The 129,847-nt window shown below is 42.0% G+C and overlaps 1 protein-coding gene across 6 annotated transcripts; it reads left to right on the top strand.

Annotated features, from left to right (window-relative positions):
• Positions 1-71,173: 71,173 nt before the first annotated feature.
• Positions 71,174-124,651, top strand: NUDT4 (nudix hydrolase 4). Of its 6 annotated transcripts, none has more exons than XM_073327555.2 (5): positions 71,174-71,640; positions 92,487-92,597; positions 111,025-111,069; positions 117,343-117,431; positions 120,766-124,651. In XM_073327555.2, the coding sequence occupies exons 1-5, from the start codon at positions 71,542-71,544 to the stop codon at positions 120,962-120,964; spliced, it is 543 nt and encodes a 180-aa protein (XP_073183656.1). In that variant the 5' UTR covers positions 71,174-71,541; the 3' UTR covers positions 120,965-124,651. The 6 variants fall into 6 exon arrangements, with proteins under 6 accessions (XP_073183656.1, XP_073183654.1, XP_073183653.1 ...); XM_073327553.2 differs by having other exon boundaries at positions 117,340-117,431; XM_073327552.2 differs by having other exon boundaries at positions 71,175-71,640; positions 117,340-117,427; positions 120,762-124,651.
• Positions 124,652-129,847: the final 5,196 nt, after the last annotated feature.

Here is a 129,847-nt window from a genome sequence, read left to right as displayed (position 1 = left end):
TAATAGGAAGTTTGCAGCATATAATATTTTGATTTAATAGTGGTTTTGCTGTTTTTAGCACACACACAAATCTGAATTTTCCTACGTTTGGAAAAAGAAACAGTTACACCCCTTCCCCAGACCTGACCTCTCCTTTAGATATCCACTTGATTTATTTCTCTGATTCTCTTTTTAGAGGATTGACAGATGTTTTTATGCATATATTTTAATGCTTCTATGCTTAGCCATTCTGTTGCTACAGACATTCTGTTGCTACAGAAATCCAGAGAGATAACAGGAGCAAGCAAAGATATATCAGATTTGTCTTCTATCCGATAAAAAAGTGGGAGTTTAAACAAATATATTGCTATCCCAACACTCCAAGTACTAGGGAGGCTTTGGTCTGCTTATATTAGTTCTGAAGAGTAAAATAAACACTGGAATGAGTCTGAAAACACCATATTTAATACCTAAACATACAGTTTTAATGCTTGTGTCTAGAGGCCAAATGTAAATCTCCCATGCAAGGGAGTTTACATTTAGGAGCTCAGACTGTGTGCTAAGCCCACATGACAAAGTCCTTGAAAACCTGTTAGGCAATCTGTTTGTGGAGATTTTCCTGAATTACCACAGTAAATGTATAGGGTATTGGGAAAATAGCCACATTTGGACATGAAGGTTCCAAACCTGCTCCTATGGAAATCCAAGGCCAAACTCTCATAGACTTCAACTGGGAGCAGGCCCAGGCCCAAATCCCATAAAATAAAATGCAGTCAGACTGAGCTATGGATGTGGTTGATATTTCCAGTCCCTTCACTGAAGTTATCTGAGTCACTCTGTACCGAGTGACCAAATACCACAAGTTCACAATATGTATTGTATACTTTTAAACTTACTTTTACATTTAAAGTCCCCAAATGACCTTCATAAATGAGATACAGTGTGAAAGGATGAGTGATCCCGCAGTAATCAGTATTGCCAGACCTAAGCATTCAGAAGTCATGAGCTTGCCACTGCCCTGAAAATCCTGAGATTGGTTGAAGAGCCATGAGATTTTTAAAATAGAGTCAGGGTTCTGCTGCCTTCTGATTCTTTAGAGTTCACATTTTTAAGCTTCTCTCTGCAACCATAAGTGGCTAGACACTTTCCATTTACATTTTAAAAAAAATATTTTTAAAAATTAAGTTAATCGTTTCACGTAATTCCAGGAGCTGGGGCTTTAAGGAACACTAAGTATGTGAGAACTGTGATATTGTATTTACAGCTGGGAACATGGAGTCATCGTCCCGAAGATACCTATGAGGGTCTATAAGAAAGTAAGAAAGGACCTGATTTGCATTACAGTAGGGCCTATAGCTCCCACCTGAGATTGAGCCCCATTGTTTAGACACTGTACATGCCCTTAGGCCTTGTCCTCACTGCTCATAAGTGTGTTTTTACCTCAGTATTAGCTATCCTACTGTAAAAACAGTAAAGACAAGGCACTTTAGTTTTATTGTGAGGTAAACTAAGCGAGGACAATCATGGGCAGGGGTTTAGTGTTGACCTTGCAGTCAAACCAAAGTGCCTCCTGGTAGCTATGTGTTACACTGAGGTAAGACAGTGAAGACAAGGCTTTAGTAAGGGATAGTCCCTGGCCCCAAAATCGTACAGTCTAAATAGATAAGACAAAGAGCAGAACTAGAGACAGACTTGTCCACAGTCACAGTGCAGGCTAGTAGCAGAGCCAGGACTACACAGCGGGTTGCCTTGTAAAATGCTCTATCCACTAGGCCCCACTGCCTTTGTTACTAACTCAGAGCTTTAAAAATAAAGAGGATGAGGGGGTAGTGATCATTAGTAAACAAAAAATTAATTATCTGTAATAGTAAATTATACCCTGTAAATCAGTTACTGGATTGGGACACAGAAGAGCTTGCTCCTATTCCCAGCTCTCCCGCTGACCAGCAGTGTGAAACTGGACAAGGCACGTCACCTCTGTGCCTCAATTTCCCCATCTGTAAAATGGGATTCATGAGACTCATTTCCTTTGTAAAATGCCAAGATCTGTGGCGGAAGAGTGCTATGTATGCTATTATCAATGGACAAACAGAGCTGACTTGCAATTAGCGTCCCCACTGGGTAAGAATACAGATGACATGTTCTCCACACACACCCCATCACAACATTATGCTGTCCTGCAGATCTCCACCTCAGTGAGGTTGCCTGACCTTTTACATCTTCACTCCCTCATCTTTATTTATGTAACTGCATCGTAACCGCAAGCTACACAATAAATCTGTGGGAGGAATAGAAGTAGAACCAGGAGTCTGACTCCCAGATGCCTGCTTTGACCCAAGTAGCTTGTTAAAAAAACATATAATTCTAACTCCAAGAATCTTGAGGTGAAATGCTAAAAACAAATTATCAGAATCTCTCTTAAAAAAACCATACTCCCTCAGGAAGAGAAATCCAGTGCTACAGAAAATAACTGGGGCAAAGGGTTCAAGTCTCAGGAACAGACAGACAACCAAGTAAGGTTTTTTCCAAAAAAATCCACAAAGAATTGTACTTGACAATGTTAGGTCTACTGCACTAACGAGCATTCTAAATTTTCAAACCAGGAACAAGTTTAGAAGTGGGATGAATTTTACACTTCATTCTAAACCGTTCTGAAGCAGTAGTTTGGCCTGGTCTACACTGCAAACTCTAACTGCTGGCACAGCCTTTCACGAATCTACACTCAATTTTGTACCCTGCTGACAAAACCCTCAGCTTTTGCCAGGGAAGTTAAACCAGTTCCCCAAACAACGTTAAGACTCCTACTGGTATATTTCCACCAGCAACATACCACTGTGGATTACAGAAGTACCTGTACTAGTGTCCTCCAGCAACAAGCCTCCAAAACAACTGTCCCTGCAGCAGTGACCACTCTAGTCAAATTTCTGAGCTCCACTGTCCAGAGGGTCACAGTGACCGGAAGGCCGTCCCCCATTTGAAATCCACAGTATGTTTTTGAAATGCCTCTTTGCCGTCTGTCCCACCTTTGAAAGCACATCTGTACAGGCATGTCTCCACCTCACTCTGGTGCTGCTGCATGGTCTAGAGAAGATGTCCTAGACTTTCTCAACCTGTAAGAGAGGAATATGTGAATACATAACTGGAATTCCCACAGGAATAAAGATATATACTAGGAAATTGCAAAGGCTATGAAGGCCCGGGGCAGAGCAGGTGTGAGGGCCAGTACCAAGCAAAAGGGAAAGAGCTGCATCAGGCTCACCAGAAGACAAAGGAGCACAACCTCCAGGCTGGTGTTGCCTCCCAAAACACACCCTATTATGAACAGCTTGATGCCATGCTGAGCTGGTACCCCACCACCTGCCCATCAATGACAGTGGATACCCCTTAAATGGCAACTGAGGAAGAGGTCACTGAGGATGGAGACATGGATGGTGCAGGAAGCAAGAGCCAAGTGCTCTTTGAGACCCATCTGGACTCACAGGATATAGACTCGGGTTTCAGAGAAGGCCATTCGTCTTAGGTCAGAGTCTTGCAATCTGCTGGCCCCATTTCACATAAGTTTTCCGGCAAGTAGTATTTAATCTTTGCCTGGACATCTCAAAGTAGAGCTGCCTTGTTTCTCCTGCCACTGTAGGACACCTTCCCAAGCCACTCTAATAAGCTCTTGGAGAAGGAGGGAAGATCAGCTTTCAAGAGCCTGGCAGCGTGTGGCCCCAGCTGACAGCCAGCCCTCTCAAGCATGTCTTTTCCCTGGCCCTCTGAGATCCTCATTGATCTATCCTCAAGGACCACAACTACCTATAATAAGTTTAGCAGTCTTTACTACACTATCCAGAAGTTACCTATCCTCCCCCCTACGCCTGACCTCTCACAGCTACAGGGGTTAGAAAGCAGCCCCAATATATGCACCAGGCCGTATGCTGCTAACAGCTCCTGGAGCAATGGTGATTGTGAGACTTATTATTTTCATACACCTTTGCCTGCTATAATTCCTTACATTTTCCCAGCTATCTGGTATCTCCTCTACAACTAGCAAGGGCTCTGTCTATCAGAGACTTTGCTGGGGTATCCTTGAGTATCCCTTCTACACCTGTTGAGTGATTTTGCATAATGAGGACAAAGAAGATGGGGAGACATGTTTTCCAGACTGATCCAGGCAGCCTAGGCCAGGGTCCATGAGACTCTGGCGTAGCAGGAGTGCATGCTCAAGGAGATACGGAAAGAAAATAAGAGGTGCACAAAGACTTTAAATCCTACTGAGATGCTGGAGCACGTTATTGATCAGCAACTCAGCCACCACGACACAATGTGGAGAACAAATCCTCTGGCTAGGACCATATGCCCTGACCCCTTCAAGCAGCAGCATTCCTGGCATTCAACCCCAGTGAATAACAAGGAGAACTGCTATGAATATGCCTAGTGCATACTGTGATGCAGCTGCATGAGACCAGCACCTTGCACTTTAAACATCAGTGACAACAAATACAAGTTCTGAGTTTTCACAAAATAGATTCTCTGTCTTACAACAGACATGAAAGTCCTCTAAAACAATAGCCCCTATTTCCCCACCCCAAACAATTGATAAACCAATTAGTGAACATGCACTAACACAAAGTAAAGCACTGCTTAAAGACTACTGCCTTCTGGCTTAAAGCTTCCCTCAACAGCACAGCACCGCTAGTGGCAATCGTAACTGGCCGTGCCTCAGGCTGCTCAAAATCAGCAGACAGTCTGGCCACATCATCCTTCCACCCTGCCGGTAATGTTTCCCCCTTGGCCTCACAGATGTTATGCAATAAACAACATGCAAAAAACATCAGGACTATTTTCCCCACTGAGATCCAGCCTTGTCATGAGACATTTTCTACCGGCTCTTTGATCCTCCAAAGGCACACTCTGCAGTGGCTCAGGAGATAGTTAACTCTGTCCTTGCTTCTGTCCAGGTGCCTGGTCTACAGCTTCATGAGCCAGGGAAGCAAAGGGTAGGATAAGTCCCCAAGAATCACAGCTGGTATTGCAAGCCCATTAATGTCAATAAGACTGTGTGGGGAAAATCTCCCTGCTTGCAGCTTTTCAATAAGTCCTGTATTCCTAAAGATAGGTTTCAGAGTAACAGCCGTGTTAGTCTGTATTCGCAAAAAGAAAAGGAGTACTTGTGGCACCTTAGAGACTAACCAATTTATTTGAGCATGAGCTTTCGTGAGCTACAGCTCACTTCATCATGGAGCAGGTCCTCAAAGAATCAATTCTGAAGCACTTGCATGAGAGGAAACTGATCAGGAACAGCCAGCATGGATTCACCAAGGGAAGGTCATGCCTGACTAATCTAATCACCTTCTATGATGAGATTACTGGTTCTGTGGATGAAGGGAAAGCAGTGGATGTATTGTTTCTTGACTTTAGCAAAGCTTTTGACACAGTCTCCCACAGTATTCTTGTCAGCAAGTTAAGGAAGTATGGGCTGGATGAATGCACTATAAGGTGGGTAGAAAGCTGGCTAGATTGTCGGGCTCAACGGGTAGTGATCAATGGCTCCATGTCTAGTTGGCAGACGGTATCAAGTGGAGTGCCCCAAGGGTCGGTCCTGGGGCCGGTTTTGTTCAATATCTTCATAAATGATCTGGAGGATGGTGTGGATTGCACTCTCAGCAAATTTGCGGATGATACTAAACTGGGAGGAGTGGTAGATACGCTGGAGGGGAGGGATAGGATACAGAAGGACCTAGACAAATTGGAGGATTGGGCCAAAAGAAATCTGATGAGGTTCAATAAGGATAAGTGCAGGGTCCTGCACTTAGGACGGAAGAACCCAATGCACAGCTACAGACTAGGGACCGAATGGCTAGGCAGCAGTTCTGCGGAAAAGGACCTAGGGGTGACAGTGGACGAGAAGCTGGATATGAGTCAGCAGTGTGCCCTTGTTGCCAAGAAGGCCAATGGCATTTTGGGATGTATAAGTAGGGGCATAGCCAGCAGATCGAGGGACGTGATCGTTCCCCTCTATTCGACATTGGTGAGGCCTCATCTGGAGTACTGTGTCCAGTTTTGGGCCCCACACTACAAGAAGGATGTGGATAAATTGGAGAGAGTCCAGCGAAGGGCAACAAAAATGATTAGGGGTCTGGAACACATGACTTATGAGGAGAGGCTGAGGGAGCTGGGATTGTTTAGCCTGCAGAAGAGAAGAATGAGGGGGGATTTGATAGCTGCTTTCAACTACCTGAAAGGGGGTTCCAAAGAGGATGGCTCTAGACTGTTCTCAATGGTAGCAGATGACAGAACGAGGAGTAATGGTCTCAAGTTGCAGTGGGGGAGGTTTAGATTGGATATTAGGAAAAACTTTTTCACTAAGAGGGTGGTGAAACACTGGAATGCGTTACCTAGGGAGGTGGTAGAATCTCCTTCCTTAGAGGTTTTTAAGATCAGGCTTGACAAAGCCCTGGCTGGGATGATTTAACTGGGAATTGGTCCTGCTTCGAGCAGGGGGTTGGACTAGATGACCTTCTGGGGTCCCTTCCAACCCTGATACTCTATGATTCTATGATCATCAAGGGCTTCTCCTGATCAGTCAGCATTAGCATTGCTAAATCATCCATGATGACCCACCAATGGCTCTCATCTGAGTGTTTCTCCACTGAAGGGCTGGGTGAGTTTGGCGCACAACTCCAGGAACACAACCCTCTGCATGTGAAAGTTCTGAAGCCACTGTTGATTGTCCCAGGTTTGCACCATGAGCTGGCCCCACCACTCCGGACTCAAAATGGCCACTCTACTCTGTGCAGTTGGTCAGTGAATACCTGCAGGTACTACAGCTGGTCACTTCTCTCTCTTGCACGTATCCTCTGTGTTCCTGCTATGATTCTGAAAATACAAAAGAATCCCTTTCCCTTGTCCTTAAAATGGACAAGGCAGCTCCACTGATTGGTACAAAAAGCCATGTTTCTGATAGTAAGAAGGAAAAAGGTGTAAAAAAGAGTAGACTGTGGGATGGGCCAGAGGGATATGAGAATTTGATCCAAACTCCCATAATTCCCAACCAGTAATTGTGACAGTACCACAAAGCCCTGCAGAAGTTTTTCATAAGGTAATGCACCAGGTGATGACATGGGTGACACTGGGATGCCTATCCACAGTGCCAATAAAACCTGATACTGTGAGGATATACTGTCTCAGCAAAGGCAACCAAATGTGAACATTCTCTGCCAAAAGAGCCGTGTTGGTTGCAGGACGCAGCAGAACTTATGCTGATAAAACTTTCTAGTTTGGACAAGGCCTTAGACAGAGCAGCGGAAAGAGGCTGGAAGTCAAACCAAGATTTTTGTTAATTGATGCATTAACATTTTAGCCAATAAGGTGACATTGATTTCCTACATATGTGTTGCTAGAGAGCAGAACCAGCCAGCCTGTCAATTAGTTTATACAGCCATTCACATTCAATTGCTTAACACAAAGGCTGTAAATATCTATGAGTCACTGTTAAAATCCATGAATGCTTTGTGGACTTAACTGTGGAATTTGAGAGAAGACCTTGTTGGGATTATTTTTGCTGATGCATCCACTATGGGCTCACTGCAACCGCACAAACAAACATCCAGCATAGACCAGACTCACATGGCTTTATTGGTATTCAACAGTGCAAGTCACTAATGTAGATGTGTTGCATTGGGACAAAAAGTGACTTCACCAGCACAAATCACTCTTTATGCTAGTGCAGTGCAAATGCAGTAGGGATTTGCACTGGTGCAGCTGCCAAAATATCTACATCAGTGCTGAAACCTAGTGTAGATAAGTCCTATAGGTTGTAATTGTAGTGTTGCCTCAATCATACAAACACATGGCTACTTCTAAAATGTTATCTGGCATTCTTTTTTCATCACTTAGGAGTGGATTTAAATCATGTGTTGCCCTGTACAGTTCTGTTACCAGTATTCAAGAAAGATTAATTCAAACGGGAATAGATGCAGAGGAGGGCTACTAGGTTGATCAGGGGGATGGAAAGCCTATCTTACAATAGGAGACGAAAAACTTTGCTTGTTTATCCTCGCAAAATTAAGGCTGAGAGGGTATATGATTACTCTCTATCAATACGGAGTAGACACCAGGGAGGTAGAATAGTTAATTAAGCTAAAGGAAAATGTTGGCACAAGAAGAAATGGGTATAATTGGCCATGAATAAAATTAGGCTGGAAATTAGAAGGTTTCTAACCATCAGCAGAGTGAGGTTAAACAAGGTGCATAAAGCATGAAGTGCCCGAGAGTTAGCGGCATCAATGTTCAGTAAATGCCCCATGCCACACTCTAGAATTTATCTACACTAGATAAATTAGTGCACATATTACAGAAACTACTATCAAGGCCTGGTATGCACTCAAAGATTTAATATGTTTAATTCACAGGCTGTGACTGTTGCTTATTCCACTAATCATAACTGTCTCATTGTTACTCTATGCTCTTATCGTCTGTTGTATCTATTTGTTGTCTTTTGTCTTATAGACTGTAAGCTTTTAAGGGCAGGAACATTTTGGTTATATTTCTGTAATGTACCTAGCGCAACGAGGCTCCAATTCTTGATTAGTGCCTTGAGGTACCACCATAATACAAATAGAACAGAGAGAAAATTCCCTAAAATCCTGTGTTGACATGGCCCAAAAATACATCAGTGGTAAATGTAGACAGAGTTCAGGTCTTTGTAACACATCCTTAGTTGGTCATTATTTAAGCAAAACTCTGATCAATTACACTGGGATCAATGTAACAAGATAGTGTCATCTGAGTCAACTCTTAGAGCAGGGGTGGGCAAACTACAGCCCGGGAGCCACATCTGACCCTCCAGATGTTTTAATCCGGCCCTCGAGCTCCCTCCGGGGAACGGGGTTCCAGGGTTTGCCCTGCTCCAGCCAGGGAGCAGGGTTGGGGGCTTGCCTTGCTCCGTGCGGCTCCCAGAAGCAGCAACATGTCCCCCTTCTGGCTCCTATGCATAGGGGCAGCCAGGGGGCGCTGCACGCTGCCCCCGCCCCAAGTGCCGCCCGCAGCTCCCATTGGCCAGGAACCACAGCCAATGGGAGCTGCCAGGGTGGTGCCTGCGGATGGGGCAGCACACAGAGGCACCTGGCTGTGCCTCCGTGTAGGAGCCGGAGAGGGGACATGCCGCAGCTTCTGGGAGCTGCTTGAGGTAAGTGCACCTCAGAGCCTGCACCTCTGACCCCCTCCTGTGCCCCACGCGCCTGCCCCACCCCTGATGCCCCTTCCGTCTGCCAAATCCCTCAGTCCCAGCCTGGAGCACCCTCCTGCACCCCCAACCCCTCATCCTCAGCCCCACCCCAGAGCCCTCACACACACCCCGCACCGCAACCCCAGCCTGGAGCCCACTTCTGCACCCTGAACTCCTCATTTCTGGCCGCACCCCAGAGCCCTCACCCCCCAGCCAGAGCCCTCACCATCTCCCGCACCCCAACCTCCATTTTCATGAGCATTCATGGCCCGCCATACAATTTTCATACCCAGATGTGGCCCTCGGGCCAAAAAGTTCACCCACCCCTGTCCTAGAGAATACAGGACATTAGTGGGTCAGTAACTACCATTAAAGGAACATTATTCTGTTGAGTTTTATACCTTTATCACTTACATATGCTTTTCTGGAGTGTCAAAGATTGGGTATCTTGGCCGTAATTTTAAGAAGAAATATTTCTGGAGCAAGAATAAGTGTCTGAAGTTTTGGAAGATTCGGGTGTATTTTGTCATTTTGATTAAAAATTTCATACTTGTGTCATCATCAAGCAGCTCTTTAGAGGTCTAGCCAACAGTCTTTGGAAAAGTTTGCTTGTTGCCTAGAGCTCATACCAGAGTGTTTGTAAACTGAAAAGCTCAGCAGTATAAGAAACAGATACTGAAACTGGACTGTTTTCTGTATCCCCCCTGCCATCTAGCCTGAGCAATTTTCTGACAGTTATGAGGGTGACCAAAGAGGAAATCTTTGCAAATAGTTTTGGTTTCCACCTCATGAATTTGAGAACCTGCTGAATGTTGATTATTTAAATGTTAAATATTGGTTGTTAGATCCTCAGTGGGTATAAATTGGCTTAGCTGCACTGAATGAAATGGAGCTATGATAATTTATACCAGCTGATGATCTTGCCCAGGTTTTTTTAAATTACAAATAAATCTATTGGAAAGAAAGTCCCAGTCAGGTTCACAGACCCTAAAGGTTTATGGCTTTCCAAAGCCAATCAGAGCCCAATATTCCTTAGGTAGTAGATTTCTGAATGAATGTTAATATAATTTGTGTCTAATTGGTCAAACACTTTGCACACAAACAAGTAGCACATCAATAGTTCATGAAAATTTTGAGAGTATTTGAGCTTTCATTAAATATCATTGATTACACTTTGCTTTATTATTTTGAACACTTATGCTCTCCATCTTATGGGAAGCTTTGTGAAAAAGACCAGCTCCTATTACACCTGGGTCTGCTAAGTGAAGAAACCTGTTTTTGTTTGGAATCTCATAATCTGGGAGAGGCCTCCCATTTCTAACACAACACAGAAAAAGATGTGCAATAACCTTTCTGGCTGTAAGGGGAAAGGTGTGTGTTCCCTCCTTCCCCTTTGGCTAGGCATTACAGTCACCTACTTCTTCTCTTTCCTGGCATCCATAACGGAGAGTTCTTCAGAATCACTGGGAAAAAATCAGATGTGTTCCATTTAATAGATAAACAGTTTACATGCTCTACAGTACTGGCTATTACTATAACAAGGCACAAAAAAAACAGCTTAAAGCTAACTCACTCTGTTGTTCCTGCTCCCTGAAAATGGCACAATGCCTAATTTCCAGAGGCACCAAATGCCTTCAGTTCCATTGACTTCACATGGGGTTGTCAGAGCTCAGGGGGAATTGAATAAAGTGCTGCTATTTCTATCTTACTAAAAGAGACTAGTAAGGGAGAGGAGAGGAAGCTGTAATGTTACTGATTCTACAAGTTGGCCTGAAGAACCTGATTCTGCCACAGAATCTAGCCTAAGTAAATGATGATACAAGTGATATATAAAAATAACTCAGCAAGGACATGGAGACTCTGTTGTTGCTCAGACCCTAGTCCTGTTTAAGGTCAGGTGTACATGACAAGTGTATAACTATGTCAGTCAAAACCCCCAGTGTTGATGGAATTATGCTGACAGAAGAAAGCTTCTGTTGGCATAGCTAATGTCGACTGGAGGAGGTGTTACTTACAGACAGAAAAACTCCATCAACATCAGTTGAATCAGTTCTAGAGGGCTCTTTGATCAGCCTCAATCAGCCTTGTGATCACCCTCCCCCTGTGTGATTAACGAGGGGGTGGGGCTGACTAGGAGAGAAGGCCTTCAAAGCCAGAGGCTAAGCGACCAAGGGGAGCTAGTGAACGGGAGTTTGAGGGAAGGAGACATAATGTAATCACTATGGTTAGGAAGGCCCACATCACCAGTGCCAACCCTGCTCCTGTCTCCTCCACCCGCACCTATATCCAGACAGACAACCTAACCATGGATGCCTCTACCCAGATCTTGGTGTGGATTTGCAGACACTGTGGCCTGCATTTCCCACTCACAGAAAGCCAAGCTGTTGGGATCATCCAGTGTGAAATGTGCCTGCTGGTGGAATCTCTCAGGAGCAGGAGGGAGAGCTACAGGAGAAGGTGGCTAGGCTGAGGAGCATCCATGCAAATGGGGGATTCTTCTAGAGTATTCACATGGAGACATCTAAGGCTGAGGAAGCTATCCAGCTACAGAAGACTGCTGTCACACCACCGGGGGAGGAGGCCATGACTCTGTCTCAGGGAGGACACTGGCAGCTGGTTACTTCTGGCAGCAGGCAGTGCTCTACCTCTACTCCCAACCCACCCACTATGGTGATGGAAAACCGATATGCTGCCCTGGCAACGAGTGATGAGGAATCACCCCCAGAGGAGGAGAAGAAGCCATGCACCCCCAAGGCTGGGAGGATCACAGCCACCATTCCCAGGAGGAAATGTAGGGTAATGGATGGTGACTCTCTTCTGAGAGGGATGGAGGCACCCATCTGTCACCCTGACATGGCATCCCAGGAGGTACGCTGCCTGCCAGGGGCCTGTATCCGAGATGTTGTGGAGGGATTGTTGAGGATCATCTGGCCCTCTGACTACTACCCTAGGCTACTCATCCATGTGGGCACTAATGATACTGTGAGGTATGACCCTTAGCAGATCAGAAGTGACTACAGGGCTCTGGGAGTAAGTGTGAAGAAGTTGGGAGTGCAGGCAGTGTTCTCTTTGATCCTCCCGGTCAAGGGTAGGGGCCCAGGCAGAGACAGATACATCCTGAAGGTGAATGCCTGGCTACGAAGATGGTGTCGCCAGGAGGGCTTCAGCTTCCTTGATCATGGGATAGTGTTCCAGGAAGAAGGACTGCTAAGCGGAGGGGGGTCCATCTATCGAGGAAGAGCATGTTTGGATACAGACTCGCTAGTCTAGTGAGGAGGGCTTTAAACTAAGTTCAAAGGGGTCAGGTGACCAATGCCAACAAGTAAGTCAAGAACATGGAGACTTGGGCAAAGGTTTGAAATTTGGGGGGAGCATGGGCTGTTATAGCAGGGATAAAGGAGAGACAAGACAGAACTGGGGGGGGGAATCCAATCAGTATCTTAGATATCTGTATACTAAATGCAAGAAGTATGGGAAATAAGCAGAAAGAACTCAAAATGCTAGTAAATAAACACAACTATGACATAGTTGGCATCACAGAGACCTGGTGGGATAATACGCATGACTGGAATACTGGTATAGAAGGGTACAGATTGCTCAGGAAGGACCGGCAGGAAAAAAAGGGAGGAGCTGTTGCCTTATATATTAAAAATGTATACACTTGGACTGAGATTGAGATGGAGATAAGAGACAGACTTGTTGAAAGTCTCTGGGTAAGGATAAAAGGGGTAAAAAACAAGGGTGATGTCATGGTAGGGGTCTACTACAGACCACCTAACCAGGAAGAAGAGGTGGATGAGGCTTTTTTAAAAAGAAGAGGTGGATGAGGTGGATAACAAAATCATCCAAAGCACAAGACTTCAGCTACCCAGACATCTGTTGGGAAAATAACACAGCAGGGCACAGATTATGCAATAAATTCTTGGAATGTATTGGAGACCATTTTTTATTTCAGAAGGTGGAGACAGCTACTAGGGGAGAGGCTATTCTAGATGTGATTTTGACAATAGGGAGGAACTGGTTGAGAATTTGAAAGTGGAAGGCAGCTTGGGAGAAAGTGATCATGAAATGATAGAGTTCATGATTCTAAGGAATGGCAGGAAGGAGAACAGTGAAATAAAGACAATGGATTTCAAGAAGGCAGACTTTAGCAAACTCAGGGAGTTGGCAGGTAAGATCCCATGGAAGCAAGTCTAAGGGGAAAAACAATAGAAGACAGTTAGCAGTTTTTCAAAGAGACATTATTAAGGGCACAAGAGCAAACTATCCCACTGCGTAGGAAAGATAAGAAGTATGGCAAGAGACCACTCTGGCTTAACCAGAACATCTTCAATGATCTAAAAATCAAAAGAGAGTCCTACACAAAGTGGAAACTAGGTCAAATTACAAAGGGTGAATATAAACAAGTAACACAAGTATGTAGGGACAAAATTAGAAAGGCCAAGGCAAAAAAAAAAAGATCAAACTCGACAGAGACATAAAGGGTAACAAGAAAACATTCTACAGATACATTAGAAGCAAGAGGAAGACCCAGAAGAGGGTAGGCTCGTTACTCAGTGGGGATGGGTGGGGAGAATAATAACAGAAAATGTGGAAATGGCAGAGGTGCTTAATGACTTCTTTGTTTCGGTTTTCACCAAGAAGGTTGGTGGTGATTGGACATCTAACGTAGTGAATGCCAGTGAAAATGAGGTAGGATCAGAAGAAGCTAAAATAGGGAAAGAAAAAGTTAAAAATTATTTGGACAAATTAGATGTCTTCAGTTCACTAGGACCTGTTGAAATGTATCCTAGAATACTCAAGGAGCTGACTGAGCAGATATCTAAGCCATTAGCAATTATCTTTGAGAAATTGTGGAAGATGGAAGAGATTCCAGAAGACTTGAAAAGGGCAAATATAGTGCCCATGTACAAAAAGGGAAATAAGGACAACCCAGGGAATTACAGATGAGTCATCTTAACTTCTCTACCTGGAAAGATAATGGACCAAATAATTAAGCAATTGCTTTGCAAACATCTAGAAGATAATGAGGTGATAAATAACAGAATAGGACCCTGGACTTCAGGAAAGCAGACTTCAACTCCCTCAGGGAACTGATGGGTAGGATCCACTGGGGGAATAACATGAGGGGGAAAGAAGTCCAGGAGAGCTGGCTGTATTTCAAAGAATCCCTATTGAGGTTACAGGGACAAACCATCCCAAAGTGTCGAAAGAATAGTAAATATGGCAGGCGACCAGCTTGGCTTAACCGTGAAATCCTTGCGGATCTTAAACATAAAAAAGAAGCTTAAAAGAAGTGGAAGATTGGACAAATGACCAGGGAAGAGTATAAAAATATTGCTCGGGCATGTAGGAATGAAATCAGGAGGGCCAAATCGCACCAGGAGCTGCAGCTAGCAAGAGATGTTAAGAGTAACAAGAATGGTTTCTTCAGGTATGTTGGCAACAAGAAGAAAGCCAAGGAAAGTGTGGGCCCCTTACTGAATGGGGGAGGCAACCTAGTGACAGAGGATGTGGAAAAAGCTAATGTACTCAATGCTTTTTTTGCCTCTGTCTTCACGAACAAGGTCAGCTCCCAGACTGCTGCGCTGGGCAACACAGCATGGGGAGTAGGTGGCCAGCCCTCTGTGGAGAAAGAAGTGGTCAGGGACTATTTAGAAAAGCTGGATGTGCACAAGTCCATGGGGCTGGATTCGTTGCATCCGAGAGTGCTAAAGGAGTTGGCGGCTGTGATTGCAGAGCGATCGGGGGAAGTCCCGGACGACTGGAAAAAGGCTAATGTAGTGCCCATCTTTAAAAAAGGGAAGAAGGAGGATCCTGGGAACTACAGGCCAGTCAGCCTCACCTCAGTCCCTGGAAAAATCATGGAGCAGGTCCTCAAGGAATCAATCCTGAAGCACTTACACAAGAGGAAAGTGATCAGGAACAGTCAGCATGGATTCACCAAGGGAACGTCATGCCTGACTAATCTAATCACCTTCTATGATGAGATTACTGGTTCTGTGGATGAAGGGAAAGCAGTGGATGTATTGTTTCTTGACTTTAGCAAAGCTTTTGACACGGTCTCCCACAGTATTCTTGTCAGCAAGTTAAAGAAGTATGGGCTGGATGAATGCACTATAAGGTGGGTAGAAAGTTGGTTAGATTGTCGGGCTCAACGGGTAGTGATCAATAGCTCCATGTCTAGTTGGCAGACGGTATCAAGTGGAGTGCCCCAAGGGTTGGTCCTGGGGCTCTGGGGCCGGTTTTGTTCAAGATCTTCATAAATGATCTGGAGGATGGTGTGGATTGCACTCTCAGCAAATTTGCGGATGATACTAAACTAGGAGGAGTGGTAGATATGGTGGCAGGTAGTGATAGGATACAGAGGGACCTAGACAAATTGGAGGATTGGGCCAAAAGAAATCTGATGAGGTTCAACAAGGATAAGTGCAGGGTCCTGCACTTAGGACGGAAGAATCCAATGCACCGCTACAGACTAGGGACCGAATGGCTAGGCAGCAGTTCTGTGGAAAAGGACCTAGGGGTGACAGTGGACGAGAAGCTGGATATGAGTCAACAGTGTGCCCTTGTTGCCAAGAAGGCCAATGGCATTTTGGGATGTATAAGTAGGGGCATAGCCAGCAGATCGAGGGACGTGATCGTTCCCCTCTATTCGACATTGGTGAGGCCTCATCTGGAGTACTGTGTCCAGTTTTGGGCCCCACACTACAAGAAGGATGTGGAAAAATTGGAGAGAGTCCAGCGAAGGGCAACAAAAATGATTAGGGGTCTGGAACACATGACTTCTGAGGAGATGCTGAGGGAACTGGGATTGTTTAGTCTGCAGAAGAGAAGAATGAGGGGGGATTTGATAGCTGCTTTCAACTACCTGAAAGGGGGTTCCAAAGAGGATGGCTCTAGACTGTTCTCAGTGGTAGCAGATGACAGAACAAGGAGTAATGGTCTCAAGTTGCAGTGGGGGAGGTTTAGGTTGGATATTAGGAAAAACTTTTTCACTAAGAGGGTGGTGAAACACTGGAATGCGTTACCTAGGGAGGTGGTAGAATCTCCTTCCTTAGAAGTTTTTAAGGTCAGGCTTGACAAAGCCCTGACTGGGATGATTTAGTTGGGGATTGGTCCTGCTTTGAGCAGGGGGTTGGACTAGATGACCTCCTGAGGTCCCTTCCAACCCTAATATGCTATGATTCTATGAGTCAGCATGGATTTGTCAAAAACAAATCTTGCCAATCCAACCTGATAGCTTTCTTTGACAGGGTAACAAGCCTTGTGGATAGGGGGGAAGCAGTAGACATGGTATATCTTGACTTTAGTAAAGCTTTTGATACTGTCTCTCATGACCTTCTCATAAACAAACTAGGGAAATGCAACCTAGATGGAGCTACTATAATGTGGGTGCAAAACTGGTTAGAAAACAATTCCCATAGAGTAATTATCAGTGGTTCACAGTCATGCTGGAAGGGCATAACACATGGGGTCCCGCAGGGATCAATTCTGGGTCCGGTTCTGTTCAATGTCTTCATCAATGAGTTAGATAATGGCATAGAGAGTACACTTATAAAATTTGAGGACGATACCAAGCTGGGAGGGGTTGCAAGTGCTTTGGAGGACAGGATTAAAATTCAAAATGATCTGGACAAACTGGAGAAATGGTCTGAAGTAATTTGGATGAAATTCAGTAAGGACAAATTCAAAGTTCTTCATTTGGGAAGGAACAATCAGTTGCACACATACAAAATGGGAAAGGACTGCTTAGGAAGGAGTACTGCGGAAAGCGATCATAGTGGACCACAAGCTAAATATCAGTCAACAGTGTAACACTGTTGCAAAAAAAGCAAACATCCTTCTGGGATGTATTAGCAGGAGTGTTTTAAGCAAGAGACGAGAAGTAATTCTTCCGCTCTACTCCGCTCTGATTAGGCCTCAACTAGAGTATTGTATCCAGTATTGCGCCACATTTCAGGAAGGATGTGGACAAATTGAAGAGAGTCCAGAGAAGAGTGACAAATGATTAAAGGTCTAAAAAACATGACCTATGAGGGAAGATTGAAAAAATTGTGTTTGTTTAGTCTGGAGAAGAGAAGACTGAGAGGGGACATAATAACAGTTTTCAAGTATGTAAAAGGTTGTTACAAGCAGGAGGAAGAAAAATTGTTTTTCTTAACCTCTGAGGAAAGGACAAGAAGCAATGGCCTTAAATTGCAGCAAGGGAGGTTTAGGTTGGACATTAGGAAAAACTTCCTAACTGTCAGGGTGGTTAAGCACTTGAATAAATTGCCTAGGGAGGTTGTGGAATCTCCATCATTGGAGATTTTTAAGAGCAGGTTATACAAACACCTGTCAGGAATGGTCTAGATAATTAGTCCTGCCATGGGTGCAGGGGACTTGCCTAGATGACCTCTCCAGGTCCCTTCCAGTTCTATGATTCTATGCCTAGGGGCCCCAGCCAATTGGGGGGGGCTGAAAAATGGGTGCCCCCCATGTCCTGACCCACTCAGCCCACCCAGTTCTCCTGCCGGGAAGTGGGGTCGGGGCATGGAGGCTTGTCCTGCTCCACCTGCCCACTTGCTCTGGCCCAGGTCCCTACAAACTCCTAATCTGCCTCTGGCATTGCCAGTACAGGTATACCAAAGTAGCTGTACTTGCAAAGTATTTGTAGTAAAGACAAGGCTTAATGCTTTTCTAATACATAGGGCCTGATACTCTTCTCATTTATACCAGATCTATTAAAATCCATGGAAGAACTTCTGATTCACATTAATATATGAGAGAAAATAATCGGGCCTGTGGGTTTTTTAACTCAGTCTGTAGTGTATTTTCAAGGAATTGTGAAAGTGTTATAACACTCTGGAATATTTACTTCTTAGTCATGCATTTATTTATAATAGCCCCATCGTTCAGTATTTCAAAATGCTGCTCTAATCAATTTTTGAACATCTTTTCAGGTTTCTGGATAGGGGATAGCTAATCTTGACAGGGCTGTGTCCTTGGCAGATTTCCTATTTGCTGATCTGGGTCACGCATGGAGTTTCCTTTCAAATGGTTTGAATGGTGAATTCAGATATTTGTGCTTCTCTATCCTCAGCTATGGTGCGCTGTCCACATTAGAGTTAATAGAAGAAATCATTAAAGAGGAATTAAGTTAAACCTGAAAAATTGAATCTTCCATTGGTGCATGTCATAAGTAAGGGGAAAAAAAAGTCAAATTTTCTGTGACTTCAATATTATTGATAGCAATGGATAGTACCCCAGAATGGAGCAAATCCATAGCTGTGTTTTTCACAAAAGGAAGTAGTTTCCGCATGCCACCTTGTTAATCTTTAACTTGATAGGAAGTGCGAGGGGGTAGGATAATAATATTTCTGGAGGCTCATTTGTGGCTACTGTGCCTTTAAGGGCCTGCCTCCTTAAGTGGGAATACTATTTAGAACCCCCTTTTCTGCCTGTGCCGGCTGAGATGGAATTGACAGGACTGCCTACAGTTTGTGGGATGGTTCTTCAACAGGTCACTTGCCTGGGACTGGGACTGTAATAGTTGGTATAGCAAACTTCTGTAGATGTTTCCTTGATGAGTAGTACCTTCATGAACGGTTAAGTTTTACTAGCATTTATGCCTTAGGTAGACAGCCTACATTGTGTGAGCCGTGGCAATAGAAGTCAAGCTTATGTTTTATATAACTGCTTCATGAGACATATTGAGGACCAATTCATGACTAATGCAAATTTCAGATGCAGTACTATGAGAGCAGAATTTAAGCCTCTGCAGGATCTTCAGGTTTCCTTTCCTGTTTTAACCTCTTCAGAAATATGCCTGTCAATAGATTTTGCAGTACTGTCTCCCAAAAGTCTGCTAGCCTGCTTGGGCCTTACATAAGAATGGCCATACTGGGTCAGACCAATGCTCCATCTAGCCCAGTATCCTGTCTTCTGACACAGGCCGGTGCCAGATGCTTCAGGGGGAATGAACACAACAGGGAAATTTTCTAGTGATCCATCCCCTGTCATCCAATGCCAGCTTCTGGCAGTCAGAGATTTAGGGGTACCCAGAGCATAGGGTTCCATCCCTGACCATCTTGGCTAATAGCCATTGATGGACCTATCCTCCAGGTACTTAAAATTGAGACACTAAGGTTTTCTTATTATCCATGGTTGTACTTAACATATTTGACACAGTCCAAATGTTTGAACAGTTTGAGTTGGATTTGTAAATGTATTCTTTCCTCTAATTAATAGGAATTTTAGATCGGATTCCCTTGCAACACTGAGTGCTCCAGCTGCAGGGTCTGACTAGTATTGCAGGGGATTTAGCATGTCTGATAATTAGCATATTTGTTTTCTAGTTTTCAGAGTAGATCTGTCTCCAACTTTAGTAGGTACATGACAGTGCATTTAAAAAAGCTCAAATCAAGTGTCAATTAAAAAAAAACACTTTTTTAATATTTAAGGGTTGATGTTCTGAAGCCTTGCCCAGGCAACATACAGGCTGCCCTTTTTCAAAAGGGCATACAGCTGTGCTTCTTTCATTGGCTTTAGGAAGAAGGGCAGAGTTCTCACCTTGCAGCATGGCATTTGAAACCGGCTGCACTGTGTTAAATTTAAGTATGACTGACAAAACTATCCAGCATAATTTTACTTGCTAAACAACACTTTCTGAATCCAACAATGAATCCTTCTCACAACTGATTACATGCAGAGCTGAAACTTTTACTCTGTAAATTACATAGGATTATAAATAGGGTGACCAGACAGCAAGTGTAAAAAATCAGGACGGGGGTGGGGGTAATAGGTGCCTGTATAAGAAAAAAACAAACCAAAATTGGTATTGTCCCTATAAAATCGGGACATCTGGTCACCCTAATTATAAATATTTGTATTTGTTAGAGATCTTAGAAAAAGAGGCACATGCTAATTGCTTGACTGAAGGTATTTATCCAATAGGGGTTTTTTTTTGGGGTGGGGGTTTTGTTTTGTTTTGTTTTTTTTAATGATGTACAACCATTTGTTGGAATTCCTGGAGAAGGATGCTTATTCAGACATTTATCTTCTGTAGAGGAAGTACATTTTCAAAGCAGGTTTCAGAGTAACAGCCGTGTTAGTCTGTATTCGCAAAAAGAAAAGGAGGACTTGTGGCACCTTAGAGACTAACCAATTTATTAGAGCATAAGCTTTCGTGAGCTACAGCTCACTTCCTCAGATGCATATCGTGGAAAGTGCAGCAGGCTTTATATATACACAGAGAATATGAAACAATACCTATTCCCACCCCACTGTCCTGCTGGTAATAGCTTATCTAAAGTGATTTCCAGCACAAAACCTGGATTTGTGCTGGAAATCACTTTAGATAAGCTATTACCAGCAGGACAGTGGGGTGGGAATAGGTATTGTTTCATATTCTCTGTGTATATATAAAGCCTGCTGCACTTTCCACGATATGCATCTGAGAAAGTGAGCTGTAGCTCACGAAAGCTTATGCTCTAATAAATTGGTTAGTCTCTAAGGTGCCACAAGTCCTCCTTTTCTATTTTCAAAGCAGTAGGACAATCAAAGCCATATATATTTCTAGCATTTGTCACCTACAACATTTATACCATGCTCATCACTATGGTATGCAAGAGGTTTATGTATTTGCTCTGTGTTTCCATGTATTTTCCCAGTCAAACAAGATCTCTTATGTTACTTTTAAGCTGGTATTATAACTTGAAACTAATCAGTTGCACACCCTTGCCCTTGCAGGTCAAATTACATTATGATTCTTTAGCCAAGTCTGCCAAATTAGGGCCATATGCTACTTTTGATACATAAAGCTTTTCACAACATATGGTGGATTATGACTCTTATACATAATGCTTAAAATGGTCTGAAAGAGGGGGGGGCAGGGTCTATCATTTTCTACAGAAATGAAAGCAACAGCAATTCTGCCCTCCCAACCTCAGCTCTGCTTCTCCTGCGGTTTTTTGAGTTCTTTACTCCCCTGTCCTCCTCCCCCGACCAGGTGCTGCAGAAATTAAAGCTGTTTCAGGTTGTCTGCAAAGTCAGAGATTAGTTCATTCATTAGTTACACTTCTCTCTCCCACTCTTTTTGACCTCAAGACCACCATAATCAGTCTCTGATATGAAGTATGTTATGTTTTTTCTTCAGATAAGTTGAAGATTCAGTAGTGTCCTTTCCAAAAGTTAGCCTTTTATTCACAAGCCAGATCTAGCCCTTTAGTACAGTGTGAAGGGCAGCACTGCTAGCAAACGAAAGATAGTTGGGGAAAGGGTGTTGATCTTTTCTTTTTCATCACACATTCAAATGCTTGGTGCAACCCAATATCAGGGACTGGGTCCAAATTTCACTATGTGCTGGAAGTCACCATGTTATAACTTTACTAAGCAATTCTATAACTGGATTCTACTGTGTAATTTTCATCACCAGACTCTTTTGAGGTAATAAATGCGGATATGACAGATACTATGTACAATAAAGTAGATTGTTTTGATAACTTTTTCCTGGTGGCAGAGTGAGTGTATGACTCAGTCCTTGCTCGACCAATATAAGGAGCCCTATTTTCACCTTCAGCTCATTTCAGAACCAGGGGAGTAGTCAGGAATACACCCCACTTACAGGCCTGGTGGCTGCCTTCACCGTAGGAGAATTTTAGCAATGTAACCAATATTATGCGCACCCCGGTGTATGTGTGTAGGGATTAGTCTTTCCATTCTTATTGCAAAAGGGAGACAACATGCCAGGGTAAAACAGTGATTAGACAAGACAGAAAAGGACTGAACATGAATGGACACAATGCAAGTACAGAAACCCCTCCCACATCCCCTCGCCTTTCACTCTTTCTGCTTCCTTTTCCTCCCCCCGTGCTATATGGCTAAATGTTAGGAACAATGATTTATTGAAAGCAAATAGCTAGATAGCTTATTCAAACAAATCAGTAACAAAGACTACTGCACAGATTAGCAATAGCCAGGGTTCTCTGTCTTGATATATATTTATCTCTTACCTCCACGCTAATTCTGATGCCATATTCCGCTATGATTATATATTCCTGCCTCCCAGTTAAGGCATACACCGGCAGGGTGTTTAACCTTAGTCCAATTCACTTACCCCTCTCCCTTATTACAAAATCAAATTCAAACTTATGCTTTACACAGCTCTCCATTACTTCACATTCATGTCACTAAAATGTCAATGGACAAATAGCTTTTTCAATAATGATTTGTACTGTAATAGTTTAGGATATCACTGACATGTGTGCCAAACTGGTATTTATCAGTTAAAGGGCAGGAGGAAACATCGCTAGCCAAGTCTCATTTGGAAGTGTAGTTGTGGTCAGGGCCCCAAAATATTTGGAATCACTTATGCAACTTGATAGCACACAGGTTTCAGAGTAACAGCCGTGTTAGTCTGTATTCGCAAAAAGAAAAGGAGTACTTGTGGCACCTTAGAGACTAACCAATTTATTTGAGCATAAGCTTTCGTGAGCTACAGCTCACTTCATCGGATGTATCCGATGAAGTGAGCTGTATCTGATGAAGTGAGCTGTAGCTCACAAAAGCTTATGCTCAAATAAATTGGTTAGTCTCTAAGGTGCCACAAGTACTCCTTTTCTTTTTGATAGCACACAGTAACTCCAAACACCAGCTGAGCTGACCTTTGTTGTACCATGCAGAAAAATCTGCTGAGACAAAAACTTAAAAAATACTCACCTGCTAATAGTTGGAATCCGCTACCCACTGCATTAAGAGGAATATACTAGATACTCTTTCACTGAATTAGGTTATACACACACCTCTGATTTTAGAAAATCATGCATTTCCTGGGCACTGGATTATTTAGCACTACTGAAGCAGGTATTGAAAGATTAATATAGGATTAGTGGGGAAAGCCAGTGATCAGAGTGGAGCTGACTTCCACTTTAGGGTAGCTTGCATTGCCAGACAAGTGTAAAGTGGCCCTAGTGTAAATGAGAATCAAGTCCAATAACTTCATCACTGACTTCATCCACTTTAATTCTAGTAGTAGTCAATGACCAAATTAGTCTGTCCATGTGTTCTATTATTAAATCAAAGAGGAGGGTAAAGGGGGCAGCCTTGCCTCATATTAGATGATAACAAGAAAAGCAAAGTGACCTTTCCAGTAACTAGAGAGGATGTTATGAGACCATTCGGTGTTTTTATCCACTTCCCAAAATCTTGGCACTATCACTTGTGTGCACAATAATTGAATGTACACTTACAACATTCATGAACATGCAAATGTTTGTGCACACAAATACAGCCCTATGTTAAAAATGGGACCTCCTCTGTTTAACTGTTTCATTATAAAAGCTACGTAGATGGAAGATCAGTTGGTTTTGGCATCAGGTTTACTCCTACCAAGTTAAATTATGGAAACTAAGAGAACAAGGAGACAGATCCTCAACTGTGCTGTGCTGACATTTAGCACAATTGGAGACTTGGGATGGAAGGTGGCTCTAAGCCAACTTTCCTAATCCTGAGGGAAGAAGAGTCCCTAGTGCAAACTAACAACTGATTTGAGGCATGCCAGCTGCAGCCAGCTCATAGCAACCAATCTCAGCCAAAAATCAGCCAGACCACTACATTCTGGCCCAGCACCCTTGCACACTTGGCACCTTGCTACATGCTCCTGACGCTAGAGATGTCCAGCGCTAGGGAATCCTCAGCAGCCCTATAAAGCTGTTCTGAGCAGTGCAAAGGGACCTTAGCAGGGCTGAGGCTTTGGCCCAAGGTGGACAGAATTCCAGATTAGGTGTTTGTTTTTTAAATGGATAGTAAATCTGTATTTTCAGATATTGAGATCTGAGTTTCTTCAAACCTGCTCCTTGTCAACCTGTAGTTTTATATACACAGGAACATATAACATTAGGGTGAAATTTTCAAAAAGCACCCAAATGACTTAGGAGCTTAAGTCTCTGAAAGTCAGTAGGACTTAGGTGCCTAAGTCATTTTTGAAAATGGGACTTAGGTGCTTTGAAAGTTTTACTCTATGTCTCTAAATTAGGGAGAAAACTAAAATAAAAACCTCAAAAGTACAACAGAGGGCCATGTGATTAGATAGAAATGTCCCTGAGCAAAATTAGTGTAACTTTTAAAACAGGTTATAATCAGTTTGGAAAAATGGTGAAAGGCAGAAGACCAAAGGAGGGGGAAGTTAATGCAGGAATTACTTATAAATTATGATGTAAATTAAATACCATCCCCTGGCATCTTGAGGCTTGGGATATGTTTTCTTCATGAGACACAAGTTAGCCATCCCCAGCACAGACTTGGTACAGCCATGTCACAAGAACATGTTTCTCTCCCTCTTCTCAGAGATTCTGAAGGAAAGTCAGGCAAGAGAGAGGTGTTGTAAAGACTAAGAGGTTGTCTATATGATGATTTAGTGCACAGCAAGCTGCAGTGTGAATCTATGGCGCTCTGAGCCTGTCACACACTAAGGCCTTCTCTACGCTGGGAAGTTTGTGCACGGTAAAGCAGCTTTCTGCGCTGTAACTCCCGAGGTGTACCCACTCCTGAGCCGCTTAGTGTGCAGTAACTGCACAGCTGTAGCACTGTAAAAAAAACACCCCAATGAGAGGCGTACAGCTTTCTGCACCGGGGCTACAGCACCACGGTGTCAGTGTAGACACCCTGGTCAATTACAGCGCTACGATTGGCCTCCGTAGATGTCCCACAACGCCTGTTCTCGCCTCTCTGGTCATCGGTTTGAACTCTATTGCCCTGACCTCAGGTGACCAACCATCATCTTCCCCCCGGCCGTTAAATTCCTTGGGAATTTTGAAAGTTCCCTTCCTGTTTGCTCAGTGATGCATGCAATGATCTCAGCGCATCTTTCCAGGTGACCAGGCCTGTTCCATGTACCAGATGATTCCCCACTTGAAGCAACGCCAAGCTGCTGGACCTCATTAGCATTTGGGGAGAGGATGCTGTCCAGTCCCAGCTGTACTCCAGCCATAGGAATTATGGTACCTATGGACAGATTTCACGATGCATGACAGAAAGGGGCCATGACGGGGACACACTGCAGTGCAGGGTCAATGTGAAGCAGCTGCGGAACGCCTACCACAAGGCGTGGGAGGCAAACTGCCTCTCCAGTGCTATGCCCTCGAGCTGCTGGTTCTACAAAGAGCTGCCATGGAGAAACTGGGCAATCTACTGTCGCAGGTTCTTTGGCAGAACTACTTTGTTTCTTGCCCCATTAAGGATAACTTTCCTGCACCACTCTGCCATCACTTGGGGGGACTGGGCGGGGGACCATTGCTGGACACAGGTTTGGAGAAGACCCTCCCTTGATTCCCTGCTCACCTTCAGCAATGAGATATCTTCCAGCCTGTGGAAAATGTGGGGACAGGAATGATTATAAGCCCCGCCCCCCAGTGCTTTCTCTCCCCAAGAGCCACATGCCCAGTGTACAGTACAATCCAGTAACACTGATTTCCCTTGCCCCTGCAATTACTCACCATTCTGGGGGTCTTGGGGCTCATGTGTGCTTGCATGGGGTCAGCCAGTTAGTGACAGGTATGTGAATAGCGGTTATGTTTTAAATCATTGAATCACGGGTCTGTGTGTTGCAAACAATACTGTGTCTGTAAAATGTTGCATTTTGGCTTCACAGATATGATCTGCAGAGCCCTGTCTCCCTCTTTGTTATCACCAGCTGAATGGCTGCACAGAATTAGAAAGCGGCCATGAAGAATTAAAGAAGATTTTCTACGTGATGTCATGATGCACTCCATGGCCCAAAACCAAGAACTGAAGGAGTGGCGGGACAGCGAGAAGAGGGGCCGAAAGGAGAACGCGGCGCGCCAGAATGAAGCCATGGAGCGGCTCTTAAACGTTACGGAGCGCCAAGCGGACACGCTCCAGACACTACTAGCACTGCAAACCGAGCAGCTCCGTGCCCGCCCTCCCCTGCAGCCGCTGTCACAAAACTCTTTCCCATGCACCCCCCAGACACCAACAACACACTGTCAACCTCCTGGCTCCAGTCTGTACCCATGCCATTCCATTCCTCCCCCGTCACAATCCAGCACTGTGGACTCCCAATAATCACTGCACTCAACACCCATCCCTCTGCAGTTTAGCCCTGCTGAAGTACAGTACTGTATTCCGAAGGAGAAGGTTGGATATGATACCTGGACATACACAAACCTTTAACCGTCCCGGGACCCCACCTCCTCCTGGAACCCTCCCTTCCCCCATCCCCCTCAGTGCTGATGTGTTTTTTTATTTGTCTCTCTCCTCCGGTTGTTGTTTTTTAATAAAAGAATTGTTTTGGCTTGAAAGCAATCTTTATTCCATTAATTGAAAGCAAACAGAGCTCTGCAAAGCAACAGGCAATTTTCTTACACCTTCATAGTGCATCGTCTGCACCAATCACAATCACCTGCTAGCATTATAAGCACTGCACTCCTGAGCATAGCAGCAAATATTAGTGGCTTTCAGCTTCAAATTGCTGCCTCAAAGCATCCCTGACCCTTATGGCCCCATGCTGCACACCTCTAATAGCCCTGGTCTCTGGATGTTCAAATTCAGCCTCCAGGCGCTGAGCCTCAGCAGTCCAGCCCTGAGTGAAGCTTTCACTGTTCCCTTCACAAATATTATGGAGCATACAGCATGCAGCAAAAAGCATGGGAATATTGTTATCGGCCAGGTCCAGCCTCCCATACAGGCAGCATCAGCGGGCCTTTAAATGGCCAAAAGCACACTCAACAGTCATTCGGCACTTGCTCAGCCTGTTGTTGAACCACTCCTTGCTGCTGTCAAGGTGTCCCGTGGATGGCTTCATAAGCCACAGCATTAAGGGGTAGGCAGGGTCTCCCAGGATCACAATGGGCATTTTGACTTCCTCCAAGGTGATCTTCTGGTCCAGGAAGAAAGTTTCCTAAACAAGCCAGCGTTTCAAAAGATGCATGCGTCGTGCACCTTTCTGGACCAGCCTGTGTTAATGTCTGTGAAATGCCCACGGTGATCCACAAGTGCCTGGAGAACCATTGAGAAATACCACTTCCGATTAATGTACTCGGCTAGGTGGTCTGGTGCCAGAATTGGGATATGCGTGCCATCTATCACCCCTCCGCAGTGAGGGAAGCCCATTTGTACAAAGCCATCCACAATGTCACGCATGTTGCCCAGAGTCACGGTCTTTCCGAGCAGGATGTGATTAATGGCCCTGCACACTTTTGTCAACACGAGTCCAACTGTCAACTTTCACACTCTGAACTGGTTAGCAACCAATCAGTAGCAGTCTGGAGTAGCCAGCTTTCACAGTGCAATCGCCATGTGCTTCTCGAATGGCAGGGCAGCTCTCATTCTCATGTCCTTGTGTAGCAGGGCTGAGGCGAGCTCATCACCCAGTCCCATGGATGTGGCTTTCCTCATCCGAAAGTTCTCCAGACACTGCTCATCATCCCAGATGTGCACCATGATGTGATCCCACAATTCAGTGCTTGTTTCCTGAGCCCAAAAGCAGCGTTTCACTGTGGTCAGCACCTCCTTGAATGCCACAAGCAATCTCGTGTCGTAGCTACTACGTGTGGCAAGATCAATGCTAAACTGCTCTTGCCTTTGTAGTTTAAGGAACAACTCCACTGCCACTCGTGACGTTTTAGTGAGAGCAAGCAGCATACTGGTCAACAATACGGGACCCATTCCTGCAGACCAAAGAGGGAGAGCAGAGCGTGCAGCACACAAACGATTGAAAGAAGGCGCCGAATGCGGGTGGTAGCACAGGGATTGCTGGGATGCGAAGTAATGCATCATGGGACATTGGAACAGGACCCAGAATGCCCCGCGACCCCGCCTTCCCACAGCTCTTAGCGGCAGAAGAGGAAGAGATGCTCTGTGGGATAGCTGCCCAGAGTGCACCGCTCTGAATACCGCTGCAAGTGCCACAAGTGCGAACCCGCTACTGCGCAGGCCGCTTTGTAACTGACGGCACTAGAACCCAGCCAGTGTAGACATACCCTAACTAGCTGTGTGGACCCTGCTGGTGTGCATGAAAAGTCTGCTAGTGTATTTTGATCGAATGCTCTTTAAACAGTAAGTCAAAGCACACTTTTAGTGCACAGTAGCAGGGTCCACATGGCCTCTTAGCATGCGACACACTAAAGTGTTGTAGATTTACACCCCAGCTTGATTACCATATAGACATGCCTTAAGTGAGAGATCTCACCCTCATATTAAATGATTAGAGATCTACTTGATGGCAAATCTCTGCTCTTTACTTCTATTTATAGCTACAGTGTGTTTTTCCAATAATAACTTGTTTCTTTCTGAATATCTGCGATGAACGGTATTGCATATAACTCATTTATGAATAAGGGCCTGAATTTCAGAGGTGCTGAGCACCTGCAGCTCACATTTCCTTCAATTCACTTTGCAGGGAAGGGATCAAGCTCTGAGTTTCTAGATAATTACAATTAATTATTTTATTTTGCAGAATTAGTGAAAAAGTCTAAAATGTAAATAAGCTGGAAAAAACCCTATTTGTCTCTCATAGGTAGGATCTCCATATACACTACTTATGTATTTTGTTACTAAAGTAATTTTAGAGGTTAATAGTTTGGAAGAAAAAGAATCTCACCCCAGTGCATGTTAGTATGTAGATGTACTGTAGCTAGAATTATAGGGTAAACATCAGTGCACTAAGACCTCCTCTCCTGATCTTTTGCATTATGCATATCTAAACCTGAGTATTTGGGTAGATATATTGCTAAGCCTTCTGCTGTTTTCTTTAGCAGAATGCATTTGCTTCTACCCATTTATATTTAGTTATTGACTTTCAGATTTTTAAAGTCATTCCATAGAAAGGAATGTCTATCCTTTGCTTTAGGCACTCTCACACATTTTAAAAATAGATCAGGCCCGTAACTTCTCCCTTTGCCCAACATAATAACCTAGCAGCTGGAGATATCTTTACAATCTCTTACCAGAATCCTCCCAACCCCTTACTGCTAGGGAAAACAAGTGGGCCTTTGCAGTATGCCCTGAGGGTTAATAAACTAGGGCTATTTTGGAGACTCAGAGGTGTGAGCTCCAAAGCAGAGAAGAATGCCCTGCCAACTGACCCGTCTCACAGAAGTGGGACTCCAGCTTAAGCACCCCCAACGATCAACTATTGCAGGATAGCAGAGAGAGATGTTTTTTCAGAAAAGTAGGTCCAAAGTCATTTAAAGCTTTACAGGTCAGACACCAACACCTTACGTTACACTCAGTACTTAAGTAGCCAGTGCAGCTCCAAACACATTAGTGTTGTGTGTTCCTGGAAAGATCCATGGCAGTGTCGCCAACTATTTTTATTCATGTCATAATATTTGTTATTTTTTAGAGCCTCAATTCCCTGGAGTCACATGATTATATGAGAATTTCAACTTTCCTTTAAAAAAATATTCTAGCCTTCACGGTTGTGGAGGAAAGATTGAAAACATAACCTCTAATGGCTCACGTGGCAGGAAGCAAATGAAAAGCCCAACTTTTTTCAAAATCTCATGATTTTCTGGGGCCTGGCTCATGATGTTTGAAAGCATGCAGCTGGCAATCATGCCACTAACAAACAAGCTGCTGTATTCTACACCACCTTCAATTTCTGCATTGAGTGCAGACGTAGCCCAAGTAGTGTGCTGCTGTACTTCAGTCTCGAGGTGACTAAGGCGAGGATGACAGTTCCAAGGTCTGCAACCAGAAGAAACAAATAGCCTTCGAAAAAACTGGATCTGGCTGGAACTGCTATCTGCTCTAACAGCAGCTAGGGGTTGAGCCAGATTCCTGGCTGGAAAGGGTAACGTCCCTCAGCCCGCGCCGCTTCCCGCAGTCCCCATTGGCCTGGAGCAGCGAACCGCGGCCCCTGGGAGCCGCGATTGGCCGAATCTCCGGATGCAGCAGGTAAACAAACAGGCCTGGCTCACCAGAGGCTTTCCCTGCACAAGAAGCAGAACAAGTTTGGGAACCACTGATGTAGTGGATATAAATGTTGCTTGCACATATTTTAAGCTTTAATTTCAGAAGATGTGAAATCTATATGCCCCAGGGGAAGGGCACAGACATATTAGAGGAGAAATTTCAAAAGAGTGCTAGGAATTGTCCTGTTCTTGCATTATCTTATAGGAATATTGGACCGTCAACTGAAGTATTGTTCTCACTGAATTTGGTCCTTCTCCCAGTTACACTGTTACAATGGAATTACATCAGTTTAATGGATCCCAATTTGGCCAACCTCTTTTTTGTCTGTAACTTACTGTTGAGCCACTCAGTGCTCTATTCCTCTTAAAATTCCCACTGAAGTAACCAGAAGCTTTGCCTGGTTGGAGAGTATGGCATGAAGAGTCTGATACCCCTTCCATCCACCCCATCACTACAACCCAAAAACTGCTGGCCAAAAAAAAAACAAGTGTGAAGAAAACGTTGGCAAAGGTTTCAAACAAGATCTGCAGAATTCTACAGCTTCAAGAGGTAAATTGCCCTCTCTGCTTCACCAGTTCAACCACACTGAGGTCAATGAGGTTGGCCAGTGCAACTGAGAAGGGAATTTGGACCAACTAATCTTCATTCTAACCATCACAAGTTTTAACATACTAGGCATTGCAACAGTATGTACTCAAAGGGTAGAGTGCATCGAGTTCAAGGGTTGTCCCTGCCAGATACAGAGCAGTTAAACAAAGCTGTTTACTTCCTCTACATCCTCTACATTTGCTACAGAAGAGGCAAGATTCGAGACAGATGTTGCCCACAGTATGGTTTGCACTATAGCCCTCCCACTGTGCTAATCCAACTTTAGCTGCACTGAAAGTCCTAGTAGGTGTTTTTCTGGCACCAGCACCAGTTTTTGACATGTCAGTGAAGTCGCCACAGAAATGACTCAGCCGCAGCGTTCCAGTGTCAGCAGTCCATCTATGCTGGGGTTCCAATGTTGAAACACTGGGTGCAGCTGAAAAGGCATTAGCAATGGTGGGCTTTTCACACACACACAACTTCTAGTGTTGAAAAGGTTTACAGCTAGATAGCTTCAACAGTTGTTGCTCAAAAGTGGCTATTTTCAGAAAAATGGCAAGCATTTTTTCCTGTTTGTAAAAGGGGTCTGTCCAATGGGAATTGGAATTTTGTTTTAGCACACATGCTAAATGAAACTAGTTAACCCATACACAATAGCAGATTTAAAGGTAGCCATCCTGCAGCAAAAAAACTTCAGGACCAGACTTCAAAGAGAAACTGCTGAGCTTCAGGTTTCAGAGTAACAGCCGTGTTAGTCTGTATTCGCAAAAAGAAAAGGAGTACTTGTGGCACCTTAGAGACTAACCAATTTATTTGAGCATGAGCTTTCGTGAGCTACAGCTTCAGTTCATTTGCAAATTTGACACCATCAGCTCAGGATAAAACAAAGACTGTGAATGGCTAGCCAGCTACAAAAGCAGTTTCTCCTCCCTTGGTGTTCACACCTCAACTGCTAGAAGAGGGCCTCATCCTCCCTGATTGAACTAACCTCGTTATCCCTACCCTGAGTCTTGCTTGCATATTTATACCTGCCTCTGGAAATTTCCACTACATGCATCCGACAAAGAGGGTATTCACCCATGAAAGCTTATGCTCCAATACGTCTGTTAGTCTATAAGGTGCCACAGGACTCTTTACCGCTAGTTAAGCTATAGCACAGTTTGGGACACAAGCTATTATAACCCATACTGTTATAACCCATTCTGACAGGGCCCATACATAATGCAAAAACCTAGCAGGGACACAACTATATGGTTACTTGTCTGTCCCACAATATGATTCTTCTGTGGTTTGCCTGGAGAAAATTTTCTGCAGAGCTTTCATATCAGAATTTCCAAGCACTTTACCAACAATCAAGTGAGTGCCATAGTGTCACTGCGGTAGGCAGGTATTACTCTCCCATTTTACAAACGGGGAAGCCAAAAGCAGGGTCCTGTATGGTCTAGCTATGGAGCCTGGCCAGAACTTAAAACCACTTCCTATAGCCAGTGGACAAAGGAGATATTGACACCATCCTAGTAAAAATACTAATGTAAGATGAGATTTAAACTTAGTATAAACACAGTTCTAGCTTGGTCGATTTCTTATGATTTGACTAACCAATATGGGCTGGATCAAGCCACATTAGAATTATGTTTAGTTAAGCTAGATCCTGGGACGCGGGGGGAGGAGGGGTGGTTATTTTTAAAAATCATTCTTCAGTTCAGTCCACACTTGCAAGGTATAACAAACAAGAAATGAATTCCACAGGTTCAGCAAGTTTAGTGTAAATGAAGCTGAGTTGATTTGCCCAAGGTCACACTGGGCCCCATCTACACTATATGATTCATGACATTGTTATGACACAGTTTGGTCCCAAGACGACTGTGCTATCATGTGGTTGGAGGAATGTGATAAAATGCCTTGGAGCCAGCCTCTGGTGAGTTAGGCCTGGTCTACACTACCAAGTTAGGTCGATGCAAGGCAGCTTATGTCGACTTAGTCGTGCACGTGTCTACACTTAAATGTGTCTCCCACTGTTGCAAGTGTCCTGTTACGCTGACATAGTAGCACCACCTCCCCGAGCAGTGTAGCGTCATTGTTGAGTGCACCCGTCCGGCTGACCATGCCGGCTACACGCTGCAGACACGCTCCTGCCTGGAGCACACAGGAGGTGGACCTCCTGGGCCTGTGGGGAGAAGAGGATGTGCAGGCACAGCTACACACCAGCTGCAGAAAGGTCACTATCTATGAGCGGCTTGCTCAGAGAGTGCAGGAGAAGGGGTACGACAGGGACCAGCAGCAGTGCCGTGTGAAATCTAAGGAGCTGCAGCAGGCATATCTGAAGGCCAGGGAGGACAAAAATGGACCCAGTGCCAAGACGCAGACCTGCTGCTTTTATAAAGAGCTGCACGCCATCCTCGGCGGAGACCCCATCACCATCCCGCATACCACCATGAACACCAAGGCGCCTGAGTTATAGGTCCCTGCTGTGACCAGACAGCAGGAGTATGGGAGACAGGAAACTGGGTGATCCAGCTGTGCAGTGAGCCAGGCCTGGTTTTTCACTCTACCACAGTCCAGCCAGCCCTGCCAGTCGGGCACTGGTGAGCCTGATGCAAGGGAAGGAACCTGAGATAAGTGTGTAGATAAATTTTCAATTACAGGGATGGCACCCACAAAGTAGCCCGACACAGCTTTTGACTTTTCATTAATTTACCCGTGCTAGAAGAGATAGTGGTATAACCAAGAGAGGTAGAATTGCTATCTGCTTTTCATTCCCCTCTAGAACTGGGGGTTGGGGTGTACGTGAAGTTGATGTACAGGGATATCCCTTGAATCCTGCTGAGAGATCTCAAAGAAACGTTCATGGAGAGACTCTGCAATTTTCTGCCAAAGTTTCTAGGGAGGGCTGCTTTATTTCTTTCCCACGCCACTCAGCGATTACTTCAGCAGGCACCATTGCAGCACACAGGCTAGCAGCATATGGGTCCAGGTGGCATCAGAATGCCAGCAGCAGCTGTGCTGTCTCTGCATCTGTTAACCCTGAAGAGTGAGATACCAGGTAAAATCACCCCGCCTGTGGAAAACGGTGCCAGTATTCAGTGCCATTGCTCTGCACAACTAGAATCATACAACCAAGCAATTCCCTCCTTATTTCCCCAACTCCCGGAGGGCCACACTCACCATGGTTGGTGCTGTGACTGGTGCTGTGCAAAAGCAAACCCAAACAGAAGTGAGAATGTATTGCTTACAACTTTAGGGGAGCAAGAGAAATGAGTTCATCATCTTAAGTTTTGCTTTCTGACAAATGGTACCTCTGACAATGATACCTGTGACAATGACAAACACACCTCTGTGTGTTTAATCTTCAGCTGCTACCATTGCAGCCTTCAGGGTGTCTCCTCCACACCCACGAAATGCCTGAGCCAGATAAGGAGGATAAAGGAATAGGATTCGGAGTGATATGTTCAGTGAGATCCTGCAAACCAGTGCTGCATCAAGTCGTGAGCACAGGGCCTGGAGGTTGAACATTGTGGACAGCCTGGAGAAGAAAAGAGTGGAGAGGAGAAAGGCCCAGGAGTCGCAGCAGGAAAAGGAGAGGGAGATGCACCAGGACATAATCGGGCTTCTCAGGCAGCAAACACAGATGCTCCAGACTCTGATGGTCCTGCAGATTCAACAACCCAGGGCTCACCTCTCTCTGCAGTCCACTGAGAACTCAATACTGGGACCTTCCTATACCTCCTCTTCTCATTCTACACAGTGTCACTGGTCGCTGCACGACCACTATCACCAGGGCTAGCGTTAGACTCACTGGGGCTCAGGGCACAAACTCAGGAGTGGGCCCCTACCCTGTTGAAGCCCAAGCCTGAGCCCCACCACCTGGGCTGAAGCCAAAGCCCAAGGCCCATCACTCATAACTTAGCTTCACGGGGCCCACTATAGCATGAGCCCCCGGGCAATTGCCCTGCTTGATACCCACAAACACCAGGCCTGCCTACCACTCTCCCCAGGGGGAGATTAAAGACCATCATAGTATCGCATACACTGACCTGCAAAAGCCAGGGTTGGTGTAGGTGTAGTTGAAATGGACATGACTGTTCTTTCCCCTTCATAAGTTCTGCTCTCTTAATTATTAAGTTTTTAATTTAATTGTTTTAAAATTGCAAGGTTTTTTTTTCTTTGTTTTTTTGTTTTAACGCTGATTTTGTTACAGAATAAAATTCTATGGTTTGGAACATAATTCATCTTTCTTAGTTCACAGTATATGCTGCAGAGTGCTCAGCAGTTCTGAGAGCAACCAATTAGCCATTACTGCAGTGTCACACAACTCATAGAATCATTCACCAACAAAATTAATAGGAATATTGACAATGTTATATTCCTACATGTACAGCAATCACCACACAATTCCTATCAGAACACAAAAGGCGACTACAGCAACACCCTCTACTCCAGCTCATTGTCAAAACGGTCTTTCAAAGCCTCCCTGAGCCATATAGCTCCACGCTACACTCTTCTAATAGCCTTTGTGTCTAGCTGTTCAAATTCAGCAGACAGCTACTCCACCTCTGCCCTCCACCCCGGCAGCAATTTTTCCCACTTTGCATCATGGATATTATGCAGGACAGAGCAGGCAGCTATAACGATTAGGATATTTTTCCCACTGGGGTCCAATCTTGTGAGTAAACAATGCCAGCGACCCTTCGAAAGACCAACACACATTCAGCTGTCATTCTGCACCTATTGAGCCAGTAGTTGAATCATTCCTTGCCTCTGATGAGGTGACGGGGGAAGGCTTCATGAGTGCAGGGAGCAAGGGGTAGGCTGGGTCCCCCAGGATCACATTGGCATTGCCAGTGGTAATCCGCCAGTTGGGAAAGAAAGTCCCTGGTTGTAACTTTCTGAACAGTCCTGTGTTCTTCAAAGATGCAGACATGATGTATCTTCCCTGACCAGCCTACACTGAGTCAGTGAAGCATCCCCGTAGTGCACCAATGCTTGCATTACCATAGAAAAGTAGTCCTTTCTGATGATGTATTCAGTGGTAAGGTGGTCTGGTGCCAAAATAGGGATATAAGTGCCACCTATTGCTCCACCATAGTTCAGGAACCCCATTGCTGCAAACCCATCCACTCTGTCCTGCACATTACCAAGAGTCACAGTCCTGCATAGCAGGAGGTGATTAATGGCCCTGCACTCTTGCGTCACAGTGGCCCCCACAGTGCATTTCCCAACTCCAAATTGATTCCTGACTGACCAGTAGCAATCTAGCATTGCAAGTTTCCACAGTGCAATCACCACTCACTTCTCCATTGTCAGTGCAGCTCTCATTTTGGCGTCCCTATGCTGGAGGGCTGGGGTGAGCTGAGGACACTGACCCAGGAATGTGGCCTTGGCATCTGAAAGTTCTTCAGCCACTGTTCGTCATCCCAAACCTGCATTATGATAAGATCCCACCAGTCGGTATTTGTTTCTCAGGCCCAGAAGCAGCACTCCACCATCTGCAGCTATTCTATGAATGCCACCAACAACCTTGAACTGGTTCTTGCTGTGTCCCACCGCAATCTGCCCTCCAACAAATCGTCATATTCCCCACTCATTCGGTTCTTCCTGTGGCTCTGCAGTACTTCAGGATCATGCGCCCTGTGTTGCAACACTTATGACAATAGTGCAGAGCTGTGCAGCCTCCACACTTCTGTCAGAGATGGTGGATAGAGACAAGGGCAGAAGCATCTGTGGGATTTTGAAAAAAAGGTGTGAAAATCATGGACTACAGATAACATTATGAGATGGAGACAGTTGCAAACTGGGAATTTGACCCCAGGCTCCCAGTCATCCCTGCGCAACTCATTTCAGCCCCACCATGCATTGCCAAAACTTCCAAAAGACAGTGCACTGGATGGAGGTGAGTCGTAGAGTCGAATACCTACCCATGGATCACCGCTCTCTGCATCGATACAAGAGTATCTGGTGAGTACATGCACTGCCAACACAAGGAGCCAAGTGTGCACGTGCACAAGCGACATACTAACTGTGGCGGCTGTATGCCAATGTAACTTGTGCCAATGTCAGTTTGTAGTGTAGACATTGGGTTCACCACATCTCCTGTGGAATTCCTACTTGTGAGCTTGCTATGGAGTCTGGCCAGAACTGAAAACCACTTCCTATAGCCAGTGGACAAAGGAGATATTGATACCTCCATTCTTCATGGGCACGTCCTCACTCTCAAGCAGCTGCCCCAAAGCCTGAGAGAGCATGCAAATAGCAAACATCCATGCCTCAGGCTGAATCAAATCCTACTGCACGGAGGTCACTATATCTCTGATTAAGATGTGAAAATATGGCAAATGTGTATCCCAAAAGAAACCTGGCACAGAAGTAATATATTATATTTCCTTAAACAAGAACCAGGATAATTTAATGAGAAATACAATAGCTAAATTGGTCAGTGTGAACTATTACACTGGTTTAAAACTGAAATATCTTGCATTGACTTCAGTAGAGATACATTCCTATAAATCCAGAACAATAGATTTCATAGTCAAGCACACAATATGTAATGGTTTGGGTATTATTTATATGTAACATTTTGTTAATGAGTATCTGTAAAGCACTTTGAACGCATAAAATGCCAAGTATTAATGAACATCTCACAAAATCTAATAAAACTACAGACAAGCTAATGTGTACACTGTCGCATAATGAGGGCATGCTGCACAAGTTGGTAACAGTTATAACATACCTTCTGTATTTAATTTGTAGCCAAAAAGATATTTAAGAGATGAATCTTAGTGGCAAATTATACTGAGGCCTACAACACCTCACAGCTCTGCAATTGGGCAAAAACACAATATTAAGAAAACTTCATGAATCTGGGTTTGGGTGGACCTTTGCCCCTATATTTACTGGGGAGGCATTTATGATTCAAGCAAGAGTACAGCTTTTTAATTACCTTATGTGCTGGGTGATCTATCATGAGCCCATGTTTACCTATGTTTTCCCTCATAAGTCAATGACATTTCGATTGGCATATCCTGGTGGATTCGTTTTTAATAGTAAGTTTGGCATTAGTTGGTTACTGCTACAGTACTATGTCTTTTTCTTAAAATGTGGCTTTGCACTAACATTATAATATGTAATCTTGACGTAATATGATGGTATGTATGTAATATGTAATATGATGGTCTTATTTATTTTTGTTTGCCCCCTTTTTTCAAACTCCCTCCTGAAATAGCTCAAAGGCTTCTACTGTGTATGAACTATGTTTGTTAGCTATTTTATAACCAAAATATTTGAAAGTAAACTTGGGTATAGTTACCATGTCTGTCAACCAGTTTGTTTGCATCAGTTATTAATAACACAATGAAATAGAAGTTGGAGTAGTGTACAGCTGTATTTAAGGTGACCTTCCTTTGGAATGATCTTGTATAGCAGTTCAGCCTCCTACATGGTCTGATATGAGGGGAAACAGTATATTGAGGAAAAGAGAGAGCACAAGGCAGCTATTTCCAAACAGAGGATTTGTTACAGCTTTTACTGAACTCCTCTCCCCCACCTCCCCACTCAAACTTCTGTGAGCGCAAAAGAATTGAAGGAAAATACTTCATTTTCATCTGCCTTCTGTCAGAAAATGTGTGTGTTCATTATTGGGCTTGCAACAGGACACCTTTGGGTGTACTGTACATTGTAAAGTTATGATTTGGGCCCTACCAAATTCACGGTCCATTTTGGTCAATTTTACAGTGTGACGTTCCCTGGTGATCTGCTAGGTCACTCCAACCCTTGACTCTGGGAGCCAGCTCTGCTGTGAGAACCCCCACTCCAGGCTTTTCATGCACAGCGTCTGGCATGTAAGCTGCTCCTTGTATTGTGCAACAGAATGATACTAGCCAATATCTTCAGTCCCAGACACAACTCTAAGAACCTCCATCTTGCAGTGTCCAGTTATGCCTGCTGGATGCTGAAAGCTTATATGAGTTCATCAATTTAACAAAGAAATTGATATGTGCCAGGTGTGTTATCCCAAGGGGAGTCTCTGACACACTTCAAACCAAATGCACTGCTTCAGGTAGAATAAACAAACAAATTTATTAACTATAAAGATTGATTTTAAGTGATTATAAGTCAAAACATAACAAGACAGATTTGGTTAAATGAAATAAAAGCAAAATGCATTCTAAGCTGCTCTTAACACTTTCAATGTCCTTACAAACTTAGATGCTTCTCACCACAGGCTGGCTGGTTGCTCTTCAGCCAGGCTCTTGCCTTTGATCAGCGCTTCAGGTGCTTGGTGTGGTGTCTGTAGATGTAGGTGAAAGAGAGACAGAGAGCATGGCAAATGTCTCTCCCTTTTATCATGTCCTTTCTTCCCTCTTGGCTTTGCCCCCCTCCCCTTCAGAGTCAGGTGAACATTACCTCATCGCAGTTCCAAACTGACCAAAGGAAGGGGGGTGACGCCTTCGAGAGTCTAACAGATTCTTTTGTTGATGCCGAGGCCAGCGTCCTTTGTTCCTGTGAGGCTGGGCTGGGTTTGTCCCATACCTACCCTGATGAGGTGTGAACTGCCTCTCTGTTCTTGGAGAGTTTTTGCCTGGGCTTGCTTTTAAGTCATGGGATACATTTTCAGTCTCATAACTATACATATGAAATTATAAGCTATAACATTACTGTAACAATTACTGTAACATTACTAAAACAACCATGCTCGGTGCATCATGAGCCTTCCAAAGACATCCGACATGAGAAACTTTGCATTGGATACCACACAATCATTTTGCAAAGAGGAACATGGGGGTGCTGGGTGTTCTCCAGAGGTAAAGAGCATCACACACAGTCACAGAATTTTAAAAATAATAAATTTAATGATTTCAGCTATTTAAATCTGAAATTTCACAGTGTTGTAATTGTAGGGGTCCTGACCCAAAAAGGAGTTGTGGGGTGGTCGCAAGGTTATTGAAGGTAGGGTTGCAGTACTGTTGCCCTTACTTCTGCGCTGCTGCTGGCAGCAGTGCAGAAATAAGGACTGGGCCCTCAGTCAGCAGCTGCCACTCTCTGGCTGCCCAGCTCTGAAGGCAGCAGCGCAGAAGTAAAGGTGGCCTGGTACAGTATCGCCATCCTTACTTCTGTGCTGCTGCTGGCGGGGCGCTGCCTTCAGAGCTGGGCACCTGGCCAACAGCCACCACTCTCCGGCCGCCCAGCTCTGAAGGCAGCATGGAAGTAATGGTGGCAATACTGCAACCCCCCTAAAATAACCATGCGACCACCCCTGCCCTCCACAACTCCCTTTTGGGTCAGGACCCCCAATTTGAGAAATGCTGGTCTCCCCGTGAAATCTGTGAAAGACCAGATTTCACGGTCTGTGACTTTTTTTCATGGCCATGAATTTGGTAGGGCCCTAGATATGATATTCACCAAAAAAAGCAAGACAGTGCTAAAGGACATGAACCTCAATGAAAACTGTAAATGCTAGCAGCACAAGTAGAATCTTGCCCTGTCGCATTTTCTTTGGAATGTGTTCCTGCCAGGTTTCAGCCTAAGAAAACATGGATTTGAAGCAGAAATTCTTGTTGCTGAGGAGGTAAAGATAAGTGCATAAGATGCTAAACAACAAGCTATATACTGATGATGAAATATACCAGCCTTGGAAATGCAACTAGATTTATTTAATCAGTTTAGTAATTTAGTATTGTATTATATTTCTACATTAAGAAATTATATATTTCTATTCTATTTCTCAATTAAGGATTATATTACATCATCCTTGCTTGTGCTATTACTTTATTCCATTAGTAACCCTCCCATTGATTGCCTTAGCATACCACAAGAATATTTTTTTAAAATGCTCCGCGATGCGTACCAGCAGCTTGCAAATTTCAGGTTCTGGTTTTAACTTTTAAAGCTGTAAAAGGGTTAGGATCTGCCTACCCATTAGACCATCTCTCTCTATACCATACTGTCATAGTAGCGATCAGAAGAGGTGGTTGAACTGGAGCCCTTTTGATATAAATCAAGGGGAAACTGACTGCTCCCCAGTCTGAAAAAGCCCAAATCTGATGATCTTCAGGGCACACTGCAAAGCCTAGCTTTTTCCTCGCTCGGCTGACTATGGGGTTTGTTTCCTGGCTCACTGGCAGTTCATCATTTTAAATTGTACAGTTGCACTTAGAATGTATTTTAACTATACCATTGGGTGAAGAGCATGTAAATAAGTGACCTTTTAGCTTTTATAGAAATCTAGATAAATAATCTAACCATAAAAGCTTTTTATGTTCCTAGGAATGCAGAATAACTAACCCAGGAACCTATCCTTGCAACAAAGCCCGTTGCCAACTGTGCCCACATATTTATTCAGGGGACACCATCACAGGGCCTACTAACATCAGCCACACTATCAGAGGCTCGTTCACCTGCACATCCACCAATGTGATATATGCCATCATGTGCCAGCAATGCCCCTCTGCCATGTACATTGGTCAAACTGGACAGTCTCTACGTAAAAGAATAAATGGACACAAATCAGATGTCAAGAATTATAACATTCATAAACTAGTCGGAGAACACTTCAATCTCTCTGGTCACGCGATTACAGATATGAAAGTTGCAATATTACAACAGAAAAACTTCAAAACCAGACTCCAGAGAGAGACTGTTGAATTGGAATTCATTTGCAAATTGGATACAATTAACTTAGGCTTGAATAGAGACTAGGAGCGGCTAAGTCATTATGCAAGGTAACCTATTTCCCCTTGTTCCCCCCCACCCCCAGACGTTCTTGTTAAACCCTGGATTTGTGCTGGAAATGGCGCACCTTGATTATCATACACATTGTAAGGAGAGTGATCACTTTAGATAAGCTATTACCAACAGGAGAGTGGGTTTGTGGGGGGAGGGCGGACAAAACCTAGATTTGTGCTGGAAATGGCCCAACTTGATTATCATACACATTGTAAGGAGAAAGAAAAGGAGTACTTGTGGCACCTTAGAGACTAACCAATTTATTTGAGCATAAGCTTTCGTGAGCTACAGCTCACTTCATCGGATGCTGTAGCTCACGAAAGCTCATGCTCAAATAAATTGGTTAGTCTCTAAGGTGCCACAAGTCCTCCTTTTCTTTTTGTGAATACAGACTAACACAGCTGTTACTCTGAAACCTGTTGTTGTAAGGAGAGTGATCACTTTAGATAAGCTATTACCAGTAGGAGAGTGGGGTGGGGGGAGAGAAAACCTTTTGTAGTGGTAAACACCCATTTTTTCATGGTTTGTGTGTATAAAAAGATCTTCTGTACTTTCCACAGTATTCATCCGATGAAGTGAGCTGTAGCTCACAAAAGCTTATGCTCAAATAAATTGGTTAGTCTCTAAGGTACCACAAGTACTCCTTTTATTTTTGCGAATACAGACTAACAGGGCTGTTACTCTGAAACCTAGGAATGCTTTGACTTGCAGGGCTGGATCTTGCAAGCTGATGACTACCTCCTTGTGACATGCCAAACACCTGTCACTCATTGACATAAAAAAGAATTGAGCATGCTCAGTGTTTGAAGGCTTGGACTCCTTATAAGGTACTGAAAAGGTAAGTGTCTTATTTTCATCCAGATCTTTCAAATTCCAGCGCCCATGTACACACAGGGACATATCTTACTCCAACTGAAATGGCTGGTAAAACTTATGTTAACTACAGTGGAAGCAGGATCAAGCAAAGCAAGCACAAAAAAGGTCATTATAAGTCAAGCATTATAAGTTTTGGCATTACTATATAAATGTCAATAATTATAATTAATAAAAGTCCAAGTCTTCAAGGTTGAGGTATGAAGCTTCTAGCTACAACAGTCCATGACAAGCTATTTGTGCAGTAATAAAATTAAGGAGCCAGGCTGACATCCTTTGGGCTGCATGTTAGACTCCGCAGAACAATTTCTAGGGAGCATATTTTAGGAACTAGAATCTGCAGTCTCTGAAGTCACAGCAGTGAAGCAGGAAAGTCACATTTTGACAATTAGGTGAGCAGAGACACATCCTGGAAAACAATACAGGATTACTCCAGCTAAGAGCTTGGTTCAATTCAGATTTAAATCCAACAAGGATGTCATGGATCCACGGGTCTGGTCTGTGTCCCAGCCTGTAATCAGTCTCTTGGGAGTCACCCCTTTAATGTGCAGGGTCTCAACTCTGAGACCCAGCCTTCAGCACCAGTAATTCCTGTCTCTCTCTCTCTCTGGCTCCCTGCAGTGAATCCAGCCAAGCCAGAGTCCTGTGAGAGACTTGTATTGTAGCCCGTCAGGGTGCAATGATCTCATTGAGTATTTGCAGTGACACCAGGCAGCCTTTCCAAAACAAGGTAACAGTTTATTAGTCACCTGGCACACAAAATCTGAAAGTTCTGGCCAGGCAGTGCCACAAGCCAGCTAACTTGTCATGGACTCCAGTTCCAGCACTCCCTCCCCATCTCTTTGTCCTTAGTCCCATGTGAGAGAGCACCTGAGAGTCTCTCCAAAGGGCAGCTCTTATTTAGCCAAGTGACCTGACACCTTCTCTTCTTGGTTTTCCAGTTCAGTTTGCATATCATGTCTGCGGGGGTTTCCTGCTTTTAGGTGTTGATTGTTCAGTGGCTGGGGGGGCCTCCTTGTTTTCCTGGATCCTCTGTTAATTTGGGTCAGTTTCAGCCAGTTCTTTAATGATCCAGCCATTCCACCCAGACAGGAGGTGACAATCATACCTCCTGTCTCCTGCGCTGTTCCAGGAGCCCTGTTAACCGTTTTGCTCCCACTGGGTAGCAATGTGCAGTGCAGAGAAAATTGAGGCATGCATCAGAATCATAAAATATTACAGAAAAATTTTCACTTCATCACAAAGGGTTTTCAGTTAGAGTTGATCAGCAAAAAATTATGAAACGATACATTTTGTTTGTTCTGCTTGGGTTTTTGTTTGTTTGTTTACCCTAGATTAGGTAAAAAGAAAAGGAGTACTTGTGGCACCTCAGAGACTAACAAATTTATTTGAGCATAAGCTTTCGTGAGCTACAGCTCACTTCATCAGATGCATTAGATTATGTTACATTCCTGATATTTCTATTTTTGCTGCAGAACTTTCTTAAAGGTATGAGAAGTGCGTGAGCTCAGAGCCTCACAAAAGTGGCAATGATGTTGAAATTAAGTCATACTTTTTTCCAAATACTCATCAGACAATTAGAGTTAAACAGGCATTAACAAAAAAGTTTTACGTCTGACTTAAAAATCTCTCCCCTCTCCATTTCACTTTCCGTTCTTACTCTTGTCATGGTTTTACTAGTTCTCCCATAAGCAGGGTCTTCCAGGATACAAATTCAGGTGTTGTATACATTTGTTAGTGAAGTTTGGCATGCATTAGACATTATGAAGCTGCAACAAAGGTCAAAACTTGTTTCCTTTGCAATTCACCTTTAACATCAAAGGTAAGAGAGTCTGGAGGGTAGAGTTGACAAGTTTGGTGATAATATTGTTTAGCTAGGGAACATCAGTTTATCATGCAAATCAAATCTTGGAAATCCTTTTTGTAAAATATAAACTTGGTTTCATGAAATTGCAGAAACACCCCAAAAGTACAACCCCTGTCTCTTTCCAAGTGGTTTTCCTATAACCTGTCCCTGTACAACATTAAGGACAAATCATGACGCAGTTTTACCACTAGTTATAATACAATGCAGAAAGACAAGAAATATGCTTCATTTTCTGCATCTATTCTTTATTAGGAATTTTATGCCAAAGAACTTGGTTATCATTAGACATAGGACATGGCATGTCTAGCCTGTTACTAAACAAACAATCTTTCCCTACCCAAAGGGTAATGGTAATCAATGTAGTTTAATCAACCAGGTGATAAAAATGTTATTTCAGAGACTTGGATTGCTTACATTACTCTTAAGTATCCTACTGTAAAATCTGCTAAATGAATGCTTCTCTTCAGAAGAGTTTTATATTTTGTTGTTGCATCTGCATGTCTGGCTTCTGTGTAACAAAACGACAACAACAAAAAACCACACAGAGAGAAGCCACAACTTGTGAAGTCAAGCAAAGCTTTGGATGAATTTTTTTCTGTTGCCTAATCACCAAGGGTGAAGTGACGGCCCTCTGTTCAGGGTGGAATGTCCCCAAGGTGATAAAACATTTCCTCATAGAAGGTTTTATAACCAAATTAGAAGTTCACAGTATAAGAATCTGTTTTTACTGTCGCAAAGGTCAAAACTTCAAGGCGAGCACCTGAAGTGTCACATGAAGTGAGCTGTAGCCCATGAAAGCTTATGCTCAAAAAAATTTGTTAGTCTCTAAGGTGCCACAAGTACTCCTTTTCTTTTTGCGGATACAGACTAACACGGCTGCTACTCTGAAACCATTCTAATAACTGCAGCTGCATCCAATCTAAAGCCTCCCAGCTGCTGAACCATCCAGCATTCCTATTGCCCCTCCACTGCTCAGCAGTTGCTCCTTCCACCTCTCTGACCCGCACTCTCTCCTGCTCCATCAGCCCCATCACACTGACCACCCCATCCACTCACTTGATCCCACTGCCTCACACCTATTGCTTTACCTGACCTAAATCCCCCTAACTTCTCAGTCTAGATTCCTTCCCCGACTATTACAATCCACAGACAAGAATCAGTTTTATGCCATGTAATTGTAGGCATGTCCCAGGATATTAGAGAGATAAGGTGGGTGAGGTAATATCTTTTGTACTTCTGTTGGTGAGAGAGACATGCTTTTGAGCTTACACAGAGCTCTTCTTCAAGTTTTCTTCAAGTCTGAGGGTCATAGCTAAATGCAAGGTGGAACAGATTGTTTAGCATAAGTAGTTGGCACATATTCTAAGGGATCATTCAAGGTAGAGTGGCCTGTTAACACCTCTGCAGTTATACAACAGAAAGAGAGGGTTAGTGCATTACAGATTGTTGTAATAAACCATCAATCCAGTGTCTACTACTACTAATGCTAAACAACCTTGCATTTAGCGATGATGCTTGGAGTACCTTCCCTAGACCTGAAGAAGAGCTCTGTGTGGCTCGAAAGCTTGTGTCGCTCACCAATAGAAGTGGGTCTAATCAATTATATTACCTCACCTACCTTGTCTCTCTAAGATTCAGTTTTGTCAGTTTTCCAGAAAAGAATTAAGGGGAAACCATTTTGTTACTTTCAGTTAACTAGTTTCTAATTCCCCTTTTCATGTACTTATACAGGTATAAAGAAAAGGAGTACTTGTGGCACCTTAGAGACTAACAAATTTATTTGAGCATAAGCTTTCGTGAGCTACAGCTCACTTCATCGGATGCATGCAGTGGAAAATACAGTGGAGAGATTTTATATACACAGAGAACATGAAACAATGGGTGTTACCGTACACACTGTAACGAGAGTGACAAAGCCAGAAGAGTACCCAAAAGTTACCTATTACAGGACAGGCCCAACAAAGAAAATAACAGAACGCAACTAGCCATCACCTTCAGCCCCCAACTAAAACCTCTCCAATGCATCATCAAGGATCTACAACCTATCCTGAAGGACGACCCATCACTCTCACAGAACTTGAGAGACAGGCCAGTCCTAGCTTACAGACAGCCCCCCAATCTGAAGCAAATACTCACCAGCAACCACACACTTCACAACAAAAACACTAACCCAGGAACCTATCCTTGCAACAAAGCCCGTTGCCAACTGTGTCCACATATCTATTCAGGGGACACCATCATAGGGCCTAATCACATCAGCCACACTATCAGAGGCTCGTTCACCTGCACATCTACCAGTGTGCCATCATGTGCCAGCAATGCCCCTCTGCCATGTACATTGGCCAAACTGGACAGTCTCTACGTAAAAGAATAAATGGACACAAATCAGACGTCAAGAATTATAACATTCAAAAACCAGTTGGAGAACACTTCAATCTCTCTGGTCACTTGATTACAGACCTAAAAGTGGCAATTCTTCAACAAAAAAACTTCAAAAACAGACTCCAATGAGAGACTGCTGAATTGGAACTAATTTGCAAACTGGATACAATTAACTTAGGCTTGAATAGAGCCTGGGAGTGGATGGGTGATTACACAAAGTAAAACTATTTCCCCATGTTTATTCCCCCCCCACTACTGTTCCTCACATATTCTTGTCAACTGCTGGAAATGGCCCACCTTGATTATCAGTACAAACCCCCTCCCCTGCCCCCGCTCTCCTGCTGGTAATAGCTCACCTTACCTGATCACTCTTGTTACAGTGTGTATGGTAACACCCAGTGATGAGCTGCCAAAATCTTAACAACCAGTTCCCTCCTCACCCCACGAGGGGGTTGTGGCCCGGCCCCGCTCCCAGGACTCCTGCCCTGCAGAGCACCCACGGAGTCAGCACCTGCGCACGTAGACATATCCTACGTCTTCCAAATCACTTAGGCACATTTGAAAATTTTACCCATAATAAGCAACATTGTACACCTGTCCATCATACCTAACAATGACATCACAGCATCTCACATATAGTAATACATATGTAGGCATGTGTAGGCTCCTGTTGAAGACTTGACATAGCGCTTAGCCCTTTTTTCAATCATTTTTTCATGTCTGTCTTTCCCAAAGTGTTTATATTCTTTATTGATAGTTGCTCTCCATTCTGTTCTGTCCTGGGCTGTGTCTTCAAGGTTATCTATATCCATGTCACGCAAGTTGAGATTCTACTTAAGGGTATCTTTCAAGTGTTTATGTTGACCACTATTTCTGTGCTGTCTGAGTTTCAGCTTACCATAGAGGACTTTTTGTGGGACTCAATCACCACCCATTCTGATAACATGACCTGTCCATCTAAGCTGAGCTTTCCTGATCATTGCCTCAATGCTGGTTGGTTTTGTTCTTTCCAGGATGATAATGATTTACACTTATGGACCTTCAAAACAAAGCAAAGACAGCACATGTGAAATTTTTCAAGTTGTTTGATGTGTCTGGGGTAAACTATCCATGTTTCACGTCTGTATAAAAGAGATGCTCTGACAGCTGAATTGTACCTCAGTTTTATTGACAGTTTGTTGGTATACAGCTGAGTATCCTATAGTGAAGTCTTCCAAAAGCCAGGCTTGCCTTTTAGATTCTATTTGATATTTCTTGATCCAAGGAACTGTCACTTGAGATGGTACTGCCAAGGTATGTAAAGTGATTGATGTGCATTAGTTTTGTACTATCAATGGTGACGTTTGCTCTGTGATAGTGGTTGATGGGACTGTTTGGAAGAGGACTTTGTTTTTTCCAGACTGATGGTGAGTCCAAACTGTTTAGTTGCTTTTGAGAACCTATCATGGATAAGTGGTAGGTCACTTTCACAATCATTCACAAAAAGGACTTCACATATGAGTTCCTCAAGGACTTTTGTCTTTGCAATAAACTTTCAGAGACTGACGAGTTTTCCATCAGTTCTGAACCTTATGTAGATGCCCTTTTGAAGATTGTTAGCTGCATAATTCAGAACAGCTGCAAAGAAGAGACCAAAGAGGACTGGTGCCAGCACACAGCCTTGTTTCACCCCGCATTAAACATGGGAAATTGATTAGAGAGACCACCATCTGACAGTACTTGACCAGTCATGTCTTTGTAGAATTGACATATGATGTTAAATTTGGTGGGCCAGCCAAACTTTCCTAAAATTTTCCAGAGGCCATTTCTACTCACAGTCGTTGAACACTGATTTTTAGATCAATGAAGACAGCATACAGTTTTGTTCACTGCATTTTTCCTGAACCTATCTCACAATGAAGCATGTCTGTGGTGCTATGACCTGATCTAAATCCATATTGGGTCTCTAGTAGAAGCTTCTCCAATACTGTTTTGTCATGTCAGCTGAGCAAAATATAAGCAACGATTTTACCACCTACAGTGAGATTGCTGAAACTGCCACTGTCCTATAACTGAGCAAAATTATCACTGAAGTCATAGGACTTACCATATTTGTCAGGTCAGTGACTGATCTACTCTAATAGTGGCTACTAATTTTACTAAAAGATACTTCATATGGTGTAACAAGAAGACCTGAAGTGGGAAGTTATGGAATAATGTTCCCATGTGGGAAGATTCATCTCAGTTAAAGAAAAGAGGTTGTCCCTATATTTTCAAGCTTGATTGACATTATTCTATGTTGCTTCAAACGGGTTATTTGTTTTACATTGAAGTTAGAGGCTTTCATTGCCTTGAATGAAGGTGTGAAAAGTGCAGAGTAGTAATTTAAGTTTTTAATTTTGCAAACTATAAAAACCCAAATTTTTAAGATATAAAAACCTTTTGTGACAGACTCAGACCAGAAGGATACAACAGAGTAGTAAAAGCTTCAGAATGAGCAGCTCCCTGTTCCCTAGATAGCCAAACAAAGGCTACGCCAGGCTAATCGAGACACCTGATGCCAATTAACCAGTTAAGGCCGTTAGGCTAATGGAAACAGCTGGAACCAATCGAGGTCTCACTCATACTGCTTAAAAGCTCTCCTTCCCAGCCCCCTTGTGGGAAGTGTAGGTGAGCCAGGCCGGGCCGGGCCGGGCCGGGCCTGGCCTGGCCTGGCCTGGCGGTAAGGGTAAAGCCAGGAAAAGGGGACCATGGGGAAGTAGCCCTGGGAATCAAAGCAGTGTCAGTGGTGAAGGGAAAATTGCTAACAGCTGCTGCTATTAGGGTCCTGGGCTGGAACCTGGAGTAGAGGGTGGGCCTGGGTTCCTGCCCTTCCCCCCATGCTTTACAGAGATCCCCTTGAGGGACAGCATACTTGCCTCCAGGCAGGAGGCCAAGCTGCACCTACTGAGCTCTAAGGAGCAACAGAGACTGTGGGTATTCTACCTCCCATACTGGTCTGTGATGAAAGTAGCGCAATAAGCTGTGACTTTTGCCATTATACTGAGAAAGGGAGGTCATATTGAGGGCCTTAGTGAGCTTCTGAGGCCACTGAATCCACCTGGAAGCATGGAACCCACCAGTACAGGCTTGGAGCTTTGTCACACTTTCCAAAATCCTATTCATATGCAATTTTATTTGGATAAAATGGAAAACAAAACATTGAAAAAATACAGCAGGCCTAATGCTGTAATTTTGGTGAAGGTAAAATTTTCACTTAAACCAATGAGTGTTACCTGCCTGAAAATACAAGAACTGGATCAATTTATTTTTCTTCAAATACAAATTTAGGTGCCTAATTATGTTGAACATGAATAAGCATACTTATGATGGCCTTGCTTCTAGCCATACCCACTTATATTTGTGGCCAGTTAAGCATCCAGAAGGTTTAAATTTCTTAAGAGCTACATACTGAAAATAGTAAAGTGTGCACTAATACAATTACACACTATCAGATTGAAAATTTAGACCTCCGTGTCTACAGTTATGTCACTCTTCATTGGTGATGAAGGGCTCTAGATCAAGGGTTCCCAAACTTGGTTTGTGGCTTTTTCAGAGGAAGCTTTGTTTACCTGAGCGTCCACAGGTATGGCTCAATGGGAAGGTCAACTAGATTTCACAAAATTGAGTTTTGGAAAGATGAAGTGTGAGAGTTATGACTGATCTGTAACAAATAATCCTGTACACATGTATAGTCTGCAGTCAATGGGGAGAAGAAGCTGCTGTCCCCCATGCTCCCTCCTTTAATCCCTGGACTACAGGCATGTCTAGTATTAGAGAGCAGAGAGAACATAGTCAACTGTGTGTTAAGATTAGACTATGTAACCCATCAAAACAAGCCATAAAAGCAAGGAAATAACCACTTAAATAATGCAACTTCCCCATTTCTCATCCATAATCCACCTTCCAGTTCCCCTTCTCAGCCTCAACTACCCCCATTATGCCACCTACAGCAGACATATTTCCACCCTTACCCTGAAAAAGGAGTGGGTGCCCTTGAGCTCTGACCATCTTTGTTGGCAATATGTTCCTGTATTGCAATGACAAATGTAGGATTGGGGTGTGCGTCTTTCAAAAGTTATATTGTATACACTTTGAGCTGGGAAAAAAAGGAAGACATTTTCTGGCAAAACTTGTTTTCAGAACAAACCATTTCAATGTCTCATTTCAAAATGAACCACTGTCTTTTGAAACATTATTTCAAAAATGTCACTTTGAATCACATTTCATTTAGAAATGACAACTTGAAACATTTAACTTGACCCAAATGAATTTGTTTTCAGTTTTTCATTTTGGCAAGAAAAAAAAAACAGTTTGCATTCAAAAGGAAACTACCTTTTTCCCTCCAGATTTGTCAGTTCAACCACTGAACAAATAAATACATAAATTTTTATTCGCTCGGCTCTACTTCCTAATTCATGTAACAGGGAACTAAAACACATTCTCTTCTCAATACTGACTGCAACACTATATAACAGCCTGCAGAGGTACTACAAATCAGAATTTGCAGTTTATTGATAGTACAGGAAGGAAAAGTTTGCACACCATGGCCAGATTCTGATCTCAGTTTTCCCCACTGGGTGAGGTTGCATTTATGTAAAAGACAGCAGAATTCTACTCCAACCACTGAAATCTAGGCCTAGTTATTCTGAATATAATATTCATTACCTTATGAAGAATTTCTTAAAGAAAGTGCTTGAAATATTTATCTAGATTGTTTTACTATTAAAAAGTAATACTATTCATAATAGCTCACTCATTCTGGAATGTGATGCGGTAATCTATACTGTACAACTAATTACAATTTCTATGATGGCAGAGGCTCTATTGTTATATGTAAATTAGATATCTTCAGGTATCTGTGAGGGCTGTATCATGGTTTGATCATATCCATAAAAGTACACTAAAGTACGCATTTCACAGTAATTATATGCCTTTAAGACTAAGGCTACTGAAATAGTTTCACAGCTTGAGCCAAAATGATTATATAACAGAAGTTGGTAAAACAGTCATTATTTCTAATTATCTTAGAATAAAATTAACATTTTGGTTTAATGCTTGCATATAATATTTAAAATTGTTTAATGTGAGATGTAATACCAGTGTGCTGCAGCTCACAGTGCTATTATGAAACATAAACATGCATAATTAAGTCTTTGCAACATCATGCTTGTTCTATGTTACTTTATATAAGAAGTCTGATTCTCAATTTAACTTGATGTACAATCTAATGGCAGCCATTACATCAAAGAGAATAGGAATGCTCAACTGTTTCTGAATCAGGAGAAAGTATATTTGAAGTTGACACCACAGAATTAGCACGGCACTCTCTAATGCTTTAGAGTGAAAGTGACATTAAGATTAGACCTGGGTGAAATATTTTCCATGAGTAAAAATGTAGTTTCAGTCAACCCAAAATGATTAATGCATTTGTGCTGAGGTCACTGAATAGTTTTGACAAAACTGAGAAGATTGAAATGTTTCAGAAATGTCAAAATGTTTCATTTCAACCTAACTCAAATTTTTTTCTTTCCGTTTCAGGCACTTCAGCAAAAGCAAAGGAGTACTAGATTCATAAAATAGGGAGAAGGGTGGCCACCCTTGTAATCTTTAGCCCAGTAGTTAGGAAACTCACCTGCGTTGTAGGAAATCCAGATTTGATTTCTCCTTCAGGTGGAGATGGGATTTAAACTTGGGTCTCCTACATCACAGCAGAGTACCCTAGCCACTGGGCTATGAGTTACTTTGGTATGGCTTTTTCTCACTCTCCTGTTGAAGCTGTTCCACTTCTTATAAGTCATCACTGGAGTAGGGACTTGAATTCGGGTCTCCCACATACTCCATGAGTGCCCTGACCATCAGGCACTCAAGTCATTCTACTCTTTGCTGGGCTCAATCACTATTCATTGTCATTCATAATGGCAATAGTCATTGGGACAGAGAAAGAAAGTGAGTGACTCTATAGTCTAATAAAGCAACAAGGTGGGTGGGGTAATATCTTTTACTGGACCAACTTCTAAAGCCTAGTGGTAGTGCACTCTTCTGCACTTTGTGCAACCCGTGTGAAAAGAAGAGGAGGAAATAGAACCCAAATCTCCTATGTCCTGGAGGAGTTCCCTAGCCACTGGGCTAAAGGTTATAAGGGAGGCCAGGTCTTCCCCTCTCCCCATCATTTAATCTCCTCCACCTTTTGTCAAAATGCCCCAAATCGAAACATTCTGAATTGGGTTTATTTTGACTTGACTTGATCTTTTTTTGACTTTTTGATTCACCAATATTTTTTGAAATTTTTCATTTTTGATTAAACAACTTCTTTTTAAATCCCTTTTTGGAATTTCTAGCAAACTAAAAATTCATTATTTCTCCAGGTCAACTTATGATCTCTTATATAGGGGTAATACTTACCTACTTGCCACCTCACAATGCTGTTCTCACTGATAACATTAAGCATACTCCTGATTCTGCAACTGGATCAGGGCAGGGAAATATTTGCACTTTCATGGAGCCCCGTTGACTTCAGTAGTGCAAAGGTCCACCTGCGAGATCTAAATTACAGGACTGTTTGTTTGTAGAGTGCTATATAAATGCTAATTAGTATTAGAGAAACAATGGAATACAGGTAGATGCAATAGTAACAGAGGTGAGACTGGAGCAGAGATGTGAGACCTAAGAAGTAGGTGAGTAAGGGTGAGAGAGAGAATAACATGGGAGAGAGCCAGGTCCAGACAGTACTGTGTATGTGTATAGGAGAGGAAATGAGGGGATGCTATTTTTCGAAGAAAAAAGACAAAAGAAAAGAGAATGATATGTAGATGGCCAGAACAAACTAGACATGGAATAAGAAAATGGGTATAGAAAAAGAGAAACTTAAAGACTACAAGAAATGCACAGCTTCTAGGTTGTTAAAAATCAATTATCCTGAATACCATAAATAAAATTTATTAGACTTTCCTGGGAGCATCCCATGGTAAATCTCTGTAAATTCTCCTCTAAATTTGTGTTGTATTGGTATGGTAATACCATCCACCAGTTTTGGTTCCAAGAGAAACAGAAACCACATAGCAAACATCCTATTTCCAGATCTAGTTCAGCCACGATCCAAGATAGCAAAAAACTTATCCTAATAACTGATTTCACAAGACTTCCAACGTTCAAAGTAGTACTAATTTTGCAGGAACTTTTTACATTTCTATGATTAGGGTATGAAATTTGGTAATGGCTCATAAGATTTCTGCACTGTTCACCTAATCTTCATTCTGGCTCAGTCTAAGGCAGGGGTGGGCAAACTTTTTGGGCCGAGGATCACATCTGGGTGGGGAAATTGTATGCAGGGCTGAGGCAGGAGGTTGGGGTGTGGGAGGGAGTGCGGTGTGCAGGAACAGGCTCAGGGCAAGGGATTGGGGCAGAGGAGGGGTGCAGGGTATATGAGGGGGCTTAGGGAAGGGGGTTGGGGGTGCAGGAGGGGTGTGGAGTGCAGGAGGGGGCTCAGGGAAGGGGTGCAGGAGGGGTGTGGACTGCAGGAAGGAGCTCAGGGCAGGGGGTTGGGGTGCAGGAGGGGTGTGGTGTGGCAGGGAGCTCAGGGCAGGGAGTAGGGTACAGGGGGCTCAGGGCACGGGCTGGGGTGTGCAGGGGCTCAGGACAGGGGGTTGGGGTGCATGAGGGTGCAGCAAGGGGCTCAGGGCAGGGGGTTGGGATGCAGGAGGGGTGCAAGGGGCTTAGAGCAGGGAGTTAGAGGGTGGGGAGCAGGAGGGGTTTGGGCTCCAGCCCAGCACCACTTATCTAAAGTGGCTCCGGTGTGGCAGCGGTGTGCACCAGGGCCAGGTCAGGCTCCCTGCCTGCCCGCCCTGGCCCCACACTGTGCTGCTCCGGGAAGTGGCCAGAACCATGTCCCTGTGGTGGGTGGGGCCCACAGGGCTCTATGCGCTGCCCTTGCCACGCCTCCAGGTACCTCCCCCAAAGCTCCCTTTGGATGCAGTTCCCCATTCCCAGCCAATGGGAGCTGCGGGGGGTGAGCTTGGAGGCAAGGGCAATGTACAGAGCCCTCTGCCCCCACCCCAGGGACGTGGTGCCCACCGCTTCTGAGAGCAGCACAGGGCCTGCAGCACCACGGGGGGCAATCCGGCGGGCAAGATCCAAAGTCCTGAGAGGCCAGATCCGGCCCGTGGGCTGTAGTTTGCCCACCCTTGGTCTAAGGGCTTGTCTACACTGGCAAGTTACAGCACTGCAACTTTTTCGCTTGGGGTGTGACAAAACACACCCTTGAGCACTGCAAGTTCCAGCGTTGTAACGTTCCAGTATAGACAGTGCAATTACAGGACAATGGTATATTTCCAGGCCTCAGGCTGAAGTGACACAGGCTCGTGGAGGTGGGTTTTTTTAGAGCACTGGGAGACCTCTCTCCCAGTGCGGGTGCCGCGATTACAAAAGCCATGTTAAAGTGCTGCCAGGGCAGCACTTTAACGGTGCCAGTGTAGACAAGTCCTAAGTGTCAACCCCTATTCTAAACCTAAATTTTTGGTTTAAAATGCCATTTCTTGGCTCATCTTTAATATAGCATCAACTTTTTCTTTTCTATCTAATAACAAACCTTGTAAGATACGTCTGCAGAGTGCTCTGCAAAAGGTGGGCTTAGCAGGAAATTCAGGTGGAAATGCTTGTAAAAACAAAACAGATATGCTGTGTTGCAACAGCCAGCTTTACCAGTCCCTCCCTGTAAGGAGTCTTCATTGTGCAAATAGCAAAACAATGCAACAAACAATGAACAGTGGGTAGAGCTCGGGTCTTCTCTTTTTTTTATTTTTCCTCAATCATATCTTTTTGAAAAACAAAGACCCTGCTAATGGTTAACTCTGTCTGCAGTAGTGCATTGTTCTTGTCAAGATATTTCTGATGTAAAAAGATGTTTTCTGTAGACTTTGAACTGCACTAAATCTGTTCATTAACTCCTTTATTCGTAAGAACAGTCTCAGGAAAGAGTGTAAAAATCAACAGAAGTCGTATTCTTCTATAGCTTGTCTATAGCCTCTACTATACTACCAGAAATTTTAAAAATCACTTCAGAAACAAAAGATGAGAAATAAGGTATGTCTTGCTATCTGTACAGCATGAAAAACAATATAAATGAAGTTTGAGAATGAAGATATATTGGCTGTCGTCATTGTTTAAAAAAAAATACAGGCCTATCACATTAATCACCTCACTCTTTGAAGAAAGTATTATAAATCCATATAGACGGATTGATTCTAATGTCTATTGACTACATTAGAAATATTCCTGATTTACACCAGTACAAGCAAGATCAGAATCACACTCCAAACATATACTGAAAAGCAAAGGTTTTTATAAACCATATTTTAGCATTGAGAGCTTGATTCTGCAAGATGAAGAGTTTCTAAAGTTTGATTGCCCTACCATCCCAGTAGTTTTACTGGCAGTGGAGCATGCTTAGCACCTTGCAAAATCAGGCTAGAGAAGTTTAAAAGGCCTGCTCCCGTTTCTATTGACTTCAGGATGCCATGGCTTGGGACCCAAGACAATATTTTTAGAAAGTCTTGTGATGAATGTGCAATTGCTACCTACAAATACTGAGATGTAGTAATTTTTATCTACACTGACTTGGCCAGAGTGGGCAAGTTACTGTACAACTATGGAGGGTTATTATAATTTCCTGTATTAATGTATTGATCTAACTCAAAATGGGACTGTTGGAAAAACATGCAGGGAAGCAATATAATGGTGCTTGATAAGCAACCCCCAAACAACTGGGGAGGCAATTACAGGACAATGGCATATTTTCAGGCTGAAGTGACACAGCTCTCTTCTGCCAATGCTGAAAACAAAGATCAAAAGTACAGTACACTAAATTGTTAAACCCTTTTGGGGAAGAAGGAGGGGTCAATTGTCAGGATCTGTCATCAGGACAGGTTAACTGAGAGAGGCTGGGCAGAGGAGTCTGAAAGAGTTGGGCCTTTAAGGAAAGACGGGCCAGCATGTGGACTGTCTATTGTTTTAAGATGTATTTTCTCTATTTTTTTTGTTCAAATAGATTATACATTGCATCAAGAAGGCTGTTTGGTCACTGGTTACCACTGCCACTGCTCCAAGAGTATAGGTATGGAACATAGGTCACACCTCCTGAGGTAATCATAGTTAGTACCAGGGGATTGCAGCCTGGGCCCAGTTTGAGAGTGGAAGAATATGATTTAATCCAAGAAAGGTGACAGCGTAATGCCTTAGGGGGGTGTCCTCAGAGTCTAGGAAGGGTCAGAGGTGCAGTTAGCCTGAAACGGTGATCAATATTACCAAACAAATAAATAATCATTAAGAGGTTTATTTGTGGTTTAGCTTTTCAAAAAGTAACTGTGCATAAAGCCTTCACTTATACAGTGCTTATGCTAGAGACCACCTCAGACTACAGACAATATTGCCAGAGTTGTTGTCATCAGAGGCACTAAAGCTGGAGCCCCATTAAAATAAGGGAAGGGAAACTGCTGGTAGAGATTTCCATGAGGAACTTAACTTCAGACCCTACTCCCCCAGCCTTGATCTGAAATGGCCCTTATTTGTTGGCCTTCAGGGCACACTCCAAAGCCTACTGACTCAGACTTTTGGGAAGTGGGTGGTATTTGTGATAAGGGAACAATGGCTGGCTTATTTTTGGGTTTCAGAGGGAGGAGCAGCTGCTAACTTAATTTTTTTTCTAGGTAATTGTATTTTTCATTTATGCCATGGGCATCTAAGACCTAGCAGATCTACTTAAAATGTGCATTAGAATTCAGAATAAATATGGGACAAATTAATACTTTTCAAAGAATATATGGATGTAAAGTGGGCCTGTTCCCAGCTGTGGTATAATGGGGAAAACAAAATCACAGTAAAAAAATAAACACATAAGATTTCACAGTTGTAAAACCCAAGAGGGGAAATTCTCCAGTATTCATGGAAGGGTCATTATGTCCTCCTAGTCTGAGGTTTGCAATAAATATGTTGCAGAGACAGGCTTAAAATGTACCAGTAACAAAGGTCCCTGAGGTTTGACTATACTAACAAAGTTACAGGCTTAACATGTTTCCATCTTCTGACAGGAGCCTGATCTTGCAAAGTGGGGAGAGGACAAACTTGATACAACAGGTCATTTTCATTTCCAACTACTATGATTCTAAGTGAATTCACAAAAAGAAAAGGAGCACTTGTGGCACCTTAGACTAACAAATTTATTTGAGCATAAGCTTTCATGAGCTACAGCTCACTTCATCCCTTATGCATCCGATGAAGTGAGCTATAGCTCATGAAAGCTTATCCTCTAATAAATTTGTTAGTCTCTAAGGTGCCACAAGTACTCCTTTTCTTTTTGCAGATACAGACTAATACGGCTGCTATGCTGAAACCTGTCATTATGCAAGTAAGTGAATTCAGATTCCCTCCCAGTGCCATTGACGGAAAGAGTTAATATTTCTGAGTCATTCAAAATTTAAATGGGGATAGTAACTTATACATGCACTCACACAAAGTACCAAAGAGATCTTACTCTGTAGTTTGAACTAAGGACAAACTTTTGCTTTCTGATATATAGGGTATACCTCTACGTAACAGGATGTCACTGGGAGATTTATGCATGTACATCAGACTACTTGTGTTGAGATCCATCATGTAGATATGTAAGAGCAAAATTTTGCCCTATGACTGCAAAATTCAGTCTAGTCATTCTACAGAGAGTGCAAAAAGCTTCTGAAACTGGCCATAATGCAGTCCCCCCCACCCCCTCCTGTATATACTAACACTATTAGATGCCATGGTCTTGTGCCTCTATAGGTGAAATTTATGCCACTTCCATGAAGGTTGTGTTTTGTAGCTCTAGAGAGATAGAAAACAGGGACATGAAATCCAGGGGGCAAGGTATGGGGCAAAATGGTAGACTCAGTGTCCCTTATGTCCATTCCTTCTGGGATTTTGAGATGTTATCTGTTTCTCCACAGGCTGGTGAAATAATGGCAGCTGGGAGACTAAGGGAGTTACCAGCTGTTGAATATCTCTTGAGTACTTCTGTCTTATTGCTATTGATTAACTTGGGGGGCAGGGGAGGAAGGTGCACTTTGTGCTGGGAACTTGTCATCAAGTTTGGCAGGACTCTGGGCTTGTTTACTAGTTTGCCGTTTGAAATCTAGGCTTGGCTGCCCAACCTTCTGGGGTAAATTGCTGACCATCTGGGCTAGATTGCCATGCAGTTAGGTGGGGTAACACGTGATTTCTAGCAGGGCTCTTTAAAGTGAGGGCAGTGAATAGGTCAGTGATTAGAGGCAGTTGAGAGGGTTGAATTACCCATTCCAGCTGAATGTGGGGTCCAGGCTTTAAAAAACACAGGCTCCCAGTAGCTGGGAGTTTGCAAGCAGAGGAAAGCAGGGAGGGATTTTTTCCCTTAATTTGCAGGTACTTGGAAGAACCTGCAATAGGAGGAAATACACATGTTGCCAACACCACTGTTAGCACTTCCTCTACTTTCATGTGGTGGGGGCGTTGGCAGCGGGGAGAGGAGGGCAACAGCAGTGATAAAAGGTTTAAAAAACTTGACCTCTCAGGAAAGGTTTGAAAAAACTGGGCACCTTTAGTCTTGGGAAAAGAAGACTGAGTGGGGACTGGATAACATTCTTCTAATATCTTAAGGGCTGTTATAAAGAGGATGGGGATCAATTGTTCTCTATGTCTACTGAAGGTAGGACAAGCGAGATCTACATTAAATATTAGGAAAAACTTTCTAATTATAAAGTAGTTAAGCACTGGAATAGGATTCAGGGAAGGTTGTAGAATCCCTGATGGTGGAGGTTTTAAAGAACAGGTAAAACAAACACCCATCAGAGATGGTCTAAATATGCATGATCCTGCCTCAGTGCAGGGGAGCTGAACTAGATGACTTCTGGAGGTCCCTTCCAGCCTTACATTTCTCTGATTATATGTATCCATCTAGGGTGACAACCTCATGTCTTTGGGGCAACATCTTGTGACACCACTGCTGTTTGCAAACAGTATTCCCATCGCAGAGATGCACAGCCTCATTTTCATGAAGTGGTGCAGCCATTCCACACAGCTGCTAAACTAGCCAATGCAGCTGTGTGGGGTACTGCAGCCACATGCACAGAGATAGATTTGAAACCTCCCTCCAGGTCTAGTCTCTAGATCAGTGGCTCTCAACCTTTAGGAGTCTGATTTGTCTTGCGTACCCCAAGTTTCACCTCACTTAAAAATGACTTGCTTACAAAATCAGACATAAAAATACAAACATGGCACAGCACGCTATTACTGGAAAAGTGCTTACTTTTTCATTTTTACCATATAATTATAAAATAATCAATTGGAATATAAATATTGTCCTTACATTTCAGTGTATAATATATAAAGCAGTATGAACGGGTCATTGTATGAAATTTTAGTTTGTACTGACTTCGCTAGTGCTGTTTATGTAGCCTGTGTAGTAAGAAGAGAGCTTCGTGCACATGCACAGCCAAACATCTGTCAACAGCCTCTTGTAAAACCAGGCAAATATCTAGATGAGTTGATGTGCCCCCAGAAAGACCTCTGCGTACGTACCCTGATGGGTACGTATACTTCTGGTTGAGAACCACTGCTATAGATTGCCCACAAACTGCTCTTTCATGTCAGTCCCTTGTAGGTTGGCGGAGAGACCAGCTCTGTGGTGTGCTGGGGTACCCAGGCACCTGTCTATGATCACTCAGTTAACTTCACCCTATAAAACCCTAAGCTGGGCTTTAGTGGTATCTTGTGCTGGCCCTCCACACGGAGCAGAATTTCACTGTGTGCGCAAAAAGATAAATCGCTGTATGAAACAAAGTGATAGTAAATGAACAAAATGAAATAAAATTGATAGTATCAGGCTACCCAGTGATTTGGCACCAGAGTTTGGAACATATTCAAACATCACCTGCCAGCTCTGCTGCTTGAAAATGCAGCAACAAGCTGATGTGTGTGTGCCTACCTACTTCCAGATATCTCATAAGTTTTAGGCTATCAAAGGCATATCCTTTTGTAATATAGCTTGTTATGACAAAGTTCCATAAAAAGCTGATAGGGCAGATGTGATGAGTCTTCCCAGACTCACGTGTAAACTTGCAAAAGAGTGTTTTGTAGGAGAAAGGTTGTGCTTGACTAAACAAAGTGGGGGGGGGGTCAAAAGTCAACATTTTTGAAGAGAGGCTTTCTGATGAAAACAGCAAAGAAATGAGGTCCAATTTTTTTATTGCTTTTTCTGCCACCTCACCCCTGCATTAATTTTTTTCCAATAATCTGGTTGATGTTTAAAACATAACAATCCTGCAAAACATTATGAGGTGATACAAGAGGTACATTTATTTAGGAGAATTCATCATTATGTTCTGTCTACTAAAGTTTGCTTCACAAGTTCTATTGGGTATAATGTGGTTCATCACTGCTTTCCCTGCTCTATTGTATAGAGTTCCCATCAACTGTTAAAGGACTGCTGCATTCCACTGTAAAGATGGTTGCATTTCAAAGATTCTAGCATTCAACATTTTGCAGCAAGGTGTCCGAAGTTTGCAAAAATCTGGAGATTCTTTGGATGAAAGTATTCAAGAAAAAAATTCCTAGATCAATGCACAGTGTCATTTGATCTACCTTAGTGGGTTTTTTCCTCGGTACTCATGGAGACAGGATATAATTTTACTTATGTTTAGTTTGAATCTTTATCCAGTGTATTGTAGTCAACCACCCAGTACATTTCCATTCCAAAAATAACCACAGACTCCTCTGCTTAAACAAAAGAAAGTGCCCCTCTTTGTTAGGAAAAACCTCACATATTAGATTTCTATAACCTCATATCAGAGAGAAGTTCAAATGCCCTGCCCATTGCCTGGCTACACAAACATATCAACATAAATATAACAAATAAACAAAACCACCTAAGCTGTAGGGCTTGATTATCAGGTCTAGCCAAGTAGATTCTCCAAGCTTCCTAGAGAAAAGGAAAGAAATTTGCTCAAGCAATCTTTTGTCACTGGTCTGTGTATCCTTTATAAGCTCCTCTATTAATAAGAATAGCACCATTGCCTTTCTAGCCAGAATGACCTTCCAGGGGAGGAAGCTCAACAGGGAAGTTCTCTGCAACTGGGGGCCCAACCTGGATGGGACAGGTCTTTATTTTGATATTGCTGGCAGGTTTTACAGAGCAAGGTTGGCTTCAGACCCTGCCTCCAAAGAGACTATTAATCTCTTCCTGCCCTGGTCCGGGGTAGGGTTCATTCACCCCACCAGAAGAATTTTCTTGTAATGGTGCTTCCTCCTACAAGTTTTCTTGTACGGGGTACAGGCTGGCACGGGGACACATCTGCATGCTTCACGGCTCCGCTTGGTATTATGTCTTTTGAGAGGATGTAAAAAACTCAATAGCTAATGCTAGATACAAGACTGGTGTCATTAGAAGAAGCACATTTGGTGCCCAGCTCATTGATTGGTTTCTGTTCTAAATCATACTATATTGTACAAAATTCTGGAAATCCAAACTATGAGTGCATTACTGGTGTAAATTAGTGTAGGAGATTGGTGCTCTGGAGCATGAGGGACAATCTTCAACAAAAAGAGGGCTAATTTCCCTGTCTGATCCATTCGGTCACTGGACCCCATCATATAAGTTTTTGGCATTGTGTCCTGCCCAAAAGGATTATGTATGTACCAGCATTTTCTATATTTCCATATTTTGAGGTGTACTTTCTTCCCTCCCTCCCCCCGCATTACCTGTTTAGAGCAGGATTATCCCTTACCCTATGCACCTGCATAGGAGAGTAAGGGGCATAAAATTAATCCTGAGTGTGAACTACCTACATCATGGGTCACAGTATGGGATGGGTCGCAGTATGGGTCCACTGAGCTGCTACAATGGTACCAATGGTTTTTCAGACTGAACATGAATCTGCAAAATACTGGATTCATATCAGGAAATGTTACTAAATTAGTAATACAATACACCGAAAACACCTATTCCCCACCGCTGATCCTTCCCCAACATGCTCACTGTGCTAGGGATTGGAACAAAGCTATTACATCAGCTCTACACCAGCTTGGGAGGCCTCCTATACAGGGGATATTGCTGGGGACTGTTTCTCCCCTTTCAAGGCCCATTTATGTCGTCGGCAGAGTACAAAGGGGCCATAAGGTAACTAACAATGAGGCCCATTACTCACCAAAATATTTTTCAGTATTAATCCAGTTGTTTTATGGATAAATAGCATCTGAAGTATCTTGTGACATTTTAAAGAGAGTAGCTATCTTCACAGGAATACAATGATTATAATTTTCAGTAACAGAATCACAGAACTATCACCCAGGCCGTTTGACCTGCCTCTCAATAACAAATTGGCTGGAGATATGATTATCAACAACTGCAATGGTTCAGCCTGAAAAAAAGTGATGATATGCATATTGGAAGTTCAATCCACATATCTGGTAAACCTGTACATTTGAATTAAAAAAAAAATTTTTCTAGTATATTAGATTCAAGAAAACAGATTGTAGATCTGGGGCTAAGGAACATAGGACCTAGTATTAAAAACTGCTTTAATGGGGAGTAATAGTTGGAAATAAATATTTACTAGTTTCCTATGTTGCATGTTAATTAAAGAAGCATGTGTGTGTTTCTTGGTAGTCTTCTCTGATGGCAGTGGCATTTACAAAGGTTGTAAGTCTAATGTTGGCACATTCATAACTGGTGAAAGCATCATAGAGATTCTCTATTTACAGTGAAAATAGATTGGCATTTCTCCTGATCACTTCATCAGGGCTAACAAAAAGTGGCATTATTAAATCTCAGAAGAAACATCACCCATTTCATTTGTAACTTGGGAAAGGTGAACTGTGTTAAAATAAGAACCTAGCTAATGAATCTTTGCTCTTCCCTCACTCTGAACCTTTTTTTTTAAGATAAAGAAGATACAGTTAAGGCTGTGTCCTGGCATAGAAAAGGAGATAAAAGTTCTGCAATATGACTGTCTAGTTGACCTTCCCATTCCTGATCACTACAATTCTTGGTAAATTTTATTGATATGATTACAGGGCAGCCTCTTTACTGGGTTGTGATGCAGCTGAATTAGGATATAGTATTCTCTGAGGCATTCAGTGTGCTCCAAAGAGGTTGTTTACCTCTGGACTATAGCATTTCTGTGGCAGTCTAACTGATGATATACCAAAAAGGGTTATAATCATGAAGGAACAAATGGCAATTTAGCATGAAGACAGTTAAAAACAATGAGATCTAATTAATCTGACTCACTGATTTGAGAACAAAGTTGGGCTTTCTCTGTTTTCAGGATAAATGGTAAACAAATGACTAAAGCACCTCCAACACAAATATCTTATTTGTATTAATCATAATAAAATACATGAGTGCAAAATATATTTTTTTCTGGTATCAATTCCCAGAACACAGTTATTAAACCCTGCAGTTTCTAATCTGGGCAATAAATGTAGGTCAAGGAAATCAGAAAACCTACGTCTGTAAATTTTTAAACCATTTCTTCAATCTCAAGGAAGAAAAGGTTTGCTCGTAGTCACACCAAGGTAAACTTTGCTTCACTCAAGATTTTAGTTAAAACTAGTTGGAGATCTATTTTTGTTTGATTACCAAGGCTTTTTGAACCTTTGTTACATCATCATTACATATAACATTGTGTAAACTAGTTCTAAATAAATTTGAATTCAAGGTGTCCAATTTTACTTTATAACCAAATCATTATGTTATTGTATGAGCTCCAAACAGAGACACTTCAATAAAATATTATTTTGAATCACTATGAAGTTGAAATACAAGTGACAGATACTGTGACTGCATGGTAATATACAATGTATAACCATTATTTACTTTATTTCTTTTAAAATATGCCATAAGGGCTCCACATTACAGCTACTGGTTTAAAATTCTAAAGTTTAATGATATGTAATTCTAAATAACATGGCCTTTTTACAATTACAAGACCATAAAATGGTCAAAACTTGTAAATTTAAAAAAAATAGACTTTAAAGATTACAAAATCTATAATAATTTCAGATTTCCATCCGTAATGGAAGCCACATCACTCCAGACATTTAAAACTAGACCATGATGTTCAAAAATCATGACTCAGGCTCCTCAAAACTGTGTAATTTTAAAAAAAGAAATGTGTTCTTACTTCCCTTCTGTTTTTTGAATCTTTAGTATATGCTTGGGTCACATTTTCAAGCTTTTTTCCACAACTAGAAGGGTTAGAAACTTTTAAATGAAAGCCTAATCACATGCCTCTCGAAACTAAGGCTTCTGGGAAAACACAAAAACAATGAGACTCATGATTAAATCATAAGAATTGGCAACACTGACTGGACAAAACACAGAAGAATATACTGTTGCTGCTTTAGAAAGGATATGGATTAGATGAGGTAATAGGTCTTTTCCATCTCTAGCTACTATGAATCTAAAGTTTAAAAGGAATTACACACGTTGTTATTCTGCTTCTCTGAATGCATCATCTTGCAGGATTCTTATTCCTGGCTCTTATCTCATCAATACAATATTAATGGAACTACCTAGTTTTTAAAGTTTTTTTGACTCTGAAGGGCAGGGAGTTCTCCTGCTGGCATAGGTAACGCAGCTCCCCAAGAGGTGGTAGCTAGGTCAATGGAAGAATTCTTCCGTCAACCTAGCCAAATCTATACCGGAGCTAGGTCACCTTAACTACGTCTCTCGGGTGTGAATTTTTCACACCCCTGAGCAACATAACTAGGTTGACCTAAATTTTAGGTGTAGACCAGGCCTAAGAAACCTGCAAGATTATCTTTTTAGAAAAGCAGAATGACTCAGGTCCCTTTTAGAGTAACAGCCGTGTTAGTCTGTATTCGCAAAAAGAAAAGGAGTACTTGTGGCACCTTAGAGACTAACCAATTTATTTGAGCATAAGCTTTCGTGAGCTACAGCTCACTTCATCGGATGCATACTGTGGAAAGTGTAGAAGATCTTTTTATATACACACAAAGCATGAAAAAATACCTCCTCCCACCCCACTCTCCTGCTGGTAATAGCTTATCTAAAGTGATCACTCTCCTTACAATGTGTATGATAATCAAGTTGGGCCATTTCCAGCACAAATCCAGGTTTTCTCACCTCCCCCCCCCCACTACCACCACACACACAAACCCACTCTCCTGCTGGTAATAGCTTATCTAAAGTGACCACTCTCCTTACAATGTGTACCTGAGTAATTATGTTGAACACAGTGGGACTACTCATGTATCTGAAGTTAACTACCTTATTGAATTGGGGTAGGGGACAAAAGTAAGGGCTTGGCTACACTCACATTTTATAGCGCTCTAACTTGCTGGCTCAGGGGTATGAAAAATCACCCCCCTGAGTGCAGCAAGTCACAGCCTTTAAAGCGCCAGTGTAAACAGGCTCTGGCACTGGGAGCTGCGCTCCCAGCGTTCAGAGCTAATCCCCTCATGGAGGTGGATTACCAGGAGCACTGGGGGAGCTCTCTCCCAGCACTTTCGCGCGACCACACTCACACTTCAAAGCGCTGCCATGGGAGTACTCCCGCTACAGCGCTTTGAAGTTTCCAGTGTAGCCAGGCCCTAAAGTTACCATCTGAGGAGGATTCCAACTCCTGGAGCTCAAGGGGTGTCCCAAAAGAACATGTGAGCACAACTGCTATGCTAACAGTCTATACAGGAAAGCTTTTTACATATACACAGAAAGAGACTATGTACACGCTATGGTTATCTATATTATATTAAAAAACTATGTAAAGAGAATGTTATGGTTGCCGAGTCAATGAATGGGTAATTACTCAATATTTCTTTCTATTCTCCTCATTCAACATGTAGACACAGGCAGGCTTGTCTCCACTACAGAGCCATTGGGGTAGAGCTATGCCAGCAAAGCCTCCTGATGGAGATGCAGCAAATGCTGGCAAAGGAGTACTTCTACCCATGTAGCTATCCCACCTCATTGATTCCAAGGCCAGAAGGACCATTGTGATTATCTAGTCTGACCTCCTAGATAACACAGGCCATAGAACTTCCCCAAAATAATGGCTAGATCATATATTTCAGAAAAACATCCAATCTTGATTTTAAAATTGTCAGTGATGGCTAATGTTAGCTATGCAGACAAAGGCACTCTTCTGTTAGTATAGTTGGGTATCTACTCTAGGGGTTCTACTGGCATAGATATGTTGCTTAGGGGGTGTGAATTTTTCTCCTAGCTGCCATAGCTATGCTTGCAAAACTTTGTAGGGTAGACACAGCCCTTATTTACCACAGACCTTCAAACCCTGCACTGAATACAAAACTAATTACCTCATGGGAATTTCTAAGGTGCTTTCACTATAGTATCTGAGTACTTCACAAATATTGATGAATTTATCTTCACAATGCCCCTGTAAGGTGAGGTGGTTTTAACACCCATCCATACCCTTTTACAGTGGGAGAATGGAGACACAGAGAGATTGAGGCCCAAAACTGTCAAAGTATGCACTAAACTTGGATATACAGCTTAAGACATCTAAGGCTCTGATTTTCCAGAGTACTTACCATTTTAATAGGACATTATATGCTCAAAATACAGTGTCAATTGACTTCAGGTGAAGTTGTGAGTGCTCAGCACTTCTGCAAATCTGACCTCAGGTGTTTCATGTTCAACACTCTGAAAATGAGCAACACACAATTAGTGGCTAACTGTGAAAATTTTGGCTCAACTTGTTAAGACTAGTATTCTCGTAGGAACTCTGTTGCAGAGGCAGGGATAGAGTCCAATTCTCCAGGCTTGCATTCAGCAGCTTTTGCAACAAATGATAAAGGGGTACTAGAGCCAACAACCTTATTCACTACACAGTCCTGATTCATACCCAGCGTAGGTCCATCCTGTGCACTGAGTGTGCAAAAAATAGCACACAATCATGTAATTAAATACTGAATCATAGTGCATGCTGCACAAGCAACCTTAATGCTGGTATTTTCCAACTTTTGAGTCTTTGACTTTGCAAACTTAATGTTATTTTAATGTTTTATTTGTTTATTTTGGGTGTACTTTCCTAAGTTTCTTAGAAAACAAACTGAAAAAACAGAAATCTGATCATGTGGATCCCAAACTTAAGTCATCAGCAGGGTTTGGACCTTTAGATTCACAGCATAGATTTCTGCCAAGGGAGCTAACAGAGTAACTGATAGTAGTCCTAGGCTGTTATTCTCTTCATGCCCCTGCCACTAAAGCCGTGGTTCTCAACCAGGGGTCTGTGTATCCAGCTACTTTGCACTAAGAGATATAAAATGGCTGAAATGGAACCAAGACTCAATCTATCTATTTTAGGGTTTTATACTTCTGCCCATCACTGTAGTAGCCAAACACCTTCCACATAAAATCAATAACAATACAGTAGTCCCCATGGGAGTTCATGCAGTTGCTAGTTCTTTCCCCTTTTGGGGGTAAAAACCTCCATTTCAGGTAAGTTTTTGTTTGCTTGTTTTTAGGGATTACGGGGTAGAAGAAGGTGTCAGTACAGTGAGTGTAAAATTCTTATGGTGACTTTTTCAAAGATGAAGGTTTTGCAACATTTCATGAAGACAGTCAATCTGCACTGCCTGATTTCCTCTGCAAATTCAGTGCAGAGCCAGACTGCCTTGATTAAAAATGTTTTGTTCCGAGTTCTCATATGCTTCATCCTGGACTTTGTGATCTTCATTGGACCAGAAGAATGCAGCTGTAAGGCCAAATCCTAATAGTAATGCTATGTAAATGTGTAGAGAGAGCAGCATGAAGCTGTTTTGAAGATGTCTGTGTAAAGAACTTCCTTGGGTTAGGCAATGATGGTCTTGTCTCAAATCAAGTGAGCCTGATGATTTTAGCAGCTGATTCAGGATTTTTGAGTACTTGAGATTGACAATACTGTGCCACTCACAGCAAATTGTTCAGATCTTCCCACTTCCTTCTACATACTTTGATCAAAGTGAAATAGTTAATGCTGACATTTAAATGACCACTAACAGGCATCTATATTAACACCCATCCAGATGACTGGTCAGCTCACACTTCTCTGAAGTATTAAATCAGCACAGTATTACTAGAAAGGGTTTGGCTGTATAACTGTATTGGTAACTCCTCCTTTTGTGTAGATGCATGGGCTATACCAGTTCCCCAAAGAAAACTTAACTGGCAAAAGCATTTTGCTGGTACAACTGCATCTACACGAGGGCTTTTGACTGTATAAATATGTCATAAAAAACACACACCATAAGAGACATTACTGGCCAAAGTTTATAGAGTAGATCAGGCCTCAGATACAACCAATGGCATGATGTTTCTGTGAGTTTGCAGAATTGTAATAATTGAGGTTGGTCTACAGCCAGAACTTGCCCCAGTTTAACTAAAATCAGATTTCAAATTGATTTAGGGCTTGTCTACATGGGGAAGTTATACTGGCGTAAGGTAGGGTATGAATTTAAAGCTCTGTAGTTATAGTGGTATATCTCCCTGCCTGAACACTTTTATTCTGGAATCAGGCTATGCTAGACTACGGATTTTACAATGGCACAGCTGTGTCGCCGTAAGGTCTCCTATGTAGCTACTTTATGCCAGGAGGAAAAAGCTCTCCTGCCAGCAAAATTAAACCTAAGAAGCAGAGGTAGTTATGTCGGCAGGAGAGCATCTCCCACGGACATAGTGCTGTCCACACCGGCACTTTTGTCAGTGAAACTTTTGTTGATCGGGGGATGTTTTTTTCACACCCCTGACTGACAAAAGTTTTACCAACAAAAGTGCTAGTGTAGACATAGCTTAAGTCTAGTGCCTTTTTCCAGTTTAGCTTATGTCACTTTGAAAGTGTTTTAAACTAAGGGCTTGTCTACACTTAAAATGCCGCAGCTCCACCACTTTAGCACTTCAGTGAACTTTCCTATCGACCTAGCACTTGATCTTAGCCAAAAGGCTGAGAAGCCCCGAGTCTACACCGGGGCTTAGACCAGTTTAACTGCATCACTTGGGTGTAGATTTTTCACACCTGGGAACAACATAGTTATATTGACTTAATTTCCTAGTGTAGACCAGGCCTTGGAGCATGGCTACACTTGGAGATGTAGAAAGCTTTGAGTTTAACCAGCCTTTGTAGAGCACAGTAGGGAAGGCGCTGCAGTTTGTCCACATCGACAGCTTCAAGCACTCTGGCGTGGCCACATTTGCGGCACTTACAGCGGCATTGGGAGTGGTGCATTATGGGCAGCTATCCCAGCATCCAAGTGGCTGCAAGGTGCTTTTCAAATGGGGGTGATGGTGGAGTGTGACAGAGAGTGTGTTGTGTGGATGTGAGGGGAGAGAGAGTGGGTTTTTGGGGGGCTGAGAGCAAGTCAGCATGCTGTCTTGTAAGTTCAGACCCCCCTCATTCCCCCGCCTCGCTCTCTCACACGCAGCATTCCACAGTAATGGTTGCTTTGCCTCGGAGGAGACAAGCAGCTGGCTGTCAGAAACAGAGCTTTCAACGGGCATTTCCGCATTCCTACAGCTGATTCCAAACAATGACAAGAGCGGCCACTTGATTTAAGGGGATTATGGGACATTTCCAGAGGCTGATCAGAGCGCAGTAAAGCAACACTTCGTTCACACTGGCACTGCAGCTCTCCAGCAGGGGTGCAGCAAACGTTATTCCACTCGCCAAGGTGGAGTACCAGGAGCGCTGTAGCCGCGGAGTCAGAGCGCTCTACGTGTCTTGCCAGTGCGAACGGGTAGTGAGGTAGTGCACCCAGGGCTCCTTTATTGCGCTGTAACTTGCAAGTGTAGCCAAGCCCTTAGCTAAAAAAGCCACGCTTATTCCAGAATAAGAGTGTTCACATGAGAGAGTTATACCAGTATAGCAGTTTAACTACTAGTATAACTGGAAAAATCTTGTGTGGACAAACCCTTAGTTATTCCCGTGCAAACCCTTAAATGGGCAGCCTGACATCAGTTTGCCGGACTTATCTTTTTTAGGCCTGGTCTATGCTTAAAACTTTTGCCAGCGTAGCTAAGACATTCGGAGCATGATCAACCCCAGTCAACACAACCCTGCTAGCAAAAGCCCTAGCACCCACAAAGTTATATTGGCAAAAAGAGCCCTCCCCCCAACACAGCTCCTTGCATGCCAGGAACTTGCACAGGAGTGAATCTACAGCTCAGGGGTGCTGAGACCCAAACTGTAAACCATGTATATGATGGAAACTACTTCAAGCCAAGGGGTGCGGCAGCATCCCTGCTTCCAGCACTTATGCTATAGCTAAACCACTAAGTAGACCCGGCCTACCGGTTGACTAAGCAGAGAGAAGGATGGGCCACATCCACCAGTGCCTCGGTCCCTGCTCTGCACTCAGGACACCATCCAGTGACGGACTGGCCTCTCCCTCCAGCTGCCACTCATCGCTTCCAGCCAGCGCTACTACGCCCCGCCCTGCGCTCCCGTCCCCTTCCCTTCCCTTGTGCTCCAGCTCTGCTCGCCTCCCTCCGCCTCGCCAGCCCCGCCCGCCTCTGAGCTCCCTCCCCCTTCTCTCTCTCTCTCTCTCTCTCGCGCGCGCGCGCGCGCTCCGCTCCCCCGCCCCTCCCCGGGCCTGGCGGCGCCTGCGCAGTGCGGCGGGGAGGCGGTGGCGCGCGGGGGGCCGCGCGGGCGCAGGAATGTGCGTTACAGTTAAATAGTGGGCGCAGGGGCTGCCGCCGCGGCGCTCGGAGCTGGGCAGCGCAGGGGGGCGGCGGCGGCGAGCCGCTAGGCTAGGCTAGGCAGGGCAACGCAACGGGCGGGCTCCATGGCGCGGTTCCCTAGGCGGTAGCAGCAGCGGTGGCGCCGGCGCCTCGCTCCTGTGAGAGACGCTTCCCCGCCGGGACCGAGCGGAGCTTGGCCGCGGCCGGTGCCGGGCGGAGCGGGGCCGCGTGTGCCGGGCGCGCCGGGGCTTGGGGCGGGCGGGCGGCGGCCGGGGCACCTCCGCCTCTATGATGAAGCTGAAGCCGAACCAAACGCGGACCTACGACCGGGAGGGCTTCAAGAAGCGGGCGGCGTGTCTGTGCTTCCGCAGCGAGCGGGAGGACGAGGTGAGCGGCCCGGGGCAGCGGCGGGGCAGGGCCGTGAGCTGGGCACTGGGGTGGGGCGGGATCTGGGGCTCCCATCGCCCGTCCCCGCCGCTCCCTTTGTCCCGCGCGGGGTGTCGGGGGAAGGGGCTGTTCCGTGGGGAGTCCCGCTCTCTTTCCACTTCCCTGGCCCCGGGGCAGCGTAGCGGCAGCCGCATGGCTGGGTGCGAGACGCTGTCCCTCCCAGGCTCCGCGGCGCTTGCCTGAGGCCCGCTCGGATCGCTTGGCGGTCTAGGGCGCCGGTCCTAGCGCGGCGCTTCGCCTTGGCGAGCCCGGGGCGCTGGGAGGCGGGCGGCCAGCTCCGGGTTTCAGACAGAACATGTCCCGGTGACGCTGTGAAGAAAGGTTGCGGGGGGGCGGGGTGTCTCAGACCTCTCGGCTGTTGTACGGTGGATGGGGGCTAAAAGCCGTCTGTTCACATCACTGGTTCCGCGCATGTGGCAAAAGCGGCATCATCTCGGCATAACCCGTGCGCATCGCCCTGCCGGGCGTCTCGTTCCACTTGCGCGCCCGTCGGGCTCCAGCAGGCGAAGACCTGTCTCTCTTTCAAAGTATAACGTCGCGAAACATCACTTCGATTACTTTCTTTCATGTGTTTCAACTTCATTATTTCGGGGGACAGATATTTGGGACTGTCACCATTTTATAATCAACAAACCCAGCGTGTAAAGCGGAGTGCTGACAGATAGGCGGCACCAGCTGTGATTTGTGGCCAGAATCGTTATAGTGGGCGAAAACGGTTTCTCTGAATCTATTGTGTTTTAGTTTGTAGGCTATTTAGAATTATGACTTGACTGTACAGCAGTCTTCGTGCTGACGTTAACCAGAACATGATTAGCTTACAATAACTTCTTAAATGCTGACTTTCTCTTAATTAAATGTATATTCATTATTTGCACTTTTTTTACCAAACATTTGATAACGGGATTTGTAATTTAACAGATTGTACTGCATATATTTGAAGATGAGGCATGCTTGGTGTGTGACAACATAGTGTTATGATGAATTTGGGATAAACCTGATTGTGCCCTTCTAATGAATTTGTGTAGTTGTCTTGGATTTTTACTTGTCATTGAAGGAACTTTGAGTCTTTAGCACAGAGTTTTGTGGAGAATGAACACTTTACAGTTTAAAAATATTGCATAGACATTTTCTACATTGCACTGAATTTTAGAGGAAAGTTGAAATGGTGAATTTAGATGTGAGCAGGGTCTTATGTTGCAGCAAATATAGGCGGTAACCAAGTTCTGTACCCTTAATCAAGGTCAATTGCGCAGGCAGTCATTTAAGAACTTTTTTTGATGGTTGCATTGCACAATGTAATTAGACATTATCTGTGACTTGGAAGCATGAACACTAGAAACTTGAGTTAATAATGTTTTTAAATAACTAAAATGGCCATGAAACTTATCTACCAGAAATTTAAGACTTGGATGTTCCCCCCCGCCCTTCATCTGCATATGGGAAGATGTCTTTTCTAAAGACACCATCTTGCAGGTTTCTTATTCCTAGGACATGGCACCTTAGTTTGAGACAGCAGAAGTTCCTTATCAGAGTATCGACCCTTGAGGTCTGCAATAGCTGGGGAGACTATCCTAACTTCTGGACATTCCACTCAATTCCTCCTTTACCATGGTTTGTAAAGGAGCAACCTGCAAGAGACTATGCCTTGGTCCACACTACAAACTTGTCAGTATAACTGTGTTGCTCAAGGGTGTGAAAAATCCACACCCTTGGGGAATGCAGTTATACTAACCAAACTCTCAGTGTAGATAGTGCTCGTGCTTTCTCTGGTTGGTCGCATTTTCACTAAGTGCTACAGCAGCATTGTAGGTATAGACAAGCTCCATGTCTCCTCAGCTATTGCACCACCTTTTCTTTGGATCCCGGCAGCACTTCAGGTGTTCTGGCACACTTCAGTGCTTCTGCAGTTGTTTTTCTCAAATTTGAGTGCCTAGCTCAGTACTCAGGAACTGCTGGTTTTTGCCTTTCTTGGTGCCCAAACAACTGTTTTGTTCAGCACTGTTACAGCTTTCTTGTCTCACTGAGTCAGAAAAAGAAAAGGAGTACTTGTGGCACCTTAGACTAACCAATTTATTTGAGCATAAGCTTTCGTGAGCTACAGCTCACTTCATCAGATGCATACTGTGGAAACTGAATCAGGTGACATTAGCCAGTTGTAGGTGTTTAATTGCAGTGTAGACAGAACCTGTTTTTTCACAGCCCAGAGCAACAAAAGTTTTGCTGACATAAGTGCTGCTGTAGACATGGCCTTAGTTTAGGTGTTCAGAAATATACTGTTTCTTTACATTCCACATACTCCTTTCCACCCAGACAACTCCATTGAACAGCTAGTCATTTGTTGAATTAACTCTTAAGTCACATGAACTATATCATGTAACCTCAATAGAAGGTATGAAAAAGCAGTAACTTAAAATTCTTAATTTCATTAGATTCTTTGTGTTCCTCAAACCTCTTGTTAGGCTCCTGGTGTATGTTCATCACTTGTTCATATTACTTAGCCTAGTGCTTTCAGGAACACTTGGGGTGTGCTCTCTAGTATAGCCTCCCCAGTTTGCTTTTGAGATGGGGCTTGCCAAGTGCTGTAGTAAATTCCAAACAATTAGCTGCTGTAATTAGAGTTCATCCATATCTGCATTTAGCATGCATTAACCTCTTTTTGGTACTGTCCAGGACACCCTGAGAGTGTACACTTTTTTAAATGTGATGCAGTCAGATTGTAAATTAAATCTTTTATGTACCATATTCAAGGCTGGCAAACTCCCCAAACCAGAAGTGTATAGAAAGATGCACAGGTTATCTATTTTGACTTACGTTGAATGTCAATACATTTCTTAAAAACAATGTTGTTGCCTATGTAGCATCATATATAAAAGCATTTACTGTATAGCATAATATAAAAGCTCAAAGAAGCAACTAGCATGTACATGTAGTGAATGTTTGCCTCCTTTTGTATTGTAGCTCCTTATTGATCTCTGTATTCTTTTTTGTGGGGAACTTAATAAAATAGAAGGATCTCCTGCCTGATTTCGTCTGAGCTGTTTCGAACAATGTCTCCTTATTAGTGGGATCACTTTTTCTTCTGTACAGGCCTGGATTGAATGAACTTTCCAAATGGTTAGCTTTGATGTAAAAATCTGTCTGGCTTCTGTGCATTTGAAAGACCAGTTCTGTTCATGTTGCATCCCTGCAGACTGGAGTTACTTAGGATATGTCTGCCCTAGGAAAAAAGGTGTAGTTTTAAAACTTTATCTGATTGAATTAGGGTTTACCTGAGCTGTGTTTAAAAACACAAATGTCTTCTGTACACTAAGATTTTAATATTTAGCTAATACATGTTAAAAATGCGTTCTTTTGCCTAGAAAACGTGGCCACATACCCTGTCTTGACTATGGGAGAGTGTTTTTAAAAATTAGCTAATCTGACATTAAGGTGTCATATGCGCTGTTGCATCCGTGTTGGTCTCAGGATATCAGCGACACAAGGTTCAATAAAAGATATTTCCTTACCCATCTTGTCTCATCAAGATGTCATGTTTAACTTAATTTTAAAAAAGTGACCTTGTTTTTAAAACCACCATTTCCCCCAGTAAATAAAAGTCCTAACTGAGTGTCTGAAATGTGCTTTAGGCAGTATATAATACCTAAATCTGGGGGCATAGGGCTTTTGACTGGAACATATTCTGCTCCCTTAACTGTCAGAGTAGAATTTGTTCACAGGTATATTGCAAAGTTTTTGTTCAGTGGAGTTTTCTATTAGTGCTGGCTTGACAGAGGATGGTCTTGGTTTTGTAGTGTTCTATAATGTTGATATTAGGCCAGTTTGACGTGTTAAGTTTTTGATTTCTTTGGACCTAAAGAATTTTGGAGCCACTCTCTAAATTTAAATACTAATAAAATCAAATACCTAGAAGCAAAACCTCTCCTCTGCAAAAATGTAATGTGCTCTTCTAGGTATCTTAATGCCAAGACAGGTCAGTGATATTTAATTGGTCCTTCCTAAAGCAGTGAAATTATTTTACGCACAACTGAATGATTCTCAAAGGTATGGAACTTCTTCCTGCTTCTGCAAAGGAAATATTGACATGCTGATCCGTAAACCATACTCTTTCCCCACTAACTACAAGCGGCGGTAAGCACAACACAAAGAGGAAAAATGGCTCTTGCAAAGAGCCCAAAGTGATTGTGATACTGAATTACCAGTAAAAACCATATTCTGCTGCAGTTTGGGCTCATTATTCAAGCTCAAGTGAGAGCCTATTTAGTATGGCTGTGGTGTGCATTTAAGGTGAGGGAGGTCTTTGCATAGTGATCTAAGTCTGTCATTTAATTTTCTCAACCAATTTTCAGTAGCGTATAGATCTGTCTAGCTTAATCATACAAAGATGGTCCTGTTCAAGCTCTTGGGTATTAACATATGTAAAGGAACTTGAGTTCATGTCACCTGTAAGTAATGTTGGCCACACCACCCTGTTATGGTGGTGGGGCCTTTCAGCACTATAATTAAAAAAAAAAAAAAAAAATCGGGGAATCTGGTTACAACAGTTTGTACTCAGGATGGATTTAAGATTGTAACAAAATTGGGCAACTAGAGTACAGCTTGGGGTACAACTGTAGGACTAGTAGGATCATGTGATCACAGGTACAAAGATAGTGAAAGTGATTAAATGGAAGGATATTTTTATTTATTGAACACTAATTTAACTTAAATGCTTTACAAATAATTGGGAATGTGTCTGTCAACATTCCTGAATCATCAGTTAAGGAGAGCACAACTTCACAATTTGGGACCTCCAACAAAGTTAGGCTAAACTTCCATGTTTTGTTTCCAAGGGTGGATGGGTGTGGGGTGTGTATAAAGAGGGAAGGTGGTGCAACCGGAAGAGTTTGAGACCTTTCTGGCCTTCATACAACATAAGGGCAAACTCTTTTTTTCCTTTAGAGGTCACCTTTCAATGCAGCAGCTGCATGCTGATTACTCCACATTGTTTAATCTAACTTTAATACGGTCTAAAATGCAGGTAAACTTTCAATTTAAAGTTTTGGTAACTATAACAGTGAAAATGTAGCTAATGAAGTTACAAACTTAATGAAATATTTGTAAAAAAGTGACTTTTTAGCCCATTCACAAATACAGCTACTTAGTGTTGTCTGAGTTAAGAGCGGCACCTTTTAGCATTTCATGTTAAATCACATCAGCCAAAAAGACTGCTTTGCAGTTCTGTCATAGTAACATGATCATGAATTTAGCATGGCAACCAGTCTGTGGCACTTTACATGGAACTGAAGAAAACAATGCCCCCAAACTTTAAGTAAAACTTAAATACCTTACCTTCTTTGCCACTAGCAAACAGGAAGCTTTCCCTGAAAAATGGGGTGGACCAATGCTATCAGGTGTGCATCTAAGGTTTTATTAAGTAGCATTTCACATATATTGATGTCTTAGGGCAGTGGTTCTCAACCTTTCCAGACTACAGTACTCCTTTCAGGAGTCTGATTTGTTTTGTGTACCCCCAAGTTTCATCTCACTTAAACTACTTGCTTACAAAATCAGACATAAAAATACAAAAGCATCACAGCACACTTACAGAAAAATTTCTTACTTTCTCACTTTCTGTGTATGAAATTTTAGCTTGTACTGACTTTGCTAGCTTGTACTGACTTTTATGTAGCCTGTTGTAAAACGAGGCAAATATCTAGATGAATTGATATACCCCGTGGAAAACTGCTGCATGCCCTAGGGGTATGTGTACCCCTGGTTGAGAACCACGGTCTTAGGGCTTGCCTATGTGGGAACATTTACTGGCATAACTATACTGTTGTAATTATCAGTATAACTTCCCATATGGACAGTTATTGCAGAATAAGAGTGCTTTTTTCCAATTTAGTTCGTTGCGAAGAGGAAAAAGGCTCTCTGGAGCAAGTGTGGTGACCAGAGTTACACTGATAACTAAGTTATGCCAATAAATTCCCCATATAGACCATTCCTGAGGAATCAACAGCATTTAAAGTGCTACTTAAAGCTGCACAGCCTGATAGCATTGGTCCTTACTAGTCTTCAGGGGAAGCTTCAGTTTTAAAGTTTCATTGCAGTCTTCTGCAGACTTCAGTTTTCTGGAGTCCAAGCTGAAATGGTAATATTATGGACCCATGGTAAGCTCAGTTACAGAAGAGAAACTGAGAAACTATTTTAGAATTACAGGATTCTTAAAGACAGAGCAAGGAAATATCTAATAGTATTTTAACTTAACTAGAGAAGCAGGCTTAACAGAATTCTTAAGTCCAAAACCCCATATACATCACTTCTTGAAAATGTGATAAACCCTTTGAACAAAATACCACAAGAAGCTGTAAAAGCATCTACTGTGGCATGCAGTCAAGAACACAAGCTTTTCTATGCTCTGTGATATGGGGCGTATGTGTATTACAGGTGTATTATAAGTTAAGGCTTCACTATACTTCCCATTATAAACTTTAACCACACAAGCTGAAATTTTCCATGATGAAAAGGAGTACTTGTGGCATCTTAGACTAACAAATTTATTTGAGCATAAGCTTTCGTGAGCTACAGCTCACTTCATCAGATTCGTTCAGTGGTTTGTTTATTCTCAAATTTTGTTAGTCTCTAAGGTGCCACAAGTACTCCTTTTTGCACATACAGACTAACATGGCTGCTACTCTGAAACCTGTCATTTCCATGATGGTTATCCATCTTGGATTTATTTAAAAAAAAAATCTGAAGTGGCTTCTTGGTTTTTGAGAGTAGGGGAAAAATGTTTGGCCCATATTAAACAACATTTTCAACCATTTTGTTGAGGAGCTCTAGCTTTGGAGCAGAAACTTGAAATCTGGCATAGGAGTTGCCCTGTGCAAATTTGACCAAGCTTCATCAAGTTACAAGATTGTGCAAACTTAGATTTTTCGGATACTCAGAATAGCTAGTTCAGTAGTAACAATTCTCCAAATATTCTGTCTGCACTGAGTAGGGTTATGCATTTGACAAGTCAGATACTGTCAAATGTCAAAAATGGTGTAGTAATTTAAAGCACTAATTTATTAAAATAGTAATAAGAGTAAGAGTTATGGTTCCAGTAAGCTTTGCCTTAGATACTTAGGCCTAATTCCAAAAAACAAGTTGTTGTTTTAACTCAGAAAAATGGGATAGGGAAGTGAAGTTCTAAAAAAAAAACTACCTTTTAGCAATGTTAGGTTAGCACTTAAATGCTAAAGTTTTTTCAAACTAAACAGTTACAAAAGATGTATGAAATTAAACAAATGCATATCAACTGAGACATTTTTAAATGCAGTTATGATAGGTAGGTAGCCTACCAAATTTTCAAGGAGCTAATGGCTATGCATCTATTCTTTTTGTTGAGGGATGAAGTTTAATGACTGAACTCTTCTCCCTCCCCCCACTCTGAGTTAATTTCTGTATGTTTGTCAAGTCAGTTTAGATTGTAAGCTCTTTGGGGCAGGGACCATGTCTGTTTAATGGGCTTTGTAAACTGCCATGTACAGTAGAACCTCAGAGTTACAAACACCTTGGGAATGGAGGTTCGTAACTCTGAACAAACCACTATGGTGGTTCTTTTAAAAGTTTACAACTGACCGTTGACTTAATACAGCTTTGTAATTTTACTATGAAGAAAAGTGTCTTTCCCTTTATTTTTTAGTAGTTTATGTTTAACACCATACTGAACCGTATTTGCTTTTTTTTCTCTGCTGCTGCCTGATTGTGTACTTCTGGTTCCAAATGCAGCATGTGGTTGACTGGTCAGTTTGTAACTCTTCTGTTCCTAACTGAGGTTCTACTGTACATTGATGGCCTAGTATACAAATAAGGAGTGTTTGTTGTAGAAGATTCTAGCCAATTAAGATGCTCAACTTTCAGTTAATTCATCTTGCTAGCAGGTGGCAACCAAAAAGGCAGGCTGCTACCTACATTAGGACTTCCTTGCAGGAGTATTTACTGATACCTGATTATGGTCAAATTGACCAGCTTGCCAGGCCTAGCACTGAGCATGAGTTATCCCCTCTCAACACCTGTGTGCTGTCCAAACTGCATGTGCCATCCCCATAGAGTGATTGAGCATTCCTAGGGCTGCAAGGGCTGAGCAGGACTTACCCTGCAATTGCTTTTTCTAGCTGTTGTGGGTCACTATGGCAATAAACACTGGAATTGAGAGAAGGGAAACGCTCCTGTCTTTCAATAGTCTTCCTGACATGCAGTCAGAGGAGGCGGCGGCGGTGGCAGCAGGTTGAGGAACAGGGTGGATAGAAGAAATGTGTGGGGGAGAAATTGTGGGGCAAGAGCTGCCCAGGAGGAGATGTGTGAGGGAGAGGATACAGATGAGTCTCTAACCACTAGGACATTCCCCCTTCAGAACCTGGTGAAACTGAACAAATTATTCTTGAGTATAAACACACCTTTGCTATCCAGCAAATAGTAGTGAAACCCACTTGTGAAGTGTCTCCATCCCCCTCTAGTGGCTAGACCACATGGAATAACTGGCAGTAGACTGCTATTTTCTATTAGCTAAAGTGGTAGAGGACTGTGCTCTGGATCTAAAGATCCCAAACCTGCTGATTCCACCGTTTGGGGATGGGTGATATGGTTCTACAAGACTGGATTTTTTTTTGTTAACCTTTTAAAAACTGTATCCAAGGAACTTGAGTGGTAAGTTTCCAAAGACAAGCACTCAAAAATTAGGATATGACAGTATTCTGGTACAAGAGTATGCGCAAGGCAACTTTGATTTTGGCATTTTCTAACTTGGAGTGGCTGACTTTGCAACCTTACAATTTAAGTAGATTTTGAATATTATATATAGCTTTATTACATAACATGTTATTCCAGAACATGAGGTGTTGTATCTTAAGCATTTTATTACAAGCCAAGAGATCAAAAGAGCCCAAAAGAAACATGCAATAATGTTTCCTTCAGTTACTAAAGACTAGTCCAGAACTTTTATAGCTGCGTCTTGAGTTTCTTCCCAGAGATTTTTAAATCCTCCTGTTTTTCTAATAGAGCTTTCTGCATAATGAAAGCCCCATGATGCTACATGTTCTGTCAATTGGTATATACCTGTGACTTTTGGTTAACCACAGCTGTGCTAGGCAGCTTCCAATTGCTTCTTATAACCAGGAGATTGCTAGCAGCTTCTCTTCCTCCTTGAATGCAGGGTACAACTATTTCCGTACTTCAGATACGGGGTAAAAACTTGCTCAGTAAGACCTCCTGGGAGACTAGCTTTTGCCTCCCTGCTGCCACACTGGCTAACTTATCTTCTGTGGCAGGTGGAAGAGATTAACTTTCTCTCAGCTTCTGGGAGAAGTTAAATTTAGAGGTGGGTGTAGCTAGCTAACCTATCCGAATCACCTTCTTTTCACAAAGAAAGAATCTCCAAAGAGGGAACTGGTCATCAAAGGCAAAACCTCCCCAGGCTTTTGGGAAAGGGGACAAAATTTGGGTCAGGGATCCCAAATAAGTGATAGTATGGCAAGAAATCGAATTCCTTGCTATACAATTTGAGAGCCTTCCTTCATGGACAAGAAGAGAAATTCCTCAAGCTGTGACCATGTCAAATAAGTGTTGCATTGTGTTCTGAACCTAGTGAGATTTTGATGTAGAACTCCAGGAACTGTCGAAAGCCATGTGTTAAAGTTTGCTTTCTTGCTTGCATTCATCTCATCATTTGTAGTTGACAGCTCCATTGTTTCACTAAAACAGAATTGGTAACGATTATGTAGAGAAAAGCCTTCGGCTAGCATTTCACAGGTTGTCCCAGGTTATCAGAACCTGGAATTTGATTCTCTGAAGAACAGAGCAGTGGGGGAATGGGTTCTTGGCAACTTGTGCAGCTGGGTTGGTGAGCTGCTGTACTCTGAACAGTTGGAGCTTTTCAGTGCTTTCATTAAGTCACAAATGCGTGGATCACTGTGGTCAAATCAGTCTGATGGGGTGGGATGCATCTTCTAGCCAGCTATAGGTGGCAGGTGGTGTTAGTAGCTGTAGTTAGTCTGATATCGAGAGCTAGTGAGGAGTTGAGTCCAAAATTGCATGTTGCCTTCATTGGAGGAAGTGAGCTCTCTATGGAGATTGTATATGTGGTGAGTTCTCCAAAGCACTTCCTTCTCCCCATCAGCATAACCTATTATCTCCCACTTCATTTTCAACCAGTTATTTATTCTGGGGCAGATAATACTCTGCTGGGAGATGGTGCTGGTTTTTATATTGGTAAGAACTAGGTGCCAGTGAATTGGTGACACATCCCATAGGGTCTCATGAATGTCCCAGTAGCTTCATGTTTAATAGGATAAGGGGGAGTATTTTGCATTGTGGAACTTCACACGTGAGGATCCTAGGTGTGGTGTAGTCATTTCTTCATGCTCTGAACCCAGAGGATCATGAAGAGTTGCAGATTTTTGTGCTCATTCATTCAATACTGGTACATCTCTTGAGGCAGGACAGAGATATTTGGTGACTCTCTGTATCAAATGAGAAATCCAGCAGTATGTCTGCCCATTGAAAGATGAAGTCATTCATTGGCACAATAAATACTGTTTGTCCTGTGTCCTGGATGAAACTTACTTGTCAATATTCTGGGTCCTTTTTACTTAACAAATTAGAAGTGACTGTTAGCACCTCTATTGGCTTGCTCACAAATGTGGTCACTGAGTAGCATGTGATAATTTCTTAAGCGTTCGCCATGTTTTTGCCTGGTTCAATTACACTTCCTCCTTCAAAGAAGGTGCTAATTACTTATGGTAGGGGTCCCAGATATTACTGACGGTTCCACTAGCCATGAAGAGTATGGAACTTGCAGGATTTCCTCATCCATGAATGGACCAGATTCTTGGATGGAGATACTCTTATGGTCTTATGTTGCAAAATTAGAATGAACTGAATGAGATCTGTGCCTTAAGATTTTTCTCTTGGGGGGGTGTGTTAATATTTTTGGATATTTAATCTAGTTAATATTGCCTCACATTACACACTTCACAAAACTTTCCAGGACAAATGGGAGTGGGAGGAGGGGTGTGAGCCAGACAAAAGCTTCAAAGTGAGTACTGCTGACTTGTAACCAATGACCTTCACACTTGTGGGTTTCCTTACTGTACCTATAATTGTGAAGTCTATTTGGTAATCTTAACATGCATTTGTGTCAATTTCTCGAAGGGTATGTTCACTCTATAAACAATCCATCATACAAACACAATTTAGTGCTAACTGTTCAGGTCAATGGTAAAATCAAACATTTTATACAGTAGTGTAAAAATGCATGGCTTTATGCTAAGCTTCCAGTCAGGGCAAGCAGTCTGATTTATCCTCTACTAGTAAACTAGAATTTGTTTTCAGTCCTTAACTAAGCAATAAATGCTGATTAAAACCATTCCACTAAGCACTGAATGATTTAATGTAATAGTCATCACTATTACTAGTTGCTTTCACATAAGAGAGCTTTAAACTAGGAATTTGGGGGAGATGGTTGGGAGATGTCCAGGTAATCTCCACGCTGGATTTTAACATTGAGAGGGAAGAAAACAAAGTAAGAAAGGATATAGCCGTGGGTAGGAGAATGGACAAAAGGACAAAGGGCAGTGTGGATACCAGTCTAATAGGTCATACTGGCTGTAGAATGTCAGTGCCTAATTGGGTAAAGAATGTGAGCGAGGCCAAACAGCAAAAATTAAGATGTTTGTACACCAATGCAAGGAGCCTAGGTAACAAAATGGAGGCATTAGAGCTACTGGTGCAGGAAGTGAAAATGGATATTATAGGGATAACAGAAACCTGGTGAAATAGTAGTCATGACTGGACTACAGGTATTGAAGGGTATGTGCTGTTTAGGAAAGACAGAAATAAAAGATGAAGGTGGTGGAGTAGCATTATATATCAGTGATGAGGTAGAATGTAAAGAAATAAGAAGCGATGGAATGGATAAGACAGTCTGTCTGGGCAAAAATCACATTGGGGAAGAAAACTACTAGAGCCTGACCTGGGATAGTGCTTGGGGTGTGCTATAGACCGCTGGGATCTAATTTGGATATGGATAGAGCCCTCTTTAATGTTTTTAATGAAGTAAATACTAATGGAAACTGCATGATGATGGGAGACTTTAACTTCCCAGATATAGACTGGAGGACAAGTGCTAGTAATAGGGCTCAGATTTTCCTAGATGCGATAGCTGATGGATTCCTTCAAGTAGTTGCTGAACCGACAAGAGGGGGATGCCATTTTAGATTTGGTTTTGGTGAGTAGTGAGGACCTCATAGAAGAAATGGTTGTAGGGGACAACCTTGGTTCAAGTGATCATGAGCTAATTCAGTTCAAACTAAATGGAAGGATAAATAAAAATCTGCGACTAGGGTTTTTGATTTCAAAAGGGCTGACCTTCAAAAATTAAGGAAATTAGGGAAGTGGTTTGGACTGAAGAATTTATGGATCTAAAGGCAGAGGCGGTCTGTAATTCAAGTCAAAGTTGCAGATGCTATCAGAAGCCTGCATCCCAAGAAAGGGGAAAAAATTCATAGGCAGGAGTTGTAGACCAAGCTGGATGAGCAAGCATCTCAGGGAGATGATTAAGAAAAAGCAGAAGGCATACAGGGAGTGGAAGATGGGAGGGATCAGCAAGGAAAGCTACCTTATTGAGGTCAGAACATGTAGGGATAAAGTGAGACAGGCTAAAAGTCAAGTAGAGTTGGACCTTGCAAAGGGAATTAAAACCAATAGTAAAAGGTTCTATAGCCATATAAATAAGAAGAAAACAAAGAAAGAAGAAGTGGGACCGCTAAACACTGAGGATGGAGTGGAGGTCAAGGATAATCTAGGCATGGCCCAATATCTAAACAGATACTTTGCTTCAATCTTTAAGGCTAATGAGGATCTTAGGGATAATGGTAGCATGACAAATGGGAATGAGGATATGAAGGCAGATATTACCATATATGAGGTAGAAGTGAAACTGGAACAGCTTAATGGGACTAAATCAGGAGGCCCAGATAATCTTCTTCCAAGAATATTAAAGGAATTTGCACATGAAACTGCGAGCCCATTAGCAAGAACTTTTAATGAATCTGTAAACTTAGGGGTTGTACCATATGACTGGAGAATTGCTAACATAGTTCCTATTTTTAAGAAAGGAGGGAAAAAACGTGATCTGGGTAACTACAGGCCTGTTGGACACCTATAGAATGAAAGGTCTTGGAAAAAATTTTGAAGGAGAAAGTTAAGGACATTGAGGTCAATGATAAATGGGACAAAATACAACATGGTTTTACAAAAGGTAGATTGTGCCAAACCAACCTGATCTCCTTCTTTGAGAAAGTAACAGATTTTTTTTTTTAGACAAAGGAAATGCAGTGGATCTAATTTACCTAGATTTCAGTAAGGCGTTTGATACAGTGCCACATGGGGAATTATTGGTTAAATTGAAAAAGATGGGAATCAATATGAAAATTGAAAGGTGGATAAGGAATTGGTTAAAAGGGAGACTACAGCGGGTCCTACTGAAAGGTGAACTGTCAGGCTGGAGGGAGGTTACCAGTGAAGTCCCTCAGGGATCGGTTTTGGGACCAATGTTGTTTAATCTTTTTATTACTGACCTTGGCACAAAAAGTGGGAGTGTGCTAATAAAGTTTGTGGATGATACAAAGCTGGGAGGTATTGCCAATTTAGAGAAGGACTGGGATATCATACAGGAGGATCTGGATGACCTTGTAAACTGGACTAAGAGTAATAGGATGAAATTTAATAGTGAAAAGTGTAAGGTCATGCATTTAGGGATTAATAACAAGCATTTTAGGTATAAGCTGGGGACGCATCAATTAGAAGTAACAGAGGAGGAGAAGGACCTTGGAGTATTGGTTGACCATAGGATGACTATGAGCCGTCAACGTGATATGGCTGTGAAAAAGGCTAATGTGGTCTTGGGATGCATCAACAAGGTATTTCCAGTAGAGATAAGGAGGTTTTAGTACCATTATACAAGGCACTGGTGAGACCTCACCTGGAATACTGTGTGCAGTTCTAGTCTCCCATGTTTAAGATGAATTCAAACTGGAACAGGTACAAAGAATGGCTACTAGGATGATCCGAGGAATGGAAAACTTGTCTTATGAGAGGAGACTCAAGGAGCTTGGCTTGTTTAGCCTAACTAAAAGAAGGTTGAGGGGAGATATGATTGCTCTCTATAAATATATCAGAGGGATAAATACCTGAGAGGGAGAGGAATTATTTAAGCTCAGTACCAATGTGGACACAAGAACAAATGGATATAAACTGGCCATCAGGAAGTTTAGACTTGAAATTAGACAAAGGTTTCTAACCATTAGAGGAGTGAAGTTCTGGAACAGCCTTCCAAGGGAAGCAGAGGGGGCAAAAGATATATCTGGCTTAAAGATTAAACCCGATAAATTTATGGAGGAGGTGGTATGAGGGGATAATAGGATTTTGGCAGTTTGATCTTTAACTATTCATGGTAAATAGGCCCAATGGCCTGTGATGGGATGTTAGATGGGGTGGGATCTGAGTTACTACAGAAAATTCTTTCCTGGGTATCTGGCTGGTGAATCTTGCCCACATGCTCAGGGTTCAGCTGATCGCCATATTTGGGGTCAGGAAGGAATTTTCCTCCAGGGCAGATTGGCAGAGGCCCTGGGGGTTTTTCACCTTCCTCTGCGACATGGGACATGGGTCACTTGCTGGAGGATTCTCTGCACCTCAAAGTCGTTAAACCATGATTTGAGGACTTCAATAGCTCAGACATAGGTGAGAGGTTTATTGCAGGAGGGGGTGGGTGAGATTCCTACATTGTGCAGGAGGTCAGACTAGATCATAATGGTCCCTTCTGACCTTAATGAGCCTGAGACTCCAATGAATGCTAGTTTGATCAGCATGAAGTTGTGTAATGTTCATGTTATGTGGAATATCAGCTGTGCTTAGCATTTAATCCTCTTGTAAGGTTTTAACGTTGCTCTTTGAGCATTGTTTAAGTGGATCCTACTCAAGGAAATATACATGCCCTCAGGTTACAAGCGCTAAACTTTCTGAATAGCGCCATGTATGTATGCACCCTGCCTATACACCCATACCAAAGGATATAAGGGGGAATCAGCCTTAATACATAAGCATTGAGCAGAATCTTGGTGATGACCATTGCTTAACTCGGTTTTTGTCTGCTAGGAAACTACTCTGGGCTTTCAGTTAAGTAAGTAACTTTGGGGGCCTTGTTTGGCTGTGTTCTTCAGTCTTTATGGTTGTCCACTTGTTGTTGTGGTTCTGCTTCCTTGTTTGGGGGATGGTGGAGACAGTCTTCAAGCTATGTCCCCCTGCATTAGCACATGCTGATGACATGAATACTCCTGGTGTTTGCTCTGCCTTGGAAATATACAATTCCAAATTCTACTCATGTGCCTGAGCTTCTCCAAATTCATATGTGGAGCATGAGCATAGCTCTCAAGAACAATTTGTGGGAGGTGGCAATGCAGGTCTTATTGCCTGCATGGAAGGCACTGATCTGGAACAGACCTTGATGTTGAGTCCAGCATCAGCAGTCAAACACTCTACAGCCAGAGAAGCCTTGATGTTGGGGGTCTCAAGGTCCTGTAAAGCAAGTTCCAGTACATAAGAATATTCTAGAGAATTCTCAGGTACAACTTTCCCATTCCCCAAATATTCTCTTAATGGTTTTAGAAGAGGTAAATGCTGCCATTGAGCACTATGTCAGCATCGCTGTAAAGTCTTCACAGCAACTTTGAGGTGCCTTCAAGTGATGCTGTTCTGACACCATTATTCTTTGGAACCAAGGGAGAAGGGGTAAAAAGTCATGAGTCTCCTGATTCTTTCCAACATAGTAACTGCTTCCACACTGAAAGCTTGGTGTTGGGGAGGAGGCAGGGTTGAGGGACTCATTTAGTGACCAGAATCTGATGCCTTGCTTTTGGATATAATCTTGATAGGCAGTTTTCACTGCTGGATGCGTCTACACCATCAGATTTGGTGATTCAAAATGTCTCTCGCATTTGTGGTGGTGATCCTTTTTATTGCCTTTCCATATGGCAATTTCTTCCTGTGCTGTCCTCAGGAGAGGGCACTCTTATTTGCCCTTTCCATACATCTTCTATTTAGTTCACAAAGATCAGATTGAAAGACCCAGAGGATTAGTCAACCTCACCCTTAATCATGATGGGGATCTGATTTTGAGAGAGATCCTAGAAAAAACATTATGCACCTGTATTTGGGTAAAGAGATGTGCCACTTACAGTATTTGTTAGCCCTTGGATTTCAAAATTGAGATACTGTGAGCTCCTTGACCTGATTGGCAATACAGGCTAAGCAGTTTGAGGTCCAGAAAAGCAAAAGATTCCCCAGTGTCACAGAAGAATTGCCTCCAGTTAAATCTTCATTTGAGCTTCTGTAAGGACTCATGCATCTCGGGTGTCCTTATAAAGGTTGTCCATTCTCTGAACAACTAGTAGCTGCATTTAGAAGAGCTGTTGCCATCTTCAGTTTCTGGAGGGTTGTCCCCAAACTTAGTCTTTCCATCTGATTTCAAGTTTCCATGAACTCTTAAAGGTGACTTGCTGAACTTTTGGAATTATCTGTATAATGAATGACAAAGATCTGACTTTTCATCATTCTTCAATTCAAGCAGTCTTTGAGAGACTTTCTTCAGCTAGATCCTGCATCCCAACTAGAGGTACCAGAGTACAACAGTCTGGTTGCTGACTAGTTCAGCAACTTGGACATATTCTTCTGTAGAAGTCCAGAAAATCGTGTTAGAAAGCAGAAAACTTTCTATTAAATTTCCTTTCATCTCAACAAGATAAAGGATATGCTTCGCTCCAGTTTTCCATTCGTTCCCTTTATTCTGGACTGCCTGCTTTGCTGCAGTCTATTCTCTTCCTGGGCTTGAGTGCACACCTGGCTTCAAATTTCTGTCTTCAGTCTCACTAGTACAGGAATCTTTGATCTCTCCTTGTTAGTGTTGAGACTTTCAAAAGGCATGTGTCTCATTTTCAGGAGTTGTCCCTGTCCTGGAACTTGCATGTAGTGCAAACCAAATCAGTGGCACCACTTATCTAAGATTTTTTTACATCAATTTTTTTTCAGTCTTCATTCCTATTAGACTGTCCAAGCTGGTGCATACTCCTTTTCCATTCTCCATGCTGATGCATCAGTGTGTTCTATAAAGATAAGATGCTGCTCTGACCTCAAAGCTCTTAGCAAAGCCTCTTTATATTAATCTAACCATACTGTCTTTCTCCCACACACCACTTGAGACCAGGGGAGGAGACTAGGCTGCAATATTAAAGTATAGAGAACATTTTGTAATGCATGAAATTTCCAAAGTCTTAGATTTGTAGCACTTGATGTGAGTTGGCTTTCTCCTAGACACTAAGTGGTGAAGACTGACTTCTTGCTTGAGACCAAGGGTATCACTAGGTTGCTTGAGCACATTGAGAAGCCCAGGAGGTAAAACTGTCTAGTGTGGGCTGGTACTCTTTCTGGGAGATTCTATCTTGTGCTTAAAGAAAAAGAAAACGTATGTGACTGTGGCTCTTGTGGTTGCAAAATCTTAAATGCAAATAAAGGCATTCCTGATAGAATAATGGTAAATTAACACACTGATGTCTGCATGAATCTACAGCCTTAAGACAAATATTGTGAATGACTCCATCTCCGTGTTAACTTTAGCATTAACTAATGAAAGCACAGAGGTACCCGGCTGTAGGAGCAGCTTGGTAATCTGCCACTGTTCCTTTCCAGCTCCTACCCCATCTGTTCTAAGGTAGCTTCAACAGTTTCAGTAAGACTTATTCCTGGGGGAATTATGTGCCACTGTGCAATGAATTTTCACAGAATTAAAGTTCTGTGCAGAATTAATTTTTCCCTGCAGAATTGGTGCCACAGAGCTGCTGGGCACCAGTGGGAACCGCTGGACCCAGCAGAGCCTGGCTCTCTGGCTTGCAAATACAGGACTCTGTCAGGGAGAGGGAGCTGGAGGGTTCTGGGCAGCTGTGGTTTCCAGCATGTCCTGAAGGAAGCAGGTGGCTTTATACAAGCTCAGGACCAACATCAGGCTGTTTCTCTCTTGCATGCTCTCGAGATCCCTGGGCTCTGGGGAGGGAGTGTGGATGTCTGAACCAGGGGATGCCTCACAGCTTAGGCTCTGGGGGTGGGAGGGGTGTGTCTGAGACCACAGGGGCATAGTTCCCACACGCACGCACATGTGCCCAAGTGGCATTTGTAACACGCCCAGACTGAGGCACCCAACAAAAAGCATAAGAGGAACTGGAACTGGGTTGTTGTAGGGGGTTTCTTTAATTCTTTACTCCTGGGGGGAATCTTTTTTTCTTTGTTTGTATTGGTACAGACATACTTGCTGACATTTATTTTGGAATAAATTACCAAAATAATTGAAACTGGTATGATTGTAGTATTCTGACAATTAAAATTCTGCATATTTTATAATAGTGTGCAGACTTCCTCCAGGAGTAAATACTGACCCTTGCTAGGACAGCATTTTAGCCATCTTCTTAAAACACACCTTTTCCCCAGAGAGGCAAATAGGCTACCTGGATTTATACTGATATATTTACACAGCATTACCCCTTGTAATTAGCTTGTAGAGCAGATACTTGAATAGGAGAGCAGTTCCACAATCATTGTTCAGTGGGTCTTCACACTCTCCTCCCTGGGTTAAAGACTACTTTGTAATCATCTTGTCTGGGAACCTCGCAGGTAATGCTCTTACATTTAATTAACATAACTGATTTTTGAAGACTCCCTATGTTTGTTCTATATCTCCTTCCCCATAGTCTTATAATAGATTATTGATTTAGTAGGAAGAAATTAGGGGTATAGAGTATGGATCCATATAGGCAACTCCATGAGCCATAGTAATCTCTATTACTAGTAGTTTTAGGTTTTAAACAGCTATGCTAACAAAAGTAGGTTGTAAAATATGTGGGGTGATCCTGTGGTCAGTATTCTGGCCTTCTATACAAGAGACTGAGTTCACTTCAGAGGCCCAGTAAGTAGTGGGTTTCCTTCCCTGCTGTGAGAGAGTCCAACTTAGTTCTACTATACCACCAATAACTGGACCATAGGAGATACTGCAGAGTATTATAGTGCTGTAACTGTCTCCACAAATTAGGACTTTTGTCTTTGACAAAGTATTAAAATAGAAGCCAGTTCTGTCTAAAAATCACTTGAGTGATAGTGGGGGAAAATGTCCACCATTGGTGGTAACACTGGTATGTATGTGAAATTAAAACAAGCTCTCTCCCAGCCGCCGCCCCCCTTTCCCCCCGAGAGTACAAAACACCCCATATCCCAGCCTTAGGTTGTTAAATTGTTCTGTTTAACTTTATTGCAATTGGATAGTAATCTGCATATTTTCTAGAATAATACATAATTAAGAACTCCTTACTGATTTATTTTTGTTCTGTAAAATGTCTCTGCACCCCTCCTCTCCCTGGGCCAATCTCCCAGTAAGGCCAAATGTGATCATCCAAACATCTAGCATTGCTAAACTGAGCAATATGTAGTGGATCTGAATTTTCAATAGAACATAATTTGGTTTTTTGCACTTATTGGCTTCATTTCTGCAAATAGCTCGCTTATAGTACATGTTTGTATTCCTTTCCATCCTTAAAGGAAAATGTATTTCCCAAGGAGAAAAGTGGTTACATAAGCTATCTTGTGCTAACTTCCAAGAAGCTTCATACTAAACTACTATAGATAGAATCTACTAGTCAGAGTGGAAATGACCGCAAATACAGGTAATCTTTTACTAACTCCAGATGCTCTTTCCATCAGAGTTCCATTTTCATGGTCCTCCTTACCATATTTGACTTTTATATAAAACTATCCAATGTAACCTTTAACTTCACTACATTCTTGGATAAATGGTAAAATAAGTATTTTAAACTGCAATGGCTGGCTAATGGTGAGAACTGCACAATGCTAAAATTCTATTGTGGCAACAGTTATACAAGAAAGCTCCTTGGGCGAGAAGCCATCTTTACCCTCTTTGTACGCTGCGTAGCACAGTGGAGTCCCACTCTGACTTGGGGTCCTAGGCACTATACTAGTTTTATTAAAGGTCTGTTATACCTTTCTGCCCAAAATGTCCTTTCCAATTTTAATGCAAAATAGATGGCTAAACATGAAGACAAAACACATTTTAAATAGGTTTTTCCTAATTTACTAATAACGGATTAGTACATTTTGAAAACATTTTTATAATTAACTTGTTTTTGATTCTTGCTTTTTGTATTTCTCTAACTTGAACAACAAGTTCCAGTGAAGTTACATCATTAAATCATGCAAAGTAAATATTGTAAAAATTCCAGGGAAATATCTAGTTTAAACTTTATATTTTTGACAATTCTACTTATTTGGACTTTTTACAGAAGCCTCGTTATCAGCCGTCTAGAAAGGTGTCCCTCTAAATCAACTTGATATATTTCATTGTACAACAGTCAGGAAAGTTCTCACCAATATGATGTAAGAAAATGCCCTATTTAAACAAGTGCAGGGAGGTGAATATACGACTGAGGACCTTGACTCTTAACCTTCATTAATCTCAAGATTTTTAATAAGAGTTAGTACTTCACATGTAAATCTAGGTGCAGGTTATTTATTTTTGATTTACGTTTTTGAAAGCTGTAATCCATCTGGCATGAACAAGTACACTGTAGGAAAATGGTCAGTAGCCTTCAGACTCTCCAATCAGATTATTTTCAAATGACTACTTAAATGTGTGTATTTTGACCTTTCAGGTGCTGTTAGTGAGTAGTAGTCGGTACCCAGATCAGTGGATTGTACCAGGTGGAGGAATGGAGCCAGAGGAGGAACCAGGAGGTGCTGCAGTCCGAGAGGTGTATGAAGAGGTAAACCTAGATTTAACAATCCCACTCATATTCAGATAGGGATCCTTTTTCCTTTTTTAAAAGGAACTTCAGCGACTTTTCACAGTTTAATTTGCCAAAATTCAAATGATCCACAAACTCCGAAGAATTTATAGCTTATCCTATTTCATAGACTTAATTTGGATTCAAAATGAGATGAGTCATAAAATAAATGATCAGAATATGTTGCTCTGGAAATAGGTTATAGTCAATATTTAGATTAGATTGAAACCTGGATTTTGCAGATGTTATAGTAAATTCTTAAAGAATGTGACATGCAAAGAGTAAAAGGGGAGTTCCTTTTTTTTCCTGAAGAGTTGTAAAGAAGCCTGCAAGATGGTGGTGGGAAAAAACCCTTTCTGATTATTTTTACCTTGATTTCAGATTTTTCAGTCTTACCTGTAAGACGTTATGGACTACTAGAGGACTAGTAGGTCTCTTAAATCAAGTAACGAGACCTGAGTAGTTGGAAGGAAAGGGATTCTTAGTGTGTTCCTCAGTTTAAAATAATCTGACTCAAACTCCTGACAAAGTATTGAGAAAATATTTTAATAGTTAACCTCTGCCTCTTCATTTGAGGGCTAAGTTTCTATTTTAATACTACAAGAAAATCTAATGTTTTGGCATCATGTAATGTTTGTATACTTGTGTGAGAACACTATATAGGCAGTAGCTTAGTACCTAAAATTTTTGTAAAAGGTTCTGGCAGTGAATATTTTGTTGACGTGCACAGCTGCTAAAAACGTTGCACCACAACATTTCTTCAAGATCATATATAGTAAGTTAAACAATTTACAAGTGGCATGTGGTGAACACCAATCGTGGTAATTCTTAAAGAAGAGACTTGATATTTCAGCGGTAAAAATAGTGCTTCTGGCCATTATCCATCAATAAAGCAAGACGGGAACAACCCACATTTTTCTTCTAAAGACAGGTTTAGATGTCTAAGTTTTGATGAACAAACAGTTCCTTTCAGTAGCTTGACACTTAAAGCAAATGAGGATTTTCTTTAAGTAAACTGCTACTCAAGTTTTAAATATTGTTCTTAGGCAAACTAGTTAAAAATACTAACTAAACACAGTTACAGGCTTCATCTGTATCTTTAGTCTGCAGAAATACTTCAAGAATATCATACTTAATTTTTGATAGCTACTTCACAACTACATTTGCATTGCTAGTTTCTAGCTAAAATAAAATACATCAATGATCAACTGCAGTAAAGTGAAATGTGTATAATTAAACTTAAAGTGAAAGTGTCATGAACTAATAAATGTCACGACTGGAATATTGGTATAGAGGGTTATAACTTCAGGAAGGACAGTCAGGTTAAAAAGAAGGTATTGCGTTGTACATAAAAAAATATGCATTTGTTCTGACCTCCAGAAGGAGGTGACCAGTGAAGTCCCTGGTTGACCATGAAAGGGAAAAATACAGGGATGACGTCCTGGTAAGGGATTTCTGTAGATCCTCAAATCAGGAGGAAATGGAGGAGAGATTTCTAGAACAAATAACGTATCCAAAACACAAGGTAATATATCTTACTGAGGAGGAAGGGGGGCAGTTCACAATTCTAAACTGTTCCAAGCTCTCTGTAGACTCACCAAAACATCTCTCCATTGGCTAAACTAGTTTGTTTTTATGCTTTCAACTATGGTAGCTAGCTTTATTTTAAATGAATACTGAGATTCTAGAGAACAAGTTTGAGAGGTACTGGTAACTGTATTGCTGCATATTCATTTTCCTAACCCTTGCTGCGTGTATCTCGTGAACAGAAGTAGAAACTAGCTGGCTTCTTTAGTAAGCTTTCTGCCTGTGTGAAAGACTGCAGTCTGCACTGGCATTCTTTCAACCTTTTATTTAAAATCATAAAAGCCACAGATTTAAAATATTTAGGTATTGTAAGCAAATGTTTAATCTGGGCTTCAATTAAATTAATTTACATTTTAAATCGCACTCTTATTCCAGGTTTAATTATTGCTTTTTTATAGCGTAAAACTAGCTTTAAAGGATGGCTTCATCTGCTGATAAAAGCAAGTAACAATCTTTAAGATCCCTTGACACCTTGAGTTTTCTATTGTAGTTTGCGTTTAAAGGAAAGAAACTTTGTATGTCCTTGTACAGATATCTATATAATGAGGCATCTGAGTATACTTAAAAAGGAATGCAAAACCTCTTAAACAGCACTTTAAAAAAAATCTGGGTTAAGGAAGAGGCCTTGGCAAGCCACTCCAGTAATTAAGGGTTTCACTTAAAGGATGAAGCCCTTGATTAATAAAGTATGGAGGATGGAAATAAAACAGGCTGTGATTGCAAAAGGGAAGGGTCTCCAAAAGTAGTGAAGGATTGGCCAGCTGAAAGGACCAGGCCCTGTCTCTCAGCAAACTTAAATAAGAGTACCTGAAACAAAGTGAGTCTTGGCATTGTAGAAGATTGAATATAAGGATAGAGATCTATAATTATATTAACCTCTATTAGCTGTAAGCACCTGACTCCTCCCCATCGTCTCCTTCCCCCCCTCCCCCCCACACATGACCTTCTGCAGAAATTTAACATATTGGTAGTCCCATGTCTGAGAGAACTTTCATAGGGGGATTAATTTAGACTAGGAAACTCACTCCAGCAATTCTTAAATACATGGAAAATAATGAAACACAAGTGGTGGAGGGATACATAAGTGCCTACAAAAACTTTTCCTAAAAAGTGTTCTGCAGTATGTATGATATCTACTGACTGCAATTCTTCATTATTTGCAGCAGTTGTGTTCCCTGCAGGAGAAACTCATTGGATTTTACTTTATATGAGCATGCAAAAAAATGCAAGAATAGTGTCATGTCAAAGTAATTTACTGCTTGGTTATTCAGTGTCTTTGGAATATAAATCTGGCAAAGCTTGGATGTCATCTTAATTTCAGCTCACAAAATCAAACTTTTGTAACTGTGTTATAAAATATACAGGAGTTCGCTTCACTAAACTAGATAACTACAGCATGTGTTTTGCTCCACCTAGAGGAAGCAGGAGGTAAGACGGTTAGCATTGTTGCCTGACACTGCAATATATGTATAAATCAGCTGATGGCTTATGACTCCTAGGCCTGAAAGATTACAGGCTAAAACTGAATTTATCTTCCAATTTAGATGCATGTTAAAAGCTACCAATATTTGGGAATGCATAAAATCTGATAAAGCAATGTCTTTCCTGCATCAGGTATTTCAAAGCCATGACTTGACAGTCCTATCCTGCATAGGAGTAACAAGCTAACACTATTTGACTCCCAAAACCTGAATAAAGGCTCTAACTTGCTATTGCAACTGTGAAACAAAATTCTTTTCACATGCAGGAATAACTATTTTTTAAATAGTTTACAGCACAGCTGTTTTTTTACAACCAAGACTTTGCCACCAATATGCATATGGTGGCAAAAAGAAAACTATATATTGGGCAGCAGTAAAGTGGCTGAAGGGTTGTGATTCAACTGATGGATTAGAGTAGGAGTTCACACTCCAGAAGTGTAGTTCTTACCTTGCCTCCTAGGACAAAGCATAAACTACTTTGAGCCTCCCTAACATTTAAATCTTACCTTCATATGCTTAAAACAAAGTGTGGGGGGTGGCAATTTAAGGCAAAGGTCATGTAAACAAAATCAAGTTCTCATATTCCAGGGCATGAAAATGTGTTTATTTTCATACTTCAAGCAATGCTGTGACTTGGACAAGCAAAGAACTATTTATTCTACAAGGAAAACCTCAAACAATTCATCTTAATTCTCACCTTTTCTGTTGTAACTAGTAGACAGCTTCCAACAAAAACTACACTTCTCTTTAGGCAAACTAGAAGAGCCCTGGAGATGGACTATAACAAAAAAAAAAAATCAGGTGGTTTGACTGCTTATCCTACTTAATCCAGTCCTGGTTAGTTGCTCAAATAGAAGCTCTCTTAAGAGTGGGTTTTACTAGAACCTTCTAGTGTATATTCCTGGCCTTTCCTCAAAATTAGAACGAGGAAATGCTCTTTAATTCAGTTCTTCAAAGAAGCTACCTATAGCTACTTAACACAACCTATTAAACCACTATTTGCATAGTAGCTTGACACTTGTTGTTCAGTGGAAATCAAGAAATCAAATAGAATGCCACCTAATGTTTATCTTGAGAGAAACCTGTTCACTTATCTTCAGGAGCATATTGTCCATTTAGGATTTAATAGAAGCTTACCCAATAAGCATAAAGGTATTCAATATTGATCAGTCCAACTTGTAGTATTGCTTATGCAGAACATCCTTAACTGAAGCCTGGTGCTGGATGCCAGTGATATACTACAAAGTATCACTGACTGAGCCCTTTAGATGAATCATTTCCCCTTTCTCTTAATGTTGAAGAGTTGCCATAAAATTGTCCTAAGTAACATGTCAACAGCTTTTGTGCTGACATGCTTGTTCCCAGCTCTGATTTATCTTGGTTGATCCAGAAAAGAAAGCCAAAATGAATTAATGAGTTTGAGTTGGGTATCAGTCTGTTGGCTCACTAACTAGTTGACTGGTCTCAGTTTCTTCAGCAGTTGATGCATATAGATCAGGTAACCTTGTCAGGAGGGAATTTATGATCTTTCATAGCAGAGATGCTCAAGCCTTCTCTACTCAAGGTTTGCTGGCATAGTTATGTCTGGGGGGGAGAGGGAGGGGGTGTATCAAACCCCTAATGAAAGTCCTAGTATAAAAGCAGCATATCAGCAAAAAGGTCATTTGGCTGAGTCTATTTTATTTAGGGGAAGGTGAACTGGTGTAAGTGACACCAGCAAACCCTTCCTACTGTAGACAAGGCTTTAAGCTTATTTGAAAATCCCAGCCTGAAGTCTCCTCTTCTGAAGCATCTTATAATTTAGTAAGTGTCTGAGTATTTGGAAAGAGCCTTTTGAATAAGGTTTTGTAACCTATATTGGACTCCTTTCGGTTTTACATGAAATCCTGAAATTCATACTAAAATATACTTCTAAGCTGTTTTTCATTAAATAGTTCTCTAGGATTCTTGTATAGCTTGGATTTGGGAATAACTGAATGAACAAACCACGATCTTGCAAGTAAAATTATAGATTTGAACAGCTCACGTATTAGCTAAAGGAACACTTAAATACTTGGTGTTGCTCACCGTTCATACTGAAATATCAAGGAGATCATGACAAACACTGCTTTTAGTCATGAAATATTTGATATGAACTAAAATTTAAAAAAAGTAGAGGCACAAATTAATGACTAAATATTTATGCATGAAAAAGTTCAAGTGATTGTCCACACAGACTACACTGTGGTTGTGCATGCACCCTCATACGTGCAAAATCAGATTTTGAATAGTGTCCATTGGGACCATGCAGGAGCTTTTGCAGCCACCGTAGCTGACAGTATAGTTAGACCTTTTTGTTATCTATGAACTGTTAATTATTAGAATAAGTTAGTTTAGACCCATTTGTAAAGTTTTTATTGTAGTTAGTGAGGTTCAAGGTATGGAGGTGGTAAGAAAATCCATCTATCTTCTGTGCAAGGGCTCGACTCCCTGCACATAGGTATAAATGGGCAAAAGCAAGTCTACAGGATTTAAAATAGGCACTGCTGTATTGCGAGGTGCATAACAATGACACACTTGAGGTGCCTCATGCTTGAGAGGGGGACATGTGCTGAGCACTGTTCAGTGTGCAGAACTTCAGAGCACACCCTGAGGGCAAGAAAAGTCAGATGGAAACTTAAACGTTCACGCAAGCATCTGATTCCAGTAAGCAACTGAAGAGGCCACCTTCCTATCTCTCTCATTTGTCCAGTGAGTCATGTCACCCCAAATTTGAGGCACATTCAGAAACCTTGCTCCTATGCTCTGATTTTCCCCAGGAGACGGGAGGTAAAGAGCACCCCTCCAAGGATCAGGGAAGGGACCTAGTTTTCGCTTCTCAGCCAGAAGACGCAGCCCCTCCTAAAGCTCCCATGTGTCAGGGCTTCAAGGCTGAGTCTTGCCTAAGCTCCAAGGCAAAATTTGTACAAAAGATGGTAGCTTTCCACAACAAGCACCACACTGCTACTGGTACCATTCAGGTGGCTGACTCTACACTAGCTCTGGGTGGTGCTGTGCTGATGAATGCAGTGCTGTGGAAAACTTTGGCATTGACCACTCAAGAGCTGGCAGTGTGTTTGGTACCAACAGTCTTATCTGCACTGACAGTTCTACACACCAGCAGACTTAGCTGTAGGAACAGTACCAGAGTCTCCAATCCTGGACAGACTTAGAGGCAATCAGTAGATAGACAGGTCCCTCATGACTGATCAGAACCAGCCATAGATCTGCCTGAGAACAAGACACCTGAATGGGATGCCCCGCTTATGGAGGAGGATTTTGCTGCCTTTGCCTCCCAGGGAGCACAGCAGACAATCCTCATTGAAATATGACCCATCTCCACTGAGGATAGCACAGTGGGACATGGCTACACAATGGAGGAAGGAATCCTATCATTTTTCAGAGTTCAGAAGAGCACCATCAAGCTGGTCTACACGTCCCCACTCCCACAGTGCTCCTATCAACATTGGCTCTATTGGGGCCCCTTGAAATGTCAAACCATACGTCATAAAGTAGGCTTCCAAAATAAACAGATAAGTACTCTGATATTTGGGTATCTTTTATGAATACCCTTAAGTACACTCACCTGCAAGAAAAGTATACCTATCTAATTTCTTCAAATATTAATATTTCGTAGACCTGCCTGGTCTATTAAGTGAAATCTCTACCTATACACATTTGTGATTTTATTAAATTGACATGTTATGCTTGAGAGGTCATCTAGTCCAGTCCCCTGCACTCAAGGCAGGACTAGGTATTATCTAGACCATCCCTGACAGGTATTTGTCCAACCTGCTCTTAAAAATTCCCGATGATGGAGATTCCACAGCCTCCCTAGGCAATTTATTCCAGTGTTTAACCACTCTGACAGTTAAGTTTTTCCTAATGTCCAACCTAAACTGCCCTTGCTCCAATTTAAGCCCATTGCTTCTTGTCCTATCCTCAGAGGTTAAGAAGAACAATTTTTCTCCCTCCTCCTTGTAACAACCTTTTATGTACTTGAAAACTTATCCTGTCCCCTCTGTCTTCTCTGCTCTAGACTAAACAAACCCAATTTTTTTCAATCTTCCTTCATAAGTCATGTTTTCTAGACCTTTAATCATTTTTGTTGCTCTTCCCTGGACTTTCTCCAACTTGTCCACATCTTTCCTAAAATGTGGCGCCCAGAACTGCACACAATACTCCAGTTGAGGCCTAATCAGAGTAGAGGGGAAGAATTACTTCCCATGTCTTGCTTGCAATACTCCTGCTAATACATCCCAGAATGTTTGCTTTTTTTGCAAAAGTATTACACTCGTAACTCCTATTTAGCTTGTGATCCACTGTGACCCCCAGATCCCTTTCCACAGCACTCCTTCCTAGGCAGTCATTTCCCATATGGTAACACCTTGTCAAATAGAAGGATCTGATGATTATTCTGTATAATGTTTCTTTAAAACAAAAGCTATAATGAGGTTTCTTAAAGGACTGACCCATGTCTTTCAACCAGTTGATTCCCCTGTTCGGTAGGATCTCTGTCACACTAGCTGGCTTAATGGGTCCTCCCTTTGAGCCCATGGCTACCTCTCCATGAAGACTACCTTCCTAATGCGCCGTTGGCCAGAAGAATAGGAAATCCGGGCTCTTATGTGGAAGGCTCCTTCTTAAACAAGTAAAGGTTGCTGTGAGGTAGTATCTGAAATTCCTGCCTATGAATGTATCAGACTTCCATATTCATCCTGTTCTTCTGCCAGTTTCTCTTCCCAAACAGTGTTCTTCACTGAAAGCTGCTTGTGCTGATGTAGTTAGAGCATTGTCCTTTTGCCAACCTAGGATCTTGCCAAAGCTATTTGTCACATTCGCAGAAGATGAGGACAAACTCCTAGCCGTGCAGATGCTGTCGAAATGGGTTTTGGACTGCACAAGTGCCTGCTGTCTAAGAAATTCCCTTGGACACATTAAGTCTGATTCGACTCAAGCCCAGGTGACGACTGCTGCCACCTTGAACAATGTCCCCTTGACTGAAATTTATAGGGCATCAACTTGGAGTTCACTCCACTCCAAGCTTCTACCACCCTACGTCCATACCTTGGTGCAGGCCTCTGGATCAGATGCAAGCTTCAGAAGGGTGGTCCTCCAATCTATAGGTAGGACTCTTACCCACCTCCAGGAACAGGATACTGTGAGGACAATCACTCAAAAGAACAAGTTATTTACCTTACAGTAACTCTTATTCTTTAAGATGTGTTGACCATACAAATTCCATGACCCATCCTCTTTCCCTGCTAACTTGGGATTCTTCATTGGCAAAAGAACTGGGGTGTTGAGGCTTCCCCACCCCTTATACCCTCAGCACTGGGGGTCATGAGGGTATCCAGGGCCCAAGCACTGCTCCAAGACGTTGCTATTCAAAAGAATCCAATCTTGTGTGCACATGGTGCATGAGTCTGTGTGGACAACTCAGAACCATGGTAACTGTAAGGTAAACAACCATTCTTTTCTAACCTTTGGGTAAGTGAGTTTTGTAAATACCCTTAAACTTCAAATCTAGGCACATTCTCCCAAAGACTTCCTTTGTTTACTAAACATTCCAGGAGTAAACACTAAACTATTCTAAAACTATTAAGATTGTCTTGAGTAAGAACTTTTAATGAGTTTAAAATCTCTCTCCTTGTTAAGAGATGGGGAGGAGGGGAAAACTTCTATTTCTACCACAGAATAGTGTCGGATATAAAATTGAATAATTTCACTCCTGTCTTTAAACTGGCATTTTGATCAAAACAAGCTCTTTAAGAAACATAAGTGACTTATTTTTGTGAGAACTTGACTGTCATGGGTGCCACAATAGTTTTAAGGGACAGGGTTCTGATATTAAAAAAAAAAGTCAGTGGCATTGGGACAAACAATATAACTTGCGGAACACATTTACAAGGCTTTATGCTAGCTAATGGATAAGCATTCCATAATGAGCAAATCTGGTGACACAGCTGACCCTTTTAAGATCAGCATAGGGCTTCCTTCACCCTAAAAGTGCTGCCCAGCCACCTTGATCTTCTGCTAGTGGTTGGATATTCTAGTCCCCACTACTATGTTTGCAGCAGCATCTGCAGAGGGAACTTTTTTTTAACAATTTTAACAGGGCTCCAGGTACTTCTTTGTAAAGTTCTGGCCACTTATAAAAGCAGCTGGAAACATCTGCTCCTTTGAAACTAGCAATCTCTGAAGACAACCACTTGGGAATCACTAAACTAAGATAAACTTCAAATTCCTGATATCAACTCAGTTCAAAAGTTTGAAATTTATGTCTACAATATATTTAATTCTTGGACATAATTTCAAATTAAGATTTTTATAATGCCGCCTCTAATTGAAACTGAATCACTTTTTGAAGGGATTTTCTTTCATAAGGGCCATTTTGTAGAAAATCTCTAGTAAAAGAAGCCAGACAAACCAGAATGCTGACTGCCTGGGTGTTGGGAGACTTTCTTGTTCACAACTTAAATCTAAAAGCAAACTAAGTTCTTAAATGTGATTCAGTAATTGAGATTTTGAAATATGAAAACAGGACAAGTAATTTATGTAGATGTTGCAACAATACATCCTGTGTACACAGTATTCAGGCAACAGCTCTTAGTCCCTGAAACCCAATGTCACGACAAGTAAGATGAAAGCTAGCCTGCTTGACAGCATGTCAGGGGCGTCTTACCTAATAGTATCTCAAAACTGAAAGCATGTGGATTGCCTTTCTGTATAATTTAATCTAATTCTTTGTAAAGAATTCAAATTTTCACAAATAGAAGTGGCTTAAATGGGCAAAAAGCAGGAAACTCTAAACTGCCAACTCTAAACTGCCCTGTGTTTAGTAATATGTTTCCATTTTAGGAGACTTTTATATACTTACACACTACAATATTTAAGCAGAAAATCTTAGACTAGGACAACTGTCAATTTAAGAAATCGGGTATACTTAATAACATAGGGAGTAAAACTTAGGAAACATTAAGTTGCTATTGTGTAGTAGCAGTTTTCAAAACAGCGGCACCACCTGTCAGAGGCAAAAGCACAGACCATACTGTCCCTACGAAGATTGCCATCAGCACGGAAATCTTCTGTACAAAAACTTCTAAACAACCCTTGTCAGACTGTCCATGTTGAGTAAGGTTGCCAGTTGCCTCAGTACAGACAAATCAACCCTGACAAACTGATCACCACGGCACTGCAGGAGTTTCATTTTTCCAGGGACCTGGTGGTATGAGATCCCAGTAGTCCCCTCTACTTGGTACCAGTACCAAGTGCATCTCAAATCCCAGAATCAACAGCAGCACCAAGGCATTCACTTCCACTCTCCTGATCGGCTCCATGAATATCCAGCAGATCCTCAGATAGGATGTCCTCCTGGTTACTTTCTCTGTATTCTCACCATGGTTCCGCTGTCTACCAGTTGGGGACTTCCCAGATATACCCTTGCTCTGAGCCTCCACTCCTGTGGTATAACCAGCCAAGGGTTCCACCACCCCAGGGGCCATATTGGGATCCGTGGGCAGTCTACAGGCACCATACTTCCTATGTATCTATTGTCAACAACTCTGAGTCTGAGACACTGTCTTTTCTGAGGCTCTAAATACAGAGCCTCAGAACCTTGATGAAACTTTTGAGAACAGGAGACCAGACTAGCAGAGGAGGCCACACCGCAAACAAATCTCATCCTAATCCCCAGACGTGGTGATGCCCCCTCAACTGTCCATAGCAAACTATTTCAGACTCTTTCAGGATTTCACAAAGAGGGTGACAGACACTGCAGATCCCTCTCCCGGAGGTGAAGGACACCTGCCATAAGTTGTTGGACATACTGCACCATCCTCGAGGATTACCCTCCCAGTTAACTTGGTGCTTTTGGGTCCAGCTGAGGTAAGATGGCAAACACCAGCCTCAGTCACACCAACGTGAAAATGGGCCGACTAAAAACTACATACATGCCCATGGATACAGAATTATTTTTTTCACACGCTTCATGTAATTTCATCATTGTGCATGCAGTGAATTCCCATGGCCACCAACATCACACAAAATACCCCCCATAATATAGGGACTGGAAAAGACTTTACTACTTTGAAAGGCAGGCATACTTCTCAATAACCTTGTGCTTCAGAATCACAAATTACCAGGCGTTGGTGGCAAAATGTGACCACATGAATTATGCCAAACTTAATGCTTTTATTGACCACCTGCCAGGAGCACAATGAGAACAGTTTTAGGCCATCATTCATAAAGGGCAGTTAGTGGAGAGAACAGCACTCCAGACTGCACTAAATGCTGCAGATACAGCGGCCTGCTATGCATCACACCTTTCAGAGCTGCCAAAGAAGGTATAGACAACATTTGAGGGCTCCAAATTGTTTGCAGATAAGAGTGACGCATCACTCCATCCTCTCAAAGACTCCAGGGCCACACTGAAATACTTGAGGGTCTACACACTGGGACAGAAAAGAAAATTTAGTCCTCAGTCTTCTGACAAATTATGGCTGCCCCAGTACCTGCTGCAGCACTACTGTGAGCCACAACAAAAGAAGTCTACAGTGAGAGGTGAAAACAGTCAGCCTCTCAATCCTCTATCTCAGCCTTTCACCTCAAAATACCAATTTTGGTGCTCTGATCAAGGCCCTGAGAGACCACTCCCTAAAACAGCTGCAGCTCTCAAACTATTTGCATCCCTTTGAATGCTGCCTTGCTCTGTTCCTCCACACTGGGAAAACTACTGACTGATGGGTCTTGGAGACTATCTCCAATGGATTCTCTGTCCATTTCACCTCCTCCTCCTCCCCATCCCTCTTCAGGGACCCCTCTCCAGAGTGACTGTTAAGATGAGAAATAGGTTACTTGCTATGCCTGGGAGCCATAGAACCCATTCCGGTACACCTCCGAGGCAACTGCTTTTATTCCCAATGTATCCTAATTTCCCAAGAAAAGAGATTGAAGACCAATACTAGACCTCATAGCACTGAACAAATATGTGAAGGCACAAAAATTCATGATGGTCACGCTAGCCGCAAGAGATTTTTTTTTTTTAAATTTCTAAAACAAGGAGATTTTGGTTCTTGCTGTCTACCTCCAGGATTCCTATTTCCACATACCCATTTAACCATTCAAAAGACTATTCCTGAGGTTTACCCTAGGTCAGGACCATTACCAGTACAGAGTACTTTCTTTTGGCCTTTCATCAGCTTCCAGAGTATCTTCGAAGGTCCTCTCCATAGTAGCAGCTCATCTACACACCTGGGAATGGTGATTTACCCATACTTAGGCAGCTGTCTCCTCAGAACCCTCTCCTTTGAAGATGCCCTACAGGGAACTAAGGATGTATTCACAAAGTTGGGTCTACAAATCAGTGACCAAAAATCAACCTTAACTTCAGTACAATGCTTGGAGTTTATAGAGGCCAGTCTCTCCCCAACACAGATTTCACAGCCTGGCCACTCAGTTCAGGCCAGCCCACAAATGTCAGACATTGCCTTCAGCTTCTTGGGCATGTGGTGGCAGGCATGTTTGTAATATCTCATGCCAGACTACACATGAGGTGCCTACAGACATGACTCAATCTGTCCTACAGACCAGACACACCTCTGTCGACGCCCTCCAGGGTCACGCTCCCTGGAGTGGTGGAAAGACCCAACAAATGTCTGTACAGGAGTCTTATTCACGCACTCTCCCCCCCCCCCCAAAACACACACACACACACACACACACACTCTGCTTCTGACTAAGGACACATTCCTAAGAGGCTGGGGAGCACATCTGAACAATCTCAAGACTCAGGGCAAGTGGTCTCCCGTGGAGGCGACTCTCCATATTATCCTACTTGAATTCAGTGGTCAAATGTGTGCTCACTTTCTCCCACTGATCAGGGACACGCACACAAAAAACCATGACAGACAACAGCGTGCATGTACTCAAACCACCAAGGGGATGCCAAGTCATCCCCATTGTGCACAGAAATGCTAAAGCTATGGAATTGGTGCATTTGCCACAATGTTTTGATGTCAGTGGCTTACCTACTGGGAGTACAGAATACAACAGCAGACAGTCTGTTGCAAGTTCTCACATGACCACAAGTGGGAAATAAACACAACAGTACTCCACAGCATATTCTATCAATGGAGGACCCCAACGATGCTTATTCACTCATTATCTGAACAGGAAATGCCCACTCTATTGCTCCATAGCTGGACTGCGAAAACATTTTGTTAGGAGACTGTCTCCCATGGGACAAGGGCCTCCTATACTCCTTTCCCCATTCCCTCTGCTGCAGAAGGTCCTGATAAAAATAAAAAGAGAAAAAGCAAACATTATACTAATTGCTTCTACCTGGTTGAGACAGATATGGTACCTGTACCTGTCACAGCTTGTGATGTGTCCATCAATCCTTCAACCCACTCCTTAACTCCTCTCACAGGACAAACTCTCCATCCAACCTGCAGATACTCTGGCTCAAGTCTTGACTCCTTCATGATTCCAACACAGAGCTACTGCTCTGAGGAGGTACAGGAAATGCTACTAAACAGTAGAAAATTAGCTACCCACCTCACTTATCTGCAAAAGTGGGCAAGGTTTCAGGTTGGTGTGATTCCGAACAAATCACTGACATCTTCCGTCCTCCCCGTGATGTTGGACTGCATACTAGATCTCAAGAGGACAGAGCTATCTCTGTTTGCTCAAAGTAAACCTTGCGGTCATAATGGCTTTCCATCAACAGATAGGGGGAGACTCTGTTTTCACTCACCCAGCTACAAATAGATTCCTCAAGATTTTTCCAAACCAGACACCCCGTTCCAACATGGGATCTAAATGTAGTTTTAAAAAGCCTAACTAGACTGCCCTTTGAACCTGTGGCCACCTGCTTGATTACCTACCTGTCCATGGAGATGGCATTCCTAAGGGCTATCACCTCAGCAAGGAGAATAGGGGAGATTGCAGCACTAATGGCACACCCCACCCATCCTTCATGGTATTCTTTAAAGACTAGGTCACTCTTTGGCCATATTCAAAGTTCATCCCCAAGATGTCCTCATCTTTTCACATAAACCAACTCATTCACCTCCCCACCTTTTACCCAAAGCCTCACCATGACAACAGGGAGGCTATACTAGATACACTCAACATTAGGAGGACCGTGGCCTTTTATTTTGACAGGGCGAGGGCCTTTAGGAAATCACCAAAGCTCTTCCTCTTCATTGCAGAAAGGTCAAAAGGCTCTGCAATGTCAGCTCAGAAATTCTCCAAATCAGTCTTGAACTGTATTAACCATTGCTGTCATGCTTGCAATAGGTTATCTCCATCTGGAATCCAGACACATTCCATGAGATCAGTTTCCACATACATCCCTTCCTCAGGAATATTCCTATCATAAATTTGCAAGGCAGCAACTTGGGCATCTGCTCATATATCTGCAGAACACTATGCGATTGCTGGAGACTCTGCTTCCAATGCTATCTTCGACTCCACAGTGGTGTCATCCATAAAAGACTTGACTCTGAAGCTGCAACCTCCCATCAGAGATACTGCTTGGGAGTCACCTACAGTGGAGCACCCATAGGGACTCTACTCCAAGAAGAGGAAGTTATTCATCTTGTACAGCAACAAAGGCTCTTTGACATTTGTCCCTATGGGTGCTCCAAAACCTCCCCTCCTCCCCTCTACTTCAGATTTCTCAATGGAGACTTTGCAGCAGAGAGGGAACTAAGGGTGGTTTACCCATGCAGCGCTACTTAGCCTCAACACAAGGGAGGGAGAGCATATGTGTGGGCCAAACAGACACTGCTACCAAAGATCTCCAATCAGAAGTGCAGGGATTCAGACACACCTAAAGTGGAGCAACCATAGGGACACAATCTCAAAGAACCATCATTATTATGCAAGGTGAGTAACTTTCTTCTTCTCAGGCTCAAAAACTGAGTACTAAGTCTCCTTTCCTGTCTTATGGTGGAGCCAAAACCTTTTATCTTCAAGTCCTGGTAGTCTGACACACTGTGTGTCTCTGTTCTCTTCTTCTCTCTCCTCCACCCACCACCCCACTCCTGGGAAAGAATATTCTAGATTGCTGCTTAGTGTCAGTCCTCAGTTAGGACCTGCTGGCCTTAGAGCTTTAAATAGACTTGCTCCAAGAAGCAGATGCCAAAGATGGCATTGGAGTCAGGAAGGGATGACCTGCCAGCTGATGTTGCTCCAGTTTGAGACAGGAAAAACAGAAGCTATCTACTTTCTCTGAATAATTTGTTTTATATACTTTTGTCACATCCCTTCTTACTCGTTTCCTAAGGTAAATAATCCTATTTTTTCCCCCTTCACTTCATACTGCTTCTTGGAATCCCTCTATTTCTGCAATATTTTTGAGATGAGGTGACCAATACTGCAGGAGTTGCACCATGTGTGTATATATAAGGCATTATAAATTTACACTCAATCCTATTCCTTATGAATCCTAACACCACCTTTTTTTTTTACACTGCACCTAGAACCGAAGTCTTCATTGAGCTGTCTACAGTGACACTTAGGTTCCTTTCCTGTGTTTAATTTAGAACCTTCTAAAGAGTATGAGCACTTCAGTTTTTCCCCCTCCAGCGTGCATTATCTTGCATTTATCAACAGTGAATTTAAATGGTCATCCTGTTGCCCATTTGCCCAGTTTGCTTAGATCTCTCTGAAATTCCTCTATCCTTCCTGGTCCTGACTAATCTAAACTGAGTCATCTGCAAACTTTGCTACCACACAACTTGCTTGAATTTCCAGTTGATATAAATATATTGAACACTGGACCTAGTATGGAACCTGGAGGCACCCTGCTTGTTGTTAACCCTTTATTGGTGAAAACTGATCATTTAATTCTACTGTCTTGTTTTCTAGCGAAATCTTTTACCAATGCCTCAGGACTTGCACAAAAGGCTACTAAAAATCAGAACCTTTTTGGAAGTCTACATTTGTTAACCAGTTCCCCCATATCCATTACTTTACTGACATGATCAAAATTCTAAGATTGGTGAGACATGATTTTCCTTTGTAGAAACCATACTGATTAGATCGGGTGCATCATGATCTCCTAGGTGTTGGACTAATTAAAAATAGGAAAAATCCTATTTGCCAGGAACAGGTATAAGACTTACTGATCTGTAATTCCCTGGATCACCTCTAAAGCCTTTTTCCAGACTTTCCAATATAAAATGCAGCTCTCCTATAATATAGACTAAGTCATTTGCAGACTCAACCCTGAGTTGCTGGAAGATTTGACTAATACTGCTAAATGATTAAACTAATATGTTATTTTAAAACTTACTACTCTAAGCCAGCAGTTCTCAACCTGCAGCTTAATTAGCACACAGCTGCAGCCCACTTGTTTGCTAAAGGCCGTGGCTGCGCAGGTCCAGGTTACCAGCTGTCCAGTGCCGCAGGGTCCAGGCTGCCCAGCCAGGCAGGGCGGGTCAGGGTCACTGCCCAGCCCCTCATAGTGGGGCTACCACTGAGCCCCACATAATCTGGTTCAGTGTTGGGGCTGCCGTTGGGCCCCCTGCCCAGAGTTTCCCTCCTGGCCCTGCTTTGTGGAGGGATCTCTGGGTGGGAGGTGCATGGGGGGGGTAGAGGGGAGGAGTCTGTGGTTTTCAACCTGTGGCCCAGGTAACATGCACCCCACAATCATAAATAGGTTGAGAACCACTGCTCTAAGCAATTGAATACTTCCTACCGATTTTAACTGGTTTTGTAGAAAAGTCCCTGTACCTTTTGAGGTAGGGAGGAGCCATACTGATGTATTTGTAGTGAAGTGCGCTAAGCAACTCTGCCAGACTTCTGGAACCCAATTTAACATGGTCTGTCAGACTAGGGTGCTTTAGAATCGGGACAAAGTTGAAAAACAAGCAAGCAGAACAAATCAATTTACTTAGAGCTTTTCTGGGTCAGATGAAACATAACCTAACTATATACTAAAAAAGTTGTCAGTAGGGTAGCTTCTGGAATGACACAATTTTCTCAGTTCACTGAACCATTCTTGTTTTCTTTTTTCTGACTTTCTCAAATGACACCCACTGCCTATCATTTTTGTCTTGGTACAGTTAAAGAGAATCAACAGGTTTCCTTTATTTGCCTTAACTCTAGCCACACTCTCCATTAACTTTACTTCCAGTAAGCTGTCATTTTTACTACAGAATAGCTGGTTCTTTCAGGCTTTGGATTCTAGGAGCAGCAAGACAAGAACTTCTGGAGAGAATAAAAAATGAATACTTCTGATCTTGTACAATAAAGTTTAGAATTGACACATGCTAAAAAGGGTATGGTTAAAAATACAAGTGTGTTTCAGGCAATTTACTAAATTGCCAAGTTTTACTTATACACTAGGAGAGTAGACTGGTCAAATAAGAATGTCTGGGCCGCTGCACCTCAGCAGAACAACCAGAGAAATTCCATCTGAAGTTACAATAGACACAGGGACCTCCAATGAATTACATAAGGTGGTAAATATTCTGAATCTCTGCTGTATTGTTCAGTGGTATACAAAGAATTATTTAGTAAGTATGCTCAACAGATGGCTCACTGCTGTTTTCGTTGAGGGTATGACTACACGACAAGCCGCTACAGCAGGACAGATGTGGCGCTGCAGCTGCGCTGCTGTAGCGTAGACACTCACTACAATGACAGGGTTTTTCTATCACTAGTAAATCCAACCCCTCACGAGGTGGTAGCTAGGTCAGTGTTCTCAGACATCACTGGCTGGACTTCTACTTATGGAATGACGAATGACCCGTTAAAGGGGTTTCTGTTAGTTCTTTAGTTTTAATTTATTACTCAACCTCAGTAAATTATGCTTCTAATACTTTCATTTATTTCATTCTACTCACCTTAGCTTGCTGTGTCCATTTGGTTTCTTATTAATGTGTAAGCTTACAAGGAACATGGCAAATAAAATAACATTTAGGTCCAGATGCATATGTGAGTTAAGCTATTCTTTGTTCTCTGCACTTTGGTGCTAATATACTCTTGCACACCACCTTACGTCAGTAAAATCAGATCTGTACCTTCCTATTCCTATTAGGCCCACAAATTATTGAATACGCAAATTTGTTGCACCACAAGCATATTCAGATGCCAGAAAGTTTGGGGTCATTTTGAAGTAACATAATGGTGTCTAGGTAAAATTTCTCTGTGAACTAATATTCTACAGTATCTTCTAATAAAACTCTGTAATCCACTTCTATATGGCTTGTAACAACTCCATTACAAAAGCACAAGTCAGACTTCAGCTTTGAACTAAAAAAATTGATATGGTAACAGTCTTTTTTTTTTTTTTTTTTTCTTCGTAGGCTGGAGTAAAGGGAAAACTAGGCAGACTGCTGGGGATATTTGAGGTGAGCTATTTAAAAACAAAACAAAAAACCCCCACATACCTAACTACAGATGTGTTGACTGTGCAAGTAGATAGGCTGGTGAAACTGACATCTATGCAGTAGTACCAGATTAGAAGTTCTCTAAGAAAAGTTACTTGTTTTAATCTTCCAAAGTAGATTTAAACATGGTTGGAAAAGGAGGAGGGGAAATGGGCTTGTGCTGTTTTGCTTCTCTAATGTGTAGGGCCTGGAAAGCAGAATTTCCAACATCTTGAAGACTTTCTAGTGTTCTTTTCCCTATTTTCTGGGAAGAAATGTATGGATATCTGAAGAACTAATAAGTTTGACACTTGGAAACCAAAAAAGTGAAGCCAGACTGAGCAGGGAGAGGCTTTTTAATTCAGACTAAACATTTTGTTCAACACCCAACTTTCTAAAATAGCCAAAGATCTTAAGCCCAGAAAAGACCACCAGATTATCTGGTCTGACCACCAGTATATCACGGGTCACTGAACACTACCCAAGCACCTGCACACTAAAGCCCACTGGAACTAAACCAAAGTATTACTGCCGTTGTAAGACTTCTCTGTTGTATGCCACATAGAACAGGAGAGACTGAGGTGAACCAGTGCCTGAAGCCTCTGAAATCGGAGAATGAGACATCCAGGTGATTCTAGCAAGTGACTAGTCCCATGCTGCAGGGAAGGTGGTTGTGGGTTTGTTTGTTTGGGGGGGGGTGTAAACCAGAAAAACTAGTCACTGCTGGGTGGGGGGGCATTCCTTCCTAATATGAATATGGGCATCAGTTAGTTGTTGAGCAAGACCTGAGAGAATGGCTGATACCACCTTAGACCACTGGTCAGTACCATCCAGTGTCCCTTCTCCAGCTGTGGCCATCTCTGGTGCTTCATATGAAAGACCCCCCCCAAAAAAAAGTGGGGAAAACTCAGATTCAATACCTAGGCCTTTTAAGGTCTCTGAGAGCTTTCAGTCCATTTCCTTGGTTTTACTTTTGGCTTCAGGCAAGATAAGATTAAACATTCTTAGTATCTTGGAGATTTCATAAATCAATTCTAAAAATCAGGCAAAAAGAGAACAAATTCCTTTTCCCTTCAAGTGTGGGTGACAGAGACCCAATCTAGTCCACTTGAGTTACTTTTTAGCTTCTGGTGGTACAACTGCATCTTCCAGTTTCTGTGGTTTGACAATCACTATATATTTTTTTTTAAATGTTTCCCCTGATGCTTTGTGACAGACCCACACAAATGGGGGAACTGATACAAAGTAATGTCAAATGCTCACAAAGAATTGGGGAATAAAACCTCTAATTTTTTCTATAGTTATTTTAAATGTTGATTGCAACAGTAGCAGGCCAGACATTATGTTCTTTATTCCTTGAAAAGATTACCACATCAATAGTTTGAGACAAGTGGAGTCTTCCCCTGCTCCACAATCAAAGCAAACCTTGAGGTAGATGTGTTAATTATATCTCCCATATAAAAGCCTTTCCAGGTACTGTAAATAAATAGCTTATATTAACAATGCCAAAATAACTAAAATAGTTTATATGGTCCAATTTAATACATAATACAATATGCACCTGAAGCACCACTTAAGTGTGTGGTGGGATCTATTAAATGATGTCAGGCTGTCCGGGAAAAGGAATGCTATACAAAATAAAGGTGTTTACTGAAAAAGGCATGTTGAACACATTGCATTGACTGGCCACTGTATGAAAACCGTTTTATTAGGAGAAGGTGTTATGTATAAGCTAACAGATGCTGTCTGGCACAGGAAATTAAGTTATAAGGAAAGGTAGAGGTGAGTTACGTCTACTACAAAAGGTTCTAAAGTGATAATTTTACCATTATTTCATGGCTGAAATCTAACACATACACTTGAACTCATTGCCAGTATGAAAAATAAGTGGTGTGATCTTAAACTAAATTGGAGTAAGTAAAAAGATAGTCTCAGTATAGCATTGCTGCTTTAAAGAAAATTAATGTTTAGGATTACAGATTGTTAAAGAATAGATTAAAAATTACAAATCTTATTTTACATAGACCCTGAAAATAGTTCTCAATTTCCACCTTATTTATCTCCCCAAACTATGTCTCTCAGAGTCTGATTCTCAGATAGTAGCTTAGCTGATGACATAACACACCAGGAAGTGCAGTGAATGTAGCTCTATTTTAGATGGTTATGTCAACTGTTGCACAAGTGTCTGAACTGGAGTCTTAACAAGTGTTTAGAAACCTGTAGCTGCCTCAGAGGCAGACAAAGATAATATACCTGCATACTTCGATACCATGCAGAGCAGAAATTCCTTGAGAGAGCTGATAGTAAGCTGGGATGTATAGTACCGATGTTCAGAGTAACTCTTAGCCCAGTTAAACTACAAGTGCTTTTATTTTAATCCGGTTCTTGTCTGTTTTCCATATTGTGCACCAGTCAGTCCCATAGGCTGATCATACCCTGTTTCAAAATTTCCAGTCATGTGACTGTCAGACTTTATGTTGAACTGTTATGAATCATCAACAGATTAAAAACTAGAAATAAAATTAAAACAAATTCACTTGATTGTCAGATATTTAGTTTTAAGACATGAGTTAAAAGATACGGCTTCATATACCATCTGAGATAAAATATGGCTTCCGTGGCTAAATGATGTCTGAATACTCGCATTCCTAATTTTTTCTTTCAACTTTGAAAACCCAGATGGCTTGAAATTTTCTTCCTCCTTTGGATCGTAAATGGCAGTCCTAGTAGAGACATACTATTTTTCTATTTGGTGGTATGAAATACATCAAGGAGAGACACTCAGATTACAAAAGTTCTGAATCAAATATTAGGTGGAGTTTATCTACAGCAGCAATCTGCCAGTGAACAGACTTAAAAAAAAAAAAAAGGCATTTTATCCTACTCACAGGCTGAACAACAAACTTTGAATTAGCTAAAACATAAATGGCCCAGGGATACACCTCCATCTTTAGAAATAGCAAAAATCTGTCTCCCATACTTAAAATACCTCTTCCACGTTCCATGTCAAATGACACCAACAGAAGTTGGTCCAGTAAAAACTATTACCTCACCCACCTTGTTTCTCTAACATCTTTAACAGTATAATACTCTTACCCCTTGAGGAGGATACTGTGGAACTGATGGATTGATGCCCAAGTCACGTAGAGTGAGGCAGTGAGATTACTGCATCTGCCATATCTACTTTAGCTGTAGGTTTCCAGAAACCAATAATGTTGGAGATCAGCCTCATTGGTGAATATTTTCTCCAAGTTCAGCCACTGTTCGTGCGAGTGTCGCCATAGTATCCAAATATTTCAGAGGTAAACTAGATATGCATGAGATCCCTAATAGGTAGACTTTTTGGAAGCTTCTGTGCAGTTTTCTTCCTAAACTTGTAAAGGTTATATACACAAACTATCATTTCGGTACAAAATCTTACTCGGATAGGATTTGTGGCATGCCCTAAAGGTGGTCAGATTTGGATTAGCCTAATTGCAGGCAGCCTATTCCTGTGGATCCCCCCCCTCAATGGAGAACACCCAAGATTTTTTTTTTTTTTTGGTACCTCTATTCTTTGGTTGCTTCCACTTTATTGCTCAGATTGTTTCATAGTGTAGCCCTTGCATTTCTTTTAGGCTGCATCTAACACTATAGGACTCCTAGGCCTGGCTCCACTGCCGCTCAAGTTGATGTAAGTTATGTCGCTCAGGGATATGAAAAAATCACCCCCCAAGCAATGTAGCTTACATCGACCTAGCGCGGTGTCTGCACTGCGCTATGTCGGTTGGAGATGCTCAAGGAGGTGGAGCACTTAAGTCAACAGGAGAGCGCTCTGCCATGAACTTATCACATCTTCACGAAACCTGCTAAATCAGTGCTTCTGCATTGATCGCAGCGGTACCAATTTAGCGTGCAGATCTAGGTAACACAGCTGTACCATGTCTGTCTAGTTACTCATCCCTTATTTGGCTCTTCAGCTGGAGGCCTGGCCACACCTTAAACAGCTTCACTCCCCCTAGGTAACTGACTTCAGTTTTAGGGCACATTGGATGGAGCTCCTTACCAGCTAATATAGTTAACTTTTTAAATCAAAGGCAGTTTGTGATGCCTCATCTCTAAAGCAAGGCTAGAAGGTAAGGAACTAGCCACTAAGTACAACCTCTTTTAGGAGAAGAGTTTAAAGCTAGGAGTTAAGCTACATATTTGAATGGTTTGTTAGGTTGTTTTTGGGCAGGCATGCTGGACACCAGTGGTAAAGCAATAAAAGATGCCTACACTGTGAGGACTAAGTTGACTGAATTGCAGAAGTTCCCTCTACCACTGTTGCGGTTACATGGCTAACTACACCTTTTCCCCCCCTTTTTAGTCTGAGTTTACCCACTTTAGGTGTTTGGTCTCTTGTCCTTATCTGTCCCTGTGTGGAATTTCTCAATTCTTCTACCCTTAGACTGGGATCTGGGTACACTACTTGCTTATTAGCCTGCAGCTCTAACAGGGTTTTAGGAATTTATGACTGTGATGTTGACCAACAACCTTCTTAGAATGTTATTTAGTAATTAGAACAAAACATTAAACTATTTAAAACAGCCTACATGTGCACAGTTAGGGCATGTCTACACGAGACAGTACTGCATGGCAATCTAATACACTGTAGATGCACACCTCTGCTTGCCACACAGTAACATCCAGTGTAGATAAGTTAGAAGTCTCATATGTCACTACATACCAAGTTAGATGGTTGAGTTTTGTTCCAGTCGCCAACTTAAAAATTCCCCGACAAACCCTCCTGTCTCTGATGCTCAATCTGTTTCTCTATTCTCCCTTGTCAAAACTGGCTTTGGAGCTCCCCAAAGAGCAGCCGTTAACAGTACTTACTTTGATATCGTCCATGAGTTACCCATAATTGTAAGGTGTTAGAGCCTCTTTCCTTCTTCCCTAGTCACCCTTCTAATAGGTTAGTGGGGGGTCTGCTAACCAGTCAGACCTCCAGGGTGAACACAGCATTCTGTTACATAGTAAGTCACCTGTGTTCCCTCTAAGCTGTGCAGTTGGGCGGCCGCCCAGGAGTGATTCAAGTGCTGCGCACTTGATTAGCAGAGCTGTGCACATCCGGTAGCTGTGTGTTCAGGTGCTCCTCCCCCCAGCTGCTTTGCAGCCACATTGCTCTTGCAGCTGCTCCTGGGACCCTCCTGCTGGCTGTGCAGGGAGGGGTGGAGTGGGGAAAGGGGGTGCTGATGGCAGGGTATTCCCCCTGTCCCCACCCCATACCCCATCTCTGCAGAGCAGGGGAGGGGGGACATGGCTCAGGATAGGAGCAGGAGAGCCTCCAGTGAGTGCCTTAAGGAGACAGCACACAGTGTCTCAAACTTCCCCAGCAGCCAGCACACCCAGTCTGTGTCACACTCACCTCCCAGTACATACTTATGGTATTGTTGTTGTTACTACTTGGTACTTCCTGCAATGCACATATATTCTCTGTAATTTTATTCTTTCCAAGTGTGTTGTTTTAGTGTTTTGACTGGTCTATGCATTTTCATAGCTTTTATTTCTTACACTTAAATTTAATTTTTAGTGAGTTCTAAAATGCTTAACCTGTGCTGGCTGGAGTAATTATCCCTATGATAACTTAAAAAAAAATTAATCTAGGTTTTTTGTTTCTACTGGTAGCACACATCTGCACATTATCTTGGTGTACATAAAAATTATTCCACACGGGTGAAAAAAATTAGAGGGCGCATTAAGTCATACCCTGCTATTGGCAGATCTAGATACAGTATTAATTATTAGAGTACTCAGTCTTGCTCATGAATCTAGGATACTTACCCTTGTCAATTTCACCTATGCTGAGTGAAATTCTATAGTCTCCATTATGCGTGTGGTCAGACTAGATGATCATGATGGTCCTTTGTGGACTCTCTCCTAGGTGTAGATGTTTGAGAGTTAAGTAAATGAATATCATCCAGTTTTCACACCATAGCATCCACTATGCTTTCAATTTTGATTCTATTCAATACTAGGGGTGGCTTTCCTGTTTGATGGGAAAATGGAAGTTTAAATACTCTTGTGTTTCTTACTGCAATAGTAAGACTTATGAAGGATTTTATAACCATATCAAATATAGTAAATAAGAGTTGGTTTTGTTGTCTAGCAGATACATTGCACACTTTAATCTAAGGTAAATTTAAGAATATGAATTTTAAAAAGTGTATGTCTTTTTAAAAATAACTTCTAAATTACTGTGAATTGAAATGTGTGTTTCTAACATTCAAGCAGAACCAAGACCGGAAGCATAGAACTTACGTTTATGTTCTTACGGTGACTGAAATATTGGAAGACTGGGAGGATTCAGTTAATATAGGCAAGTTTTGTTTTTATCCTTGCTATGTGCTAACTTTAAGTGTATTTTATTTTCTGGAACCTACAACAATGGATTCTTTTCTAAATCTGGAGAGAACCCTAATCTGTGGCAAAACTGAAATGATTGTAAATGGTTTTTCCTCAGCTGTACAAAACTTAACCTTCAAATATAATGTAGAAGTAACACAATCTAGGAAGTAGGCCTTGTAAAGCAATAAGATGGGGGAAAACAGCAACTTTTTTAGACCTAATTGGAACTCCTAGTTGTCTAGTCATAATTAGTCTAGTCTTAATTGCAAGTGTTCAGAAAATGGGTGTGTTTTATGGAAAACTATTTGTAGCGGATTTTTGCTTTTTGTTGAAAAATTTTCAATTTCTTTCCAGAAAACAGAAAGAAAGATGTATTGATTTCCATAAGAAAACAATAAAAAGGCCATTATCAAACTTTAATGAAAAACTTTGACTAGCTTTTAGTCAAACTTATACTTCATCACTTCCCTAGCTCTTGAGCAATGCCAGTATTAGTCAAAAGTAAGGATAAGATTAGATCATGGAAGTCACAGGTTCCGTAACTTTGAGACCTCTGTGACATTTTCCACTTCAGGCTCAGGGCGGCAGGGCCAGAGCTCTCAGCCAGCAGTGGGGTACTTGGAGCCACTGGCTCCCCCTCCCACAGTGGGGCCTGGGCTCTCTTCCCCCTGCTTGGGCTCTGGTCTCACACACCTCTCCCCCCAATTATTTTTAGTAAAAGTCACGGACAGGTCGCAGGCTTCTGTGAATTTTTGTTTGCCTACAACCTGTCTGTGACTTTTACTAAAAAAACCGTGAGAAAATTTTAACCTTAGACACAAGTTATGTTTACTGGCTAAAGCCTGCTAAGTTTAGAGGCATAGAGTATCTAGTCCAGTGGTTCTCAACCCATTTACCATTGTGGGCTGCATATGCAGTTCCCTGTATTATGTGGGCTGAATTCACACAATGTATACTACCTGTATGGCCCTGAGGCCATCATATGGGCTGCAGCTCTGTGCTGATTGGACAGTAGGCGGCCCGTAGATTGAGAACCACTGATGTAGTCAGTCTAGTTAAACAGCATTTTTTTGAAATGTATCACATGACTCTACCCTTTTGCTAAAGTTAATCAGTTACAGAGATCCCTAACTATTTAGTCTGCCTTCCATATGGCTTTACCTAAATATTAACATGTTGCACTCATTGAGCAGTATGTTGGTCAGTTATCTGATGGATCACAAAGGAATCTGCACCAAAACAGTATCCTTGGTTGGTTGGTTGGCTTTTCCATTTCAGGAACTGAACTTTAACAGAATACAATAAATTATAGTTTGTGTTTTTGTTTTTTTTTCCCCCATCAAGTGGTATGTCAGTCATGACTGTGTCCCTTTAAAAGAATGTTTTAAAAATTACAATAGCAGCACAATATATGTAATGCAAGTTGTACAGAAAATGAAAATGGAATTAACAGATTTTTCATGTTTTCAGTGCAGAAATAACTCCTTTAAAAAAAAAAAACACCTTAGTGCAAGGGTCCCCAAACTGTGATAACTGTATCCCCAGGGATATGGAAGTCATCTCTGAGGGGTATGTGGGAGAAATTGTGCAATGGTGGATTTTATTTATTGCATTTTCATAGTAGGCTACTCAAATGAAGCTTTAAAACGCTGAACATTTGTTATATAAAATATGGTAGTTTAATTTACTTCAAGATATACCAATGAAAACACAGATGCTGACGTACAGAGACCTCACCTCCAATCACTATACAGTGCGGGTTCAGTTGCCCAACAACTGTCCAGTGTACTGAGCTCAGAATTTAAAGGGTTTTTTCAGTACTATACATTACACTATAACTATATCTGTACGTAACAGTGAAATATGGACAGATGGCTTAAGACAGTGGGATAGGGGTATGCAGGCAGCTAGTAGATCTGGAATAGGGTACACAAAAGTTTGGGAACCTCCGCTTTAGTGCGTTATGGTACTTTCTGGATCATTAAAGGTGTCACAATCATGTGTTTTGTGGTATCAAATAAGATTGTATAGGTTAAAATGAATACTAGAGTTTGTTTCATTTTGGGATACCCTTCATGAACCAGGAAGGAACACATTGATTTCAGGATACAGTAGCAACATTTTTGCAGTTTTAGTGGAAGAGGATTGGGCTTGTGGTTCGAGTCTGGTATACAAACATCTTCAAATACAAATGGTAAAGAAATACTGACAACTTTTGTCAATATATTTGAAAAACAAAATGGAATAACTTATACTTAACTAATTCAGATATTTTTAAAATATTCGTTAAAGGACACACTTCTTAACAGCTGTGCTTTAGATGGCTTCAATTAGTCTGATCAGCGGAGACATGAGGTTTAAGAGCATTTTAGCAACTTAAAGGGGTTGCTTCGGCAAACTTCCAGGTTGCTCTGTTCTCATTGGCTGGAGGTATTCCTCAGGAGTTGCCTGTTTTTCCTTATCAGTTACCAATGCCTGGAGTTCTGCTACTAATCGATCGTCTGACAAATGTCCGATGTTAAACTTACTACCCCTCTATCATCTTGAAGAAGGCAGATTAATATTGCATCATCATAATAATAATGAATAATGTTCCCTCTGGTATGTTTAAAGTGAAATAGCTATTCCAGAATAACTTCAGGCATGAACACTTAAAGTGGATTATGCTACTTTGGAAAAAGGCACTGCTTTCATAAGTGTTCACACACAGTTATTCAGGAGGAGTTTGTGTATACATGCCCTATGCCATAAAGAAGCCAACCATGAATCTGTTCCTGTTCCCAGCCATTAGGACTAGATGTCTTTGTTTTAAAGAGCATGGATTCTGCATAAACTGATCTACTGGATAGAGTAGGTATAGGACCTCTGCAAAAGAGACCCTGTGTCTAAAACGTTTTGTTAGCATCTATTTAGTTTCAATGAACAAGATAAATTTGACTAAATCTTTGTTGTCCAACTTGCTCTTGATGTCACTTTCCCATTCTCCAGTTGTCAGTCTAGCAGAGCACAGACACCCTGGATTTCCAATGTAAAGAAACAAGGGAAAACGAACCTTTTAGAACTCTATACCCTAAAGAGGGGGAGGCACAAAGACCACCTTTCCTCTGCTCAGCTGTTACTCCTGTGTTACATGCTACCCCCACTTACACTTGTGGGGAGGATGCATGATCTTAATTCAGTTCGTATTTTTGCTTTGCACTTTTAAGTTTTTGGACCTGGAGTTTTTGGAACTGGCTGTTGTAGCTGAACTGCTATTGAAACTTGTTTGTAACATATTTTTCTTTGATTGTAAATTACTCCTTCAGGAAGGAAAAGAGAATGGTTTAAAGTAGAAGATGCTATCAAGGTTCTCCAGTGTCATAAGCCTGTTCATGCGGAATACCTGGAAAAACTGAAACTGGGCTGCTCCCCAACCAATGGGAATTCTGTGGTCCCCAGTCTTCCTGATAACAACTCCTTATATGTCACTTCTGCACAGACTTCTGGGTTGCCCTCTACTGTGAGATAAAAATTTGGATTACCTTTTTACTCAAGCGCCATCACAAGGTGGGGGGTGGGGGAATGTCTGTGTTCACATGCAGACACCTTTGACTGTCAGTCCTCAGCAAAATGTGTGAATACATCATAACATTGACACTGACTTTTTCCCTTTTAGCAATGTAAAATAGTATTTCAGCAAACTAAAGCCATATATGGATCTTTTTAAGATGCCTTAACTGGCCATTTTTTAAAAACTATCAATATATAAATTTACACATCTGCTAAAATAGTGAACATCTGGGTTAAGTGGAGCTTATTCCAGATTTTGGTTTAAATGTTTTTAGTCAGGTAGTCTTAAAAAAAAAAAAAAAAATTTAAAAAAAAGTTTAGTAGGAAAATTCTTGAACAAATGGCAGTGACATTTCTCTTAAACTTCCACTCAAAGTGTACAATTAAAGTGCTAGATGACCTCTAAAATACTACCACTATCTGGGAAACTGAGCATGCTATTCAGCTTAGATTACATAAGCATGACTACAATAAAGCACTAAATACATCCAGCCAATCACAGAAAAGGATTCAGTCATCAAGCAATGTTTTCCCCCGTTACCTGGACCTATGGAAACTTAACATACAAAATGTAGTCAGTTTGAGCAAAGATTCGGAAAAGAGGCTCAACCGTTGATGCTCTGTTGCTACAATTCCGAAAGCTGTTCTAAGACTTTTTTTTGTAGTACTTGGCCAAATACGCAAGAAATTCATAATTGTAGAAAGAGGTACATGAAAACTGAAACCATGCTGCTGATCTCCCTTCCCCCTCCTCCAATGATTAAGTGTTGCCTTCCTCTGATATCCTAGCATTCATTTTGCTGATGATGCGATCCCATAGTTTTCTAGGATTGTTCAATTAGTAAAGAAATAGCATCAGTTTCTTCCAGTTTTGTGTCTCTTGTAGCTTCTGTGGCATATAAGACTAAAGTACAGGGTTTGGAAGAAAATTATACCTATAAGGGAACAACCTGGCTAGGTCTAAGTCTGTTAGCAAACTAGTGATCAAGAGGAAATGGCACTTTGGACTAGGAGCAGAAAGGGCTGGTGTTAACGTTTCAGATGTACCAAAATTTTTGTTACCTTATTAATGACTGTGCTGGATATCTCAATTAAAGTTGTAATATTCAGAAATATTTTTGATCATTCAAAATAACTGTTTTTGCTCTCTGAAGTGAAAGTAGAGCTAATGCTACAACTTAGCTGGAATAAACTTGGGACAGCATCCTGTCATAATTACCATTTTCCCCCCTGTACCTGTCAACCAAAAAAGGATGGAAACTGAACATGGGTCCCAAACATGTTCTTGCCACTGTGCCATTAAGACAGTTTTCTGCAAAGAATGCCATCTAGCTCATGCAGATACTTAACTTTTGGAATTTGTAGGATCTAAATATTAATTCCATCACCGCCTCTTTCTGGGCAGCAAGCCAAAACTGAGGTTGTGGTAAACGTGTCTTGTGAAGGTTGTTTTGGGTAAACTCATTCTTTTACATAGCATTTGAATCCTTTGTAAATAGTCCAACTGGTAAATAGTGAGTGTAAAATGAAAAGTAAATGTAATTTAAACATTTTGTTACTCAATACACAACTTCTACTTTTTTAGCACAAATTGTGTACAATGCTGCTATAAATTAAACTTTTGCGTGCTGTTACACTTTTTTAGGAAAATATTGGTGCCACAAGTGATCCTTTTTGAAAAATGAGATCTTTGTGCCATATATAAATGCATTTAAACCATGGATAGTAATGTTTTAGAGGTTTCACCTCATGTAAACTGCTCTTTGAAGAGGCCATAAGTACTACTGATTAGAGATGGCCCTGAACATGAGCCACAAAACAGAAGCCACCTGAACTTTGAGGTGGGGTGTTTTTTAAATTGCTAGATTAGCACTAGCCCTATGGTTCTAGTTCCAGGTCACTTCTAAAACGGGAAGAGCAGGCAGGTCTTTTATTTATAGTTCAGATGCACCACAAAATGGTGGAATCATCATGAACAGTTGATCTCATGAGACTTCAGGTATTTGAGGGCCAAAATCTCAACAATTCATGAGATTTTAAACCCATTTTAATTCTTCTGATCTAAATACCACCAACATTGCCTAGCTTTTGTCCTGACTGAAGGGCTTACAAAATTGGAGAGACTTACTAACTAAAACATCTAGAGAGCTGAAGTCAGGTGCTTTGAAAAGAAGGTCTAATGTACTATGACAGAGAATGGTTTAATGGTAATAGAAATGTCATTAAGTTGATCTAGTCTGCCTATTTGAAACAGTGAACCATTTAATGTTTCAGTCATGTACATGGACACTCATTTTTGTGCAGTAGTCATTAACACACTAAACTGAGCTCATAACTATTAGCCTTTTGAGAAGTTGCTTTTGATTGTACAAAATCCATGAAACTACATACAAAAGTCCAAAGTAGTTACTTGGCTTCTAGTTCATAACTGCTTCTATCTCAAAACCATTTCAGACTCCTGGAATTAAAAGAAAATCCATACTTGTATAAGATATTAGTGGTAATGCATGATCTTTCTTTGTAGCTCTCTGTATTTGATAATGGTGTAAAAATGTACAGAATTGCTGTTGCTAACAAACTGTTGATTGCCTATAAATATTTTAATATTTTGGTTGCACACATTTGGACTGTTAATAGTGCCACTTGAATTCTTAAATGCCATTCATTGTACAGATCTCTTCAGTCTCTATGCAGCTTTCAAAATGAAGCCCCATATTGTTCAATTTGATTTCCTATGCTTTTCTATTCACAGAATTTTGCAGTATGTGACCGTAAAGGTAAACGGACAATACTGTGCAGGCTGTTTTAAGTATGCTACAGGAAACTATTCTAGCAAATTCCTTTTGTATGTTTGAGTCTTTTAAGAGTCAGTGAACACTAAAGTTAAATTCTACAGAAATGGATGGTGTAAAACTTGGGATAAGACAGATAAAATTTTGCATCAGTTCCTGCTGTCAAGATTAAATATAGAAGCATGTTGCTGCTAGCAGTTTCCTCACATTCTTACAAAGGCTTCCAGTTTGGTTTATGAAGTAAACTAGTGGTGGTTTTATGACTTACTGTGGTGCATTATTTGTGCAAATAGGACTGAATTTACATTTTTAATCCCCCCTCCAAAAAAAAAAAAAGTGAGCTGCTGGCAGCTCTGAGGCTTGCCTGGCTATGTGAACAGAAAAAGGAATCTGATTTGCACCAATGGTTTTCCTGTAGCAGCCATGGTTTGGGATAATCATGACCTAAGATAAAATAGATGTGATAGGTATTGCCAATGGAAATAGCTTCAGCTCCACCTGAAGTGGAAGTTTTGTTACAATAAATACCTACTTGAAAATGGATGTTTTAACACTGCAAAAGTATCAAGTGTATTGCACAGAGGCTGTTAAAATGAAAAGCATAGATTGGTGATTCATTGCACATTAACTTTGCCCAAAGTTGGCCTATTGACAAGTCACTGTGGAGAAAATCAAAAGGAAAAATCTAGTTGGTCTGTTTATCAACTGGGTTCTCAGAAGAGAATTTGAAGAAAACCCCCCTAATTTAAGTTGTAAACATTTTGAACTGCTTGCATGGATTTTCTTTAAAGATTGATGTAAGAATTTTGACTTTTTATATTTGAGATAAATATCAAAATAAAACCTGAACTAGTGCTGTGGGTGTCATCTTTTGGTAGGCACTAGTTTTACCAGTGATGGCAAAGTGCTGATATATAATGCTTATGCCCACCTGAAAAGGGTTTAAGGCCTACTTAAATATAGCTCCATCAAGAATCTTTATAACCTTGGTTAGCCCTCTCCATGCTCCAGTTCAGACATGGTAAATGTGGCCTAAAACTGACAGTCATGCACATGTGTTCTTGTTGTGTTCTGAATAGTCCAGGTAATAGTGTGGGTGTGCAAATGTAATTGAGAAATAAAACTCTGCTTCTACAGATCTGTGCTGTAGGAGTTGTCTAGCCACAAACCTTTTTAAACAGAACTTGGCTGAGTTAAGCTGTTTTAATTTTTCAGGTCACCTATTTAATTGCTAGGGTGTGTAAATGTTCAAGACCTCTGCTCCAGCCAGATCAGTCATATTCCTTACTCCTGTCTACTATGTAGACATTTGTTGACAAGCCAAACTAGTGCTACTGTTTAGGACTTTTGTAGGAAAAGCAGTTTTGAAGTTTCCTTTTTGTCTTTTAGTGCCAGCTTTGGAGGGCAGGTTCTCTTCCCCCATCATGGCATGTGTTCCCATGTTGAGAGAGGGAATCTTAACTAAGCTTCATACTCATTCATTCTCCCATATGATAAATGTCTCATGTAGGACACCCAGCAAACAGCAATGCTACTTTCTGAGAGAGCCATGGAGGCTAGCACCAAAACATTTCACTCTTTTCCTGCAGGAAGGCCCTAGGCTAAAAGGAATAGTGTTGGAGAACATCTAGAAAGGTCACAGCCATTTGCAGAGGCTGAGGTTCAAGCACCATGTTTGTGTACCATTCTGAAAGATGGGATCAAGGGCAGTCTGTATTTACTGTCAAAGTGCTGCTCCCAAAAAAACCCCATCCTGACAACTGCCTTTTCCTCTTGTCTCCTCTCTTCTCCCCCCATATACTCCCAGCCCTGTCTATAGGAGATGAAAGAGGGCAAGGATTGGCTGTGTATCATGCAATATTCACCTCCCTACTGCTCTCACTGTGACAAACCACTACCAGTTAATCCTGTTGCACTCAAGACTGAAGCTGGAGAATTTTGACATAAATGGGTGCATATGGTGTGTGTTGGGGAAGTGTTATAGAAGAGTATATTTTAACATCTCTATCTGCTGTGTAGGTTTGAAGCTCTGACACAGGGCCTTGATTCTGGTTGACTTGTAATAAGCTAGTCAGAGTGGTCTTAAGCAGCTGTTGTGCCCCTTTGGTCTGCTTGGTTACATGTAACCTAAGCAAATTGGAAGCCTGAGAGCATTCTAGTCTACCCTGTTTCAGTTGCTGCTGATTAAGCACAACCCCTACATACATGTGATATTTATAGCTAGGTATCTCTTAAGACATGAAGGTATATTATCTCAGTTTGGGCAGCTGGTCCTCTGCTGTAGCATTTTTTTAATTGGTATGTACTAGTGATGAGGCCTACATTTGTATTTGATTGTCTGCCTCCTAATGTAGAAAAAACAAATGGGTATCTCAACATTCCTGCTTACCTCTGTGGTATTGCCAGAGGTGGCTTTGCTCAGCAACCCTGCAGGCACAAATTGGTCTGATGTATCTAACCTCAGCACCTAATAAAGCAGCATATAAACTAGAGGAGTAGGCCAGCAGTAGTTTTCATCTCATCCCTGACCCTAAACTACATCCTTACTTTTTTGAAGGCTGCTTCAGCAACACAATTGAAATTAGGTATACCTTAGAGGTGAGAGGCACCAATAGGTCTTAAGTGCTATCCCTGTGTAAGGATGTTATCTACCTCACAGGCATAAAGCCAGATTTCTACTGTAGTCCCCTACTGAGCGCAGTGGAAGTGTAGAGTAGTTACTGGAGGCAGGAGAACAGCTATCATCTTCTCTAAAACTGTCAGCTGGGGCTTCTGCATTTTTTATAGGTAAGAGGTACTATTCTGCCACATTTGTTCAAGGACATAAGCTGTGTTCAGTACCTCTCACCAATGGAAAAGACAGGTACAGTCTGTCTAACCCTTGGAAAGCAGCAGGTAAGATATTAACCTGGTTACTGCAATCTCAACTACTTTTGCTATATAGCCAAGTTGTCATTTTAGGACAATTTTGCCACCTGTGCCCTGGCCTTTACATAAGGGGAAATGTTTGTTAAAAGAAATGGAATCCAAGAACTGCACTACCAGTGGCTGAGGTAGTTGATTGAAAGCTATGAACACCTCAAGGGCAATGAACAAACCTGTTGTATAATCAGTTTCTACTTGTCTAAGGGGCTAGGTTTAACTCCTACATTGTCAGTTAATGTTCCCAACATTTTTCCTTACTTATACCACCTTTGTCACCTTCAGTTAGTCAAGTCTTGCCCCAGAGGTTAGCTGCACAGAACCCCCATCTTAAGTGATCAAGCCCTTGATCTAGGGCCTGCTCCCTTCCTCCTGGTTGGAGATGCAGCAGTTGAAACCCATCAAAGAGAAGCAGTTAGCTGGGTGTGCCTGCTACTACACTGCAACATCTAAACCGGTATCAATATGCTGCATATAGTTACAACCCAGTGCAACAAGCAGGCTGGTTTATCTGTCAGCTTAACTGTTCTGGACTATCTGCAGCCTCAGGAAGGTATAATTTTTCCACAATCTTAGAGGCAAGAAACTTTGTGTAGCAGGAATGCTTCTGCAGGTGCTGCAAACCACAACTAAAGACCCATGTGACCAATCTTCCAGTGATGTCTGTCTTATCACACAATCAACCATGTTTTCATGTCATGTGTGAACCTCTTCTTTGGGCAAAGAAATACAAATTTGCATAGATTAATCCCTCAACTTTCTCTTTAATGTGAACATGTCTCCTCTAGTATCTGATGTTCTGGGGCTAGTCAAATTGACAGCTTGTCAACATGCATATCTAGGTTAGTTAAATCAGGTATATTTTCCTTTACTAGTGCATGTTACCTGAGTAATGGTGTTTTGCTAAAATAGTTAGACATTTAGTCCACCTCTTGCAGTCACCATATACTTTGTTTGGTCAGTGCTTAGAAAAAATAAAGCAGCCCTCATTACTCATTCCACTCACATCCAGGCTGCTACTTACTATAGATGATGCAGCAAACATCAGGAATAAAGCAATTTAGCTACTGTGTGCCACTCTTCACACAAAACTGCAATACTACAGAATTATTAAGTGGTCACTAGGAAAATGAACATTTTGATAGCATGAGTTGGATTTATGCCCTGAAGTCCATTACCTGTGGTGGACTTATGCAGTTTTATTAACACCTCAGTGTTTTACAGGTGGTGTAAGTATATATTTTTACATTAAGCAATTAGGAATGTTGGCTGGATAGTTTAATTACACTTCCAAAGCATTCAAAACTCCTATATTGTGCAAGAAACCAGAAAATAACCTTTCAAGACCAAGGGAACACAGTCGAACCTTTCTCCCAGAGAGGTTTTGGACAGAATGGTTTACTTGTCTTCCCACTACAAAGCAGCAGCAGCAAATGGAAAACAAGAGTTATGGAGGGCTTAAAAATTTGTCAAAGTTTATTTTATTTTGCACAGACATTATTTAAAGACTACTGTGAAACTGAACAATACCATGGTCATACTACAAAAGGGACCACTTTTTGTAAAATGATGCTCAATGTATATGCAATGAATAATCACTTCCTTTTATTTCAAGTGTCTATTACATTACAGTCATGACAGGTTCTGTTTATAACATAGACATTTTATTTTAAAGTAACCCTCAACATAATTCCAAGTAGGAACACACAAATTGAGGGAAATTTCACAACTTTTGATTTTACTATTCTATTAAGATGTTTTACAGTAACCATAATGTGTTGGAGATACGCTTTCTTGAAAGCTAGAGAAGCAACGCTTCACTGGTTTAGGCTACAGAAGTCATCTAATATCCAAGACATTTATTCTATCAGTTCTAAGTGATTTATACACAACCTCATTTCCTTGTAAAATCATGGCTAAATGTTTAAAAGACAGTTCAGATTTCAGAATGTTAAATGCAAGAAAAAAAGGACCTTCCAGTGTATTTCCTTGACCTAGATTAGTTATTGCAAAAAAGAAATAAAAAAAAATTTAGGGTCTGGTTTACAATGTATGCCTTCTACCTACACAATCATCATCCATAAACTAATATGTAAAATATAGCTTCAACTCTTGTTTAGGCTTTCAGGCCAGTTAGCTCTTAGCACCAATAGCATTGAAGGAAAGCTATACATGGAAATACTATAATTCTTCTGTAAAGGTTAAAAATTCTAACTAGTACTCATGGTAAGGCAACCACATTTGTACTTGTGGCAAATTTTAATTTTAGAGGTCATGGAATGAGCATTAGATAACAGAACATTGTGGGGCATCTCTAATCTCATTTCAGATAATTCAGGCAACTATACAGATGAGCTAAGAACTTCAAACATTCTCAGATAGGAGTCAAAGTCAAATATATCTGCAAGCATCACTTGATGCAAGGCAGAAAACATCCGACATTCTATGTTAAGCTTCATTAAAAGCACAAGATTCAGATGTTAAGTGACTATTGTAATATAAAATTATATTTTCATAGATCCTACTTGGCTTTAATTTATTTTGGACTTGAAGTCCACACTGAAGGATTCTTACAATCAGAGTGCATATCACTGAAGTTATGCCATGAGAAGTTTTTAGAATCCACACATGTTTTAAAAATAAGCATTTAAGGGCACGTCCTTCAAAGCAACTGAAATCTGTAGACATCTCACAGCTATTTACCCCACACATTTACATTGTCCAACAGTACCGAGAAAAAGCAGATTGGGAAGCGATTCAACACCCAACCAGTGGCCCTCTCAGCTACATTCCAGAATTAGATCCTTCAAAACCCTGGGATGCATTGGCTTCTCTATGCACATGAAGTTTACTGCACTCCCCTTTCCTTTACCCTGGCTTCATTGGAGGAGTACTTTTTCCATTCAATTACATATTCAGAGTATGCTAATAAAGGCATTAATTGGTAAATGTGAACAGTAATAGTATTAAAGGTTTGGGGGTTTTTTAAGTGTATCTTTAGCTAGATTTATTTTATAAGAATTCAGAAGAGCCATCTACCATGTTAAAAATCAGTTACCGTACAATTAAGGGTACATGTATGCTCAGTTAATTAGTCACCCAAATAATGACACGCAAGAGAACTACAC

The sequence above is a fragment of the Lepidochelys kempii genome, chromosome 1, assembly GCF_965140285.1.
Source record: "Lepidochelys kempii isolate rLepKem1 chromosome 1, rLepKem1.hap1, whole genome shotgun sequence".
In the NCBI taxonomy this organism is placed as follows: Eukaryota; Metazoa; Chordata; order Testudines; family Cheloniidae; genus Lepidochelys; species Lepidochelys kempii.
Note: the sequence above shows the minus strand (reverse complement) of the source record. Positions and strands in the feature narration are given on the sequence as shown.

Bases quoted from the DNA above. Each gene is read 5' to 3' on its own strand.
- NUDT4 (XM_073327553.2), top strand. From the start codon at position 71,542: ATGATGAAGCTGAAGCCGAACCAAACGCGGACCTACGACCGGGAGGGC. The intron at 111,070-117,339 runs GTGAGCTATTTA...CTAACATTCAAG, and splicing joins GACTGCTGGGGATATTTGAG to CAGAACCAAGACCGGAAGCA. The intron at 117,432-120,765 runs GTTTTGTTTTTA...TCCTTCAGGAAG, and splicing joins GATTCAGTTAATATAGGCAA to GAAAAGAGAATGGTTTAAAG.